Genomic DNA, 124983 nt, shown 5'->3' on the forward strand with positions numbered 1-124983 from the left:
TCTCATATAAGAAGCAGAAAAGAATTACCTATAATAAACATTATGCCTGGGGAAGGGGAGGGAGGAAGGACAATTTCTTACACTATCAGTGGGAATGTAAACTGGTATAGCCTTCTGTCATGATGACCTATTAAAAACTGTACTACATGTGCACTTTGATCCAGCAGATATGCTTGCACAAAATTTTTAAAGACATATTCATTTATTCACCCTGCAAATTGCTGGGAATAAGCTACTAAATGAAATAGACATGATACCTCCCAGATAGAGTGCACAGTCAAGCGGAGAAAGGCAATATAAGCACTCCAACTAAGAAATAACAATGGACACATGGTACTAAGCCCTATATAGGCAGCAAATTGGGATGACAGATAAAATAATGAGGATGAGAGTGCCCACATTAGGGAGTAGGAAGAAAGGACCCCTCTGAGAAGGTCTCATAAGCTACCAACTGATGAATGAGAAGCAGCCAACCAGGCAGGAGAGAAACTGAGTGAAAACCTGAGGCAGGAAAGAACTGGTGGTTTTTGAAGAACAAAAGAAGGTGCATGTGAGAAGGAAGGAGTGTGTAAAGTGGCTGGAGAGGAACACAGGGAATGGACCAGGCAGTTCCCTGGAAGCCACAACAGGCAGTTTTGATTCTGTTCCAAGTATATTGGAAGCCACGATCCTTTCAAAAATAGCAGTCAGGTTGCTGAGTGAGAGGAGGATTGGGTCAGAGGTGAGAAGGGAACAGGAGCTCAGTCCTAGGCCCATTGCCTAGGCTGCCTGAGAGATGCCAGGAATCTGGTGAGTGTGGATTCCCAGAGAAGGAGGGAACTAGATGGATTCAAAATAGATTTTGTAAGTAGATTCCACCTGGTCAAGTTTATCTCCAACCAACCACAAGAACCAAAGAAAAATTTCCTAAAGAAACACATTGTTGAAGTGAACATGAGGCTCATTTGGAAAATCCCTCCATTCACACTCTTTATTACCTTATAAAAATATTCCCAAAAATAAGCAATTCCCTAATCAGACTAAACAAAGCCAAAAGATGTTGACCCTAATCCACGGCATAAGTAAAAAAAAAATTTTAAAGTGCATTCATCCATATTTACCCTTCTGAAATTTGGGCTTGAATCAATATACAATAAAAAATTGCACAAATCTTTTGAAAGAAAGAATTCCAGGAATTACAGAACCATGGTGACCATGTTGCATACTCTCTAATAGAAAATTAGATCAATAGCTCTATTTTCACTGATTTTTAAAGCTGCAGATTGTTCTCTGCAAATGCACAATTATTACATTCTCTGACATTTCTGGATGTCTTCAAGTGATGATCCTAATAAAAGAAGTGTATGATTTCCATTATCTTGAATAACAAAAAGTGATGTATCCCTACATTGGCAGGCCATTTCAGGATGTATGTATCATTTTGTTAATGCATGATTTGTGGAACTCATACCTTAATTAATGAATTTGTGGACATTCAAGAACAATTAAATATCAAGAAGTAGTGATGTCTGACATATAAGATATATTATATACATGTTTCCAGTCAAAACAAACAAAAACCAGCGAAGGCTTACCAGTGAAAGCAGTCTTATTAACATCCTCTACTTGGTGAATAGTAGAACTGCTGTAGATAATGAGCATTAGAATCATGGAAACCTCTGAAGCCACTGCCTCTTAAATAAATACTCATTTTTATTGCTTCACTTCTTATGCCATGGCTCAATTTCTAGCAGATTGAAGAATGGTCTCTTCTTAAACCTATGGTGTATTGTATCTATTGTCCAATTCTTATATTTTTAATATGATACATAAAATGAAGCAAAATACACACATACAATGAAGCTCCTTTTTAATGATTATGATTATTATTGTTATGATCCTCATTTTTATTTCAGCTTCTTGAGTAAAAGCCAGTTTCAAGTTGGGCTTACGTTTCCAAAGCCATTATCTGGAGAGTAATAACATAACCACTCAACAAAAACTATTGGAAAATCCTCCCTTCTTTCCTTTTCACAAACATAAACATAAACAAAAATAGCAAGTGAAAACACTGAAGGCACAATGCAAATGCACTCCCCAGAAGAAGTAACCTCCAGGCCACCTTCCTATCACCATGTAAATGTGGCCCCAACAGAAACATGCTTCATTACCTTACTGAGGTTCCCAATCCTGCAAAGAAAAAGAAGTGTTTGCTTAAAACACTGTCAAGAGCACACAGAAAGAAGATTAGGGGAGTCCTGTCTGCCTACAGAATGGACAATGGGATCAGTCCTTGCTTTCTACAACCCTCCTTAACAGGGACAAGTAGATGGAGTCAGACTGAATCAGGCCAAGTCTGGTACATTACTCTCCTATAAGGGTGCCCATACCCTATTTACACCACCCAACCAAGAATCCTTAGATGGTATTTCAAAATACAAAAATGAAATACCAGTTAAGTCCTTAACCTGTGTTCAGGTGAGGAAAGAGTGAAGTGATAATCAACATTTTTAAGTCTAATTAATTAAAATTGTCAAAGAAGGGACTTCCCCGGTGGTCCAGTGGTTAATACTCCATGCTCCCAATGCAGGGAGCTCAAGTTTGATCCCTGGTCAGGGAACTAGATTCCTCATGCCACAACTAAGAGCCCACATGCAGCAACAAAGATCCCACGTGCCACAACTAAGACCCAGTGCAGCCAAATAAATAAATATTTATTTATTTATTTATATAATTGTCAAAGAACTGGAGTTTTAGGAAAGGTAGATCAGGAAAAAAAAATTGAGTCATATGTAGAATTTAGTCCACAATGCAGCTATGATATTCCTAGGAATATCATAATTCACTGCTATCATTTTTTAAATTTCTTTTGTCTTTAACACAATAATGCTTTGAAGAAATTGCAAGATATTAAATTATGGAAAAGGAAGGAATTGAAAGTTCATTATGTTTTTCTCTTTTTCCCTGCCCCAAAGTTTAGAATGTTATTCATAAAAGCTTCCTGTACTCACATTATTTTTAAAGAAGTTTCTTTTTTAATTATAAAACTAATACATTCTCATTACCAAAAATAAGAAAATATATACAACCATAATGAAGAAATAAAGTACATCCATAATCACTTCATTCAAAAAATAAGTTCTAGTATATTAAGGTGGTTCATTCCAGTCTTTGTCCATATGTATATATTTTTCATTATGCTATAAGAAAAAAGCCCCAGTATACATACATATAAACCCAAAACTCTCACCAACGTTAAACAAATTCAGATAGTAAATTCAGAAGCAACCAACACTTCAATTGCTGAATTCTGCATTATACAAATCACTAAGTTCAATAAAGCTCATCCCAGCTTCTATCCCCTTACATTTGTTAACTAGTCCAGTCACAGACTATTGAATATACTTAATGCCACTCAGCTGAAACTTAAAAATAGTTAAAATAGTAAATTTTGTTATGTATATTTTACCACAATTTTTAAAAAGACAAAAAAAATCCCACAAGATTTTTACCTATAAGGTGTTTTTTTCCAACTCCTAGACTATAAAATCCTTTCTGTCTAAAATATTCTGGTTTCCCTGGTACTAAAAAGCTTCCAAAACCTGATGCACAAATACTTATAATATTGTTTTTCTACCAAACATTTAAAAAAATTCTGGAATGTTAAGAGTGCTCTTAACTCTAGTGTTATAAGCCAACTAAAAAGGTGCTTTAGTAGCTTTTCCCCATCCCATAACTTGAGTTGGAGTCCAGGAGTTTAGAAGTGCACAAGTAAATAGCAGTGAGCAGGGTATCTGCTCTAGAGGAAATGTAATTAAAAGTGCACAGAGTTAACCAACTTCACTAGGCAAATTACTTTTTTTAAAAACTTATAAATGAAGAGAAATACAATAGAAAGATGTCATCTGAGTATTATCAGGGATCTGATTTTGCAATGCACAACTTATATATTTCAAACATCCAAGGCACCATATGCATTTAGTCCAATTTTGTTTCCAATTATTTTCATTCAAAACCTGTATTAATAGCTGCTTGATGTGATGGTTTTCTTCTTCAGATTTGTAGTTTCTTTCAATAAAATTGAAAGCCATATTATTGCTTAACACCTAAAATATATTTTGCTTAACTTTAAATCTACTCACATACACTCAGGCTAAAAAAATATGCTCTTCCACAAGTTAGATTTGGGGGAATTTTGTAGGTTTTGTTTTATTTTTCAGTTTTAATTGGCACCATGAGAAGCAGCCAACTAGATCCTTTTTCAGTGTAGTCAAGGTTAACTTTTTCACTTCCACACCATGGTTAATTTATCGTCTGGTGCCTTCCTATTGAAACTGGTTTTTAGCCTGTGAACTTTTCTTTCAGCTTCCAACAGAGGATTTCATTGCTTCAGGAATTGAGGTGTGTCTAAGTTTTTACCTGGGAGCAAAAGTGATGCAAGCGTTTCTGGTTTAGGGTGGGGAGGACCTGCATAACAGGCCATCTGCAGACTCCTGAAGACTCTGTCCTGAAGACAGCAGAGACGCTGAGAGGGCTTTCCTTAGACATCGCATGCAGGCGGTTGGAAGGACTAAAGCAGGAGCTCCCTTGGATTTGTTCACCAAGGAAATCAGAGACAATGGCTTGGCTCCTTTTCAGAACCTCAGGGGCTCTGGCCATTTTAATGGTAAGTCCTATTTTTTTCTAATAATTGCAAACTTTCCCTGTTTCCCTCCTTGTTAGAGAATGTTATATTTGACTGCTGAATCCCTATTATAAATTCTAAAAAGAGTTCAGTGGAAATAAACATTTTAAAACGAAACTGTAAAGATTACCAATTTCCCCCTTTTGTTGCTTTTTCTAATGTTGTATTTTTACATAAGAAAATAAGGCAGATGATAGAAATGAATTTGAAAGTTGCCATTTAGCATTTCTTTAGGTAAATAATTAACTAAAGAATTAAATAATCCTGGTCTCAAGTCTATTTTCCACAACACCATCACTTTCTTCAAAGTAATGCTTTTATTCATCTTTTTATTCATGCTTTTATTCTAATACACAAACTAAAACACATAAAAGAGAACGAGGTCTGTTTTCCAAGGTTTTATATCTCTTAAGCATATGGCTAAGAATTGTACATGCCTGGTCTTGATACCAGACATGTTTTTAAGTAGTCAAAGACCATGGAATTAAAATCAAAGCAATATTTGACTCTAGAGAAGTTGGGAGGGTTATTAGGAAAACAGTGTTTTGTTTTTTGCGGTACGCGGGCCTCTCACTGTTGTGGCCTCTCCCGTTGCGGAGCACAGGCTCCAGACGCGTAGACTCAGAGGCCATGGCTCACGGGCCTAGCCGCTCCATGGCATGTGGGATACTCCCAGACCAGGGCACGAACCCCTGTCCCCTGCATCAGCAGGCAGACTCTCAACCACTGTGCCACCAGGGAAGCCCTGAAAACACTGTTTTATGTTTAGCCTTTATGTGCAAAAGACATCCAACCTTTGGGTACAAAAGAAGACAATATTTTATAAGCCAGTTTTTCAGAAGAGTAATACTTTTGTGGATTGGGAAAGTTTTATATAACATTACATAAAAGAGAAGTGGAATCTGGAGAGCAAAGCACTAGCCTGGATGTTACAGACTAGTTTTTTCCTTAAATGTGTTGTTTTAGTGAAGAAGAAAACTTGTCACAATATTATCAGTTACACAAAGATATCAAAATAGTGAAATATACCATAATGAATATTTTTTAAATTCCTAAAACTGATTCCTCATTTTATCAATAATAAGTTAGGTTGGCCTACACATCAGTTTCCCTCATTTCCTCATCTAAAAAAATTGAGATAATTGAACTTCAAGAAGTTATAGGGAGATAGTTCTCAAGGAAGAACATTCTAAAAATTAAATATGTTTAAAGTTAGAATAGACTGCCTGTGAGCCAGTTTCCCAGCCTTCCTTCTCATGGCAATGGTCAAGCAGAAAAATTGGGTGTGCCCTTCTGTTTGAGTCTGTTTCTATTATGACAGTGTAACTAATTGTTTTGGCAATCTAATGAATTTAATTGACCCAGGAACGTTGTAAAAAGAAATGTGACAATTGTAATGACTTCCCACTTTTCCAGATGGTCCTTTCTGAACTAAATGAACTGCAGGTAGCCTCATAACCCATCTGTCCAAGCCAATGACCAACCTGGGAAGCTAGGTGATATGTGGGAGGGAATGTCGGAATAGTGTTGTCACGGAGTTTGACGGCCACAGGCTTAGAGGAGCTTCTTTCCCTGCTTTGACATGTACCACTCTCAGTTAACCTTCTGGTTCTGGAGTGACTGTAAGATCCTTATACTGAGGGCTGTTTTATTCATCTTTGTATCCCCAATGCCCACCATAATATCTGTCTTACAGTGGATGCACAATTGTTTGAAGAATGGATAAATGAATGATTAAATGAGGCCTCTCTCAACTATAACTTCCCCTCACGGTGCCTCTATAATGCTAGTCATGGAAGAAGCTATGAGAGGTTAGAACATTTTGCTCCCCTCAGGAAAATTTTACAGGCACACATACACAAACACACAAGCTATTTAAACAACAATATAACTTCATACATAATTGTTAAACTGAGAGGTCTGGACCTGCTCTTTCCAATATGGTAACCAGTAGCCACATGTGGCCATCAGCCATTTGAAATGTGGTTGATCTGTATTGAAATGTGCTGTTAAGTATAAAGCATGCACCATGTTTTGAAGATTCAGTATGAAAAAAAAATGTAAAATTTATCATTAATAATTTTTATGTTGATTACATATTGAAATGGCAATATTTTGGACATATTAGTTTAAAATATGTTAATAAAATTAATTTCACCTTTTTAACCTTTTTAATATGAATAATAGAAAATTTAAAATTATATATGCAGCTCACATTTGTGGTTATTATATTTCAACTGGATAGTGCTGGTCTACTCTTAATGCTATTAGTGGAAGGCAGTGTCAGTCAGAGGTGAGGTAGGCAAACCAGGCTCCATGGACCAGGTGAGATTTGAACTGCTTTTTGATAAGTATAGATGGGTCACAGGGAGATATCTTCGGTTGTCAGCCCAGCACATGCAAAGGCAGGCGCAATTACGGCACTTGCCTAGAGGCAATGGACACACTGATTTGGCTGGAATGATAGTCTGCATTGGAGAATCTGGACATGAAGTTAAAAAGGCAGATGAGAATCAGACTGAAAAGTGCATTCTGTGAAGGGTAATGAAACCCTTTTAGAAGTGGGGAGCCACCCAGAGTTTCGAAATAGCTTGGTGATGGGAAAAAACAACGTTTTTAAAAGCACTGTGGAGTGGGAAAGCAAATCTTTTGTTATTAAAGGGTGGGGTCTGAAAGTTGGAAGACCTGTTTGGAGGTTTTGAGTTAATGCCACCAACCTATGACCATACAAGGGTTGCCTAGAGAGGTAATATATGAAAGCTAAGTCACAGACTTCAATCTATGCCTGTATCACTGACTCACTCCAGGCCTTGCTTCCTCAGCTGTCAAATAAGAATAATCATATCCCCCTGACTAATGAGCATGACCCCAGTAAGAATAAAGGAACAATGTGCACAGGAAAGTGCTCTGGAAAACATAAAGTGCTTTGTAAGGCTCTAATTCCTATTATTTGTGTTATTTTAGTAATAAAGATGAATCTTGATTGATGAAGCAATCCAATTTCCAGTACTAATAAATATATGAAAATTAATTTCCTCCTGAGCCTTTCCAAAAGTTAAGATTCTAAAATCAGAATAACCTTGCCAAGAAATTCCAGCCAGCCCTGCCTGACTTGAGCAAAACTTAGGAAAGATGTCATTACTTCCACCTATTATTGCTCCCACACCTATTACCGCTCCCACTTACTTAATACCCGAAACCGGTTTTCACTTAGAACATTCAGTGTCCATGACGTTTCTCATAAACTTCTTAGCCTTTGTCTCTTCCTTTCCTGTGAAGAGTCATTCTGGGGCTTCCCTGGTGGTGCAGTGGCTGAGAGTCCGCCTGCCGATGAGGGGTACACGGGTTCGTGACCTGGTCCGGGAAGATCCCACATGCCGCAGAGTGGCTGGGCCCGTGAGCCATGGCCTCTGAGCCTGCGCGTCCGGAGCCTGTGCTCCACAACGGGAGAGGCCACAACAGTGAGAGGCCCGCGTACTGCAAAAAAAAAAAAAAAAAAAAAAAAAGAGTCATTCTGATAGCCTAAGATGAGGGCTTGCTTTGGGAAGTTCATCACAAGAAAGAATTACATAGGCAATTGGCTGCTATCAATAATTATACTATGAATAATTGAATTTACATAATATGCACATTTTTCTTGCATGGCCACTGCACAGTTGGCCAGGCTGTACACTGCACAATGCCAGGAAGTGCATTCACATAAACTACAATGTGAACAGTGCCCCCTGGAGCTGTGCAAGGAGCAACCTACTCAGTTGTACGGTGGAGCATTGGTTCTTGTCTTTTTCTGATGCTCAAGAAAGAGAAAGTCCTTATGTGCCTTGACATGAATAATAATAATAAAAGTCCACTTAATATCACAGTAGCTCTTTTACACGTTTTTTTTTAAAGTCTGGACAAAAGTAATTAACACTTATTAAGCAGTTACTGTAGGCTAGGGATCGTCTATATGCTTTAGACGTGTTAATTCATTTAATCCTCACAACAAACCTATAAAGTAAGTAGAATTATTATTTCTATTTTACAGATGAGGAAACTGAAAAATTAAGTAATGTTCCCAAGTTATTCAGCTGGTACATGGTGAGACTTGGATTTTAATTCAGGGATTCAGGATCCAGTGTCCAATTTTCTATTGCTACATTTGACTGCATCCTATACAGTATTTAAAATGAGCTCTTGAAAACAGCCATGGGTATTTGTTTTCACCTCTATCATGATACGAGGCTTAACTTTCTAAATTGAGCTTACTCTAAACATCAGTTATTAAAAATTGAACCATCCTAAATTAATTTTTAAGTAATTAAACATATATCATTTTTTCAATTAAAGAATTTGCCTTGATTAATACAAAGCTTATTAAAATACTTCCAGGTTTTTTAATTTTAAAAAGTCTTTATATATATAAAGTTATGAGGTATCATAAAATATAAATCACTCATTTCTTCTGAATTGTACATATGAAATTTATTCCAACATGTATTGAATGACCTCTATGATCTGACACATAAATAATCATTGTACTTAACCAATTATAAAAATAATACCACCAACCTATGTATATATATTTCATGAATTTTTCCAAAAATAATTAATAATTTTAAAAAATCAAGTTTAAAATTTGTAATGATTTCTTGGAATTACCCAATTCATTCTATAAATTTCCCAGAGGGGAGTGGGTGTGATCCACTCTTATCCCATTCTGAGAAGAGTGGCCATGCCCTAGCCTGGCTAAGACTATCTCCGTGGATCCAATGCACAGTCTAACGGTCTGTCCTTCCCCACACTAAAGTATCAGATTACTCTAAACAAAACCTTGGCCAACTCAGTAAAAAGCAATTGTTATTATATATGATATTTAAAAATCCAGTCACCCATATCCTCAAAATACATTTATTGTGGACCTACCGTACTCAATAGGGATCTTAATGATATAACTACATACATTTTAATTAGCAAATAGGGCATGTGAATATCAAATCACTTTATGTCATATGCTTTTTAACCTAATAATCTCATTTGCTTTTAATAAAATATTTCTAATTCTTACGTATGCCAAGGTATTTAGACCATATCAATGCTTTAAAAATCATGTAGTTAAAGTTATAAAAATAGGGCTTCCCTGGTGGCGCAGTGGTTGAGAGTCCGCCTGCTGATGCAGGGGACACGGGTTCGTGCCCCGGTCCGGGAAGATCCCACATGCCGCGGAGTGGCTGGGCCCGTGAGCCATGGCCGCTGAGCCCACGCGTCTGGAGCCTGTGCTCCGCAATGGGAGAGGCCACAACAGTGAGGGGCCTGCGTACCACAAAAAAAAAAAAAAAAAAAAAAAAAAAAAAAAAAAATTATAAAAATAACCAGGAAACAAAGGGAAGAAAGAAAAGTAAAGAAATTCTCAAGATATGGAGTGCTTTCTCCACATTGGTATTTCCTAGACTCTAGGCCACAAAAAAAGAAAACTTAGTTGATTTACATTGTCAAGAAACTATTGAAATATTTATTACATATTCAAAATACTTATATGAACAAAGTAAAACATCTAAGTAGCCACATATAAGTATTAATTAACTAAAACAGGAAAGATTTTTTAAAACACTATTCGAAATAATGTAAGCCTATGATTATATGTCTCAATACATATATAAAGAACACTGCATTATTCAGAAGTGCCCCATATTCCTAGAAATACAAAAATAATCCCATTTTCACAATATTCCCTAAAATTGGAGAACATTCTTGTTGGTCTGACTTTAAAAGAGAGGATGGAAAACAGTAAAGGTCTGGCTGAGTAACTTCTCTAAGGGCTCTGATTCAATGAAATGATTGAACAAATAAGAAACACCTGTCTGCTATGCTCATTTTCCATAGTTTAGGGTTTGTCCTTCCTTTGCTTCCCAGGAAAACAGAAATCATGTCTTAATGTCTACTAGAAGAATCATTCTCCATGGGGCTAGTATAAACATGATTCATATTTTCTGGATGACTCTTTCTGGTTTTCCTGTAAAAGAGATTGTGCCTGGTCCATCCCTCCTCTCACGTGTGGCTGGGTTGTTCTTATGAACTGAGAAAGTAGTACAATGACTACATTGCTCTGGTCTTTTCTCCCAAGTAACTCATGATATTGTTTAATAAAGAGCAGCAAAGCTGTAAAATCATTTTGAGACCTGTTAGAACCACAAGTAATGGTTCTTTTTCATGACAATTTTAAAAAACACCCTTTGAAATAAAGATTTTACTGAAATTTTTAGAATGGAAGGGTCCTGGCATTCTATGTCTGGTATGATTATTCCTTTGCTTCAGACTGGGACCTGCCTCTTTATTATAACCTTCCAAAATAAACAATGTAATAAATCTACATTGTTTCAGGAATAACTGCAGCCTTTGCCAGGAAGAAATCTAAACTGACTATCATATAACTTTCTTTCTATGACTAGTTTTTTTCTATTTATTTACATTGACTTTGGTTAGAATCTAGTGTAGTGGTGATGTGCATGCTTTAGAGTCAGGCTGCAGGGGTTCAAATCCTGGCTCTCCTGGGGCTGTTAGTTGGGGCAAAGTACTCATTCCCTCATGTCCCCATTTCTTCATCCATGAAATAGGCTTTACAATAATAGAATCTCCTTCAGCTGACTGCCATACAAAGTGAGATAGTAAACATAAAGCTCTATGAATAGCAACTGACACAAAAAAATAATCATTTTTTTCTTCTGATATATTTTTCACAATCTTTTCCCTACCAGATTCTCTTCAGATTAGGTAATCAGTGAGTCACAAAATAGTGGTTAAACATCTGCTGAGGGACAGGTATTGTACGAATTGCAAGAAGAAAAATAATACAGAAGCAATGATTTGGGAAGTTTGCAATTCTCATGGCTTGATATCACAATGCACATAAAACCAGAAGAAATAATAAATCGTGGTAAACCATTATGAGCAAAACTGCATGCTATAGAATATGTGTTGTACAAACTCAGAAAAGGAGACATCAGTAAGGACAGTTTCATGGAGACTGTTGGAACTTGAAATGATCTTAAATGATGAGTAATATTTAAGTGTGTGAAGGGAAAGAAAAATGCATTCCAGGGGGAAAATGACACAGATGAAGGTCCTGTATGCTCTTGAGAAAGTGAAGACCCTGGCCCACTTGGATTCATTTTATCTTTATTTTTAGTTTTTTTCAGATCAGTATGAATATTAAGCTCAAATTTAAATTGAACTAGTAAGGCAGAGATGCACAGATCCATGTCCCACAGTAAACACCACTAGTGGTTGGAATAGCATATCCCAATCATTTACGTTTCATTCTCTAAATTAGACTAGTTCCTTTCCACTCTCTCCACTCTTATATGACTACGAAAATGCCTTACCCTGCAATTGCAACTAACTAATACAGCATTGCCTTTGTACAAGTCAGTAGCATAGGTCATGACTTTTAATAATCTCCTATGGCACTTTCTGAAGCTTATCACAATGATGCTCATCATTGTTTCCCAAAGCAATAGCTTCCATAGCTCCCGGGAAGTGTTTATGGAGCAGCCAGGTAAGAAATGTCTGGTTGCTGCAACAACTGTTAGAATTTTTAAAAGTTTTAGATTCTCCTGTGTATCTTTGAAATGCTATAGTCAGATTAAAGAACTGAAAGAACTTGTTTATACAAAGAGTAATTTTCTTTTTTTTGGAAGGATTTTGCCCTTTGAATACTGCGTCTCCAAATCTACTTCTTTTGAAATAGAAACAAACTACAATATGAACAGCAGAATGTAAAAACCAGGATTATTATCTTATATAATTACTTATTTGAAGAACTCACATTTAATTTGACTTTATTTAAATGTCTACAGGTGGTCCTTTTGGTTCATGGAGAATGGAGAATAGAGGTAAAGTATGAAAAAGTTTTTTGTAATTAAAATAATAGTTTAGTTAAAAAATTAAAATTGTACTCAGGAAAAATAAATATTTAATGTTTTAAATTATTTAATAATTTAATTGTGAAAATATAATTAAAATTCTAATTGCTAACCTAATAATATTTAAATACTAGCAAGAATAAGTGTCATTATTGTAAATTATCTCATGCATTCTTCTTATCTTAAATCAACAGGATTTCATTAAACCTGTCTTTTATGCACAGAATAGTTAGATGTTGTGGAATATATATAGAAAATATAAAATATGATTAAATGCCAATATTAAAAATCATATAGGGCTTCCCTGGTGGCGCAGTGGTTGAGAGTCCGCCTGCCGATGCAGGGGACACGGGTTCGTGCCCCGGTCCGGGAAGATCCCACATGCCACGGAGCGGCTGGGCCCGTGAGCCATGGCCACTGAGCCTGTGCGTCCGGAGCCTGTGCTCCACAATGGGAGAGGCCACAGCAGTGAGAGGCCCGCGTACCACAAAAAAAAAAAAAAAAAAAAAAAAAAAAAATCATATAGCTCTGTAGCTATTCTAGTTATTTAATATTTCTTCTTTGCTTGACAGTGTGAGGGAGAGAAAATTAGATATTTAACAGTCTTAGAGATCTTGAAACATAGGAGGCTCCTCAACCTAGGTGCCTATAATTAATACTCAAAGCAAAAATTTCCAACCATGTGCATAATAAAATGGAATCCCTTTTTACATAAGACAAAAGGACAACATGGAGAATATGAGACAGCGGTACAACAAGGCAAAAGGAGATACAAACGTGACTGGGTGAAATTTGCAAGACCCTGCAGAGAAGAAGAAGACAACTCGAAAAGAAATCCAATTGCCACAGTAAGTCTTATGAGCAGAAGTAATGTTTTCAGAATAAATGTACTAGATGTAAATTAAAATAATCTGGCAATTCCAATTAGCAAAATGCAGACTGAGGAGTCCACAGAACAAATAACCTGGTATCTTCAACAAAACAAAAAACACAGTAATACTAGTAATAACAATTTAAAAGAGAGAAAGATGAAGGAGCTATAGTTTCTAGAGTAATAAAACATAATTAAGAGACATTTCAATCAATTTCAATGGATACACCTTTTCAGATTCTAGCAAACAAATAGAAAAATTATATGGAAAGTGCTTTGTTTGGGGCAGCAAATTATGCTCAGAGATTAAGATTTTTATCAGTAATTTATTTAACACGGGTTCACTTCAGGAGTTATAATAATTCCACAAGCCAGTAATATATAAGATAATGTCTCTCAATAAACCAATAAATACCGTACTCCTAACCACAAGTAGATTAATCACACTATTGTTCCAGGCAAGGGAGAGGTTAAAGGAATAGAGTACAAATGTAGCTGAGTTGTACTCTTCTACGAGTTGGTTCTTGGGAGAGTCAGTTTAGTCAACCACAAGCTGATGTCCAGTGCAAAAGCACAAGTCCCTTATCACTAGAGCACGTTACTAGGGAACAAAGGCGTTGGTACTGGCAAGCAACATCGTGGTTTTCACCACTGCCAGGCAAAGAGCTGCCTTGCCCAGGCAGGAGCTAATAATGCCCCAAGGTCTTCAAGAGGGCTATTTAGATCAGCAAAGAGTTGTCTTGTCCAGACTGAACACTCTCAAGAGGTCCTCATAATCTCTTGATATTTAAAGCTTAAATGTCCCCCAGCCATAATGGCTGCTCCACATGTTCGTATCAATAAGCCCCCAACATTGCTCCCCAATAGCTGAGCTACTGAGTGTTTAGTGACAGCCACGGATGTCCATGACGACATCCTGACACAGCTTCCTCAACGTAAGCAACTTCACTCTTAGAACAAAACAACTTTATTCTTAGAATTTTTTTTTAAAGCGGATTTGAAATCATACCATACCAATACACAGCAATAAGATAATTAAAGATGGTTGAGAGTCAACATTGGATTGGCCATGTATTCAGAATTGTTGAAGCTGGGTGATTAGATATATCAGGTTCATTATACTCTTCTAACTTTATAATATATTTGAAGTTTTCCCTATTAAAAAGTTTTAAAAAATAATAAAAGCAATGCATTCTAATATTAACACTTACTATATAATCCCTTTCCCTTTTTTTCTCCAGCTCCTCCTTTTTAAACTAAAATAAATGTCTTTTTTGGTTTTTTAATGTTACCTGCGAAGGAGGGGAGCATTCAGAAGTAGCCTTGTCAATATTAAGTGTCCTTGACTTTCTCTCAACCTTTTAACATCACCATGGTGACCACAATCTGGGCAAATATTCTAAAGCCAGAATGATTAACGACACATTGGTCCATAGTAGTCAACAGAAGCAAAAATTTGAATTTATTTCACATTCCTACTATCTATCAAGGCAAAAAAGTAAACAGCACAGTGTCAAGAAAGTGTGAATAAAATGAATAGATGACTTGAGAGTATGGAGGAGAGGAGGGGAAGGATTAGGCCTGAGTGATGATCACCTTAACATTTTGGGTATTTTGGGCTACAGATTACTTCAGACTTCCAAGCAACCCAGAATATTACCTACCACATTTCTGGAATAGGAATTGATCAGCCCCCTTTGGGAATCTTCACTATTGACAAAAACACTGGAGAAATTAACATAACAGCCATAGTTGATCGTGAGAAAACCCCAAGCTTCCAGGTAAGTTTGTGTCCTCTATATCGGCCACCCTTCCCCTGGTGCACAGTGGCTTTAGAAGGTTAATTTAGAAGAGACATCAGTGCATGAATCCATCCACCAACAAATAACAATATTAGTCCCTCTACAAAGAGCCTCCCCTGGACTTCCCTGGCAGTCCAGCGGCTAAGACTCTGCGCTTCCTCTGCAGGGGGCGCAGGTTCGATCCCTGGTTGGGGAACTAAGATCCTGCATGCCTCGCGGCATGGCCAAAAAATTAAAAAATAAAATAAAACAAAGAGCCTCCCCTTATGGCTGTGCCCCTGAAGGAATACCCCAGGAGGGTGCATGAGCGCTCAACTCCAGCACACTGCTTGCCAAGAGCTTCATGCTGCCAGGAGACACATAACAGACTGCAGGAAGGGGCAATTTGCCCAACTGGTATGCCCAGAGTTGACACTTTTTCCTGCTTTGTCTCCTCTCTGGGGAAATACTTTTCCTCTTTGCACAAAAGCACTGTACATGCCAGGAGAGGCCTTATCTCTACAAGTTTTAATAGTAGGCAAACTAAAGTTTGTAGAATGTTAATTAACATTTCCCCTCCTTTTCTAGATTACCTGTCGTGCTCTCAGTGTCCTGGGACAAGATGTAGAGAAACTGCTTATACTAACAGTCAAAATTTTAGATATAAATGACAATGCTCCAGTGTTCTCACAAAGTATGTTCATGGGTGAAATTGAAGAAAATAGTGCTTCGAGTAAGTCTTTTGCAGTAACTACCATTTTTAATTTTTTTTTTCAGATACAAGTATCACTATAGTACATCATTTTTACAAGCTAATTTATTCTCTTAGTTTCATCAGTAGTTTTGAAGAAAAATTCGTCAAGATAACCTGAGTCTTCCTTTCTAATATTTGTGGTTGAGCTACTTGTCCACTGCCAGTGTACTATATTTCCAAGTTGTGATTGTGTTATCAAGTCAAAGCTTATCCTAGTCACAAAGCTAAGGAGGTGGCTTTAGGCAACCTGGATGCATCTGCATCTAAAAAGCTGGGGTTTTTTAGATTATAAGGGACAGAGATACACTCATTACTTGGATAATGGGGGTGGGGGTGGGGAGGGAGAATTATAAGGCCATCCAGCAAGGGAAAAAATAAAGAGAAAATAGTCCCAACCTCAACACAACCAACCAAGGCTTAGTGAGAAGTGGAGGATTTTTACGGAAGGCAGTGCAGCTCACCTGATTGAGAGAGACAGAAAGAGATATTGCAAGTGACATGTAATATTTTTTTAGCACACAGATAGTTTTTGTTGTTGTTGTTGTTGTTTTTTAATTAATTTATTTATTTTTGGCTGTGTCAGGTCTTCATTTCTGTGCAAGGGCTTTCTCTAGTTGCGGCAAGCGGGGGCCACTCTTCATCGCGATGCGCGGGCCTCTCACTATCGTGGCCTCTCTTGTTGCGGAGCACAGGCTCCAGACTCGCAGGCTCAGTAGCTGTGGCTCACGGGCCTAATTGCTCCGCGGCATGTGGGACCTTCCCAGACCGGGGCTCGAACCTGTGTCCCCTTCATTGGCAGGCAGATTCTCAACCACTGCGCCACCAGGGAAGCCCCACACAGATAGTTTTAAGATTTCTTTTTTTAATTTTTTAAATAGATTTATTTTATTTATTTATTTAATTTTGGCCACGTTGGGTCTTTGTTGCTGCGCACGGGCTTTCTCTAGTTGCGGAGAGCAGCTTGTGGTGCGTGGGCTTCTCCTTGCAGTGCCTTGTCTCTTGCGGAGCACGGGTTCTAGGCGTGTGGGCTTCAGTTATTGTGGCCTGTGGGCTCTAGAGCGCAGGCTTAGTAGTTGTGGCACACGGATTTCGTTGCACTGCGGCAGGTGGGATCTTCCAGGACCAGGGCTTGAACCCGTGTCCCCATCATTGGCAGGCATATTCCCAACCACTGTGCCACCAGGGAAGCCCTCTAGTTTTAAGATCTTAAAAGACAAAGATCAGTTTGAAATTGTGCTGAACATTTCATGTGAACATAATATCAATCTTTACATATTCTTTAATAAACTTCTTCCGTATTCCTAGACTCACTGGTGATGATCCTAAATGCCACAGATGCAGATGAACCAAACCACTTGAACTCTAAAATTGCCTTCAAAATTATCTCTCAGGAACCTGCAGGCACATCCATGTTCCTCCTAAGCAGACACACGGGGGAAGTCTACACTTTGACCAGTTCACTTGATCGAGAGGTAAAGCAAGGCACTGGGGAGCGTTCAGTAACTCAGGATTCGGTTGTAAGAATGCTAAGAGAGGTGACTCCTTTCTACCTGAGAATGAAAGGAGGAAGGAATAGAGGTTCCCAGGACTCACTTGGCCCAATCTAGGGAAACTCCTTGCATCCTAGTGTGATTCTGCTGGGGTGGAATGTGTACTTGAGACCTGCGCAATCAATTGTACCTAAGGAAACAAGTATCAGCATACCTGTGGGAGTTAAAGCGGGAGAGTAAGGGAAGGCATTGCATGCATGACAAAGACTGAACTGGTGTTAATCCCTCATATGATGGAGGAGAAGGAAATTTCTTAGATGGAGGGAGAAATTTCTATCTGGAGTAAAGCCTTCTCTGGTGTCATGCTTCTTCTGCTGACTTCTTTCAAATTTACCCCTACTTCCGGAATACTAAAGAATCCCTTTCCTCTCTCTGCTCCATTGTTCTACCACATCTCCATCAATGCACGCTACCCCATCAGACTCTGTATAACTTTTATACAAGTGATTTTCCAAACAGACCAACAGGGAAGCTCTGTAAGTGAGTTTCCCTCTGATAAACATCCCATCATCCTCGTTGTTCATTTTTGCTCTAAGTGTACTATCCTGCCCTAAGAAGCTCAGAGAAAACCTGTACTAGCCTCATAAAGACTTCCGCCCAACCATCCAGAGCCCCACATACCTCCTCTATGATGGACAATGAACAGTGCATGTGGTCCTTCTAGAGAATGAACCATGAACTTGAATATTTTCACCTCCTTCCCACAGGAAGCAAGTAGTTGTCATTCGTATCTCTGGCACTAGAGATTAACCATTTTTCTTTATTTTTTCTCCAAATTTAGCAAGTTAGCATGTATCGTCTGGTTGTGAGTGGTGCAGACAGAGATGGAGAAGGACTAGAAACACAATGTGAATGTAGCATTAAAGTGAACGATGTCAACGATAATATCCCAACCTTCAAAGAATTGCAGGTGTGTCTTTCATTCCTTGAAAAATAACTATATACTTTTTTAATGTTATACCTTGCCATCTTAATCCAGGATTTGCCTGCTTGCTGGCTTTTATTTAAGCTCTCTGCACTTTTCTTTTAAAATAAGCTATTGTAAAATATAAGAAGTCAGTAACCAGCAAGGAGGCAATACATAATTAGAGAATTAATGACTAATGCCATTCAGAATGAATATAATTCATTTAGATAAAACCTGCCGATGAGTCTTAAATTTTGCTTTTTTTTTTTTTTTAGTATTCAGCAAGCATTGAGGAAAACACTTTGAGTTCTGACTTGCTTCGATTTCAAGTAATAGATTTGGATGAAGAGTTCACAGATAATTGGCGTGCAGTGTATTTCTTTACCTCTGGAAATGATGGGAACTGGTTTGAAATACACACTGATGCCAAAACTAACGAAGGCATCTTGAAGGTGGTTAAGGTAAGGTCTGATTTCCCTTCAGTGGGAAAAATGTTCTGTATTAACCAAAACTATTACTATATTTTAACCAAAACTGTCATAAATAAACTTTATTCACATGAATAATAATACCGCTTCTTTATAGAAAACATAAAAAACACATAAAAGTAGATAGAATTTTGAAGACACACATAGCCCCATTACCTAAGAAAATTCTCTTAACATGTTGATTTGTTTCCTTCCAAGCTATCACACTTTCTATAGAAACACAAACACACTAATATACATATATTTATCAGTGTGCCTGTTTTATGCGCAAGAAAGTAAAACACACTTCCTGACTTAAACTCGGGAACAGACAAGAATACATGGAATAGTTGCTTGTGAATTTGTCAACTTACTTTAAATGGATTAGCTACGGTCCTCAGAGGGGGAAAAAATGTGACATTTTCTAGAAAATGGAAATGTAAAAACTAAATCTGAAAAATAAAAAATAAATAATTGAGTAACACTTCCATTTAACAGGCTTGGCTACAATAGACCTTTCATCTGAAATAACATAAGGCTATTTATGCCTGGATATTGTATAGACTAGAAAAATATTACCACTATTTCAGGACATTCCTTGCCATAGAACATTGGACTATATGGGAGTTTCTCTCTTTAATTCTGTGACTCCAGTAGAATGACAGCTCCATAATATTCCTTAACAGGGAGATCCCTGGAATTCTAGATTGTTGGAAGCCACATAAGTGGTTGCTATTACTCTGCTTTTCAGAGTGGGTTACAGCCATCCTCAGTTGCAGGGGTTTTGTTATAAACTCCCAACAATGCCTAGGAATGAGATATTCCCAGTCTTCTGTGTTGGTGTCATCCAGTCCCCCAAACTAGAAACCTGGGCCTTATCCTTCAGTCATGGCATTTTCTCACCACCTAGAGCCAGACATCAAATTCTGTCCTAGAAACTGCCCTTAAAGTCTAGCCCTGGTGTTCCTTCTCACAGCCTGTGTTCTTCTCGGCCTTGCCCCCTCCCTTCCTGATGGACGTACCTACCTCCTGTGTATACTTCCCTTCATTCTCCTTCGACCACATTTTTCTTAAAGCCAATTTGGACCAGTTCCTCTCCTCTTTAAAAACTTTCCTTGTTCTCCATTGGCTGTGAAAATGGCCCTCAATCAAGATTGTCCATGTGAATCACCTGCAGCTTCTCCCAGCCTGTGGCAACTACTGGTTCAGTTGGTCTGCAGGGAAGGCCAGGCAGCAAGCGGTTCTTAAAGGTTCCTCAGGGGACTCTTAATATGCAGCCAGGGTGATGACAACCTGCTGGCCTTTGAGATGACTTTCAGCCCCCTCAGAATTGCATCCAAGGTCTCTCAGCAGTCATCTCCCTATCACCTTCTGTAATTCTGGTATTTGCAAGTGCTTTCACTCTGCCTGAATAACTCCTCCTCAACCTGTATCACTCTGCTCACATGAAAACCTCTCGGAAGCCTTTCCTGACTTTCTCAAGTACAAGTCTTCACTCGCTTTCACACACAGACTCTGTAATCTCTTTTGTCAATTACCCCTTATATTATAATTACCTATTTAAGCATCGTTCTCTTCTTCTCCACTAGGAAACACTTGAGCCCACAAAACCAGTCATTGCAAAGTTAAAACTCAAATCTGGATCTCATACCTTAATTATTTTCAGTTATACACAAATGTAACCAAAATGAACATTTCCTTAACCCATCACCCTTAAAAAATTTACTAGTGAATGGAAAAAGCTATCCTGGGATACCTCAGGCCTTGATTTGGGCCACTCAATAACAGGATCAAACAAATAGGTAACACACAGGACTATCTGAAAATGGTTCTATGAAGAGTCGGTGGGCCACCCACTCATCGTTTTGCAGAGGCCTATTTGCCAACCAAGTTTATTAGGATACTTTATCTTTGCCAACAGGGAATTTTTAAAGCCAGAAAGGATATTATTGCACAGGAATCCAATAACTATTCTGTGAATGGGCGTAGCTGCCATTTACAGGAATGTATTATGGGCCTTAATTAGTTCAGTCCTTACAACAATCTGATGAGGTAAGGGTTTTTTACCAGAAGCAAAAAGTTGAGGATCAGAGAGAGTAAATATTGTGCCCTGAGTCACATAGCTATTAAGTAGCAGAATCAGGGTTCAAACCATGTGACCATAGAAAATTTGTGATTCTTTCCACTGTACCACACAGCCTGAAGAAACTATAAAGGTGTTTTGTTAGTCTAAAAAGAAGTACTCTGCTTTGTAAGTATCCATTACCAAACTGAGGTTTCATGAGTTACAAATTCTAAAGTATTCTCATCACAGCATTGCGAAGATCTGTGAAACCATTTCGCTGTATAGAAATAAAGGATTCATTCATAGCACGTAACATAGAGCTCTCTTGTCCTCTTTCCAGATCGTATTTTTGTGACGCCTCTTTCCTCCTAATTTTATTTTTACTCTAGTCTCTAGATTATGAACAACTACAAAGTGTGCAACTTGATATCGCCGTCAGAAACACAGCTGAATTTCACACATCAGTCTCTCAAAGTAGGGTCCAGTCAACCACACTCACAATCCAAGTAATAAATATGAGGGAAGGAATTATATTCCGTCCTTCTTTCAAGACCTTTGTTGTCCCAAAAGGCATAAGCGGTACAAACCTGATCAATTATATCGTGGGATCATATCAAGCCATTGATGAAGACACTGGCAAAGCTGCCTTATCTGTCAAGTGAGATTTTATTTTAATATTTTATTATTCTTTGAATTTTTTTATTTTATTGAAGTTTAGTTGATTTACAATGTTGTGTTAATTTCTGCTGTACAGCAAAGCAACTCAGTTATACATATATAATCTTTTTCATATTCTTTTCCATTATGGTTTATCGCAGGATATTGAACATAATTCCCTGTGCTATACAGTAGGACCTTGTTGTTTACCTTGACTAGTTTTAATTTATAAACTATTACAATATAACATCTAAACTATTCTGTGCCAAGGATACAAAGAGATACAAAGCAGCCAACTCAAGGAACCATATAACTCAAGAAGAGGCATGTTATGAGCAAAGGTAGCATAAGCATAAGTTAAAGTGGAAACTAAGAAAAGAATGACTTAGCCTGTCTAGAGAGATCAGGAAAAAGTTTCATGGAGACTTTCAGTTGGGCCTTAAAAAAGAGTAGGGGGCCTCCCTGGTGGCGCAGTGGTTGAGAGTCCGCCTGCCGATGCAGGGGATACGGGTTCGTGCCCCGGTCTGGGAGGATCCCATATGCCGCGGAGCGGCTGGGCCCGTGGGCCATGGCTGCTGAGCCTGCGCGTCCAGAGCCTGTGCTCCGCAACGGGAGAGGCCACAACAGTGAGAGGCCCGCATACCACAAAAAAAAAAAAAAAAAAAAAAAAAGAGTAGAATTTCACCAGAAGACCGTGGTACAGTCAGATAGAACAGCACATACAAGACACATATGCCTAAAATAGTAGAGCACCATGCAAAGTAGCTGCTGCAGTATAAAGAGCAAGGACACAGGGACTTCTGTGGTGGTGCAGTGGTTAAGAATCCACCTGCCAACGCAGGGGACATGGGTTCGATCCCTGGTCTGGGAAGATCCCACATGCCACGGAGCAACAAAGCCCATGTGCCACCATTATTGTATTCTGCATGCCTTAGGGCCCATGTGCCACAATTACTGAGCCCACGTGCTCCAACTACTGAAGCCCACGCACCTAGAGCCTGTGCTCCACAAGAGAAGCCACCGCAATGAGAAGCCCGCGCACCGCAACAAAGAGTAGCCCCCGCTCACCCCAACTAGAGAAAGCCCATGCAGCAACAAAGACAAAACGCAGCCAAAAAGAAATTTTAAAATAAAACAATAATAATAATCTTCATTAAAAAAAAGAACAAGGACACAGTTATTTTACTGAGCAGAGCAGAAAATTGAAAAACCAGGCTAACATATACTTAAGGATTATGAAATACTGCTTGTCTGTGCTAATATGTTAAGATTCTGCTGCTTTTATAAAAGTATATTTCATAGTCTTATACTAAGTATAAATATATTAAATATTAATGAGTCATCTTCATTAAATAGGTAACATTCCATGTTTGAAAAAAAAAACCTATTGTTGTTTTCTATTACAAAACAGATACATCTTGGGACGTAATGATGGTGGTTTGCTAACTATTGATTCAAGCACTGCTCAAATCAAATTTGTCAAAAATACTTTTCGGGATGTTACTTTCATAGTTAACAAGACAATCACAGCTGAGGTTCTGGCCATAGATGGTAAGAAAAAATATTTCATTTTTAGAGAAATGTTACTCCAACTGGCATTTCTTGATGAATAGATGATTGTGATTATTAACATATTACCTTTATCATTAGATGAAGTTAATTATCTGAGGTGGCTAAATCCAGGGGAAGACTGAGCATCCCAGCTTCTCACTGGAGTTTGTTGGACCAGTGAATTCTGTGTTGGTCCTATTGTTGGCTGTTGGGGCAGGAATTTCTGGGTTTGAGAAGGTGGATAAAGATTGAGACAGGAAGCCTATCAGGGAAGCTCAGCTCCAATGTGAGGTGCCTCTGTGAGTTACTTACACACAGAGTGAGTTACTTATAGACATCTCAAGCACTTATATCATTGAACAATAAAAATCTTTTGAAATGTTTTTAAAATAATATTCATGGACTATGTGTGTTTCCCTAAGTGTAAAATTAATTTATGCTCAAGGCGATCAGCAAACATAAAAATAAAACAAAAGAATAAACACCCAAAATCATATTATCTGGGAAAACAGAAAAAAGCACTAAGGGAAACAACAGAAATAATTCATAATCCCACCACTGAGAGATTTTTATTTTATTGTTTTTGACTGTCAACATTAAAAAAATTTTCTTCAATAAACTTTATATTTTGGGTAATAAAAATAAATCATAGTTTATTCCAAATACTTTGGCTCAAGCTTTAGAAGCAAAAATCTTTCACACAGTCTGGGCTCGTGCAGTAGGATACATTTAAGAAAACTATTATTTTTATGTTGATTTTATTTGTAATCAGTGAATTTATCACCTTAGAGGTCTTGGTTCCAAGCTTATTAAATTAATAGCCATGCTTCTAATCAAGACATCTGCCAAGTTGATAAATTTAAATTTGCTCTCAACAAGGTGTGGAAATTGGGTGACTTGTGGGAATAACGAATACAATTTCTCATGAGTAGATATGCTAATCTGGTTGCATATGAGAGAAATTTTAAAGGTTTATTTAGTTATTTTTTGTACAACTTGTGTATATTTCTCTAACTCTAAAATGTTACTCTTATAGGAAAAACAGGTGAAACTGCTACAGGCACCATATATGTCCAAATAGGTTCTCTTAATGAAAATTGTCCAACAATTGTCCTGGAAAAGGAAACAACCTGTAGTTCATCACCTTCCGTGGTTGTCAAAGCTATATCACTGGACAGTGATAAATATACTGGCTCCTACACATTTTCACAGGACAAGCAAACTATAGAACTGTCAGTGTGGACGATCACAAGACGTGATGGTGAGTACTTGTAAAGCTGCTTCCGCAAATGAAAGTTGCTACTTCTTTATATTTCCAGAAGGTTAAGAGAGAGTTCTTTTGGGAGCAGTTCCTTTCCAAGAGTAGTTTTTAAAATTCTTTGTAATGAAGATGAGGTCCTAGCCTCATGAATTTCTTCTCTCTTCAGGAAAGAAAAGGGATGATACAATATAATATTAGCACTATTTAATATTTTCTGCTTTTCATGTGGACTCTAATTTTTGGATATCTTTATATTTTTAATTTTTTATCTGTACCTCCACAGCACCCCAAAAAAATAAAAATAAAAAGATTATAGTCGGGCACCTATTTTACTGCAGAGCTGTTTAGGTTTCTAAATACAGCCTTCATGTCTGCAGGCTGTCAACAGACATGAAGCACTGAAGGGGTCAGCCTGCTCAAGGCTGTCACTAGTCGGTCACTAGTCAGGAATCTTGAGAGCATGGTGGACTGAAATTTGTAAACCTATTAGCCAATGGGCAAAAGCTAATCCATCCTTCCTTTTCTCCGAACCTTTATCATGCTAATTTCACATTTCCTGTTTTCCAGGAGTCTCACAGAAAAAGCCATTAGACAATAAGAATCTTCTCCCTTTTAGGATTTTATAATGACCAGCAGGCCACTTCAAATCCTTTGTAAATGAACTCATTTATCTCTAGCTCTTTTCTGAACTACTCTTGCTTCCTTTCATGAATGTGCTTACTCTGTGGTACCCTAGTCATAGGGATCTGCCATTGCTAGAGTCACCAAAGGCATCTTGTTCTCCGTGGCCTTCTTTCCCGGGGTCTTACTGATCCTGGTGTAGGGATCTGGCTCCAAACTGTGCATGTAGCCAAATGGGTTTACCAGACACATGTCCAGTGAAAAGGCTACAAAAGAAACATCATAGAGAGACAGGACCTGGCACTAGACACACCTGTGTGGGTGAGGGTAGGCAAGGTAGCAGTGGTTGGACTAGGTGGGTCAGGCACAATGTCAAGGGGCATGATGGGGTCAAGAATGATTCAAGGGATACAACCCTACAGCTTATGAGAGCTGCTGCTGGAGCCCACTTAGGAAGGGATAGCATAGCAATGAAGAATGGAGTACGATCATTGCTCATGAGTCAGAGAAGCAACAGGCCTTCACCGCAGGGAATCCCATACAACTGGCATTAGGCTCATGGGATGAGTACTGACAGGAGCAGCTGAAGTAGCAGCAGCCAAAGCAGAAATTCAGTCTTGATAAGTCAGGCACCAAAGCATGGAGCGAGGCGGAAGGGATACATTCAGAGGTCTACACCAGGTTCCAGGGGTTGGTGCAGACGTACAGAAGAGTGGTTAAGTCCCAGAAGAAGGAGGCCTGGGATTTAAATGATGCCCATCTCCCCTCCTCTTTTGGGGGAAAATCAAGATAGGACTGAGGGGCTTCCCTGGTGGCGCCGTGGTTGAGAGTCCGCCTGCCGATGCAGGGGACACGGGTTCGTGCCCTGGTCTGGGAGGACCCCACATGCCGTGGAGCGGCTGGGCCCGTGAGCCATGGCCGCTGAGCCTGCGCATCCGGAGCCTGTGCTTCGCAACGGGAGAGGCCACAACAGTGACAGGCCCGTGTAACGCAAAAAAAAAAAATATATATATATATATATATATATATGACTGAGTTTTCACGGGGGAGAGTAATGGGCCCATCTGGAGCAGACAGGAGGACAGGAGGAAGTACAGCCCCATACACCCACTGATCTCCAAGAGCCCTCATATCTGCTCAAGCCTCACCCTACTATTTGTGACAGTGATGTCTGTTACAACTCTGGTTCTGTTCACCAAAAAGAAAAAAAAAACGTAGTTTGCAGAGCAAGGAGCAAGATACGCCTTGTTCTACTGCTGATTTGTTTGGTTGTTTCCCTTCAGCCACCTCCGCAAACCTACAAAGCACGAAGCAGGTATCTCCCGGTGTGTACAGAATCCCCTTGATCATCACGGACAGCAAGGGCATGTGGTGCAAGACCCCGGAGAACTTGACTCTGGAAGTCTGTCAGTGTGACAGCAGTGGCACCTGTAGAGATTCGGGCACGACGACCAAAACCCCTGTGACCTTTAATGGAGAGAGTTCCAGGAGGCTGGGGCCTGCCGCCATTGGCCTGCTGTTCCTCGGTCTTTTGCTGCTGCTGTGTGAGTATGCCGCAGCATCATCCTGCTTGCACTGGGTGTCAGCACATGCAGAGGCCTTCCCACTGCATGGACAATGCATCTCCGCAGTTGTTTTAGAGGCAAAGCTGGGGGGAAATGGCATTTTCAGGAAGAATCGGAAATGGCATTTTCAGGAAAAATCAGAAATGTTTAAAGCTAACACGTCACCTGCCAACAATCTGTATTTATAATACAGAAAAGCAAGTCGTATATGTTAGACATATAGAAAACAGCACGAGAGACTCAAGAAGGAAAAAAATGAAGCATGAATAGTCTACACACTGGCCATGATGTTCATGGTCAAAATAATGACTTTATCCATGAGTGTGGCACTTTCTAAAATGTCTTTTTTGTATACAGATCTCATGAAATTCTAAAATAAAATAGAACCCTGGCCAAATAAATTTAGGGAAAATATATAAGATATCATAAACCTTGAGCTTTACAGTGCACATAAATATATCACAGACTCTGAGAAGTTATTGCTTAATCCAGAATTTCCTCAGAATAGCTTTCTACCTGAAAATATACTCCTGTAAGGCTCTCATACTTAATATATTAAGTTTATTGAACACATTGAGGGAAATTACACACATGTATTATTTTTCAATAAAACTAAAATTTATTTTTTAATAGGTAGGTTTCAAAAATTACACTTAAAATCGTGTGAATCAATTAGTATTTTGAATGTAACAAGTCTCTATTTAAAAGAACTTCATGGCAAATTCTTATATTATAAATAAAAGAAATCCTTGATAAATTCACAGTCACTTCCCTAATTTATTATAGAACCATAGACTTTTAGAGTTAAAATGATTATTCAACCTCTTAATGTATTTTTTTTTAATTTATGAGATATTTTTAAACCACAAAGAAGAACAGAAAATTGCCATGACAAGCACAAATATAACCACAACCCAGACTTAACAGATAGTAATATTTGCACATGTATAATCATATAACATATAACTATCACTCAGACTTAACAGACATTAATATTTGCCATATTTATTCAGATCTCTTTTAAAAAAAGAAATAAATTACTATCCATACATTTAGTGGCCTCCTACACATGCCATATATTCTCCTTCCTCTTTCCCCTTAAGTGTTTACTATTCTAAAGTTAGCATGCATCATTTCATTTAATAGCTGAAACTGACACTCAGAGTTTCAGTTTTCCAATGTCATGATTAGTCAATTTCAAATCCAAAGATTTTTCAAGTACCTATATATGAGTCTTTATATACATCAATCAAGTTCAATCAATCAAGTTCAATCAAGATCAATCAAGTTCCCAAGAAAGGGAACTTGATTCTGGTTTTCATGTAGTAGTAGATTTATGCATGTCTAACTCTATGGAAAACATATACCATGATAAAGCTGTAATATATATAATAATATAATATAAAATAAAAGTGAACACTAAGGAACATTGCAGAGGTTTCACAGACTCAGGGGAATCATCCATTTGAACCTTGGAAAATGAGTAGGATATAGCAAATACAAAAAGAGGGAAAGGTGTTTCCAAAGGGTAACAGCATGAGCCAAAGCCAGAAAATGCTTGGCAGGTTTTAAGAAGCACACAGCCTTGAGAGGCTAAAGCAAGGGGAAATTGTGGAGAGTGAAGGAGATGAAACTGGAGAATGCTTTGGGACTAGTTTGAAAGAGCTTACACACACATGGAAAGGAGAGTTGCTGAGAGTATTTGAATAAAAGACTAACACGATCATATTTGTATTTTAGAAAGATAACATTGGCACAGTGTGTACTGTAAATTAAAAAGGAAAGAACAGTTAGGAGGTTATTGTAATAGTTCACAAGGGATGATGGAGGCCAGGTTTTAAGCCATGGCATAAGACTGGAAAGGAAAGGATTGATGTGCAAGGCACGATGTGGGTACATGGAGAGGATCTGGAAACAAATGGATAGGAAGAGTGGAACAGAAGTCCATATGCACCACTGAATTTGGCTGCTACTGAAACCATTAAATGAAATTGAAAATATCAGAGAAAGCACAGATAAGTTGGGTGGCAATGATAAGTCTGATTTTGAAATGTTGAATTTTGAGGTACGCATATATCCTCTAGGCTACTGTACATTTAGGACTGTGGCTCAGGATGACAGTCAGAGGTAATATACTCCATTATTCCCACAATCAAATTTGCTTCTTGTGAAATAACACCATTTGGAAAATGTCGTACCTTGAATTTTGTGCAGGACAGAACTTTCTCTGGATGCATATGTAAAAACCTAATACATATTGCACACACAATGATAAACAAGATTTCTAAAAGACTATTATGGCCACCTAAAAATACTGATCATACGGATATATATTCATCACTTTTCAAAACTAATTTGTCCATTTATAATATTCAACCCTTCCCACACATTTAGCAAAGTCATAGAATTAAGAATGGCAATAAGTAAAGAAAAGTATCACTTTAGAAGTATCACTTATATGAACATTACGCTAAATTTTGAGAAAATGTATTATGTCCAACTTACTTTATTTTATATACTTGGCCTAATTTTTTTCATTTATGTATATATAAAATATATAAAACTGACCTAATTTGTACAACTGATGTAGCCCATCCAAACAATACTGGCAAGTCCTCATGGCACTCAGTACCATCCTTTATCTATATTATCTCATTTAATCCTCACAACAATCTATGAGGTAGATACTATATATTCTCCCATTCTTTGGATCAGTTAATGGAGGCAAGAAAAGATGACATAATTTGTCCAGCTGGTGAATGGTGGAACCAAAACTCAAACCCTAGAAGTCTGACTCCAGAGGCTATATACTCTTAAATCTCTCACTAAGCTGCCAGTAAGTGAACAGAATTCAAACATTAGGATTCAGGTGGCCTCAGCAGGCCAAAGGTGGAGGTGGGGTCACTGACTACCTAGACTGAGAAGTGCCTCCTTTCTCTCTTGGCCCATTAGCCTGAGAATGATGTTAATCTTTATTGCTAAGACTGATATGCACAGAAAGAATGGTAATTACCCAGGCAGGAAGGCCCCCCCCAAGCTAAGAATTCCTAAGTCACAATTAAGAGTGCAATGATATTAGATCATCACTCTAGTTGCTGAGGGAGTTTGCAAGTTAATGGCTATTCTCTAAGAGATCATTAGAGACCAGATTACCAAATCACTATAATGCCCACCTAAAATCTTGACTCTTCGGGTGTGTATTCACTTGACACGATATACATTGCCTCAACATGTACAAATAAATGCAATAATAAAAAAAATATATTACGGAAAATGATTGAGGAACTGAATGGCCTTTATCATTCATCAAACAGTGCCTATTTTAAGAAAACAATATACGTGTCTCAAGAATAATCTGATCTGTCTCCTTCAGTTTCATAGTCATGTGAAATTTTAGTATGCTTAATTTACTAAATTTTATTTTGTAGAAGCGAATTTTGCTTTCTATTAGATTATCCATAAGCGTTAAAAATTATTGTATTTTCTTTGTAATGTTTCTGACAATTGCCATGTCAAATTGTTTCCAAGTGATTCAAATGTTCTGATATTTTGTTTTCCTATATACTAGTGGTCCCCCTTCTGCTGTTGACCTGTTACTGTGGGACCGGTCCTATCGGGGGAGTGACTGGTGGATTCATCCCAGTGCCTGATGGTTCAGAAGGAACAATTCGTCCGTGGGGAATCGAAGGAGCCCGGCCTGAAGACAAGGTGAGGATACACTTTGTAAAACATTTATTTCAATCATACAGAACAAAATTCGATTTATATTCATATAGATAAAGAGGTAATGGGGTATAAAAATGATACTCCTGACCCTCAAGGACCCATGAGAGTCAGTACTAAAATGAATGGAGCCTTTTAGGATCTTAGCTCTTCAGATGTCAAATCATAAAAATGTTACTCCTGGAAGAATTTGAAATTCTTGTAATGTCTCCATTTGCATATCTTACTTATATTGGTGAAATCTGGGTAATTTTTAAATGTATTTTTTTTTTGCATATGGTTTGTAGGAAATTGCAAATATCTGTGTGACACCTATAACTGCCAATGGAGTTGATTTCATGGAAAATTCTGGTAAGTGAACATAAAATTTATTTTTGAAAGCAATAATGAGTTAAATAAGAAATATTGAAAAATAAGAAATGTTCTAAATTCTTTTCTTAATAATTTGCATATTTGTGCACATACTGAGAGATGTTACCCCTGAAATAGGGTTTCAATGAAATGGTTTACTGTTAGTATATCAGTCAATTCTGTGACCTAGCTCTGGCTTCAATAAGTTCATTTGTCCACTGATGTCACCATTTTTTACTAGCTGAAGATTTGCTATACATTTCCAAACTTTAATAAACTGAAGTAGAGCTCTCAGGGGGTCAATTATTAATTTTTTAATAAGCAAAGATTTCACACATATAGAAAAATGTAAAGGAAAATATAACAAACACTATGTACTCACCACCCAACTTTGCCTATCAACATTAGTAATATTTGCAGTTAAAGCCTCATGTGTGCACATCCTAGGTCTTGTTGCCCTTCTTCCTTCCCCAGAGCTTACAGGATCCTGATTTGAGTTCAATTACCAATTCTTATATTTAATCATAATGGGACAAGAATCGCTTATTTGTCATATAGGTGAAATTATTTATTTCTTTGGTTTACCAAATGACTATTTTACTCATCTTATCTCAACACTACAACTAAGGTGTAAACTAGAACCATAAGACCTAATGCCTAATATTCAGTTTTTTCTTAATTCCATGCTTAGCAATAGATTGTTTTTAAATGTCCAGCCTGAAAACTCCACATAAGATCTCCCCCAAGAATGTAACTGTCTTTATCAGCTACCTTAATCCTTAATCCTTACCTGCTTCTCCCATTATAATTACATAGCAAAAACTATATTCAGAATTCTCTAGAAAAAATAGCTTCCCATGAAAATGCAATGTAAAAGTAACAGGCAAAATAGTCACAGCTTATTAAATTTTCATTAAGCACCAAGACACCAAATTAGCATCTGCTAATTTGCATGATTACATTATGTATGTTTCCTCTTTGGTTTCCATATTGAGCCAATATGACAGCTTAATTATAATTTCTTTTTTCCTGAAAACAAACAAGCATTACATTAGAAGCTTTCCAATGCTGTGTGCTGAATATTCTGTTTTTACTTTTCCATTTCTGGCCGTTGTCACTGAAAATCTATTTCCTTTGTATATTTTTTCAACTAGCATGTTTTCAGAGCTATTTCATCTGCTAATATCCTCTGTTACGTCCTCACCTCCTCTGTTACTCTCACATAACAGACTGCAGGATGTTCTTATCACCTCGAGTCATAAAATTGTATTTTCTCCCACATACTTGCTTTACTTGGCAACTGCTCACGGATATCAAAGACCAGGAAAAAAAACAAAACAAAACAAATCACAGCATGAGATGTTATCGAATTTTCTCCTGTTTTTAGAAGTTTTTACAAATACATACGCTGGAGGGACGGGGGTGGAAGGAACTTCGGGAATGGAAGTGACCACCAACCCTGGAGCAGCTGCAGGATCTGGAGCCGCTGCAGGATCTGGAGCCGCTGCAGGATCTGGAGCCGCTGCAGAATTCGGAACAGCTGCTGGACTTAGCAACTATTCTGCAACTATTCTGTCCGGAACGATGAGAAGAAGGTATTCCATGGAAGGAACCAACAAGGACTATGGTGAAGGGGCAATAAACATGAACTTCCTAGACTCCTACTTTTCTCAGGTAATTTGGTGGAAAACTTTGTTATCTTGTTTACATTAGAGATCTTTCTCCTTGACTCTACTTCAGTTTTACAGTTCGTTTGTTTGCAGCTTGGGGAAATACAAGAAACAAAAAGTAGAGACTCCTTGTAAAATAATACAGATAACCTAAGATGGCTGCCAAAATCCAGCTACTGGTCAAAAGGAAGAAGGGGCCGGTAGACATAAGATGAGAGGATATGGCACCTCATTCCTCCAGCTGGAATAACAACAGAAAGCAAAACCTTTTGCATTTCAGATCAGCAGCATCCTCTTTAGGAATACAAAGCAGCTTATTTTCTATTTCCAATACCATGAAGGATGTCAGAATACATCTGCAAACATTTTTCTGAGAGTGTTAGAGTATTCTTCACATTGTCAAGGAGTCCATGTCCAAAAATGTTGAAGAACCATTGAATTAATGACCCAAACATAAAAGGGGGAGCGAGGGCTGTGGTCCAAGATTAGGTGAAGTGTCAGGAAGCATAGAATCAAAATGGGACAAGGGTGCAAGAACAGAGAGGACTTTGGGAGGAAGGTTGCTTGCCTCTTGGTTGGTGCATCTTTAGAACGGATCTCACCTACAGTTTTGGTATCAGAACTGGCAAGTGCTGGCATCTAGCCTGGTAGAGCAGATGAAGGCTGACACTGTGTGTGAGGAGAGACTGGCAGGAAGGGCTTGTTTAGGATGAGGATTCTTGGAATATTCCGAGGTGTGGCATGGGCCCTATTTACGGGTCAAGCTCTCACAAGATTACTGATACAGAGGATGCCCTTACTTCTATGGATTACCTAAATCACGCATTCTTGATCAAACCTTGAGTTCTAAGAATGGTATAATATTACATTTTTCCACTGAGTGTCTCTTACGATTCATTTTTTTCCACTTTTCTCCACCTTTAGAAAGCATTTGCCTGTGCCGAGGAAGACGATGGCCAGGAAGCAAACGATTGCTTGCTGATCTATGATAACGAAGGAATGGGTGCCCCTGGTTCTCCCACCGGCTCCCTGGGTTGTTGCAGTTTTATTGCTGATGAGTTTGATGACAGCTGCTTGGACTCACTCAGTCCCAAATTTAAAAAACTTGCAGAGATAAGCCTTGGGATGGATGACGAAGCCAAAAACTCTCAGCCACCCACCAAAGAGAGCGGTTCTGGGATTGAATCCCGTGGCCAATCCGTACAAGTCCAGCAGTCAGAATCTGTTAGGTATCAGATTTTGTCAGGCAGCCAGGGAGCGTCTGCTTTGTCTGCTTCTGGCTCTGTCCTCCAGCCAGCCATTTCCATCCGTGACCCTTTGCAGCATGGTAGCTATTTGGTAATGGAGACTGGCTCAGTTTCTGGTTCCTATGTGCAGCCTTCCACTGCAGTCTTTGATCCACTTCTCACATAAAATGTAATAGTGACGGAAAGAGTGATTTGTCCCATTTCCAGTGTTCCTGGCAACCTACATGGTCTGGCAGAGCTACAAGGGTCAGGTCGTAAAATCTGTACAGAAGATCCTTGTTCCCTTCTGATGTGACCAGAATGAACTGGAATTATATACTGGCCAAATATGGATATTTGAACCAAATTATTCAAAATAGCATAGAAAATCTCACAGTATTGGTCTGATTTGGCACTTATTTGCTACTCTCATAAACTGATCATGATTACAGTCTAAATTGTCTAGTTTATATCCCCAAACTGGATGTGTTGTCACTCTTACTTCTCAAATACTATTCAAGTCCTTGTAAATCTTAATGCTTTACAAAAAAATATTGAGATCATATTCAGGGGGAAATTTTCCTAATAATTTTTAAACTTCAAATGCCATGTGTTTTAGTGGATTAAGTGCTTGGAGTCAAGAGCCCCAGTTGTTGAATCTTTCACCTTTTCTTATATCATTAATAATGATATGTCATAAGGTCTTTGCTAAAGCATTTTGAGCTGCTTGGAAAAAAAGAAGTAGTTGCAGTTGAATTTTTGCTGTCTTCTTGGTGCTGGGAGACCCTGTGTACATCTTTTGCTCAAGCTAATGGTATTGGTTTATGCATTAAACTTGCTGCATCTATATTCCTTATATTCTCTCAATAAGACAATTTTGAAATAGAAGTATCATAGAAAACTTAGGAAAGTTTAGTATGGTGTAAATATTTTGTGTTTTATTAAATCACCTTGAAAGGATCTACCTAAAGAAAATATTTTACATTAAGGTCCTCCCTACATACTTCTCAGTAACAGTAATCCTGTGTTAATAGTCTTTGAAAATTACTCTTTATTTTTTAAATGTCAGTAGGTAGCTGTAACTTACATATCACTTATAGTGATGTTTATCTTGTTAACCGTGTCTACAGACTTCATGGGAATACAAAACATGGCTTTTCTCATAAGCAAAAGAGGCCTCTAACTAGAATAACACATAGTGAAATTTGTGAATGTGTATTATACACAGTGTTTCTGGTCAAAAAGCGATACAGAAAGGAATTATCAATAACTCTATTTTATTAAGCCTCACTCCTTTTAAATTAAGGTGCTACCGCAATTTAATTCTTGAGCATAACAATGTTAGGTAAGCGATGGCTTAGAATATGTCATTTCAGGGGTATTACCCTGATGGCAACGCAGTTCTTCAAATCATTTCTGATCATTCAAGGTCTTCAGCCTTTAGCCCATAGAGAGCACCCTACCTCTTATCAACTTTTTTGTCCTTAACTGAGTCTTTACAAGGTCATTGTCTGGCTCCATGCTCTATTATCTCTAATTGTATATAAAATAATCCTTTCTGGGTTTTGCCATATTCAAAACCTATATTTGTTTTTTAGATGGAATGCAAAGTAATAAAGTGTTTTTTTTTTAACCCAGAAGTGTCCAGTCCTGAGGGTTCCTGTGGGGGAAGAAACCCCCTAAATGTCCTTACATCTAACATTCTTCCCTCTCCCTGGTGCCATGACCACCAGGAAGGCATGTGCTAAGACAGCCCGAGAAGCACAGACAATCTGTTCTTCCAAGACTAGGCAGCTGTGGCAACAAGCTTGCAGGGTGCCCATCTTGAAGTGAGGGGAGCTAGACCCTTTGGAGCAGCCTGCCAGGTCCTGAGGAAGTCACCTTGCTATTACCACTGGGGCCTCTTCTCAATAGAGGGGTCTTGCTCTGGGATCTAGAACACAGAGTTGACTTGTGGCTCTTGTTTATGCATGAGAATTAAATTAATAATCAGAATAACCCTTGTGCCAAGTTCAAATGTGTTTTCAGGATCCTCAAAGTATTTTAACATTGCCTCTTAAAATCCAACTTATGAAATGGGAATTTTGCTTCGTTGTCAAACTGCAGAGGAAACTATGCCATAGTAGTAAAGACTAATAAAGGAAAAATTGAAATTAAAGGAGTTTTAAAATAAAAATAGATCAATCTTGTCTAGGAGGACCTAAAATTGATTTGCCATGTAAATGAAATTCAAAGCAAAAATGTATCTGTATTTTTTCACTAAAAATAAAAATTGTTTTCAACAGAAAAACTTTTTAAAAGCTGTCTTTTGACTTAATGTATTATAATTTTAAACAGTATATACTAAAACTTTAACAGTCAAACATTGTTATAATAAAACTGTTTTGCAACAAATTTATGAGTACTTCCTTAACCATTTAGCAAAAGCTGAACTACTCTCTGCAGTTAATAACTGTTAAGAAATATGATGTAAAAAAGAGATTGCACATGCATTTTTATCAGTATTCTACATTGTTTTTCCAGTTGATACTTTTTCTGCATCCTCCCAGGCAGGAAGGAAGTACTGGGAGACTCAGGATCTCTTCTTCGGGTAGAAATTGTGCTGGATAAGGTGCTGGACGAGGTCAGGGCAGACTTATTAACTGGATGATTTAACTCATTTATTATTTGTTTGGTAATTTGGAATGGTCTCTCAGGCAAAAAAACTGACATTCTATGAAGACTCAGAGAGAAGTTGAAGTAAAGAGAAAGTAAGGTTTCCAGCCTAACATGGCGACAAAAATATACCATGACCTTGGTGACAGCCATCAGCCCCTGCGGTGAGTTTGTCTCCCAGTAAATGCCTGTTATTTTTATGTCTTCCTTTAAAGGGATGCTACAAAACAACTCCTTTCAGAACTCAGATCTTGCTTTGGTTGACCCTCCTCATTCTTAAGTGCAGACAATTCAACCTGGACCTGGGGTAGGGGGAGCAGAAACTGGATTAGAGTGAATGTTGAGTGAAGAAAAGTGGATGGCTTAACTCAGGCTTCCAAATCAATCTCAGGAAAATGAAAGCTATGCAGGTAAATTCCAAAATAATCACCAGTTCCTCTTCTTCACAGAAAGTTGAACAAATAAAAACAGCAAGATCAGTTTCTCTTATCTTAATTTTCAGAAATCAAGTAAGAGTGTAAAGGAGTACATTCAACTGACTAGCTTCACTGCAACTAGCAAATAAGAAATAACTAGCAATTAAGTAAAAATTACGGATCTTTCCTTCTTGTTATTAGCAATCCAGTATTTTCTCAACTCCTTTACTGAGTCTACAAAGAGTAATTCTGAATCCGTGATCACATGATTTAAGACTTGCTCAACAGCACAGTCTGAGATCATTTTTATGTAAGGGGGATAACTGATGAGAAACGAAGATAATTATTTAAATTCCAGGTGCCAGAAACAACACGTTTTCCACAAAGAACACTGAGCTTTCTTCTGCTTTGCCTGATCCAGAGTGCACTGCAATTCCCTCCTTGACAAGACATAGGCCATTCCAGGTTGGTGTCTTTCTGCTTTCTTTTTCTTTTATACATGGACTTTTTTTTTTTTTTTTTACAAATGCAAAAAAAAAAAAAATCTAAGCACAATGCAGATGTAGTTAAAACTCAAGATAATGATGGTCTAAAAGTGCAAAGGATGCAGTTACCAGAGCAGGAAGAAACGTGACATTGGTGAGGTCTACCAGATGGCCAAGAGAGTTATATTCTAATTTATTTCTTACAGTAGCCCTGAGATTACAGTCACAAAAACAGAGACCCAGAGAAGCAAAGTAACTTCCTCAAAGTCATACAAGTGACACAAATCTAATTGTATTATTATAATTATTATAATTTATAATATATCTCAATATATTTATAATAATAAATATATTATTATTTATAATATACTTCTTAAATATTTATAATTATAAGTATATAATATTTATTATATTATAATAATATTATTATATTGCTGAATTATATTATTCAGCAATAATAATACTTATTACTCCCTCGGAATAATCTGTTTATTTTCAGTTCTGACTTGAGTAGAACATGAAAAATTAGAAAGAAAACAATGAAAATTATACAATAAAAAGATTATAAATCTAGATATAATTCTAAAGGTTAAAGAAGCAGTACAATGTAGGCATATATACAATTGAAAGGTAGAGATACAAAGATAAAAAGGTAGGGATAGATGAAAGAATGCAAATACATGATTTGTTGCTGTTTTGAAAAATATTTGGGTTTATTTTTCAGGTCACAGTGAGCAGTTCTCCTCCACATTTAATAACAGAAACAAGCTACCTGGAAGTCATGGAATCTCTTTTCCGGTAAACTCCTGAAGACTTGCTTTGACAGCACACTATTTAGAAGAGGTTATGTGACATGTGTCTAGATATAAAAAATAACTTTATATTTAAAATTTTTTATTTGATATTTATATATATTGCAAAATGATCACCACAATAAGTCTAGTTAACATCCATCACCACACATAGTTACAAAAAAAATGTCTTTTCTTCCGATGAGGACTTCTAAGATTTTAACAACTTTCAAATATGCAGCTCAGTATTATTAACTATAGTGATCCTGCTGTACATTACATCCCCAGGACTTATGTATTTTATAGCTGGAAGTTTGTACCTTTTGATCCCTTTCATCCATTTTGCCCATCTCCCAACCCCTTACCTCTGGCAACCACCAGTCTGTTCTCTGTATCCATGAACTAGGTTTTTGTTTTGTTTTTTTAAAATAATAACTTTAAATGGTTCCTTCCACCTCAGTGTTTCCATGATTTGTGAAAAACAACACATTTTAACAACTACAACAAATGTTTTATTCCCATGAAAGACATGGGACCATTGTATTTTTAATTTTATGCCTCGGAACATCTCTGATGTTTTCTGTGAGCTGAATTTTTATTAAATTAGCAACAGTAAATTTTGTATGAAAACAGAACATCAAATTATGATAAAAGCCAAACATTGATATTGAAAGAATATGTCCTCATTTCCTCAGAAGGCAGAGGAAGTATTTATATTCTTTCATAATCAAGAGAAGATTGCAAAGAAGTTTCTTAATTATAAAGCAACACAGAATCAGGTAATCTTGGATTTATTTAAATGACATAATTGTATGGTTTCTACTCCTGCAAGGAGGCATTGTTACTAAGCCAAAAATGAGTATTTAAACACAAAATGTGAGATTAACTTAGTCATGGCTTCCCATGTCCTACTGACTAGTATTGATAATAAGATTGTATGGTCCTAACTAGGAGGAGAAACATACACACACACACACACACACACACACACACACACACACACATACATATTTGCCTCCAGTAACTATGTAGCTTGGTATAGCTGAAGCAGTGTCTTTCCATCATCCAAACCATGGACCAGACACTAATGCTCAGTGGTACTGCAGAAACAAAGTTTCTATACATACATATATATATATATATATATATATATATATATATATATATATACACACACACACACACACAATACAAGGAGTCTACTCTCTAGATGTATGATTAAAAAGAAAAGAATCACCTAAATTTCTTTAGGTAAGACACAACGAAGAGGCCTTGCTTGACCAAACTTTTAATTATTCTCATCCAGGGCTGACACCCACAACTTTTGATTCGTAAAAACATGTGAAATAAGAAATGGAGCTATTAGTCAAAGGTACAAAGTTTCGGTTGTAACTGATAAGTCCTAGAGACTAATGTACAGCATAGAGCCTATACTTAAAAATACTGTATTGTATACTTAAAATTTTGCTAAGAGGTAAGTCTTATGTCAAGTGTTCTTGTCACACACACAAAATAACAGTAACAAACAGAAGGGTAGGAGGAAACTTTTAAAGGTGATAAATAGGTTTATAGTATAGATTGTGGTAATGGTTTCATAGGTTTATATTTATCTCCAAACTCATCAAGTTGCATCCATTAATTATGTACAACTTCTTGTATGTAAAAAAAATGTTAATGTATAATAAACCCTTAGTCTAATAAATTTTGACAATATTTTTCTTCATCTTCCCTTTTCCTCTCAACTGTTATAAACTGCTATGGATTCTTCCTCAGAAGATATTTTATGGCTCCTAATGTTTGAAATCTAAGTTGATTTTCTAACTAGCCACTCTTTCTATACACATTTTCTTGGACCCTGGAACTGTCCTCTTTGTGCTGGTCTTTGAATATTCTTTTGAATTGCAAACCAACAACAAAGGCATATGCTGTCAGGATGATCCAAGACCTTCTCTATGCAACACTCTCCCAGGGCCTCCAGAACAAGCCAATGCATGCTATTGCCACCTTTACCAACTCTAGCTAGGGAAGGATGTCTCCACTGAAAGAACAAGTCAGGAGGTGTTATTGAATACTTTGATAGGAAACTGTGAGCTGTCAGGCAAAGAACACCTGCTAGTTTGCATAAAATGAAAACTTACTACTGGAGGACCTAAGAGAAAATTATTAAATTTCATTCCATCTGTTAGTCAATCAAAAATAACTGTATATTATATTTTAGTGACTAACAAAAGATAAACTTGAAATTTTTGTTTTGTTTTGTTTTTCAACTGTGTGTTTTAAGTTAATGGTTAAGAGTTCAGGCTTTGGAGACAAAGTACTTGAGTTCAAATCCCAGCTTCACCACTTACTAGCTGTGTGTCTTTGGCAAGTTACTTACCTCTTTGCACCTCTCTGGACTATTGTTACAGAGATAATAACATTCCCTACCTCATGAGGTTTCTGTAAAGAAGTTACAAGAATGCACTTGGGACACAGCACTCATAAAGATTTGAAATAAAAATAATTATTACTATTTTTTCAATCTTTAAATCAACTCAAAAAGTTGAGTGGTGACATACAAAACTACTGAAACCATAAAAACTCAAAACATCTATATTATCTGATCCTAAGTCCTGTTTCACAGATGCTCAAACAGGCTGAAAAGTAATTTGTCCAGGGCTTCCCTGGTGGCGCAGTGGTTAGGAATCCACCTGCCAATGCAGGGGACACAGGTTCGAGCCCTGGTCTGGGAAGATCCCACATGCCGCGGAGCAACTAAGCCCGTGCGCCACAACTACTGAGCCTGCGCTCTAGAGCCCGTGAGCCACAACTACAGAAGCTCGCGCGCCCTAGGGCCCGTGCTCCGCAACAGAGAAGCCACCACAATGAGAAGCCCGTGCACCGCAAAGAAGAGTAGCCCCCGCTCGCCGCAACTAGAGAAAGCCCGCGTGCAGCAACGAAGACCCAATGCAGCCAAAAATAAATGAATAAATAAATAAAATTTAAAAAGAAAAGTAACTTGTCCATCAAAGGTAGAGTTAGGAATTAACTAGGCCAATTCTCTTCTTGTGATTCCAAACTGCCACTATAATATTTCTTTTTCACTAATCTTTTGCCTAACCACGGAGCTTGTCCTGTCTACTCTACTCTGCACTGGAAATTCCTCTGAATACACAAGCAAATAGAGATGAATTCATTCAAATCAAATTGTGACTTGTAGCCAAACAAGTAATGAGAATTTGACCAGGTGACTGCAATATTTCAGTTGAGCTCCCTTGGAAAAGGACAGAATGGGAGGCTTTTTTACCCTAAGAGTTCTAACTATGTCATTTCCACCAAGTAAAATAGGGCAGCTAGGTGGCTTTGGGCAAAAAAAATAGTTACTTCCAAATTACCATAAAATTAGCATAAAATGAATGATGCTACTGATCCAACTTCCAGTAGGATACGCATGTTAGGGAATGCTGGTAGAACAGTAATTACTGTACAAATAAAATGACCACACTTTACATCCAGTTTCTATAGGATTTATGGTGCCAGGTGAAAAGAAGTTTTATTTACAAAAGCTAGTTGACCCAACATAAAATAGAAGGAAGTTAAATTGTCTTTATCTTTGCATATTTTATTACCTTATTTCTAGAATAGGATATGCTTAATGTTTTCATAATCACTACTTCCTACTTCCTTTAAAAATCTGACCATAACTGTTGATAAGTTTTTTAATTGTTTGATAAATTAATTCACAGCAAAGTATAAATCACAGAAAATGATTTATTCTCCTCCTTGGAGTATATACCTTTAATACTTAAATATCTGCAGACTCAAAAAACAAAGTGAAATTTCATTATCATTAGGTCATAGGTCAGGAGGTGGAGTGTTTAGTGCACGGACACTTTCCTGTCAAATCACATATGTGGCACCTATCTGTCCATATAGGACCACGGAGCACACCTGAGATTCAGGTTTCACATTCTGACCAATTGACCTAATGCATCTAGTCTCTAAGAAATAAAAGTAAATAAAATGTTCCATAGAAATTCCATCATCTTTTTACTCCTGAAGACTAGAATAAAAATTGTCACCTGATTTAAAAAAAATTTTTGGTTTTAGATGGCTTACTCATTCTTCTAAAGTGAAAATCCGAGTTATAAAGAACAATAAACCATACTCTACGGACTTGAGATTCTTATTACTGAAAATTCCAAGGTCCAAACAATGGAAACTCACAATGGCACTTTTATGAACCATAAAACAATTCTTCCATATGACCCTTCACATGGATTTTTCTTTGTTCAACAAGTTTTCCCTGTAATACTGCTCTGCTTAACTTGTTGGTCATAAATTTACTGATTACTTCAGATGAATGTTCTAATCCTAAAGTTAAGCAAGAAGTACAAGGATACACTCTCTTCTTCTTTCATACACAAAGGAGAGTTAGTCACAAGAAGTCTTTGTTGGCTGACTTGCCTTTATTGTAGCTGATTCTGCATGAAATGGGTGTGACTCTCTCCAAAGGTATGAATCATTCAGACATTGTTTCAGTAGAAGTTAAGAGAGGTCCACTTAAAAAAATGTTATAGCAAATTAGCAGACAATTCCCTTGTAAAATAAGAGTTCTGCTTCCAAGGTATATGGTAATGTTCATAATAAACACTATGATTTAAAAAAAATCTTTAACCACAAATGTCCTCAGACCAGCCGGTAAGGGTTACTGTGATCGTTAAAACTAAAATATCAGGAGCAATTTTTTTTCCCACTGCCTTTTTTGTATCACAGTTTTGTTTAACTGGTTTGATAATGTTTGAACATATTTCTGTCTAATAAAATCTCTAAATGGGAACTAAAGGAGGTGATGAAACTCAAACTAGGTCCACCGCAAAAAAAAAAAAAAAAGTACAGTTCAAGCAAAACGGGTTTAAGAACACTTTCCTGAAATGCTCACATACCAGGGACATTTTGATTTTCTTTCTTATGATATCTGAAAGACTGCTTCAACTCTCAAATTTCCTGGGTGTGTACAGATGTAACTGAGTTAATTAAATTATTATTTATCATATTAAAAGATTTTCAATTGCTTATGCTATAAAAGTAAAGTTACATAGAAATAATTTGCATTCGTAATATCAAATTTGGGATTCAAGAATAACAATATCATAACTTTTGCTCAGCAGGGTAGTAGTTCCCAATATTTCTTCTGTGTAATACGTGTGACAAACGAAATTCACAAGCTCACACCCTCCCATGGACAAGTTCACCCTCAGGCTCCGTTTGCTTCCCCCGCTGGAATCAACCCTTTCTCCACCCAAGGGGGATGTCAAAAATACAAGTAAGTAACATCATTACTGAATAACTTTAAATGTGCTCTAATGATTTTAACAAGTAAATCAATCACAAATTTCAGAACTTGATAATTAATAAGTTACTGCATCGACTTGCATGGTACAAAAGTTTTTTAAAAACCACCAACAACGTTAGTTTTGAAAGCAAATTAAGATCAGTTAATTTCTTTGAATCCTTGTTTTTTCTTTAACATGGAAATTGTTATTTATTTTTGAAATTTTGCTTCTCTCTACTACAGTATTTATAATCATCAATCAGATCATTTTGAAAAGGTCTTTAAAGCCAGTATTTTACTTTCACCTTTGCTCTCCCAAGCCATGGCATCCCTTCAATTTCACTTTTTCTTGATGTGCAAGAATGTCACTTGTTTACGTGCAAATGAATGAAGTAACTGCCAGAAACCAGGATTCTTTTCTGTCTTCTGAGGGGTTTTTTGGTGGATCTCCCTAGGCTCATTAGTCACATTAGGGTCAGCATGATGGTTTCTGTCTGACACTCTCAGTAAACACTCTTGTGCTGCCCGTAAGCCCTACAAGTCCTGTCACACAGTCCAGGGCTGCTATTAGCAACCAAACTCTCCTCCTCTCTTCCCCAGCCACTGCTACTTTCCTTATCTTTCCAAGAATTCCTATAAACAAACCCCAGGGTGAAATCAAAGCTAGAGATTTATTCTGAATTTTTTTTCAGAAAACGTAGGTGGAGAGATAAAGTCAACATTGTCAAGTGGCACACTCTTGTAATGAATACTAACTTTGTTCACCTCCAGAGGGAAAAGGGATTTTCCATATTGTTTATGGTTTCTGGTCTTGCACTTTGTTCCCTCTGTAAGGAAGGGAGTCTTGAAAAAGAGGAAGAACACAGAAATGTTCTCCACTGGCCTCTAAACACCTCAAACTTTATACTGTTCGGGAAGCCTTAGCAGGCCCATCTGTGATAAAATTGTGAGGTAGGCGGATTTTGTCCACAGTGAAGCAGGCCTCCCAGCACACCCACACCTCCGTTTGGTGACATTTACTCATGTCCTTCCAGGAATATAATGCTCTCTTCTCTTTTCCCCTTTACCCTCATTTTACACACACACACACACACACACACACACACACACATACACACACACACACACCTATCCTCCAAAATAACCTTGAAAATATTGGGTTGGCCAAAAGGTTTGCTCGTTTTTTTCTGTAAGATGGCTCTAGTAGCACTTAGTTGTCTTTAACTTCATTGAAACAATTTTGTTAGATTGTATGTGACAGCTGTCATATCAGCGTGCATTTAAAAAAACACTTGTGCTTGCTTTGGCAGCACATATACTAAAATTGGAATGATACAGAGAAGATTAGAATGGCCCCTGCGCAAGGATGACATGCAAATTTGTGAAGCGTTCCATATTTTTTGATTCACTTTGTTTTACGGCAGAAACTAACACACCATTGTAAAGCAATTATACTCCAATAAAGACGTTAAAAAAATAAAAAATAGAAAAAGACTTATCAAAATTGGTGAATTTTTGTGTAGCCATTTCATTATTGAAGGTGGAAGAAAAAAAGCAACATTTTTGGCATATTATGCTTTATTATTTCAAGAAAGATAAAAACGCAATCAAAACGCAAAAAAAGATTTGTGCAGTATATGGAGAAGGTGCTGTGACTGATCAAATGTGTCAAAAGTGGTTTGCGAAGTTTTGAGCTGGAGATTTCTCACTGGACGATGCTCTACCGTTGGGTAGACCAGTTGAAGTTGATAGTGATCAAATCAAGATATTAATTGAGAAAATCAATGTTATACTACGCGGGAGATAGCCGACATACTCAAAATATCCAAATCAAGCACTGAAAATCATTTGCACCAGCTTGGTTATGTTCATCACTTTGATGTTTGTGTTCCATATAAGTTAAGCGAAAAAACCTTCTTGACCATATTTCCACATGCGATTCTCCACGTAAACCTGATGAAGACGTTCCATTTTTAAAACAAATTGTGATGGGCGATGAAAAGTGGATACTGTACAATAATGTGGAACAGAAGAGATCGTGGGGCAAGTGAACTAAACCACCACCAACCACACCAAAGGCCGGTCTTCATCCAAAGAAGGTGATGTTGTGTGTACGGTGCGATTGGAAAGGAGTCCTCTATTATGAGCTTCTTCCAGAAAAGCAAACGATTAGTTCCAACAAGTACTGCTCCTAATTACACCAATTGAAAGCAGCACTCAATGAAAAGCGTCTAGAATTAGTCAACAGAAAATGCATAATCTTCCATCAGGATAACTCAAGACCGCATGCTTCTTTGATGACCAGGCAAAAACTGTTACAGCTTGGCTGGGAAGTTCTGATTCATCCGCCATATTCACCAGACATTGCACCTTCAGATTTCCATTTATTTCAGTCTTTACAAAATTCTCTTAATGGAAAAAATTTCAATTCCCTAGAAGACTGTAGAAGGCACCTGGAACAGTTCTTTGCTCAAAAAGATAAAAAGTTTTGGGAAGATGGAATTATGAAGTTGCCTGAAAAATGGCAGAAGGGTGAATACGTTGTTCAATAAAGTTCTTGGTGAAAATGAAAAACGTGTTTTATTTTTACAAAAAAACAAAGGCACTTTTTGGCCAACCCAATATATTCACTATTCTTTCATTCACATGTTCCACTAGTATATACTGAAGACCTACAATGGATCAGGCACTGTTTAGGTGCTGAATACATAGCAATTCATAGAGAAAAATCCCAGCCCTCGTGAAGTTTACATTCTAATGAATGGTGACAGATAATAAATAAGTAAATGCACAGTCTTTTAAAGTGTGATGTGCCAAGAAGAAAAATGAAGTAGGAAAGGGCGATGGGGAGCCCTGGGGGTGGGAACAATTATAATTTTTATATGGGTGGTAAAGAGTGAGTAAACCTGGTACATGTCTGGAGCAGAACCTTCTCAGGAAAAGGAACAGAGAGTACAAGGACTCTGAGGTGGAGCATGCTTGGTGTATCTGTGGTGTTGTGTTACGATGTAAATAACTGATAAGAGATTAGCATGCCACCTTCCCAGGAATATGCATGTATCAGCCAAGGGAACCTTCAGCTAACGGATTTCAGACCTTAGTCAGTAGGAGGGAGAGGCATTCTGATGGGCCACGAAGACCTTGCTGAGGTTTTCTCGACAATCGTTGCTTTGTACACACCTCAATTCAGCATTATTATAGTCTCATCACCTTGTAAAACTAGTGTATGATTTATTTCGAAAAAAAATCTCTGACGATGTTGGTTGAGCACTCTACTTAGACCCAAGGATAGACAATTCTGTTTTCTTTGCTGAGCCAAATCTCATTTTGCAACTGTAGTGTCTTCCTCTAATTCTCTGGTCTGTGAACACTGTTGACAATTTCCTTAAGTCATTTTGGTTCGGGACTTTGCATCTGAGGAGTCAGTCCTCATCTACTGACTCACAAGGAGGAGCCTCTGGGGAACAGCTCAGCTAGAGCCTGTGACTCACCACGTGAGGCTCTCTATCAGGCAGGGTGTTGGCGGTGACTGTTCACCAAAGATAAGCTGGCTTCTTTGCGCTAGACCACGGGGCTGGCAGTCTACTGGGCTTGATTATTACTCTGTAAGTTCTAGCTCAGAAAGGTAGCAAAGCTTTTCCCACCCTGTTGTTAGAGGCCCCACCCTCCAAATCAGCCAGTGCTCCTCTCTTACTGCCTAAGGCAGAGGCAGCTCTTGGTCCAACTAACTGGAGAATCCATGAAAATTTCAACATCCTGACACCTAGTGTCTGTGATGTCCCTCTTGCCTTGGCCTCTGTGGAAAAACACCATGATTCCTTCTCCAGGACAAAGGGGAAGGATGATCCTCTCCCATTTCTCCACCCCTAGTGTAATACACTCTCTTCTCAACCTGACCCAGCTTTGCCTTGTCCATGTCCTTTCTGCCGCACTCAACTCCGGAGATACTATATCCCAGACCTCTTAATTATCAGCCAGGCCACTGTGAAACTCTGACTCACACCCACCATCCGCTACCCCTCTCCAGCTCCTGGGCTCCAGTATCGTTGGGGGAAACAGACAAACACCCACCAACACACGTGCATGTGTGTATGTGCACATGTATGCATGTGCATCTCACACACACACACACGCACACACACACAATCCCAGACCAACATTTTCTGACCAGATCCACTATTAATCCATCCAGAGTGGATATTTCAAACACCTTCCCCCTGTAACTCTCCTTTTCCACTTGTAATTAGTTCCTTCCATGTGGGCTTGGTTCAACAAACCTTTTTTTTTTTTTTTTCTTCTCTTAAGGTAAAGTAGCTTTATCTTTTTTTTAAATTTAATTTATTTATTTTTTTATACAGCAGGTTCTTATTAGTTATCTATTTTATACATATTAGTGTATATATGTCAATCCCAATCTCCCGATTCATCACACCACCACCCCACCTCACCCCACTTTCCCCTCTTGGTGTCTGTACGTTTGTTCTCTACATGTGTCTAACAAATCTTTATTGATCATCTAATATGTGCTGGACACGAGGGGCTGGGCCCACTATGAATATGATATGGCCTCTGCTCTTAAAGAAGTAACAATCTTGAGAAAGGAAAACAGTCGAAGTAGCAGACAGGAAAGAACTAACCATAAACCACAGTGTGACTGCTGCTATGTAGGTTGTGTGAGTCACTTTGAACACAGCCACAGAGAATGAAAGGAAAGTTAAGTACAGTAATTGGAGAGAATGCAAAAAGGAGAATTGAGGATGACTCTCAGTTTCCTGGCTTGGGTGGCCAAGTTGACAAGGCATATGAGGAAGTAGCAAGCTTGAGCTGGAGAGGTATAGAGGGATAGGGAAATCTTTTTTGTCAGTATGCTGAATTTGATATCCCTACAAAATTATGGTAGTTTGATGTCCCTATGAAATGTCCAAATGGTAATGTCCCATGTTCGAAGCTCAGAAGAGAAAGTTGTGATGGATCTGCACAATGGGAGTGGCTACAGAGTTGTGCTAGGTACCAAGTAAGAAGAAAAGATAGAAAGGAAAGAACTCAAAAGGCATAAACGCTTAACAGGTTGGCAGAGAATAAGAAATGTATTGAGAAAGAATAGTCGAAAAGAAAGAAAATTAGGCGACTCTTTCTGCCTCCTAAACCTACCTGCAAATGTGTTCTCATTTCAAACTACTTGCTGGACTTTTCCCATTGGATATTGCTCTAATATCTCAAATTCAATTTTCACACACACACAAAAGTCTTTACTTCTGACTTTCCTGTTTGTGTCAACGTTATGAAAAAAAAATGCTTTTTTCTCAGATAAATCTGAAACCCCTGACTCTTCAGCAACAGCTTTTATGCTTTGAGTTACTCTGTCCTGACAGGTTCAATGTCTCCTTCACAATTATTCGTCCTTTAAGAATTAGCTCACTACACCACTCCACCCCAACCTCACGGTCCAAAGCATGAGTTAGGTACTACTCTCTTCCCTACGTTTGCTTTATACCTTGCAAATAGTTCCACCACTGCACTTATAACAGTCCATATGTTAGGTATAGCTATACTATTTCATAAGCATCTATTTTTGTTTCTTGGATTACTTATCTTTGTATTGACAATAAAATGCAAATTAAATGTTTGGTGAACAGAGACAAACTAAATGTTGAATAAATGAACAAATGAGCAGAACTAAACCAGAAAACAAACTCCTCCTCTTTTCGCCCTTCTCCCTTTACCTAGATATATGTCATAGTTTTTCCTGTATCCACATACCCTTTATTTTTTTCATTTTTTAAACTGAGATACAGTTTACGTACAATATTATACAAGTTACAGGTGTGCCATATAGTGATTCACAATTTTAAAGGTTATGCTCCATTTATAGTTATTATAAAATATTGGCTATATTCCCTGTTCCACATACCCTTTATTAATCAACGTTCTATGAGAAAGCTTCTTGACTGCCATAACCAGTTTTTGTTGGTCTTTATGAAACCTTTTTTTTTTAACATTTTTGTTTTAGATAATTCTAAGAGATGATTCTAATAAGCTAATCACCTGTGTGTACATGTGAAACAAAGTATGCTGGGAAACATAACCCAGATAGATATTTTGAATATATCTAGATGTTAAAGCTAATTATTTGCACAAAGTACGTTTTTTAACAGATGCATTATAAGTACATGTCTTAAAAGTACATTTACCATAATGTTCAACTAATTTAGGGGGAAAAACCTGCAAGTTAAACCTTTCACATCTTGTTAACACTTCATTTTAAAGCAATCAGCACTTCATTGGGAATGGCATTTGTTCTTGTGCAAAGAGATTTATGAAAGAGATTGACTCTCATGCCAGCAGAAAAAAGTCAGGAGCTAGAGAACTAGCTGTGTATGATCTGACTTCCAACAAGTCCCTTCAACTCACTGAGTCATAAGTTTCAGAATTTTTAAAGAGGAACTAATTCAAGAATGACATACTATGGCATTGGATTGTACACGCATTGACACCTTCTCTCAAAGCCTTACAATAAATGTCTTATAGAGGAATACTTTCCTGAAACTGCCTTTGACGGCCTCCAGGGGAGAGTAAATACTCCAACAGAAATAAAATTTGCATTAGCTTTTCTCATTCTGGAATCTACAATTATCTTCATTACTAAACAGAGATCAAACTCTAGATAATGAGGCATAAATACTTGCCTATAGGAGTCAGTTGCAAGAGCACTAATTTTAGGTAGGACTTATGTATAGTTTCCAGGGATGATTTGTGAGTGTTTTGGTAAAGGCTGCCTTGTTTAATTAGTAGCTTTCCCAGCAGTGATGAGGAATGAGAATTATCACCAAGGGTGCTACCAACCACACCTAATTCAAGAGAAATGAGTGGAAACTAGAAGACATTCTTCCCTCCTGACTCAGCTACGTAACCAACGTTTATTGAGAGTCCATCATGGTACTCTGCACTGTTCTAGTCACTGGAAAGAGTGGGAAACTAAGCAGACACTCCTCCTGGATACTTAGTCCTCAGTTTAGCCACTGATACTTAAGTAACACTATGAGAAAAGTCACTCTGCATTTACTCCCTAAACAGAGGAAAATGTGGTTCTCAGCTCAAAGAGGGAGTGGTCCCTGGCAGCTTAGGAAGAAAGGGACTAAGGCAGAGATGGCCATTGTACTGGATCTGGAAAAGTGGCAAGATTAGAACTGGGGAAAGAAGGGTAGGAGATACTGGGGGAGGGAACTTTTAACCACAAAAGGAACTCTGCTATTTTGGCCAACTCTGATGTCAAATGTCTCGTTCTAGTAGCAAATCAACCCTTTATACTTTTATAGGCTCTTCCAATACTTCATTGTCAATAATTAGCCTTTCTTAGAAGTTTCCTAATCTGTTGCTGATTCTAGAGTTTCTGTTTTATCGAGAAGAATCCAACTTAATATTTACACTTGCAAAAATAATACCACCACCACCATTTGTTGAACCCGGATGTGCTAGACACTACAGAACGCATCATATAGATTTTCTGATTTAATCTTCACAACAGTCCTATTTGTTGGATGCCGTTAATGCCATTTGACAGATCTGGAAACTGAGGCACAGAGAGGTTGTCCAGGTCACACAGCTAAGTAACTATTGCAGAGAGGATTCTGACCTCTAGTGACGCTTTGTGTAAGAGATTCTGTAAATCATACCGAAGCGTATATGTTTCCCTGAACCCCTCTAGAGTTTTCTCCCAGTCGAGGCTAGTTAACAAGGGGCCGAAGAACTGTCCATTTGGATCATGTGTGATTCTTCTAATAACCGCTTCTCCCTGAGCCAGACAAGCGGCAAACCTGTGGGAAGCACTGAAGGGGCCAGGGGAAGAGGTGAGAAGCCTTCGCGGAGATAACCACCCGAAATCCTGCTCCAGAACCTTCGCTCCCGGAGAGCGGGCCACACGCACCCGGCCGCGGTGAGGACGCGGGTCCGGGCGTCACTCGTCTTTCTCCTCCGCGCCACCTGGGCCTCGCGCACAGTTACAAAGCGCTGGACCTTCCGGAGGCCTCGGGCGGCCGGGCCGGCTCACTGGCCGTCGCGGGCCTCTGCTGCAGAGCCGGGCCACCCTCCGGCGAAGAGCGGGGCGGGGAGGGGAGGATGGCAGGGCGGGGCCTGCCACTCCAAGTCCCCAAGCCGGGGACGTCACGGCTCCAGGTGCGTGTGCGGCGGGGGGCGGGAGTCCACCGTGCGCCTCCCTCCTCCACGCAGGTCCCACCTCAGCGCGAGCAGCTCGGCCGGGCTCCGGGCTCCGGGCTCCGGGCTCCCGGCTCCGGGCTCCATTTTCTCGCGGAGGCCACACCTGGAACCGCGCCTTTGGGCAGGGCCGCACGGCCGCCGCGGGAGAGGGGACCCTCGGGGCGGGGACGCCGGGGAGGAGCGGCCGCGCGCGCGCGCACTGGGACGCGGGGAGCCGGCGGCGCCGAGGGGTGCTGGCGGCCCGAGACGGAGGCTGCGACGCGATGGCGCTGGGCGCGGGGGGTGCGCTGCTGCTTCTCCTGGTAAGTGCGGGGAGCAGGGGCGCGGAGCCTCGGGCGGGCCTGGGCAGCTGCGGGCGCCCAGCCCGCGCCCCGACCTGCCCGCTTCCGCCGGGCAAGGATCGGCCCGCCCGGCGCTCCCTCTTTGTGCCCCGAGGTGGGAAAGGGCCGAGCAGGCGGCGGCGAGCGCGGACCCTGCGGCTCCGCTGGGAAGGAGCGGGCGTGGGAAGCTGGCTGAAGTTCCGTTTTTCTTGCCGCCACGCACAAGCCCTGGCGCATTTCTGTACCTGCGATCCGCGGGTGTAGTGAGCCCTGGAGCGGGTACACCTTTCCTGGAGGTCGAGGGCTTTGTCCGGAGTCTCCTCAGACGGCAACATGGAGGCGGTGGGAGCAGCGGCCGCGCCTCCTTCCCCGGGCTCCCGCCACCCGGGCGCGGCAGTGACCTGGGGAAACACCTGTATTCCTAGACTGCAGGAAAGGGCCCCAAATAGTTTCTTTAATGTATTTTACAAAGTGAATTTTTTTGGTAAAAGCCACGTTACTTTTGAAATCACCCACATATAGTCTGAACTTAAAGTTCCCAAAGTTGGTGTTTTAAAACAGTCGCCTAGTATTAAAGGTAATGAACATATGTAATAGTTTTAAGATTTTTTTCATTTTAAAAGATTACACAAAATCGATATGCAGCGCCACAGTCAAACGGGATTTTCAGAGGTTCTTAAAGGAACTGGCAAACAGTGTTCCGTCTCTCGATCTGCATTTCTTATGCCTGGCTTCTACATTCAGATGGGTTTTTAAATATGTTTGTTAAAGGAATTGTACAAAATTAAGAAATGTATCTGCTTTATAAGGGTTTGCTAGATGGGTTTTGATAAAGTGACAGTTATCCTGTTCATATAGGCGTGCATTCACCTTCCAGAGACTTAACAAATGTATGTTCACAGAGATTAGGTACAAAATCATACTGCTTTCTTATATAATGGTGAAAATAAAAAGTACAAGTACCTTCTCTGTATTGAAAGCGCTAACTTCCAAAAGATTGCCTTCTCTCTATCCCAGAATTACAATGAAAGAGGGAAAATATTTTTTTTCCTATATCTCACACAGGAAGAAACATGACTAATGAAATCTAGGGATTTCAGTGATATCTCACTTGCGTGCTATTTAGGACCTGCGGACCTTTGGCACACCAGTTAATTTTCATGCTTTTTATCCATTTTGCCTAAGTCATTGAGGTAATTTTCAATTCAAGTTTATTTTGTTAATAAAACTTTTCAAAGATAATTTGTGGTTTCCTTTTTGGCCTCCAGAGTAGCCAAGCAACTAGTTCCCTCATCATGGTACTTCCTGACTAAGGAGATTACAAAACTAGCATAGCACCTAGCTTAGTTTGAGGGTTAAATATTAAATCCTAGAAAAGAAATTGCCTTTGTTCTCAAATGATATAGCAAGCAGGCCAATTCAAGTACATTTACAGAGAAATAAGTATATAATTTAGGCATAATTTTTACTTTAGCAATTCAGTATTTTTACTTTATTGAGCAGTGATTGCTCCTTTAAAAAGTGATTATAACTAACTGAATAAGCAAAATTCTTGGACACTTCTTTGTATTTTCTGCAATACTTTGCATGATATAAATTTGAGTATGTTTATTTTTGGTCAAAGAACAGTGGGCATTTTGCCCACTGATGTGTTTGAAGTTGGAAGTTTAGATTTTAGTGAAGAATATTTGAAAGCAGCTATGCTGACAGAAGTACTTCTCCAGGACACAGCTCTTTTATAGAAGGTAATAGAAATTGTAGTGCATACGGGTCAGAGTTCAGTTGTAGATCACAGAATTCACTCCAGCTAGTTAAAGCAGGAAGATATTTATTTCAGGGTATTGTGTTGATTGCATCCGTGTGGCAAGGACTGAGGAAACTCCATTTTGAGCTGTCAGTGACTTGAAAGCCATCCGTCCAGCAGAGCCTAAGCACTTAGGGAGCTGCTGCCTCTCCTGTGATCAGGAGCCAACACTGCCACCCGGCAGTGTGGAAACGGCCATGATCAGGGTGCTACTTTTGCTAGCTCCAGAACCATGCCACGTTTGCTAGGATGCATACCAACGAAATGTGCCAGGACTCTGCATCTTGGTACCCATGAATCTAGTACGGAATCTACTAGATGAACACTAGAGCCCAGAGTAAGATAGCTGCAAAAACCCAGCTCCATTCTCCTCTATGCTTGCCAGCAAGAACAGCAGACACGTAGCTTCTGCTTCACTTCCTTCTTTCACATCTCATGTAGATGCTGGTTGTTGAACCTAAATCACATTCAGAACCTTAGCTGCTGGGAGTCTATGATATGTGGTCTCTAGGTTTCCTCTGAAGTTCAGGGAGATAAACCAGAAGCGAGATGTTGAGTGGCACCCACATAGCTATCACACAGATAGAGCCCAACTCTATCAAAATGGGAAATAGAGGTAATATTGTAAATAAAGTCAGAGAACCTTTCCTCACCAAGAGTTCTTTACCTGGGATTTACCGACTCCCAAATGGTCCATAGATAGAATTCAGAAGGTCCTTAGACATGGCTGGGAATAAATGACATACCTGTTCTCACTAATGTTTAACTGAAATGTAACATTTCTTTAAATTATGTGTAGGAAAGACACTGCAATAGCATAGCAGTACTTGTGAGTTTAGACAATAGAATTCATAGATATTTTCACATAATACTATAGGTATCTTAAAATACCATTTTTCTCATCATTAATAGACTTTCTACTATATTTTATTTTATTATTTTTTGTTTGTTTGTTTGTTTTTGTGGTACGCGGGCCTCTCACTGTTGTGGCCTCTCCCGTTGCGGAGCACAGGCTCCGGACGCGCAGGCTCAGCGGCCATGGCTCACGGGCCCAGTCGCTCCACGGCATGTGGGATCCTCCCGGACCGGGGCACGAACCCGTGTCCCCTGCATTGGCAGGCGGACTCTCAACCATTGCGCCACCAGGGAAGCCCTATTTTATTACTTAACATGTTGATAATGAAGTACATGACATGACTGCATCACAAATTGGTGTTTTTTAAATAATTCTGATAACTATTTCAATATAATTGAGTTCATTCATAATTCGATGTTTTTTATTTTATAAATTTAAAAACATTATTCTGAGAAGAGGTCCACAGGCTTCAACACCCTGCTAAAGAGGGCACTTGAAGAGATTTTCTGGTGGTTGCCTCCGTTTTGCCTTTGACATTAAGCTTGTCCTTCAAAATCAAACTACATTTTAAAGATTAAGTGGGAGCAAATTATACTGTGAACGGTTGTGTCTACTAATATGTTAGTTTGTTAGGGTTGCTATAACAAAGTACCAAAAACTGGGTGGCTTAAAACAGAAATTTATTTTCTCACAGTTCTAGATGCCAGAAGTCTGAAATTAAGGTGTGGGCTGAAACCTACAGGTTTCCTTCCTTGCCTCTTCCTGGGGTTGGGTGGTTGACCACCAATCTCTAGGATTCCTTGCCTTGTCGGTGCACACTCCAGTCCTCTGTCTTCACGTGACATTCTTCCTTCTCTTCATACCGACTTCGCTCTGTGCATGTCTGAGTCTGTGTCCAGATTTCCCTTTTTTATAAAAACACTGGTCCTGTTGGATCAGGGCTCACACTAATGACATCAACTTGGTTAAATCTGCAAAGACCCTGTTTCCAAGTAAGGTCAGATTCGGAGGTACTGGGGGTTAGGACTTCAATATATCTTCTTTTGAGAGACAAAATTCAACCCATAACAAGTAGGTTCAACTATAAAGTATCAACAACTTTGGAGTTATACTTAAGGTTCTAATATGCTAGTGGATAGCAGATTTTAGAATAAACTCAAGTATAAGTGAGATGGTAAATATTGAAGCTTATAAGAATAATCAGTTCTATTCAGGGATTTTAGAAATGTATGATTTCACATTTGTTTTTGTTTCTAAAAAATTAATAGGTAATGGGGAAATGGCAACTCTTAACAGAAGTTTCTTTAATTATAAACTTAGGGGAAAGTACTTTACAAAAAGACATGAGCATTAATTTCATTTACATTCTCCCTGATCATTAGAAATACCTGATGAACTAAATTAAAATCTCCAAGGTTAAAGTCCAGAAATGTATATCGATAGAAACTTCCCAGTTAATCTAATAATTAGACAGGTGTGAGAGAATGACCAATCTAAATTTTGCAAAATAGTTTATTCATGAATGAAGCATACAAATATTTATATGGAAAAGAAATTACACATTGAATAGGGGTTCATATTTTTAAAACCGCCAAATTGCAGTAAAAGTCAGAAAGCTTAATTGAAATTATAAATGAGCTTTAGATCAGTTTTAGCATTTCTCAATCACAGCTTTTTTTCTCTTTCATTGTGCCACAGATTTTAACAGCTGATAACACTTTTCAAACATACAGTCCACATATGATGAAAGATTGTTTTCTCAGTTAAGTTTATCTTAAAGTTTCAGATGTATACCACATATGACATTGCACTCTTTTTGTTTACTTCTAATTATTTTAAAATTTATTGAGATTTTTATCATATGCAAAGCTTGATGATTAGGGTGAAGGAAGCTGGAACACCAGGATTTGTACCATAGTCTAATGGTAAGATGAATGATGCCCACAAGAATATAAACTAGGTAGGAACTAACCCCATATGACCACTATTTAGTGATTCCCTGCTCAATTCTAAACCGTGTGCTGTAGACATTGGGAGACCAGTAAAAAGTCAGGTGGGTTCTGCCCTCATGGTGCTTACAGTCTAGTAAACAAGTAAATGGCTAAATTCCAAACGGGTGATGGTAAGAAGAGTAATGATAAAAGAACACACAGTGCCATGGAGCCTACAGAAGGAGCTCCAGCACTGAGCATCCCAGCTAAGACCTGAGAATAATTATAAATTAATGAGATGATATGAAGAGAAAGAGGGGGAAGAATGTACTAGGTAGAGAGAAGCGCATATGCAAAGGCCTGAAGACAAGGATGCATGGTTCCTTGAAAAAACAGAAAGAGTCCATGTAGCTGGAACACAGTATGCAGAGCAGAACGACATGCTGAAAGGTGTCTGTAGCCTTCTTGATACCAAGGGAAGCCACAGAAGGCTTAATTGACAAGTGAGTGTTTTTAGGGAGGTGTTCAAATCATAAAGAAAATGAAAAGCTGAATGTTAGTTGAGTTGGTCAGGAAGGGGTGGAGAAAGAAAGAAGAGATGGTAGTCGACTGGGTACAATTTTGCCTCATTGTTAAAAAAAAAAAACTTCCAGAATTTGGGATGCTGTGATCAGAGACGGCAGAAAAGCCCAGACAGTCCTGTGGAGGGAGGGTGCAGCCTGGCAGGAGGGTTGGTTTGGGAACAAGGGTTCTCAAGAAAATGTCGGGGCTGGGGGTGGGGGGTGGGAAGGGTGTGAAAGGGGCATTTTGATTGTCACAAGGTGCAGGATGCTACTGGCATTTAGTACTCCAAATGCAGGGTGGCTAAACCTCCAGCAAGAACCGAACCTTCAAGAAAAAATTGGCCACTCAGGAAGACTTTTCCTATCAGAAATGCCGATAGCTCCCCCGCTGAGAAATGGTGATAGGCAAATAGTGAGATTCTAATCAGGGATTCATCTTACTTACCTCTGTCTTTTTAAAATGCAAATATCCTCTCAGTTGATTAAGCCTTGATACATTCATTTATTCAGCAAGTATTATTGAGCACCTACTCTGTGCCAAACACTTTTCTAGGTCTTACCTCAAAATCGCACCTTCATGGGAATTCCTTTCATCAGTCTAGCAGGTGCCTCCTGGCTGATGGAATGGGAAGGCAGGTTTGGGCGGAGACGAGAAGAAAGAGGTCCCATTTCCCCTATTCTAAAATACCTCCATCCCACTACTCTTTCAAGTTCCCTACGATACAAACTAAAAATACACAAATAAGTGGCCCATAAACTCCCTCATGTTGGAGATCCACTCTCCTTACACCCCAAAAGTGCTAACTGGGAAATGGGGCAGGGCGCCTAGCTCAATCGTCATCTTGTTCTAACACTGTCGATCGGCTCTTCTTTCAAATATCTCCTTCCTTTGCTTCCATAGTACTCTGCTGGGGGGTCCTTTCACCTCCGGGAGGCTGCGGTGGTGAAAGGCACAGGAGGTTATGCTGTACTCACATCACCAGGAGGCACAGGATGTACATGGGGGAGGCAGGGCGTGGCCGGTAACAGCGGTGGCTGAGGCGCGCGCCCCTGGGACCGCGCGGTAAGCCCTGCCCCTTGAGCCGCAGCGCCCTACTCTCGAGCCTGCTGCCTCCTCCCTGCGCAGAGCGTTTCCTCAGGATTCTAGCTTAGCATTTCTACAGTTCGTGCTCTGAGAATGCATCCTTCTAACTACTCAGCCTCTGATCCCTTCCCCTATCCTCCACACGCAGGGCACTGCCAAGCGCTAACGTCGTCCCCATAAAGACTGTTGCCTCCACCCACCCATCCCGGTGCCATTACCCTATTACGGGCCCTCATCACATCTGCTCTGGCTTATTTAAACTTCAAACCGTCTCCTACCTCTCGTCGTGGAGCACTGCCAAAAAAAAATCTCTCCGAAGCTCTGGGGGCATAGTATCCGTCATCAGAAGCTGATCCTTATAGGATCAGTGAAGATCCTTAGCACAACTTTGTGTCCTTATTTTCTACTCACTACCGACACACGGTCTAGGTGTCAAATTGCACGCCTTCCTGTTCTTTGCCCTCCCTCTGCAAGTTCTGGCCGGTGCGGTCTTTAAAGCAGATCATTTCCTTCCGCCTCCCATCTGCTCCCACACCTAAACCTCTCCTGATTTCTCCAGAAGGAGGTCATTTCTGCCTTTTCTGAGCTCCCCAGAACTGCTTTTGCAGCTGCCTTTCACACAATGAATTTTTTCTACCTCTGTTATAGTAATTTATGTACACTTTATCTCTCCTGCTAAACTTCTTTGGAACAGGATCTACGTACCATTTATCTATACTAGCTCAATGCCTTAGACACAGAAGAATCCTTTAAAAACCTAAAAGCTAATGTATCTTTCTATGTTTGGAAAAAGGTGGGATAATAATCTGAATTTCATTTGTTTAGAAGAAACATTTAACGCTCAGATGGTGTGGGTGGTAAGTTTTTGTTTGACCTTTAACACATTTCGGCAGTTACTAGGTGTGCTTTCGCTATATGCCAAACAGCCTTCTAGATGCTTGTGAGCTGTCCCACCCACTATCATGAAGCCTACAGTGGGGGAAAGGAGAATGTAGGGAAACTAATTTGACATTTTTGAGCACCCACTGTGTGCCAGTAACTGGATTTACTGAATGTTATTAATGGATGAATCTGGGTAGAACCCAAGTCCCCCGACACCAAATGCCTCTCTGTCAATCCAAAGGCATCACTGTGACCTCCTTTACAAGCAGTTTTCTATAGTTAGTCATACGTAAGGCCTGAACTTCTGGAACTAGATAATTGGTTCAGTTTCATTACAAGATAGAATCATTCTAGAAAGGGAAAAAAAGGAGAAGAAATGTACATTGAAATTTGCCTAATTGCACAGTCCTGCAGAAGTATTCTAAACAACTTTCTAAAACCATTGATTTTTCACTGTTCAGTTTTGCCAGTCCACTTATTTGAAGCCAATTGAAAATGCCTGTTTTCCACTTTGGACCTTGGAGTCAATTGTTGGTCAGTTTCTAGTAGTTCCTGCAGTTTGACTTACTGACAGGACAGTGCCAGCTAGTGATGAAAAAGGACAATTTGAAGTTCTTGGTTTTCTTAAGCTTCTGGGGGGGGAAGAAATCTGGTTTTCTTCATTCTGTATTTTAATGTAATTTTCAGGAATATATTGCAACAAAAGGGTGGAAACAGCCCATCATTTTTGTTTAAGAAATTATGTATTATGTAGATGTATCTGAAAAGATATATTTTACAGATTTGCTTGTATTTTGCCTAATTCCAAAAGCATTTGTAGCAATTATAGAAAACACCAATAAAATGGTAAAATATTTCAAAAATGATAAATGCTCAGGATCAGTAAATCTTCAGCTAGAAGAAGAGATATGAACCAGGAGAAAACACTGTTTAAAGCAATTTTATTGTAGTTGATTACTACTTTTAAAGTGGAAAATCTTCTGGCGATGGGAATAACTCAGTTGCTGAATTTCCTTATTTGGAATGTATCATTTCACACATCTCTGTAATTAAGGGCTAATTCTCCAGTCTATGAATTATGCAGGCTCTCCTTCCCTTTCCTTTGCTACTCTGTGATTTTACACAATTGTTTACAAAAGTGGGGTCTCTGGACCAGCAGCATGAGCATTACCCGGAAACTTGTTAGAATATAGATTTTTATATCCCACCCCAGCCCTACTGAATCAGAAACTCAGAAGTCTTGTGTTTCAACAAGATGATTCATGTGCCACTCAAGTTTGAGAACCACTGTTTATTAACATCCCTATTAGAAAATAATTGGGAATGGAAAAAGAAGATTAAATATGAAAAAGCCTACTTTTAGCTACTTATTAGCAACTCTGATTTTTTTTTTTAATGTTTTAGGGGCCAAGGAAATTGACTAAATAAAATAATGTTGACTTTTTTTGGTCTTCTGTTTATTTGTCTATGCCAAGTTAAAAATAGGAGCTGTCCATGATTACACAAAAGGCAACTTGAAAGGACAGTTCACAACATGCTCTAACAACTCAAGTGTCGCACAGCATTGCTAACTCTGTATTTTAAAATTCTTGGCACCAATAAATGTTTCCAAGGAAAATAGCTCCCCCTTTAAAGTTAACTTCAATATGACTCACCCCAAATCATATTTATTACATTAAGATTAGCCCAGACATCTAAAGAGCAGGCAAACGATTATGATCAATTTATAGAATTTATGATCAATTATAGAATTTATGTCAGACTTAAAGTATATAATTTTACTATCTAAAATTCAAATTCAGAGTTGAAAAATTAAAGTTCAAAATATTGCTTTTCTTGGTTGTTGAGTTTTTTTAAACAGCAGCCATGAAAACAAATGTATGTTTAAACTAGCTCTTGAGTGAGGCTGCCCTAGGAATTGTACTTATGTATGGGTCATTTATAAGTTGGATTTTTAAGTTGGGAATTTCTAAATATGGTATAATGTTTAGCCATAAACTAAGAAATTTTATAGACTACCTCACCTCCTTCAAAAAAAAAAAAAAAGACCAGAGGAAAATAGTATGATAGGTGAAATTCTAACATAAGTCTAACATCAGGTTTATCAGACCTTCTTGTGGATACAGAGTCTACTGAGGACCAGCTCTGTGTATACAATTAGAAAATTCAGGATATGTAATCAGAGGAAATAAACAAGTGGCATCCATGACCTTTATTTTATCTCGTTTTATTTCCTTTAAATTATTTTAGCCAAAGCTGGAAACGCTTTAAGAATGGGTTGGGTGTAAGCCAGGGACCTTAAGAGCAATTTCTGATTCTGCATTCTGTACAATGAAAGGGAGAAACAGAATTTTAAAACATTCTGCGTGGTTGGAAGGGTGAGTAGGAAAGAGAAGTAACAGGTTTTTCCGTGATTGTCTGTGGTGGGCATGAGGTTGAAGAGCAACAGCGGGCATGTGTTAGGTCACCTCTATTTGGGTACCGAAGATCATCCGTTGACCACCCTGCTAAAGTAGGCTAAAGTTCTTTCTGGCTGAATGGAAACAATAAGCCATTATAATGCCTCAAAGTTAAAACAATATTTTAAACTACTTTGTACCCTCTACATCTCATCTTCAGTAAGTTATCTATTGGTCTGAGATATTAAAGTTTAAGGGGTCACCTAACCTTGGACTCATAGAATCACAAAAGAAAGCTTCAAAACCTCTACTTCAGGCCGACAGCCTATTAGCCAGGAAGACCTGTCATCACTGACTTGTAAGTCCTCCACGATTCTGTTTGTTGAACTCATCAAGGTGACTTCAGAGCAGGAAGTCTTTTCTAAAAGTGCCGACCTTGGGAACAAAGAGTCATTGATTGATTGTATTTTTTCAGTGATATTTGACTTTCCCTGATGGCTCTGCCAAAACAAAAAAAAGAAAATTATTTTCTTTCCAGTTACCAAGAAGGCCAGTTTTTACAGGATGCATGGGATCTAACGGTAGAAAATTTTTTTAATTTTTTCTAAACTTCAGTAAATTGGGAAAGCTTTTGAAGGATTTTTCTGGTTCATCTAAAAATACTACTTCTTTGACTACAGAGACTAGAAACACGTTTCTTCTTCGGTCTTAAAGGCATGTCACACATGACATTTTTCTATCACCAAGTTCCTTGTGAGAAAAAAGAATGACAGATTTCATAGTTGGGAGAAACCATAATGGTCACCTTGTCCAGACCTCCTTCCAGTGCTTGAAATCCTTTTACAACATCACCACAGGACATCACTCAAACTTACAGAACTGAAAATGTTCAAAGGGAAGTGGGAAGGAGTGGGAATGGAGGACAGAAGACAGAGTGTGTCAGTTTCTCCATTTATATTGTCTGCAATATGCTACCAGTTTGGAAATTTACATAAATCCATGGTCCTCCCGAACTTGCATGACCTTCTTGACCCTAGCTATTACAGTAACTTGCAATCAGAGAAACATGGTCTAAGTTAGGGTTTCTCAACCTTGGCACTTTGCATCTAGAGCCAGATAGTGCTTTGTTGGGGGAGGGGCTGTCCTGTGCATTGTAGGATGCTGAGCAGCTTCTCTGGTCTCTACCCAGTAAATGCCAGTAGCACTTACTTCCCCCCGCCCCCAACACACGCACTCTGGTTTGATAAGCAAAAATGTCCCCACACTTTACCAAATATCCCAGGTGACCACAGGATGTCACAGGAAAGGGGTGGGGGGATTTGTGTGCACAGAATCTCCCCCAGCTGAGAACTACTGTCCTAAATTAAGAATGTGTGCTGTGAGATACACATTCCTAAGGAAACATCCAAATCACTTACTTTAGGAAGGAGTAGTTAAGATCTCAACTATTTCCTTAGTCAAATAAACAAACAGTTCCACAACTGACAAAATGTTGGTACAACTCTCTTGGGTTGTTTGTACCATGAATGTGGAGCAAATATTTCAGTCTATCATGTCTTTATTAAGTGTCTGTGAAAACAGGCTATTGCAATAGATGCTCTAAAATGCAAACAGCAGAACTATTAGGTAGATTCCAAAAACCCTCAGCTTTAAGGTGCACATCAATTTTGGTAACTTTTTAGTGAAGTGTACTGAATTACTGAATTTTCACAAACCGAACATACCATGTAACCAGCAACGAGATCAAGAAACGTAACCGGCACCATGACACCATCTTCACTGAATCCCTCCCCTCTACCACCACCACCTTGACCATGGCACTCTCATTCCCACCTCCTGGTCTGGCTATTCCTTTTGCAGGGTTCCACCTGACTTGCTCCCTCACCCCATTCCGGTCTCTATGCAGATGTAACCTCTTCTGAGAGCCTCCCCACAGTCTTCAATCTCTCTACTACCTTGGCCCTGCTTTAATTTTCTTTACAACTTTTATCACACCCTACTTTTGTCTGTCTCCCCAACATGTAAGAATCCAAGAGGACAGGAACATTGCAGGAGCTTGGGAAATTGAAGGCATGGATAAATTCAGATTTCAGAAATTTTAAGATGAGGAAAATGCAAGTCTTAGAAATGAGGAAATACCATCATAATTGTATTCACTGAGTGCCTGCTATGTGCCAGTCATTGCAATAAATACATTTATGTATTATTTCTTTTAATTTGTATAATAACTCTGTACAACGGTACACGTTAGGCTGCTTTCAAATGTAAGCACCAAAACCCAACTAAAAGGTTAATTAAAAGGAATGTTTAATTAATCGCATAACAAATGGTCAGGAGATGGGGTGGCTCCAGATTTGACCAATTTCGTAACTCAAAGATGTTATGGTTTCAGTTTGTCTTTTCTGCCATTTTATTAGCTTTCTACTCACGGTCACAGATGGCCATTGCAATTCCAAATGTCACATCCTCGCTCAGCAGTCTCCAGAAGCAGGTAAAAAGAGAGGCTATGCATATGTTTTTCTTCTTATCAGAGAGAAGAACCTTTTTCCAGACTCTCCTGATATCTCATTGGCCAAATTCTCTTACACGTTATAGACTGAATGTTTGTGTCCCCCGAAGATTCATATGGGATAGTGTTTGAAGATGGGACCTTTGGGAGTTAATTAAGTTTAGATGAACTTTTTGCTACTGAAAAATAATTAAAACACAGCCTCTGGTAACAACAAAGTTAATAAGAAAAGCTCTATCTTTATTCCCTCCCCTTTAAAGTGGCTGAGGAAACTGAAAACAATTTTATAATGTGTGTGCTACACCTACACGCCCAGATCTTGGCTTCTAAATACCATTCAGTATTAGAAATCGGGGCTTCTTGATGAAATGGTTGATTCTAAAGCTAGGACAGGGAAAATACAAGATGAGCCTGGAGCATCTTGTAATACTAGACAGTAAGAAAGAGCTCAAATAACAAAACATGGGGACATGTCAAAGGGACACAGAATCTAACCATAAAGATCTTTCAACGGCCAAAGCTGGAACTATTTAAACAATAAAATAAATTAAATAGTATTGGATTATAACCCACAGAATAAAATCAATATTCATGAGTCCAAGCTGATAAAAATGATTGAATTAATAAACAAATAAATGAGGGAAGAACAGACAAATCTTTCTTACTAAAGAATTCCAAATAATATATATAGATGCCCCCCCTCGGAAGTGGAGCTTAACCCCTCTCCTCCCGGCATCCCTACTCCAAGGGTGAGCTAGACTTAATGATACATTTCTAAAGAACACAGCAGGTGAAGGGAAAAACAGCAACTTTACAGTGGAGAAACCTACAAAGGCTACTTTAACAAATATTGTCAGGTGAGTATCTTGTACCCCTGATATGCTGTGAGGAAAAGGGCACTTCACCACCACTCTGTGGTGTTCTTTACAAAAACACATCACCCGGTTCTAAACATAAGAAAAACAACAGATAAATCCAAATCAGAGGACAGTCTGCAGGATAATTGGCCAGTACTCCTCAAAACTGTCAAGGTCATAAACAAGGAAAGCCTGAGAAATGGTCACAGATCAGAGGAAATTAAGGAAACAACAACTTCACGCAACGTGGGATCCTAGATTGGATCCTGGAACAGAGAAAAGACATTAGTGGTGGAAACAGTAAAATCTGAATACAGTGTAGAATTTAGTTAACTGCGCATTATCTAAATATACCAATTTTGATATCTTAGTTTTGACAAATGTACCACAGTTATTTAAAATGTTAGCTTTAGGGACTTCCCTGGTGGCGCAGTGGTTAAGAGTCCACCTGCCAATGCAGCAGACACAGGTTCGAGCCCTGGTCTGGGAAGATCCCACATGCCACAGAGCAACTAAGCCTGTGCACCACAACTACTGAGCCTGTGCTCTAGAGCCCACAAGCCACAACTACTGAGCCCGCGTGCTACAACTACTGAAGCCTGCACGCCTAGAGCCTGTGCTCTTCAGCAAGAGAAGTCACCACAATGAGAAGCCCGTGCACCGCAACGAAGAGTACACCCCACTTGCCACGACTAGAGAAAACCTGCACGCAGCAACGAAGACCCAACGCAGCCATAAATTAATTAATTTTTTAATTTTTTAAATAAAAAAATAAATAAAAATAAAATGTTAGCTTTAGTGGGAAATGAGTAAAAGCACCCTTGGTACCCTCTGTACAATATTTTTGTAAATCTAAAAATATCCCTGAATTAAAAATTTATTTAAAAAGAAATGTGTGCTGAAACAAATATTGTATGTCAAATGTACTTCAGTTTAAAAAAAAAAAACATTTAGGGAAATTCTCAAAAATCAAATGCTGCTATAACTAAAGCATTAACAATAGTAAAATGTAAATGGGATAAAACCCCTTCAGAAGCAATGGGGCAAAGAAAAAAAAAAGTGTGTGCTACGCAATTGTTGAAACTAGGTGCTGGCTATGTGGATGCTCATTGTACTGTTTACTCTGCTTTTGTATATACAGTCATCTCTCCGTAATAGCAGGGGGTTGATTACAGGATTCCCCCCCCCAACCCAGAAACCAAAATACGTGGATTCTCAAGTCCCTTATATAAAATGGCGAGGCGCATCTTACTCCGTATCTGTGGGTTCTGCATCCGCGGGTTCCGCGTTTGCAGATATGGAAGGCTGACTATAACTGCAATTTAAAAGTTTTTAAAGGTTAAAAATAGTAAATTCATGAAATAAAAGATTCTCTGCTTTCAAGATATTAGCAATCAAGAGTGACAGAGTTTCTTGTGTTAACTACTGAGAGAATAATGAATAGGTGGGGCTTCCCTGGTGGCGCAGTGGTTGAGAGTCTGCCTGCTGATGCAGGGGACACGGGTTCGTGCCCCGGTCCGGGAAGATCCCACATGCCGTGGAGCGGCTGGGCCCGTGAGCCATGGCCGCTGAGCCTGCGCGTCCGGAGCCTGTGCTCTGCAACGGGAGAGGCCAGAACACTGAGAGGCCCGCGAACCGCAAAAAAATATATAATAATAATAATAATAATAATGAATAGGTGGACTTTGTTGTCTGTATCCCTCAACAAACGAATGATACTGCATATCACAGTTCTGCAACTTTGCTACTTAAAGTGTGGTTCAAGAACCTGCAGCCTTGGCATCATCTGAGAGCCAGTTAGAAATACAGAGTATAAAGCTGAACTCCAGGCATACTGCATTGAAATCTTCATTTTATCAATAACAAGATCCCCAGTGAACAAAATACACATTAAAACTTAAGAAGCACTGTTTACAGTCATGTAGTTTTCTTAACAAGTCACATCTAAAAAGTACATTCCAATAAAAAATGAAGGTACTCTTACAAAGAGTTTATGTTTGACTAGAAGACTATAAATTGGCCCCTTTTGCTTACATCCTGGGACACATGATATTTGGTCAGAATGATAACATTTACTTAAAATAACACATATTTAATATCACACCTTTGCTAGGCCCAGTAAGATTCTAAGGAAGAATAAAAGTGGTAAATATTTTATCCAGCCAACTCCTCAGTGTGGCCCATACAGAGAAAAGAAACCAGTAGTTAGGAGGCTGGGCAAGAAATATATCACTTTTTAAGAATGTCCCCTGATGATGTGACAATGAGGAATCCTGGATCTATTCCCTAGTCTTTCCCTTCAAAAATACCCACCAGAGAAACATGCAGAGAGGAGTGATCCATTCAGCATTGCTTTCACTTGTTTTTTTATACCATGCCACCTCTGAAAGTACATAAATTTGGGGAGCATGACTTTGGTTGGAGATATCTCTGGCCATTGCTAGCTGGTAAACTAGTAATAGAGAGGATGAGGAAGAAATAATATATCTGACCATAAAATAGAAAATTAGCCATGGTGGCTTATCTGCCCCAGAGAAACTCATATTAAAGGCTGAACATCCACCGTCCTTAAGTATCTCTTTGCAAGGGTGGAAACAAGAACACGTGCTACAAGGTAGAGGAAAGAAAGGAAGGTGAAAGATCCGTGTGTAGAACAGACCCTGCAAGAAGCCTTCAAAGGGATGTGAGTAAGCAAAAGAGACTGAAAAATTTTAGAGAAAGCCCTGCTTTCCATGATTTACCAACCAAGGCTTCATGGATCCGTGTGACCTGAGATGCACACGAAAAAGGCAGACAAGACAGAAAAAGGCAGACAAGACAGAAAAATCCAAATTTAACACAGATTACAAAGAATTAATACATAAATAGCAGGTGAGGAAGTTAAGGCAATAAATATAGACAACTATTTCAGGTTGGAATTATAGTAGAAGAAGGATATGGAGCAGTAGATTAAATGTTAACAGAAACAAGGAAGAGGTTTGTTTGTTTGTGTGTTTTTAAGATGGGGAAGGTCTAACTTTGTTTGACCAACCAATGGGAAGCAAATAAACATGTTTGATGAGCCAGCAGCAAACGAAGATAAAAGATTAGTGAAAGGAACAAGTTTCTTGAGAAGATAAATGTGGGAGAATAAGTGGAAAAGTGGAAAATAAAGCACACAGATGATGGTTAACCTTGGAAAGGCATCAGGGCACCTCTTCCTTGGAGAAAGAAGGGAAGGAGAGGGTGATGGAAGATACAATCTCAGTCAAATAAAATGTGGGATCATCTAAGAGTGGGTTCAGAAGTGTGGTCAATGTGATTGGGGTATTGCCTGGAAGTTTGGGATGGTATGATAGGGATGCAATACAAGAAGCAAAGATAGAAGCAAAGATAAGGCCGTTGTATAATTTATGGTCTGAATGAGTACACTTTTGAGAATGAAAGGGGTGCTAACAGATGGGATGCCTGCACAACAGGACTTGCCTGGGCAAATGTAAACATACATAGTCACCCTAGAAACAAACATCACCCCTGTGGAGGGAGCATGGATGTGTGACGGGCCCATTCAATCTCTCTGGCCCTCTCTAGCAATGTCAGTACAGGGTCAAAAAGAATCATAGTTAGGCTTACAGAGTTGGGGGAAAAAGTGAGGCAGGAATATTAGAAGATCAAGAGATTGAGGATCCCTGAGTCATTGGCAATATCTTTGGAATGGCTGGCAGTGGTGGAAGTGTTCTTAAGCCACTTGCCTCTTGTGGCAATTGAGCAAATTTATCGATTTCAATTAATTTAAGTGTAAATAGCCACATGTGGCTACCCTGTTAGAAGTGCTGGTTCAGATTAAACCAAGAGAAGAGGGAAGCCAAGAGGAGATTAATGGACTATAAACAAAGTGCTGCAAAAGTCAAAAGGCCGGATGGGGGTTTGTTGTGCAGATTTAGAGTAAACATAACTGTATTTAGTTCTGTATAATGATGTGTAATATAAGTCCAGAGTGCTTGATAAGAACCAAAGAAAAGAGTTGGTAGGCCCGAGGAAGCTGAGGAATGAAGTCTGAATATGGGCAGTCATGTGTGACCCGAATATGGGGCATGATGGGAGTTAGCGGGGGAGGGGGAGGGGGGAGGGCATCTCACGCTAAAGGCCTTGAGGAAAGGTACCTGGGTCCCTGAGAACATGAGGTGAAAACCACAGGGTAAGGAGGGAAGGACCAGAGAGTGGCTAAGATTTCAAAAGGAGAGTTTGTGTCTTTGTTTTTCAGATATGAGTTGTGTTCTGAGCTTCCTGGGGGAGGGAGTATGCATATAAAAGAACATGGATTCCTCTCTCTGGCCCTGGTCATGGTGGGAAGCCAAGGGGAAAATTAAAATTTGTTTCCTTTTGACAAAGACGGATAGTAGTGGTTAAATACCCCCTCCCCTTTTTTTAATGTCTGTAATATCCTAGGTGCTAGGTTATTCATTAACAAAGTATTTAAGCTGAATTGAGTGATAAATTGTATTAAACAACAAATAATTTTATTTTCCAGATCTGCTTTAACTTTGGAGATGGACTCCATTTAGAGGTAAGGAACCGAGGGGATTATTCCTGTCTTTTGGACTCAGGGGCTTAATTTCATGGAAGACAGTTGTGCCTTTCCCAGATTGAAAACACACACTCCTGCTGACACTGCTAGGTAGCGTTTCGGGGGGCTCCAGGAGCTCCAGTCCTTTATGTCTCAGTGCAGAAAGAATTCAGGGAGAGGCAAAGTGATAAATAAGAAGTGATTTATTAGACTAGGACACTTGTGAGGCTTACAAGGGAGCAGGCAAGCATTGCACTGCTCCAAGTACTTAGTGGGCTACATGTTTATAATCAAAGGAAGAGGAGGGAGGGGGAGAAGACCACCTTCTTTTTCATTCTTTGAGTCTGCAATCATTAATTCCTCCTACATGCTGGGCGGGGGAGTTTTTGACCCTATATGGTGCATCTGGGACCGTCATGGCACTATGGAAAAATTATTTCAGGTCTCAGTACAACGAGGGTCTTTCACTTTGAAATGTCACCTTTCCATAAATTACTGTTTTTTTGTGTGCAGAGAGCATGTCCTAGGGGTCATAAACTTGTTGACATCACTGGGCAGGTTGTAGGCCTTATTTTCCACTAGTGTTTGATTGTTTGGGGGCATGTCTCATGCTTCTGTTTTGCATGGTTTTATTGCTAAGCAAGCCGATCTGGCTTTGATGCTAAGTGACTTGCTCTGCTTTAGGAGTCAAGCAAGCTTGTTTCAGGATTTTTCCTTTGCTTTCTTGAATGATCATTAACTTACTGGGGTCTCCCAAAGTCCCCTAAAGTTCTCTCTCTATCTACAATCCCCTAGTGGGATTTCTGAGCTAACTACCTGATTATCCTGCTCTATCCCTATCACCTCAGACTCAGCCATTCCCACTCAAACACATGCACAGGAACTTCTATCCAGGGATGTCTATGTAGCATATTTTGACAATCTAAATGTCCATCAATGAGAGAATGGTAAAACAATGTATGGTACATGGAAGAATGTCCATGATGAGGTACTGAATGAAAAATCAAGGGGCAGGACGTCCCTGGTGGCACAGTGGTTAAGAATCCACCTGCCAATGCAGGGGACACAGGTTCGAGACCTGCTCTGGGAAGATCCCACATGCTGCGGAACAACTAAATCTGTGTGCCACAACTACTGAGCCTGCACTCTAGAGCCTGTGAGCCACAACTCCTGAGCCCACGTGCCACAACTACTGAAGCCTGCTCTCCTAGAGCCCGTGCTCCACAACAAGAGAAGCCACCACAATGAGAAGCCTACGCACTGCAACCAAGAGTAGCCCCCACTCACCACAACTAGAGAAAGCCCAAGCGCAGCAACAAAGACCCAATGCGGCCAAAAATAAAATTAAATAAATAAATAATGAATCACCCTTAAAAAAAAATCAAGGGGCACAATGAGATGTACAGTATAATTCCATTTTTATTAAAAAAGAGACCTTTTTACATGTGCAGATGTATGGTCATAAGAAAAGATCATAAAAGATATTTATCAAGCTGTTAACAGTGAATGCTCCAAAGTATGAGTGGAAAAAGTAGGAGGATGTTTTACATTTTTACATTATAAACTTTAATGTTATTTTAATGTTTTGATACATAATTTAATTTTTTTAATTATAGAAGAATTTTTCCACTAAAAACAAAGAAAAAAATCAGTGACCTAGTGATAACCAGTGTAAATATTTTGAAATAAAATACATGTTATATACAGCAACAAAATGAGTAAAACTGTAAACCTAGCGTAAAAATCATTTCTGATCTCAGAATACTAGGTCAGCTGTATTAAAATTTTCCTTGGATAAAATATATATTCATCTATTAAAGCAAAACTGAAAATTTATGGAATAGTTTTCTACCTAAAGTTTTTGATAAACCAAAGATGGGTGATTTAATCCTTTAACGTCATTCTTAAAACAATAAATTCATTAACTGACACTTGCACTAGTTTTAGTTAAATTGATATCAACAGGTTACTGACATTTAGTCTTAAAACATTAGTAATTCATTTTTAAATTATAAGGCACCACAGAAAAATAAAACTTCATTTTCAGTCAGTAAGAAAAAAATTCTTGACCTGGTATGTTAATTTTAATTTGCCCATTTGTAAGATCACTCAATTACTCTCACCTTTTTAACTCTTCACTCTGGGAGATCTCCTCTAACTGATAAAAAACTGCTTTACTGGTTTGGAAACAAGCTCTTCAGTTATATAGTGTTTGCTAGAGTGTATATATTTCCCCTTTGAAAATGAAGCCTGTTAAAAAAATATGAAATTTATACCTTTAAATTTGCACAGCCCCTTTTCAACTTTTAGTAAATTTCAGGATGCCATACTAATGTCTTAGGGTACTTAATCATTTGGGGGCATTATTTTGTTGTTTTAGGCCTTACACTCAAGAAATGAAAACAAGCTGCTTCCTAAACGTACTCACTCAGTGAGGCAAAAGCGCGCTTGGATCACTGCGCCTGTGGCTCTTCGGGAAGGAGAGGATCTGTCCAGGAAGAATCCGATTGCCAAGGTACCTTCTGAAGAGGAAAGGAAATGAATGCGTATTGCTAAAGTGTGGTCTGAGGACTTTCATGTTCACTTTAAAATTTTAGGAAAATTATATGATGTACTTACTGAGGTTTTAATATTCCAGATATCACCTGGAAGAGCCTCTTTCCCATTCTGGAAGATGCAGCATTATTGATGAACATATATGTATTATGTAGGGCTTTGATTCAACTAAGAGTTGAATCTGGCACTAGTTGAATCTTTGTTTAACAGAGTGTTACAATGCTCAAAAGGAGATAGTATCATGTGTTGGGGGCGGGGCAGTGTTCTTTTTCCTACCACCCTCCTAGTTTCTCTGGCTGTAGCCCTGAAAGTTGGACTGACAAAAAAACAGATTAACAAGAGAAAAACAAACAAGCTTAGTAAGATGTCTATCACGCATGTAGCACATGGGAGTACCCAGAGGTGAGTAACTCAAAGGTTTGGTTAGGATTTGGGTTTATATAGCTACTTAGCAAAAGAACAATAAATTTTTAGAGAAGTGACAAGACGAAAAGGACCTTGAGTCTCCAGGAGCAGCAAACTGTGGGAAGGCAGATATATGAGCAACTAATAATAGAAAAAGCTAGTTAGTCAGGTTTGTTTTGTGGATTCCTCTGGTCCTGTCTCCAGGCTGATAAGGATCTAACTCCTGTGGTTAACTTTTGTCCTTCCTCATAGAGAGGGGTGGAAAGGTACCTTTACAAATTTATGTCCTGCTCTTAGGCAAATAGGGGGAGGGCAGAGAGCTTTCTTGTATTTGCTTCTTCTCAACTGCTTTCGGCTTGAAATAATTCTTATACCAGAGTTGCGTATTCTGCCACCCTACACATGAAAGTAGTTTTCAAAATGAAAAGAACTGATATCTAATAGGTGGTAGGGTGACCACACATCCTGCCTGAAACAGTCTGAGTTTGTAGCCATTGTCCTAGCCTAATCATTAATAACTCCCCTTTCACTCTCAAAATGCCCTTTTTTTTTTGGATAATTCTATTAATATGTATCTCAGACTTAGCATGTGCAAAGTCTGAACTCTTGATTTTTCCCAAGAGCTGTTCTCCATAAGTTCTACCCATTTCAGTAAACGGCGCTATAATTCTATCCAATATTTCAAAAATGTAGCAAGTACTGTCAGTTCTATGCCAAAAATGTATTCCAGATCTGTCCACTTCTCCCCACCGCCACCCTCCTTGTCCGAGTCCTTGTCAGCTCTGACCTGTGCTACCAAAAGTGCCCCGACTTCGTCTCCCTGCCTCCACTCTTGCCTCCGCCTCCCCCCACCACAGTCCATTCTCCAGAAAGCAGCCAGAGTGATCTTTTGGGGGGGGTTTGTTTTGGTCTGGTTTTTTAATAAATTTATTTATTTATTTATTTTTGGCTGCGTTGGGTCTTCGTTGTTGCACGCAGGCTTTCTCTAGTTGTGGCGAGCGGGGGCTACTCTTCGTTGCAGTGCGCGGGCTTCTCATTGTGGTGGCTTCCCTTGTTGCAGAGCACAGGCTCTAGGCTTGCAGGCTCAGTAGTTGTGGTGCACGGGCTCAGTAGTTGCGGCTCACGGGCTCTAGAGTGCAGGCTCAGTAGTTGTGGCGCACGGGCTTAGTTTCTCCATAGCATGTGGGATCTTCCCAGACCAGGGCACGAACCCGGGTCCCCTGCATTGGCAGGTTGATTCTTAACCACTGCTCCACCAGGGAAGCCCCAGAGTGATCTTTTGAAAAGAGAAATCAAAGCATCCCCTTAGTGAGACCCTTTCAACAGTTGCCCACTGCAGTGGAAGGAGTAAACTCCTCACTGCAGCCTACAAGAGCTCTTGGGATTCATTGGCCTTGACCTCCTCTCTGACCTTAGCTCCTGTCAGCCCCCAGCCCCCACTCTGCCACCTCCCTAAGCTGACACAAGCCATTCCAGCCTCCCACCCTTAGCACTTGCTGTTGCCTCTGCCTAGAACCCCCTCCCCACAGATATTTGCAGTATCTCACAGCATCAAGTCTTTAGCCAAGAGTTACCTCCTGAAAGAATTCCCTTCCCGGCTTCACCCCATCTCAGTCCCCTCACTCGTTCTGCTCAGTTTATAGCTCATTCGCCTCCAGGACATTATGTCATAAATTGCTTGCTTGTTGTCTGGTTCCCTCAGTAGAGTGTAAGCTCCCTCAGGGCAGGGGCTTAGACCTTAGGGCTCACAGCTCATGCCCTGTGCCCTGAGCAGTGCCAACATCCAGTAGGTGTTCAGTAAACATTTCTGTGAATGAATAATTGTTCATATGCAAGTTGTACCTTCATCTTTCCCATCTTATAAACATTATACGTGATGAGCTCCTTAAAAGAAAGAGCAGCTACAGAACAGAAGACAACGCTTTCCTTTTTCTAGCAGCATGTTGTTTTCATAGAAGTCTTCTAAAATCTAAATGTTTAATTACGGTTTTACATAATAGTATGTATATAAGGAGTTAAGCTTTTCGGTTTGCTTTGGTTTGGTTTGGTTTGATGAGATATCTGAGTCATTCACACATTCTTTCACACATTCTTTCCCTAAAATGCATCGATTCTTTGGGGTTCGATAAGTGTTAGCTGTTCTTCTTACTAATTTTAATTATAAAAGTTGTTCATCTTATTGTGGTAAATATTTCACAATACATATGTGTATCAAATGATCACATTGTACACTTTAAACCTACACAATGTTATGTCAATTATATTTCAATAAAGCTGGAAAAAAGTGGAAAAAAAAGTTGTTCAGAGTAAAATGTACGTAAAAAGCAAAAGATCTTGTATTTCCCCAACTTTCCAAATTCTCTGTCTAGGAGTAATACTGTCAACAGTTTAGTATCTTCCAGATCTTGTGAACTACATAAGTATGTATATACTTACATACTCTTACATGCATACATATATATACAAACCAACTATTATGTCCACACACAGTTTGGTTTTATTTTTAACGTAAGTGAAATTATATAATACATATAATTATCACGTAGAGATCTAGAATATTCTCTATAAATACTGAAGTATATATGTATATGCACATACACATGTGTTGTGTGTGTATATGCATGTACTTGGCAAAAAAAGAGAGACAGACAAACAGAAACACAGAGAACAAGAAAGACAAACAGAGAGAGAAGCTCAGTGAAAAGTGATCATGGGCTGCCCCAGGATCACCGTTCCACTCTTGGAGCGGAGCAGCTGTAGCAGGAGATTGGAGCCGCATTGATCATTCTCAGCAGCAACCCCCAGCCCCAGTGCATGTTGAGAATCCATGGGAAGAATGTGTAGCTAATCCTGAGATTTCAGGACAAAGAATTGGCCAGGCAGGTGGGTGGTGATGGCTTCAACGATGTCTGAAGAAAAGAAATTGAGGATCCAGTAGGAGGCCACAGAGACACACTTACTAATGAAGAATGAGAGATACAGAAATGACAAACAAATGAATTAGAGATACAAATAAAGCTGCTTATAGAGGACGAATGTGTTAACTACAGAAGACCCAGCAGGTTAGAAACCCTGATATGCTGAAGCATTCCAAGCAGGCAAACACTTGACTATTTTAACCCTTCTATGGAAGGATGCCTTATTCATACTATCCTGATAATCGAACGGAGTTATGAAGGTGATTTTGACTCTGCAATTTTTACCTTATGTGCTAAATTTAAAATCCATCCCCACCAAGATGTAGCCCTCTAATGATACCTTAATTTCATAACAACCCTGAGAGGTAAGCAGTAGTGTCTCTTCAGGTTACAGATAAGAACACTGAGACACAGGAGGGTAGGTAACTGCCTCAACATCACTACCTGGTGAGTGGCTGAGACAGGACCAGAACCAGGTCATCTGACACCAGCACCTCTTCTCTGAAGCACCTGTGCACAGCCCACCCTCCACCCATCAACATCTGACAGCTTCAGAGCGAAATTTTCCATTAAAAACAATTACCTATAAGTTACAGAGAGTTTAACTTGAGGCATTCCTTTCTTATTTTTATGTTAGATACATTCTGATCTTGCAGAAGAAGAAAACCTAAAAGTTACATACAAATACACTGGAAAAGGGATCACAGAGCCACCTTTTGGTGTGTTTGTCTTTAATAAAGACACCGGAGAACTGAACATCACCACCATTCTAGATCGAGAAGAAACACCATTTTTTCTGGTAAGAAGAACAATTTTACATTTATTAGTTTGTAGTTCTTCTTGGGTAATAATTATGGTATGTTTTATTATTGTTTTGAAACTATGGTACTTGAATGACCTCAGCTTAAATCTAATCCCTTCTATTATTTATGTCGTGATTTCAGCTAATTGGTTATGCTTTGGATGAGAAAGGAAACAACTTAGAGAAACCAATAGAACTACGAATTAAAGTTCTTGACATCAATGACAACGAGCCAGTGTTCACACAGGATGTCTTTGTTGGGTCTGTTGAAGAGCTGAGTGCAGCAAGTAAGAGGTTATTTTTTTTTATGAATGAATATCCAAGGCCAATTTATCCCTATTGTGTGACTGAACACTGAAACCTCTGTCTTAGTGGAGGCTGAGTATTACCCACAGGACAAATAATAATAAACGTATTGCTCTAGGTTTGGAACTGCTTTTTTGTGTGTGTGTGTGTGGTACGCGGGTCTCTCACTGTCGTGCCCTCTCCCGTTGCGGAGCACAGGCTCCGGACGCACAGGCTCAGCGCACCGGCCCAGCCGCTCTGCGGCATGTGGGATCCTCCCGGACCGGGGCACGAACCCGTGTCCCCTGCATCGGCAGGCGGACTCTCAACCACTGCGCCACCAGGGAAGCCCTGGAACTGCTTTTTTTTTAAATAAATTTTTTACCCTCAAACAGATGTGGTAGATTGATGTGATAGGTTAGGTCTCTATAGCAACTATTCAATTTTAGTCTGTATCAGGAAAGCAGCCATAGATAACATGTAAACAAATAGGCATGGTTGTGTTCCAATAAAATTTTATTCACAGAAGCTGGTGGCTGGCTGGCTTTGGCTCACTGGCAGTAGTTTGCTGACCTTTGACATATTGTTTCAACTGTCAGACTTCAATGCAAGTGTTAAACACAGGAGAGATTTCTCTTTGATCAGCATGTAAAGAATAGCTACGCTTCTCCTGAATTGCTTATATTTTAATAAGCATGTATTTATCTGTTCATTCTTCTTTCTTTGTATGGGTTATTAGATCTATTATAAACAAATTTGTGACCCTCCTATAGCAAGTGTTCAGGACTTCATCCTAAGAATTGTATGTACTAACCTCAGCCTCACCCTCACCTTATTTTTCCTATTCCTACCTCCATTCACACTTATTTCCTCAAACGATTAAATGTTTTGATCTTGGTAAACTGATTTTGATAAATACCTGGAATCCTTTTTGGAACAAGTTGATATTATAAATAAAATAATAACATACATTAAGTATGCTAAAAGTTGAGTTTCATCTTGGACACCTTTGTTTCTGATGCCAGATACACTTGTGATGAAAATCACCGCAACAGATGCAGATGAGCCCAACACTCTGAATTCTAAAATTTCCTATAGAATCGTATCTCAGGAGCCTGCTAATTCTCCATTGTTTTACCTAAATAAAGATACAGGAGAGGTTTATACAACCAGTAATACCTTGGACAGAGAGGTAAATTAATATTTTACGTTATTCATCTTCTCAGCTCTCCTCTGTCTTTCCAGTTATTCTCTCTCTAATTCTTTGCTAATTTTCTGACTTTGGTCTATGTTACTTACTCATAGGATAACTCGGAATGATCCTCCTCTAGGGATGTGCTGTCTAATATGGTAGCCATCAGCCATATGTGGCCATTGACCACTTGAAATGTGACTAGTCCAAATTGAGATGTGCTGTAAGTGGAAAATATACACCAGATTGGGAAGACTTAGTATGAAAAAAAAGAATGTGTAAAATATCACCTTAATACTATTTTTGTTGATCACATGTTGAATTGATTATATTTTGGATACCATGGGTTAAATGAAATACATTTATTTAAAATTAGTATTACCTGTTTCTTTTTACTTTCTTTATGTTTATTTATTTATGTCTTTGGCCACGCCACTCGGCTTGCAGAATCTTAGTTCCCTGACCAGGGATTGAACACGGGCCCTGGCAGTGAAGCACCAAGTCCTAACCACTGGACTGCCAGGGAATTCCCTCTTCTTACTTTTTTAAAGGTGGCTGCTAAAAAATTTAAAATTATGTAAGCACTGTCCTAGGGCCTCTCCAGTCAGGATCTGTTTGCTAGAGAGTTCCAAAGCAATGTTCCTTAATTTGTGTCTCTATAATGAAACGTCCGGAATCTTTGGTACTACTAATACATATACAGAGGGAGGGAAAAAGTTTGAAATAGGAATCCTATTTAGGGTAATAGAAGTATTTGTAAAGGAAAGAGTTACTGTAAATCCCAAATTGGAGGAAAATTTGAGTCACTTTCCTAAAAAGGGTGCTTTCTCAAACATTTCTTTTTTGTTTCTAAGTCAAAGGGAACATTTTAGTTGAAAAAGGGAGAGAGAAGTTTTTTTAAATGCTACATACATAAAGGTCTTAACAGCATGCATAGTAAAATGTTGATGATCCAAAGAACAATGTATTGTCATCAAATATAAATCATCACCCAGGCACAGTCAGCGTGTTTTGTATTACTTGGAAAAATGATTTGACTCTGGCCAGAGACGGAGAGGATGGTGCTCAGCATTCCTATCAAGGCCTTTGTAAAATTAAAGCATATTATTACGCCTGAAATTCTACTCTACCTTTTTGCATAAAATGAGAATGGAAAAGTACTATTTTGAATTAGTAGTGTGATTTTTTTAATGAGCTTCTGTCTCTGGAAAGTTTAACCAGAAAATACTGGCTGTCACTTATTGGGCACTCACCACATGCCTGGTGCTATTACAAGCCTTTTATGTGGATTAACTCAAATTAACTTCACCTGTAAACCCTGTGAAGCAGATACAATTACCCCCATTTTACATAGAAGGAAACCAAGGATCAAAGGGATAATGTGTCCAACACAGCTAGTAAGTCAGAATTGGAACCCAGCCAGCTGGTTCCAAAGCCTCTGCTGTCCTGCCCCTCACTGAGCACAGGGTCCCCAGGCATTGGCACTGGCTGCCCGGCTCCTTAAACAACACCCACACTGAATGGAGTCATCGGAAGGGGACCACGTGGAAGAGAGGTTTCCCTTTGGAGTAATATCTGAGACGTTATTCTCTAGGACACGTTCTCCAAGAATCTAATCTCCCGGGATGTATGGACAAAGTTCACCACGTTTTGCCTTCACTGGTCAAGTGTTCTTGGGGGATTAAGTTTTCCTGGCTTAACTTTTAGCTGAAAATGGTGTGTGGGATAGAAAAAACCAAGTCCTAGAGTCCCATCACTTCCAGTATAGTGCAAACTACATTTTGAATGCACTCTTTTGTGCTCAGACTATTTTAAGGAGAGACTCATCTCCTGATAAATATCACCAAAGACATAATTAAGAATTCAATATCAACAACTGCATTAGGCTTTTCTGCCCTTTTAGAAAAGCTCTGATGGCAAATAAACAGCATCTTCACAGGATTAACAGCAGATCATGAAACTTATTTATGAATAAAATATACTGCGGTTCATTCCCTTGATGATAAAGTGAACTAAAACCAGAAAGATAGAGCCATTCATTTTCATCCCAGCTGGATATTTTTTATTTCCCTGTAGGAACACAGCATCTATACTTTGACGGTAGAAGCAAGAGATGGCAATGGACAAGTAACAGATAAGCCAGGAAAACAAGCTCAAGTTCAGATTCGTATTTTGGACGTCAATGACAATAAACCTGTAGTTGAAAATGAAGTGGTAACTATTATTTTTATAACAAACATGCCTATGTATATTTTAGTCATAAACTAAAAATATATCACCTAGGTTTGTGTTACCTCAGAATAAAAATTGCCTGTTCATGTTTTGCAGTATGAAGGAACAGTTGAAGAAAACAAAGCCAATGTAGAAGTTTTACGCATAAAAGTGTTCGATGCAGATGAAGTAGGCTCCAATAATTGGTTAGCCAATTTTACTTTTGCATCAGGAAATGAAGGGGGTTATTTCCACATAGAAACTGATACTCAAACTAATGAAGGAATCCTGACCCTTATTAAGGTAAGTACTTAGTGTTCAAAACTGGAATGGGAGAAGTTGGTCCAGAGGAGGGAACTGATATATTTTGAGCTCCACATATTTACAAGTACTTTTCATAACCAGTTAACTGGCACCACAGTTGTAGAGATAGGAGCCATCCCTACTTGCCCACAGAAGAATTTCTTAAACAAAACTTAGAGGATGGATCTTTATCTAACAAAATAAGTAAAGAAGAATATCAGTGTATGTTTAAATGGTTTATGGTAGAATTACCTTACCAGATTTTAAAATAAAAAGCAAAGCTACAGCTTTCAAAATACTGTTTCATTAAGTCACAGACAAAAATTGATTCCAGAGGTTTCCACATTTTTACAAAAACTTAATATATGGCATAGTGTGTAAACCCTAATAGCAGGAAGAGGAATGATGATAATGTATAACCGAATAGAGAAAAATTAACTTGAGGTTTCATAGTAATAATTATTGATACCATTTATCAGTAGGCTACTGTATGCATTTAGATTACTTTTTGTAAAGCAAAGGAAAATAGAAAAAGATTAGCTCATGTTTGAAGGGAAGACACATTACTGAATACATGGATAATGGCATCAGAGATGAAATAGATTTACTTGCTTATACAGAACTAAGCATACTTTTTAGTCACAGATTATAGGTGCAACCATGCCTGAGATACAAAGCCAGTAATACACATAAGGAGAAACAATCACTTAGTGATGAATAATAGAAATATCCCCAATGCACCATGGTAGCACAAAAAGGGGTTATCAAAGGGGGCATGAAAAAAAATAGTAAATTTAGTATTAAGATGACAGCAACAGATTAAGAAAATTACAAATTTACTTTTCCAATTGTATAAAGAATCACAAATATAAAGGCGGTAATCAGATTTCATTCAAATGAATGGACAAGGAAGCTAGATAAAGAAGATATACAAATAGCAAATGTGTGCATAAAGGATACTCAACATCACTAGTCATTAGGGAAGATGCAAATTAAGACTATGTGAGCTACCACTGCACACCTGCTAGAATGAGCTACAGTCAAAGAAAGACTGACAACACCAAGTATCAGCAAGAATATAGAACTGGAACTCCTATATATTGCCAGTGGAAACATTAAATGGTAGAGCCAGTTTGGCAGTTTTATAAAAAGTTAAACATAGAGTAGTTATCCAGTGACCTAACGATTTAGTCCTAGGTATCCACCCAAGAAAAATAAAAACATACATCTACAAAAAGAAAAAAAAGAAAAAGAAAACTTGCATGCAAGTGTTCATAGTGGCTTGTATTCATAATGAAAAACTGGTAACAGTCCAAATGTCCACCAACTGGTGAGCAGATAAAATGTGGTCTATTGATACAATGGAATACTCTTGAGCAATAAAAAGAAATGAAGTACTGATACATGCTACAATGTGGATGAACCTCAAAAACATTATACTTTATACAGACACAAAATACTATGTACTGTATGATTCTATTTGGGTGAAATTTCTAGAAAAGGCAAAAAGCACTTATATAGAAAACAGATCAGTGGTTGCTTAGGGTGGGTTATGATTTAGCTACAAATAGGCAAAAAGGAACTTTTGGGGAGTGATGGAAGTGTTCTAAAACCAACAGTCTTGATATTTGCAAAACCATATAGGCTTATGAAACATCCTCATGTTTTACACTTAAAATGGGTACATTTCATTGTAGGTAAATCATACCTTAATAAAGCAGTCTAAAAAAGATACAGGAGAAGAATAGATACTTTAAACTGTAGAAACAGAGATAGTAAATCATCACATGAGAAAAAGCCTCAGCTGTGTTAACAAATAAGTTTAGTATCTTTAATGCTATTGAAGATAGCAAAAATGGGAGTGATAAAATATGCTAACAGTTGAAAAACTAGAGGTATATGCCCTCATACATTGCTCTTGATGCTGAAAAATTTTCCATTCTCTTTGGAGCATGATGGCTATTTATAACAAACACTATGAAACAGTTTTTATGTCACCAGTACCTAGCTCATTTTTTTTTTTACCACTGTCTTGTTCTTCCATGGTCTTTGAATACTAATGACATATGGCTGAAAGATTTTATTTCTCATCCGGCATACATCATACCATCAAAATAAGTGTGTGGGGCTTCCCTGGTGGCGCAGTGGTTGAGAGTCTGCCTGCTAATGCAGGGGACATGGGTTCGAGCCCTGGTCTGGGAAGATCCCACAAGCCACAGAGCAACTAGGCCCGTGAGCCACAACTACTGAGCCTGCGCGTCTGGAGCCTGTGCTCCGCAACAAGAGAGGCCGCGATAGTGAGAGGCCCATGCACTGCGATGAAGAGTGGCCCCCGCTTGCCACAACTAGAGAAAGCCCTCGCATAGAAACGAAGACCCAACACAGCAAAAATAAATAAATTAATTAATTTATAAATTAACATCTTTAAAAAAAATAAATAAATAAGTGTGTGAAGTGCAAGAGCAACTTAAAAAGACAATAACTTTCACAAGGATTCTAGTCACAAAGAGTGTATTTTTCTGTAGTCAATTTGTGTTGTGTTATTGTCCCAACATCACAGTGACCCATATAATAAAGGGGGCAGAAGTTATATATCCAAAACTATATAGAGAGGAAAACGGATTTCATAATAATCATCCAAAAACAAAAGTGAACATTGCAGTAATTCATGTAAACACATGTAATATATTTAATGATATACTGAAGAAACGGCAAAAATGGTCAGTCAGTACATCTAAATGGTCAGGACCACTAGAAATAAAAAACAACAGGACCTACATAATAAACTTTGACTGGGTACTTCTTCCCTCTGTAGCTCAACAGGGGAAAAATAATTTGTATAGAAACGTTCAGAGCAGTATTAACTGCAAATAGTCGAAATGCCTAATAACAGAATGGCTAAGTAAATTAAGTGTATCTAAATAGTAGAATACTATAGAAATGTTTTAAAAAAGAAAATGGACAAATTGGAACATAAAATATGCATAGAGTGATAAACTGATTATATCAAATGTACTTAATAAATACCACAATTCACAAAGATCAAAGTATTTAGAGGAGGATTAATCTTTTATGGCATTAATAGCAAACCAGATATTAATAGACATTATGCTAAAAAGGAGGGGGTTAGATTCTCTGTTTAAACAAATTTGAAAATCCCTGGGCTTAACAAAGCTAAATAGTTGTTTTTACTACAGGAGGTCTCGGTTTTATGATATGCCATGAGATAGAGCTGGCAGTGCTGCTGCTACTTCTGTAGCCCTTTTCACCAGAACAAACCCCTGGAACACATTTTAAGGAATATTAACTTATACTGGATGTGCATTAACTTTTTTTTATTAAGGAAAAAAAATCACTTCAGATTGCTAAAAATAAAAATATACATTTTAAATGATTTTGACCTTAAATAAATTGGGGATGCTTCCTAAACATCCTTAACATTTATGAACATCAAAATTGACAGCCTTTTTAATGGCATGGTACCAATATAAGAGTTGGACTACTCAGTACTGCTGTATTTTTCATGTTTTAAATTCTTATAATCTGACACTAAAACCACACATGTGTGTTCTAGTTGTTTTCCCTTTTAAAAACATTCCCTTTGATTTTGCCTTTCTAGGAAGTAGATTATGAAGAAATGAAGAATCTTGACCTCAACGTTATTGTCACTAACAAAGCAGCTTTTCACAAATCAGTTAAGAATAAAGATAAGCCTACATCTGTTCCGATCAAAGTCAAAGTGAAAAATGTGAAAGAAGGCATTTATTTTAAAAGCAGCATAATCCGATTTCACACTAGCGAGAGCGTGGAAAAATCAAGCCAAAGCCAAATAATGGGAAAATTTCAAGCTTTTGATGGCGACACTGGACAAGTAGCCCATGTAAAGTAAGAGATAGTTATGAATATTGTTTCATCATTTTAAATGACTTTGAATGCCTATTTTCAAAAATCATAATGAAATTTTAACACTTCACTCCTTCAAACCCCGCCATTATAATCCTCCAAAGGTCTATAGATTAAATTTCCTAGAGTTGTACATGTCACTGAGAGGCAAAGAGGAGTTTTCCCAGGATCCCTTTCCCTCCACCACCCGAGTATGAGGCAGAGGCTGGGTTGCTCACCTCAAAACAGTTCTGGGTAGAGAAGGCTAAAAAGCAACAAAGATAAAGTTCAGAAAGACACTTTCTAAAATCTGTCTTAAAAGAGTATTAGAGATAAGAAAATAGCAAATAAAATTTACCGCAAATTCCACTTTATACAAGTTTGGTTAAGAGAAATAAAAATAGCTGCATAACATATTTTAATAATGGAGAATCCAGTTTCATTTGCTCATAAGCCTTGGAAATTGATCTTCATTTAAACCAGGCTATTTGAGCTAGGGATTGATGAAACTTTTGTAATGCTTGTCTTGGTCATGGTGACCTTTACTCAGAATATACTTATTGAGAACCTACTAAATGCCGCCCCTGTGCTGGAAGGTGCTGGATTGTGTCCACTCTGTAGCGACACCTAGGTTTGCAAGATCCATTCACATTTTCAAAGTGAATTTACATCTTAGATCTCAGAGCCATGCCATCAAAAGATGAATCTCTACAGAGCTATTATTTATGAAGTTCTACCTAGCTGTAGTTATTTGGTTGAATTTAAGAATCCCCACCTGCCACCCGAGACACAACAGCTTCTATGTTTTTCTGCTGTCGGTGCCAGAGTTGTCGGTTGCTTCACTCTCCTTAGGCCTATGTCCCTGGGTGCCAGCACTCATGAAACATTGTATTTAGATGCGTGGCCAACCATAGCACGAATGGGAATATGGAGGAAGCTCTTCAACAATCTCTTTCCTTTTAGTGAATCTCCTTTTCATGGAATTCATCAGCCAATAGTAACAAGTGACCTTTTTCCAAAATAATGTTAACAAACAGCTTCCATTGTGTTTTCTGCAATGTCTTGGTGACCCCTTTTTGCCCACCTTAACTTCAGGAACCAGTCCAGCTTCTCTCGAGTTTTATAGTCTACTTTTTATTTCCATGGCTCTAAACTTAAGAAGGCAGTCCCCACCTAAATCCCCAGAATTGAGAATGCGTGTTCCTTATGATTCCTCACACTGTCCCCTGAGAGGCTTAGATGTTCTAATTAATTATCCTCCAGTAATATTGTGAGTGTCTATTGAAACTTCTATTTCCATCTAACTATTTAATTTTGGTTGCTGTTTTTAGTAAGAGTTATGACTGTATCAAAAGATCATATGTTCTTCCTTGAAAAATAATGAACCATGTTTCTTTACTCCTCAAAAGTATTTTATTTTTAGCATACAGTTACAGAACTTTAGAATAAGAATGATCTTAAAGATTAATTCAAACCTACTATTTTACAGATAAGGAATGAGAGGCACAGCTAAGTGAAATAATTTTCCAGTATTCACCTAATTTAGAAATGTTGATAAGGACAGCAGAAGAATCACTGTCTTAACTTTGTCATAATTTACTCTTTTACTGATTATTCATATGCATCAGTTGTTATGGATATTTGACATGACATGTGAGCTGCTATCCTACTTTGAATGGTGTCTAGTTTTCACAGTAGAAAATAGAAAATCCCTTAAATGAGACCACACAAAACATTCCATTGTGAAATGTGATTCTTATTACTTTAACTTTGTCTTTGTTATAAGCATTATTTGGGAAAACATTGACAGCAGCTAAGTTCAAGCTTTAAAATTCCAGCCATGAAATTCAAAAATATTTGTGAAAATCCAAATGTATCATCATTTACTGGTATAAATATTAAAAGACAGGAAAGTTTAGTTCAAGTGTATATTAAATAGTCACTATAAACAAATATTGCCATATATTAGCCACTCATTTTTGTATGCCTAAACAGCCACTTAATAGAAAATAAATCATTAATATTATTGGTTGAATCAAATACTCATATGTTTGGTTTATATTTGTATTTGGATACATTTTAAACTCGATGGTATTAAATTACATATATTTCTGAAAATGTACTATGAATGTTCCCCTTGCCTTCCCAAAGCTGTCTCTTTTTGCACTAATTCTCCTTTGCTTTGAAGGAATAAACCCAGAAATCACCTTATCAGCCTTGTTTTCACTTTTAACCATTTCTAACTGAAAGAAGCCTATTGCTCTGAACAATCAACAATATCCCCAAATTTAAAGTACTTCCATTTAAGGCAGTCATTGATTTTTTAAATTGATATTTTTAAATATTGATAATATGCCAATAAATAATAGAATGTAAAACTGCTTTTCTCCACGAGTTCTTGTTGGGTAACTAAGTTATCCTCCAAGGTTAACTCCAAATTTAAGGAAAACTAGATTGAAAGCTGTAAGACAGACTGAAGAGCAACTCGTAAACCACCCGAGTGAGTAGGCAAGAGCATCGCCCTTGCACATATGTCTTGGGTATGTTACAGAAATAAGGAAGTGTCCAAAGTAGGTGTGATACACAGTAAACAGAGGGGCTTTCAGGATAGTTTCAAGAAATTAAAAAACATTCCAAACTAATGCCTGTAATAAGAACATATATAATAAAGCAGAAATTAAGCTTAAAAGAGTTGTGGATATTAGTTGTAGATAGTCTCAATTTATCCAGAACTCAAAATTAATTTTGTCTACTTTCTAACAGATATTCCAAATTTGAAGATATAGACAACTGGATCTCTGTGAATTCTGCCACCTCTGAAATTAGACTTGTAAAAATTCCTGATTATGAATCCAGATATGTCCAAAATGGTACATACACTGCAAAGATTTTGGCTGTGACAGAAGGTAAGTAATTAGATAGACATTTTTTCTTGGTTATATGCATTTAGATTTTATTTTCCAGCATCAGAGACCTTTGTTTTGATCTTGTAGGAAGGCCAAATGGGTAAACCTTCACATTTCTACTTATTTAGTGGATTAAAAGAAATTACTTGATCTGAATATGAAAATATATCTAAGATAGAAAGCATCCTAATTTGGTTACTACCTTCTCCTTACCAAATTGGCAAGAGAATTCAAACTATGTCCATATGAGCAGTATAACCAGAATATACATTATCTTTCTCTTATTTTTAAGACTATCCTAGAAAAACCATCACTGGCACTATTATTATCACAGTTGAAGACATCAATGACAATTGTCCCACGCTGGTCAACCCTGTGCAGACTGTCTGTGATAACGTGCAATACGTGAACGTGACCGCAGAGGACCTGGACGGACCCCAAAACAGCTGGCCTTTCAGTTTCTCTGTCATTGACAAACCAGCTGGAATGGCAGAAATGTGGAAAATAGTAAGCCGAGAAAGTAAGCAAAATCACTGGACTATATGTTTAAACATGATAGAAATCTAAAATCCTTATAATACAGGCTTTTTTCTTTGCATGAATTATATTTCCAATACAATTGAGTTTGTAAAATGAGGGTGTGAACCTCAGACATAGTGTCTTTGATCTGCCTAATAATAAATACCCTATTTGGAGAGAGTGAAGGAAAATAGATATCTGATATCTTTAAAGTAGCTGGGTATTCTCCAAATCGCTCTTGAAGTAGTTGTCTCGTAAACTGAGGAATACCTTGCCTTTCCAAGCACAGCAATCAGAGTAGGTGCCTTCTAAAAATCTTGATGTATGGTAACGATGATTCCATTAAAAATAACTCTTACCGAACATATACCATGTGCCAGGCACTCTGCTATCCCTTCATATGCATTATCATGTTTACTTCTTACCCCGTAACCTCATTCCCTGATTACAGCTGAGGAAACTTTGGCTTAATTAGAGTTAGATAGCTTGTTTGAAGTCAAGAAGCTGGTAAATGATGGACAAAACATGGAAAGGAGTCTGTCTGTCCCCTTGCCCCCCATTCCAGAAGGATGTGTGCATAAATCCGTATCTTGGGACATACCCCCTTATTGACGTGCTCTATTGGCTTCCTTCAAGGTGGTTTCAAATGTAGAAAAATCTATCCAGAAGACTCTTTTTGTTTTAAACAGGTAGTGCTCGTTTCAGAAAAGTTTTAAATGTAATACCCCAATTTTTCGTAACTTTTAAGTTTATTGTTTTCTTAGGCTTAGCAAATTTTACAGTCATTTTAAGAGGATTTGAATCATGTTTGGTCCAATTTACAAATTAAACACCTTTAACATTTCAATATATTTATAAATTTAGTATATTTGGCTTCCTTTTTATGTATTTCAATGATCTGAATTAACAAATAAAACTTTCTTGTGATTCCTATACTCTAAAATTCCAGTAAATTTAACTTATAAATACATCAAACCTGACATCCTCTTCAATGGTCCAATACTGAACAAACCAGTGATATTTCAACCTAAAACCATAAATCTAAATTAGTAACATAATTACACATTTTAAATTGGAGTTACAAAGCTGTCACATTAATAGGGCTAATTGTCCTTAAAATATTACAAGTGTATAAATATAATAACAAATGCAAATAATTTCTTTACAATGCAAAAATATTAAAACTAAGTCTTTAGTTTGTTTAAATATTCCTATACTTAATTCTGAATCTTCTTAGGATTTACGTACTCACTTGCAAAGGATAGTTATGTTGTTGGTTAACTCAAGTGGTCTCCCCAGTAAGGGGTGACATTCACCATCTTGATTAATTGAGGTTACTTAAGATCAAGTTTTCAACTAGCATGAGCCCTGGGATGCAGACATCCAGATGATTCTTATGGTAATTAAGTCACAGGTCTCAAGACTCACGACGGGGTTGGGCCCCTGGCTCACATTATCTCATTCTGTACTCACAGAAGTCTGGGACTCCCACCTAGGCTGAGTGCTTGATTGGAGTTTGCCTTTCTTTGACTAAGATAGTAAATGTGTTTTGCATTGAACTTGCTGGGACTCCAAGACTTACTTATTTATATCTAAGAAACGTGATGTTTAGGAAATGCCAGGCACTGGTCTAAGCACTTTACTAATATTAACAACCCTAGAAGTTTGGCATTACCGTCATCAACATTTTACAGATGAGGAAACAAAGGCGCAGAAAGTTTAACTAACATTCTCAAAGTTACAGCTAGTTGAAGAGCTGGAATTAGTATTTGAACCCAAGCACTCTAGCTGTGGAGTCTCTACTCACTACCTTTATGCTCTGTTGCCTTTCCAGATACACAATGGATTTTCTGTCTAAAGATAAAGATGTTTGAATTTGATGGGCTCTTGAATTTTCTCCTAGCCTTAGAAACATAAAACTCTTTAGGATACACATACATGTTAGAGTGTTATAACAGGAAGTCACTGAGCTCATACTGTATATATCTAGACAGTTGAGAGAGATAGGGTTCTGTAACGCAGGCTTTTTTCTCCTTGGCTGTATAATGAGATGATTGACCAACTATCGTGATAATAAATAGCTCCTAACTATTTTATTTATTTGGGAAATGTTTTAAGTACAGAAAATTACAGAGACTAATAAGGCAGATACCTTTGTACTTCCCACCTAGAATTAAAAGAATATTAACAATTTGAGTCAGGCCTTTTTTTTTAACGATCACTGACAAAGTAGAAGTCCCCTTTGTGCCCTTCCTCCCCTTTCCATCTTTCCCCTCAGAGCCAATCATGAATTCAGTTATATTCTTCCAAGCCATGTTTTCCTATATTTCTTTTAATAAGCTCATATTCCTTAAATAAATGACTAGATGTTTTCCTCACTTCTCCAGAGCTTTGGGGATGATTTAATAAGTATATTTCTAGCTTTGGAGATCAAATTCCATAAAATATGGACCTTAAAATGAGAAGAGGATGTCTCTTACTTTCAAAAATAAGTAAATAAAACAAAAAAACCTCCCAAACACCTCATTTTTTATCTTTGTATTCATCCATCTTTGCCTTGCAAGTAAATTATTTTTTAATAAATATTATACATATATCAGAAAAAGTTTTAAACTATTCTAACTGATCGTTATTTTTACTCATGGGAAAACTGGTCATTATTTTTATTCATGTTGAAAGAAAATTTCTTAAATAATTATCAGTCAGATTTTTTAAAAAATAAGATAAAAGGTCATTTGCACAACACTTTCTGTGTAATATTCTTGCCAAAAATATGTAGCCTGAATCCAATCATGAGGAAACAGACAAATTCAAACTGTGGAAAATTCTTTAAAATAAGTGGACTTCAAAAAGGTCAAAGTCTTGAAAGGCCAAAAGGAAGTTAAGACTGTTATAGATTATTAATAGAGACTAAGGTGACAGCTAAATGCAGGGCATAATCTTTGATTGGATCCAGGATCATAAAAAAAACAAAAAACAAGAGCCAGAGAGAGTAAGAGCAAGAACCGTAAAGGGCATTTTTACAACAGTTGAAAAGTTTGAATATGGGTTATATATTAAATATATATGTATATTAAATATATTTATTTATTATTTATATATTAAATGATAAATAAATATCATATATATTTATTTATTAAATATATTATTATATCAAGAATGAATTTCTTGAGAGGGTTAATATCCTTTGGTCTTAGAAGATTTATGCTGAAGAGCGTCATGAGATCTGCAACTTACCTTGAAATAGTTCAGGGGGAAAAAGTGTGCATGTAGAGAGAAAGTATTATTGTAAAATGTAAACAATTTATGAAGGGTTTATCAATATTCATTGTAATAGTCTTTCAGGTTTTCATATATACAGTGAAATTTGAAAAATTTCAAATATACAGTGTTAGGAACAAAAAGGATGGGACTGGATGAAACAAGATTGGCCCATTGTTGAAAATTATTAAAGCTGGAGATGGGTACCATGGGAGTTCATTATGCTCTTTCCTGGATTACGTCTGTTTGAAAATTGCCTTAATAAAGTTCTTTTAAGAAATAGTAAAATATGGGGACTTCCCTGTTGGCCCAGTGGGTAAGACTCTGCAATCCCAATGCAGGGGGCCAGGGTTCAATCCCTAGCCTGGGAACTAGATCCCACACACCTCAACTAAGAGCCCGCATGCTGCAACGGAAATCCTGGTGCTGCAACTAAGACCCGACACAGCTAAAATAAATAACTAAATACATATTAAAAAAAAGAAATAGTAAAATAAAGGTCATTCGATGGAAATGTCATTTAACTCTCCGCTTGTTTGTCACTGTATCCCAGTAATGGAACAGTTCCTAGCATCTCGTAAACCACACACATTTGTTAACATTAGTCATCATAAAAGGAAGGTATGTCCAGATCTGATCCTTTGCTATTCACCTGCATATGTGGACTAATTTCATCAAGCACACAGTGTGAATTCAATAGAGAAGTTACAAAATAATAAAGCTTCTAACTGGAGCTAACAATTATTAGCTATTAAAGAATGCTTCTGTAGACTCACAAATGTAGAGAACAAACTAGTGGTTACCACTGGGGAGAGGGAAGTGGGAAGGAACAAGATTAGGGTAGGGGATTAAGAGGTACATCTACTATGTTAAAATAAATAAGCTACAAGGATATATTGTACACCACAGGGAATATAGCCAATATTTTATAATAACTATAAATGGAGTATAACCTTTAAAACTTGTGAATCCCTGTGTTGTACACCTAAAACTTACATAATATAATCAACTATGCCTCAATAAATTTTTTTAATTTATTTATTTTTGGCTGCGTGGGGTCTTCGTTGCTGCACACGGGCTTTCTCTAGTTGCAGTGAGCGGGTCTACTCTTCGTTGCGGTGCGCGGGCTTCTCATTGCGGTAGCTTCTCTTGTTTCGGAGTGCGGGCTCTAGGCACGCTGGCTTCAGTAGTGGTGGCAAAAGGGCTAATTAGTTATGGCTCATGGGCTCTAGAGCACAGGTTCAGTAGTTGTGACGCACAGGCCTAGTTGCTCCGCGACATGTGGGATCCTCCCAGACCAGGGCTCAAACCCATGTCCCCTGCACTGGCAGGCCGACTCTTAACCCACTGTGCCACTAGGGAAGTCCCTATATCTCAATAACTTTTTAAAAAGAATGTTTCTGTAATTTAATCTTGCCCTTCCTTGGTAATCACTCATTTTTATTTCCTTTTTTATCTTGTCCTTGCAGGTACCAGCGTGCTACTGCAACAAAAGGAACGAACGCTTGGGAGTAGTGACATTCGCTTGCTGATTGCAGATAGTAAAGGCTTCAGTTGCCCTGAAAAGCAGGTCCTTAAACTCACAGTCTGCAAGTGTGTGGAAGGCGGTGGCTGTCTAGAAATGTGGCATGACTCCTACGTTGGCCTCGGACCTGCAGCAATCGCGCTTATAATGTTTGCCCTTCTGCTCTTGCTACGTAAGTATTTTAAAAGCTACACTTCAGCTCTTTTAGTAATGTTAGTACCTTTTTAGGGCTTTTTTTTTTAGTATTTTGTTACTACAGTAGTCATTGATTTCTTTTGTTTTTCTATAATCACACTAGAATGCTATTGAGGGTGAGTAGGGAAGCAAGGATTGATCATTGATAAATTCACCAAAAGTTATTGAAGTGCTCTTCAGAATTTTGTTTTATAAGAATGTATCATCTCCTGATTTAAATAACCAAGGTTATTGTACATGCTCTTCAACACCCTTTTAACCTAAACCTTGTTGGTGTCTCCATTTTGATAAGCTCTGCGTGAGGGAGGGATGTCGTCTGTTCTTCCATACCCAGTGCCGCGAACAGCACCTTGTGCATAGAAAGCTGTCAGAAAAGATTTGTTGCATGCATTTAGATTATGGTTACAAGGTTATTTTACAAACTCATCTTTTTCCCATCGATCCTTGCTTTTCACATTCATCTTGTCAGAGCTCCACCTCCCCAGACCCTCTGCTTGGCTTGCCCCTTCACCTGCACCAACAGAAGCCAGACCCTCTGAGTGCTTGTATGTTTCCCAACAGTGACAACCAGCCCTCCCCTCCCTGCATGCCCTCCAACGACTTTGGGTTTCCTTTAACTGAAGAACAGAAGACTGCAGCCTGGGGTCTTGTGGAACCAGTCCACTTGACCCCTGCTCATGGGCAGAGAAACGCCTCCAGGGCAGCCTCAGTTATTACAGTGTCAGAAGACGAGCTTGTCAAAGCCATTAGTAGATGTTCAATTGAATGCACAGCACTCAACAGTTTATAGTGCACTTTTATACCATCATCTCCATTTAATGGGTAAAAATACAGACATGATGGTAAATGACTTGTCTCAGCTTACCAAGTTTATAGGTAGGTAGGACTACATCTTTTACCTGGAGATTCCTTGCATTGCCTTCTCATCTCAGATTTCCCAGCACCTAACATGGTGCCTCGTACATGGCACACACTTGATAAACATCTGTTGAATTACCCCTGGCTGATTTCAGTCTTTTCATTACGCATAGTAACTATAGAGACTATTACATAAAAAGGAGCCTAGGGAGTAGCCAGCTCTTCCTTGGAAGCTGCCACATGGGAGCGTCAATAAAAGCTAATTTGGGGTGGGCTGCTTGCAGATGTGGTTCTTTACTCTGTTGATCAAGGGGCCAGTATTGGCCTTTACTTCGTCCTGGAGGTAGAATAAAATTGAAGGAGGGAGCTCTGAAATTTTATTAACTTCTAGATGAAATGTTATATATATTCTAAGGGTTTTTAATGTGGAATCACTTTAGAAAATAGTACTTAGGTAATTCAAAGGTTAACTGGAACCTCAGTGAGTCATGCCTTCTGACAAATTCTACTCTAGGGTAAAGTGGTGAAGTATTATAGAAGTTCTAATGTTCTAGAATATTTGAATATATTAAAGCTTTTCTACCCTTAGGGATTTCTGATTTCTTTTTTAACACATATATATTTTTTAGATGGTGAATTGCTCATATTAAAAATTAAATTGGTTTAATAAAAAACAAAAATTTCAGCCTTTAAGTTGGTTTTGATGATTTGGATAGTATCAAATCCAGTCTCGGTGTTCCACTTGTTGACCACAGTCTTTGTGATGGCCAAGAACTCTGAATCCATAAGACTCCCTCATCCTGCCTTTAGGCTTTGGTATAACTCACCCAAAACAGGCTTGGTGACGTTAGATCAGGGGAAGAAAAGAAAAATAGGGCTGTAAATAAGTGAAGACTGAACTCAGGAAGTGATATGCAAACTCCAAAATTATGCAACATAAATTTGAAAATCTGTACTCAATTTTGTTTCTATCCAGTTGTACCACTTCTACTACTGAAGTGCCATTGTGGGAAGGGCGCCAAAGGCTTTACCCCCATCCCTGGTACCATAGAGATGCTGCATCCTTGGAACAACGAAGGTGCACCGCCTGAAGACAAGGTCAGATAATCAGATGTCAACAGAACATGTCTTCTTTTCTCCTTTAAGGGGGCCTTGGGAAGTGTTTCTAACACCTTAGGTCATGAGAGAGTAAAGTGGTTACTACAGATTTCATTCACATGCCTTCATTAAACACAGGGCTCGAATAACAACTTACTTTGTATTTGTTGCCAGGACAGAGCTGAGATGGTTTTGCTCTACCCTGACAGGTCCTAAGTTACAGAGAATGTAGAAGAAGCATCCGGCAGTGACACCGAGAATGTAGAACAAAGGTTAAAGAGAGGAAGAGTGTGTAGGGATTTAGGTAGAAATGTTTGTCCCAATATTAAATGGCTGTCTTCCACAGCCAGGTGCTTCTCCATTTCCATTCCACGCGATGCATAGGGCCGGCAGAGGGGCACCCACAACCCCCATTACAGTTGTAAAATGTTGCAAAATCCCCTCCCCTACCTACTTCATAGCCATCTCCCATCATCTCTCTATTGCATCTTCACCCGGGGGTCTCTTCATCATCATCTGCCATAAGCATCCTGCCTAATAAGATATGATTTAGAATCAAGTGTCAGAGAACTCGGAATAACAGTGGCTTAAATATAAACATGGGCCGTCTGGGACGAATGTGATGATTCCTCCACGGCATGGCCCCAGGCTCCTCCTTTCTCCTGTTCGTCCATGGAGGAGTTCCACTATCCTGCTGTCCCCACCCTCCAGACACCAGCTACCATCCCCACATTCCAGCCTGCAGATGGAAGAAGAAAAATGAGGAACCACTTTTTAAGAACACGTCCCAGAAGTTGCATACACCATTTCCACTTGAAATCCCATTAGCCGGAACTTAGTCTAGCAGCAACGGAGGCTGGGAAAGATGGTCTTTATTTGGGGCAGCCATGTGTCCAGAATGTAAAACAAAGTAAGTGTTCTAGAACCGTAAAAGAAGGCATCAAACTCTAGAGGAAAGTTGAAATGCCACTGGTGCCAGTAGAGTGAATGGGCTGAGACCATACTTCAAAGTTTTTTGTTTTCTCCTTGGGTGAAAATCAGCTAACAAAACCAGAAGGTAGAGCGGAGATCTTCAGAAGACTCAAACAGAAGTCATTCAAGCAAAGTTTTCCTAATTTGCCTCTGTGGAAATATCTTATTCCCTGCATACGCTCACTTAGCTCAGGTCCTTCTACCAACCGTACTGACCGTCCGTGACTCGGCTGTATTTGCTCTCACAGGCAGTGCTGCCTCTTCTAGAGGCAGACCACAGAGACAGTGCAGCTGTAGGCGGCGGAGCAGGGGCTGTGACAACCAAGGGTGCTACCGTGAAAGGAAGCAGCTCCGCTTCCTTTATCAAAGGGCAGCATGAGATGTCTGAGGTGGACGGCCAATGGGAAGAATACAAGAGCCTCGTCTCAGGGGGGGCCACCCAGGTTACAGGGACAACAGGAGCCTTGATGACCACGGAAACCCATAGGACCACAAGAGCCACGGTGGCGTCTAGAGAAGTGGCCGGAGCTCGAGCAGCTGCGGTGGCAGTGAACGAGGAATTCTTAAGAAGTTATTTCACTGAAGTAAGTGTTGGTTTTTATGTATTGGCGGGGAAAGGGCAGGGGGACATTTCTATGTGAATGGGATGTTATTAGGGTAATCATTTTCTTGGATCTAAATGGGACATTGTTCCTTTCGTTAAGGGAATGCTTACAGGCAATGAGAAAGGAGAGGTGTGACCCACTGGGTCAGTCAGTCAGCTCAATTATGTGGTGACAACAAATGACCCCACGATCTTGCTTCTCGCCAGGGCATATTTCCCACATTCGTGCTTTTGCCCCTCGATGCAGCTCTGCTCTGCCCCATGTGGTCCACATTCCAAGATGTGTGCTGAGAGCACAGCTTGTGCCCAGGAACCTGGCGTCCTTGGGGCGCAGGGAACAGAGCAATGCCAAACCTGGCAATGACCCCCAAGGCCACTGCCTTTTCCCACTCATGTTTCATTGGCCAAAGCGAGTCACATGACCAGGCTGATGTCAGTGGGTCAGAAAGTGCTGTCCCTCTGCAGGAGCAGACTTGATAGGGATACGCTGGGTAGGGTGGGAGGGGAGAGACTATGTGACCTAAAAAACACAATCTGTTATGTCCGTTTCAGTGTTTTCTTTTGAAGGCAAGTACTTGGTTCACTATTGAGGTGGTTCATAAAAAATTAGAAGGAAAGTTGCAGGAAAGATGATGGGATGCAGTCAGAAAGCTCATGCCTGGGATTAGAAATTAGAAGCTTCTCTTGAGAACAAGGTCATGCCTGGGAATGGGATGGGCAGAGTCAGATTGCTAGGGTCCTGAAGGACCCTTGAGAGGAGTGAGGGGATGGGCTTCCACAGAGGCCAGTTTACTTCTGTCCCCTCCCATCTGCATGGCTGCAAATTACCTGTGTGCTTCCCCACTTTCTGCTCCCTCCCATCCTCCCTTCTTTCATACCATCTGCCCACCCCCAAGTAGACGGGGAAATGGTGATTTGGTCAGTGTCAAGGAAGAGCACTTCTTGTCCATTTCCTATCTCACTGCCAGGCTCCACTCTGGTGTCCTGTTTTATTTCAGTATCTTTTTCGCTCTCTGCTCTAATCCTGCATGAACCAGTCTTGATTATGTATGTGTGCTCAGCTTTTAATTTGGAGATCATTTCGAACTCATCAGAAAATTTGCAAGAATAATAGAAAGTTTGAACTCCTATATACTCTTTACCAGATTACCCAAATAGTAACATTTTGCCACATTTGCTTTTTGCCTTTTCTCCCTCCCTCCCTCCATCTCTCTGTCACTCTCTCTCTCTCTCACAGACACACCCACACACCCACACACGCACACGCACATCCTCTTACGTTACCACAGTACAGAGATTGAACAGTGACACAGTGCATATTTCAGTTTAGCCAGTTATCCCCAAAATGCCTTTTATAGCCACTGTTTTTCCCGTCTAGGGCCCTGCTTTCCATTTAGTTGTCATGACACTTCTGTCTCCTTTAACCTGAAACAGTGTCCTCTGCCTTTCTCATCTTTCATGATATTAATATTTTTTTAAGAATACAGGCCAGTCCTGTTGTAGGATGTCCTTCAATTTGTGTTTCTCTGGTGTTTCTTGTCTAACTACAAGACTGAGGTTAAACACTTTGAGCAGGAATCTAGAGTCTTGTTCTTAAAGGAAGTGCGTCACTCATTATATGCCTGTTTTTCTTTCCGTTTCAGAAAGCTGCCTCTTATACCGAGGAAGATGACATTCACACAGCCAAAGATTGCCTTCTGGTTTACTCTCAGGAAGAAACTGACTCTCTCCAGGGTTCCATTGGCTGTTGCAGTTTTATTGAAGGAGAGCTAGATGACCGCTTCTTAGATGACTTAGGATTGAAATTCAAGACACTCGCTGAAGTTTGCTTGGGTCAGAAAATAGGGATGGATACAGAAATTGAGCAGAGGCCAAAACCTATGAGAGAAACAGACGTGAAGGCAGCTTCACATTCATTCTATGAGCAAACCAGGGTTAATTCCGAGAATACTTATCCCTCCGGTATCAGCTTTCAAGTTCCAAAACCTTTGCATGAAGCAAACACAGAGAAAGTCACTCAGGAAATAGTCACTGAAAAACCTGTGTCTTCTAGGCAGGCTCAAAAGGTAGCTGCACCACTTTCAGATCCATTGGCTTCTGGTAACGTGATAGTGACAGAAACTTCCTATGCCACGGGCTCCACGGTGCCACTGAGCACTGTGGTCCTGGACCCCAGACAGTCCGAAGGCCTGATGGTGACGGAGCGGGTCTATGCCCCGGTGTCCCCCTTGGGAGAGCAGCAGTACGCTAGCAAGGGTAGCATCATGGTTACCGAGAGAGTCATCCAGCCTCACGGGGGCTCACCTGGCCCCCTGGAGGGCACCCCGCATCTGCCCAATGCACACTATGTTATGGTACGGGAAAGAGGGCGCTTCCTCACCCCCAGCTCCCGTGTGCAGCCCCCTCTGGCCGTGCACAGTGTAGCCGTAGGACAGAACATGACAGTGACGGAAAGAGCGCTAACACCAGCTTCCACTCTGCGATCTAATGACCAGATTCCTGCCGAAGCCTCTGTAATGGCCAAAAAGACTGTGCTTTCTGGAGCTGGAGTCCCGGGCCCTCTGCCAGACTCGGGCTTCGAGGAGTCTAGTCATTCTAATTATACGATAACCGCATCTTCCGCCAGGGTCTCCAAGCTTAGCACAGTCCAGCAGTCCTTCTCCTAACCATACACTGCCCCAGAGTTTAGCTAGCAGTGACTCATTTCATGTTTTCAAAGGGCCTGGCTTTTCATGAGCCTTACAGATGTAAGAGGCACATATACCTTGGGCTTCAAATTTTTCTCAGTCACTAATATGCAGAGAACCTCACTGTCTCAGCTTCTAGGAGTGCAGTTCAGAAATGCCCCAGGACTTACTGAGGGGGCATAATGATGATGCTGTGACTTAGGTGCCTTTGAGTGACTTATGGCCAAACAATACTCACAATACTCCCAAAGCAAGTTAAATAGAGAATAAATCTGGTTTCTAAGAATTTTATCAAATTAACAAAGTGTCCAGTTCATGAGCCATCCAACAGAGCCCACCATGAAACTGAGTGGGCCTCTTTGCCTACCATGTTAACATTTAACATTGATGTTCTGTACTCCATACGTTCCTGCGCCTAGCAGATTATCAACAACTTATTTATCCAAAGATACATGCACAGTTTGAGTGACCCGTTTTGCTTGTTGGATTTCCTTAAAACTAGAGGCCCTTCAATCCATGTAAGGTTAATTGAATTTTGGAACACTGACATGGTAAGAACACACATTGTGTGTTTCTGTGCATGTAACTGTGTGTGTGTGTGTGTGCATGTGACTCTGAGTGTGTGTGTGTGTGTGTGTTGTATGACCTCAAAAATAGCATTATACCTTCCCTTTATCACTCAATAATCATGAAAATATTAAATACTTCAAATTCAGTAGAATAATTCAGGGCAAAATTCATAAATATAAAATCACTTTATTTTTATAGGAATAATATACTATTAAAAAACTCAGGATACATTACCTTCTAATTTAGTACATCTAAATTAACTATATACACTGTGGTAAGAACCCTTTTCACTGCTATAAATCTTCAGTGCCTACCATGGTTGCCAAATCAATATTTGTACAATTAAACTGAATTTTAGAAGCTACTCTCTTTTATCTATACTTGCAAAAAATACTGAAAGACCCTATAATTTCTATAATTGTGAGTTTGAAATTATGATTTATTCCATATCTCCAAGTCATTGACTATCTGGTCATGGCTTACTACATGGAATATTAAATATTGTGTGGCTGACCTGAATTTGTACATCTTGCCTTTCTTTCTGAAAAGTGATTTGGGTGTTTTGGCCAAATAAATAGAGTATATTTATTGCTCCTTGAAGAAATGATCCATTTCAGATTTCAAAGTAAAAGTGCACATTAGTAATCAATTATATAAATATCCTCCAAAATAATTTCCATAAATTTTAAAGGCCGTGATTTCATGAATTTTTAATATATTTACTAGGAAAATGAATCTCTAAAAATTCATTTTGTGGCACACTTTTTAAAATGTGTTATGCAAAAGGTTTATACTTTTTTACTCCCACTGACGTGTATGAATAAAAAGCAAATATTTTTAGACACCATAAGCCTGTGGCCAAAATGAAGGTCACTGTTCCATGCTATAAAATTTTTATTCTCTACGTACTAATTGTTTTTGCTTTTTTTTTCATTATAGACTTAGTAGTTATTTTTTGCCAAGTTTGAAACAAGAATATCACTACTGTGTGAAAATGTGAATGTGACCTGTGTACTCCAGACAAAACTTGGTCTTAAATTTCCTCCTCAGACGGGCTTAAAAAACCTAACATGTCTCCTATATATAACGTCACCACATTTTCTAAATGATTTTCTTTGTTCCTGAAAGGGTGATTTTTATTAGTTTTTACATTTGTCCTACGGAAGAAACGTTGTATTTGTATGTGTATCATCAAAATATTTAAATAAAAAGGAGAACTTCTCTGCAGCCTTTTGCACATATCTTCTTATTGTCCCCATCTTCTAACTGCCCATATCTTCTTTTTTTTTCCTTGTTAAATAAGGTCTATTTTTTTAGATTTTATTTTATTTTTTTTTTATACAGCAGGTTCTTATTAGTCATCCATTTTATACACATCAGTGTATACATTGTCAATCCCAATCTCCCAGTTCATACCACCACCACCACCACCACCACCCCACTGCTTTCCCCCCTTAGTGTCCATACGTTTGTTCTCTACATCTGTGTACCAATTTCTGCCCTGCAAACCAGTTCATCTGTACCATTTTTCTAGGTTCCACATATAGGCATTAATATACAATATTTGTGTTTCTCTTTCTGACTTACTTCACTCTGTATGACAGTCTCTAGATCCATCCACGTCTCTACAAATGACCCAATTTTGTTCCTTTTTATGGCTAATAGTCCATTGTATATATGTACCAAATCTTCTTTCTCCATTCGTCTGTCGATGGGCATTTAGGTTGCTTCCATGATCTGGCTATTGTAAATAGTGCTGCAATGAACATTGGGGTGCATGTGTCTTTTTGAATTATGGTTTTCTCTGGGTATATGCCCAGTAGTGGGATTGCTGGGTCATATGGTAATTCTATTTTTAGTTTTTAAAGGAACCTCCATACTGTTCTCCATAGTGGCTGTATCAATTTACATTCCCACCAACAGTGCAAGAAGGTTCCCTTTTCTCCATACCCTCCCCAGCATTTGTTGTTTGTACATTTTCTGATGATGCCCATTCTAACTGGTGTGAGGTGATAACTCCTTGTAGTTTTGATTTGCATTTCTCTAATAACTCGTGATGTTGAGCAGCTTTTCATATGCTTCTTGGCCATCTGTATGTCTCCTTTGGAGAAATGTCTATTTAGGTCTTCTGCCCATTTTTGGATTGGGTTGTTTCTTTTTTTAATATTGAGCTGCATGAGTTGTTTATATATTTTGGAGATTAATCCTTTGTCCATTGATTCATTTGCAAACATTTTCTCCCATTCTGAGGGTTGTCTTTTCATCTTGTTTATGGTTTCCTTTTCTGTGCAAAAGCTTTTAAGTTTCATTAGGTCCCATTTGTTTCTTTTTGCTTTTATTTCCATTACTCTAGGAGGCGAATCAGAAAAGATCTTGCTGTGATTTATGTCAAAGAGTCTTCTGCCTATGTTTTCTTCTAAGAGTTTTATAGTGTCCGGTCTTACCTTTAGGTCTCTAATCCATTTTGAGTTTATCTTTGTATATGGTGTTAGGGAGTGTTCTAATTTCATTCTTTTACATGTAGCTGTCCAGTTTTCCCAGCACCACTTATTGAAGAGGCTGTCTTTTCTCTATTGTATATCCTTGCCTCCTTTGTCACAGATTAGTTGACCATAGGTGCGTGGGTTTATCTCTCGGCTTTCTATCTTGTTCCATTGATCTGTATTTCTGTTTTTGTGCCAGTACCATATTTTCTTGATTACTGTAGCTTTGTAGTATAGTCCAAAGTCAGGGAGTCTGATTCCTCCAGCTCCGTTTTTTTTCCCTCAAGACTGCTTTGGCTATTCAGGGTCTTTTGTGTCTCCATACAAATTTTAAGATTTTTTTGTTCTAGTTCTGTAAAAATTGCCATTGGTAATTTGATAGGGATTGCATTGAATCTGTAGGTTGCTTTGGGTGGTATAGTTATTTTCACAATATTGATTCTTCCCACCCAAGAACATGGTATATCTCTCCATCTGTTTGTATCGTCTTTAATTTCTTTCATCAGTGACTTATAGTTTTCTGCCTACAGGTCTTTTGTCTCCATAGGTAAGTTTATTCCTAGGTATTTTATTCTTTTTGTTACAATGGTAAATAGGAGTGTTTCCTTAATTTCTCTTTCAGATTTTTCATCATTAGTGTATAGGAATGCAAGAGATTTCTGTGCATTAATTTTGTACCCTGCAACTTTACCAAATTCATTGATTAGTTCTAGTAGTTTTCTGGTGGCATCTTTAGGATTCTCTATGTATAGTATCATGTCATCTGCAAACAGTGACAGTTTTACTTCTTCTTTTCCAATTTGTATTCCTTTTATTTCTTTTTCTTCTGATTGCCGTGGCTAGGACTTCCAAAACTATGTTGACTAACAGTGGTGAGAGTGGACATCCTTGTCTTGTTCCTGATCTTAGAGGAAATGCTTTCAGTTTTTCACCACTGACAATGATGTTTGCTGTGGGTTTGTCGTATATGGCCTTTATTATGTTGAGGTAGGTTCCCTCTATGTCCACTTTCTGGAGAGTTTTTATCATAAATGGGGATTGAGTTTTGTCAGAAGTTTTTTCTGCATCTATTGGGATGATCATATGGTTTTTATTCTTCAATTTTTTAATATGGTGTGTCACATTGATTGATTTACATGTATTGAAGAATCCTTGCATCCCTGGGATAAATCCCACTTGTCATGTATGATTCTTTTAATGTGTTGTTGGATTCTGTTTGCTAGTATTTGGTTGAGGATTTTGGCATCTATATTCATCAGTGATATTGGTCTGTAATTTTCTTTTTTTGTAGTATCTTTGTCTTGTATTGGTATCAGCGTGATGGTGGCCGCAAAGAATGAGTTTGGGAGTGTTCCTTCCTCTGCAATTTTTTGGAAGAGTTTGAGAAGAATGAGTGTTAACTCTTCTCTAAATGTTTGATAGAATTCACCTGTGAAGCCATCTGGTCCTGGACTTTTGTTTGTTGGAAGATTTTTAATCACAGTTTCAATTTCATTACTTGTAATTGCGCTGTTCATATTTTCTATTTCTTCCTGGTTCAGTCTTGGAAGGTTATACCTTTCTAAGAATTTGTCCATTTCTTCCAGGGTGTCCATTTTATTGGCATAGAGTTGCTTGTAGTAGTCTCATAGGATGCTTTGTATTTCTGTGGTGTCTGTTGTAACTTCTTTTTCATTTCTAATTTTATTGATTTGAGTCCTCTCCCTCTTTTCCTGATGAGTCTGGTTAATGGTTTATCAATTTTGTTTATCTTCTCAAAGAACCAGCTCTTAGTTTTATTGATCTTTGCTATTGTTTTCTTTGTTTCTAATTCATTTATTTCTGCTCTGATCTTTATGATTTCTTTCCTTCTGCTAACTTTGGGTTTTGTTTGTTTTTTCTCTAATTTCTTTAGGTGTAAAGTTAGATTGTTTATTTGAGATTTTTCTTGTTTCTTGAGGTAGGCTTGTATAGCTATAAACTTCCCTCTTAGAACTGCTTTTGCTGCATCCCATAGGTTTTGGATCATCGTGTTTTCATTGTCATTTGTCTCCAGGTATTTTTTGATTTCCTCTTTGATTTGTGATCTCTTGGTTACTTAGTAATATATTGTTTAGCCTCCATGCGTTTGTGTTTTTTACATTTTTTTCCCTGTAATTGATTTCTAATCTCATAGCGTTGTGGTCAGAAAAGAAGCTTGATATGATTTCAATTTTCTTAAATTTCCTGAGGCTTGATTTGTGGCCATGATGTGATCTATCCTGGAGAATGTTCCATGCGCACTTGAGAAGCAAGTGTAACCTGCTGTTTTGGGATGGAATATCCTATAAATATCAATTAAATCTATCTGGACTATTGTGTCATTTAAAGCTTGTGTTTCCTTATTAATTCTCTGTTTGGAAGATCTGTCCATTGGTGTAAGTTAGGTGTTAAAGTCCCCCACTATTATTGTGTTACTGTCGATTTCCTCTTTTATATCTGTTAGCAGTTGCCTTATGTATTGAGGTGCTCCTATGTTGGGTGCATGTATATTTATAATTGTTATATCTTCTTCTTGGATTGATCCCTTGATAATTATGCAGTGTCCTTCCTTGTCTCTTGTAACATTCTTTATTTTAAAGTCTATTTTATCTGATATGAGTATTGCTACTCCAGCTTTCTTTTGATTTCCGTTTTTATGGAATATCTTTTTCCATCCCCTCACTTTCAGACTGTATGTGTCCCTAGGTCTGAAGTGGGCCTCTTGTAGACAGCATGTATATGGGTCTTGTTTTTTGTATCCATTCAGCAAGCCTGTATCTTTTGGTTGTTCCATTTAATCCATTCACGTTTAAGGTAATTATCGATATGTATGTTTCTATGACCATTTCTTAATTGTTTTGGGGTTTTTTTTGTAGGTCCTTTTCTTCTCTTGTGTTTCCGACTTAGAGAAGTTCCTTTAGCGTTTGTTGTAGAGCTCATTTGGTGGTGCTGAATTCTCTTAGCTTTTGCTTGTCTGTAAAGCTTTTGATTTCTCCATCGAATCTAAATGAGATCCTTGCTGGGTAGAGTAATCTTTGTTGTAGGTTCTTCCCTTTCATCACTTTATATCATGCCACTCTCTTCTGCCTTGTAGAGTTTCTGCTGCGAAATCAGCTGTTAACCTTATGGGAGTTCCCTTGTATGTTATTTGTCATTTTTCCCTTGCTGCTTTCAATAATTTTTCTTTGTCTTTAATTTTTGCCAATTTGATTACTATGTGTCTCAGCGTGTTTCTCCTTGGGTTTATCCTATATGGGACTCTCTGCACTTCCTGGACTTGGGTGGCTATTTCCTTCCCCATGTTAGGGATGTTTTTGACTATAATCTCTTCAAATATTTTCTCAGGTCCTTTCCCTCTCTCTTCTCCTTCTGGGACCCCTATAATGCCAATGTTGTTGCATTTAATGTTGTCCCAGAGGTCTCTTAGGCTCTCTTCACTTCTTTTCATTCTTTTTTCTTTCTTTATTCTGTTCTGCAGCAGTGAATTCCACCATTCTGTCTTCCAGGTCACTTATCCGTTCTTCTGCCTCAGTTATTCTACTATTGATTCCTTCTAGTGTAGTTTTCATTTCAGTTATTGTATTGTTCATCTCTGTTTGTTTGTTCTTTAATTCTTCTAGGTCTTTGTTAAACATTTCTTGCATCTTCTCGATCTTTGCCTCCAGTCTTTTTCTGAGGTCCTGGATCATCTTAACTATCATTATTCTGAATTCTTTTTCTGGAAGGTTGCCTATCTCCACTTCATTTCATTGTTTTTCTGGGGTTTTATCTTGTTCCTTCATCTGGTACATAGCCCTCTGCCTGTTCATCTTGTTTATCTTTCTGTGAATGTGTTTTTTGTTCCACAGGCTGCAGGATTGTAGTTCTTCTTGCTTCTGCTTTCTGCCCTCTGGTGGATTGCCCATATCTTACTGTCCCCATCTTCTTATTGCCTATATCTTCTTATTGCCCCCATCTTATTGCCCTCATCTTCTTATTGCCCTCATATTCTTATTGCCCCCATCATAGTTTACAAGGAATATAGCTGGTCGTCAGGGAGGAGACAGCACTCTGAAGGCAGGTGTTTATGGGACTTTGGCATCTTAATTCGAACTGCTTACATGCTGCTCAGCCAGCCTCCTTGCAAGAATATATTTCCCTTCCTAAGTAGGCTAGAAAACAGAAGGCCCAGTAAATTTGAGTTTCAAACCAATAATGAATCATTTTTTAGTGTAAGTTATGTCCCATAGTGAAAAATTATCTATTATCTGAAATTCAGGTTTAACTGGGAGTTCTGTATTTCTATTTGCCCTGTCTAGTAACCTTGTTCTAAGGGACCGAGTTTTGCTCTCTGTCCAGAAATTAACATTGGAGGAAGCTATGGATTTGGCTGAAGAAGGCTTTCACATCTGACCCCAAGAGATGAAATCATTCAACCAGTGTGGAGAGGCTGTTATAGTTTCTTATTATAGTTTACAAGAGAAAAGATCAGAGTTTCTGCCTATACTATAGTGTCACATTAATAAGTAAGTATTTCACAACACGGGTGCATCAAGACATCCTAAAGTGTGAAGACTGTTCTGTGACCGCAGGGCTCCCACCCCAAGTGGCACATGGGAGCAACTCTTGATTGATTTCCTAAATCACTACAGACATATTCCAGTCACCACTACATCGAAATTTATACAGTAAGACGTTGCTTATCAAGCATCATCTAGAAATGAGGTGTTTCACATAATAGCTGTCAGGTAATTAAATCTTACTTCTTTAACATACAGAAATCTCTTGGTTTCAATGTATTAGTGTAGTTCAAATCCTCTATATCACTATTGATTTTTTTGTCTACTTTTTCCATTAATTGCTGAGAGAGGAAAGTTACCATCTCCAATTGATTGTGGTTTTGTCTGTTTCTTCTTTAATTCTTCCTCCGTTTACTTCTTGTACCTTGAAAATTGTTATACCTGCGTTATTAGATACAAATACATTTAGAATTATTGTGTCTTTCCAAAGAAATGACTCATCATAGAATGTCTTTATCTCTGGTTCTATTTTTTGTCTTGAAATCTGCTTTGCCTAACATTGTCACCACTCCAGCTTTCTTAGGCTTACAGTCTGCATGGTATATCTTTTTTGACCCTTTTATTCTCAACCTGTCTATGCCTTTATATTTCCAATGTGTGTTTCTTGTAATTATCATATAGATAGGTCTTGCTTTCTTATGGAAAGTTTTAATTTACTTACGGCAGTTATTCACATGGATGAGTTTAAACCTACCATCTTGGTGTTTGTTTTTTCTTGGCTCATCTGTTCTTTCATTTCTCTGCTCCTTATTTTCTGCCTTTCTTTGTGTGTTGTGTGTTCTAGAATTCCACTGTAGCTCCTCTACTGACCTTTTAACTATAACTCCTCATGTTTATTTTTTTAACTGGTTGCTCTTGTGGAAATCTAATTAAAAACAAAATCTCCTGCAAACCCAGAAAAACTCTCACAAAGGTAGAAGAGAAAGAAAACAGATTTATTATTGAATAAGCATTAAGCCAGAATGCGATGTGCATCATAAGCAACCCATAAAGAAATTGCAAAGACAGAAGGAAATCTCTTACCAGGCGCACAACTGATTACGTACTTGTTCACAAGATAAACGATAACTAGTTCTCAAGCAAGACGTGCCAGAACCATTTTCATACATAGCTCATCTTAAATTCTCCTGGTAACTGAGGTGGCCATTGTGTTTGTTGATTGCCCTTATCCAAAGAATAAAACTTTTAATATCTATGACAGGTAGCTAGTTATGATTTGGAGCCAGGCACCCATGGAGAAGGAGAGATAGGGGTCCATTCTTCCTTGATGTTCAAAGAGATGGCTCCCAAGTCCTTGAGAAAGACATTCCTGCCTGTAAAGCTGGCAAAAAGCTTATTTAGTTTTTAAAAGATTGATATACCATCTGAAAGGGCAGAGAAAGAATTAAAAATTACCAGTTTTCTAAAGTAAAGAGGGGGTGGGGGTGGAAATTTCTTTCCCTTTTCTATTAGGAAAAATTCCATTTTTTCTTTTTTAAGATTTCTCCTTGCCCTTAGATTCTAGGGCTACACTGTATGTGGCAAGTGGCTACCAACTGAACAGCACAAATATAGACCATTTCTATCATTGTGGAAAGGTTTTTGGCACCATAGTTCTAGAAATTACAGTGTGCATCTTTAATTTATGTAGTCTGCCTTCAAATATTCTACTGCCTCACAGTGTACATGAACCTTGAACTTACACCTTGTGGATCTTGCTATGTCACTAAGTCTCCGACCTTCTTCACACCCATACTGTCATCAAGAGGCCCTCTACCATGGCCTCCTGTCCCCCACACCTTCCTTGATACACCCCATTGGCTATAATGCATTTTTGGCGTGAATATTCTGAAGCTCTATCAAGCCCATTTATGAGTGGAAATGGACTCAAGGTTCCACAGATTAGAGAAGCTCCACCAACCCATGAGCCAAGTGGAGAAAATGAGATGAGGTATGTGTACCTCTCAAATCCACATATGCTTGGAGCTGTAGATTCCCCATGTGCCCCTTCATGTTGTGCTCCTACCCTTCTCACCTGCTTTAACCCATGGATGCTTCACCAAGCATCCTTGCCCTCTGGCTTCTAGATGGGTTTGGCCAGTGGGAGGCATTGGCTGGAGATTGGTGAGAAAGAGAACAATAAGGTCTGGGCATTTCTTCCCCGTCTCCTACTGCCAGCACTTGCCAGGCATCTCTCTCTACAAAGCAACTCCCTTTGAGTTCCAGGACCCACTCCCTCTCTTTGCACCTGAAGGCCTGTTGGTGATGACTGCCCCCTCCTCAAATGTTTCCAGACTCAGGATCCTGGACCGTCCCATGAGTTTTCCCCCCACCTGCCTCACCTTTTGTATTTGATCCGTTAAACTCTCCTCACTTCTGTCTGCTTCCTGGGGCGGCGGGGACGGCCGGGGCAGCATGGGAGAGGACACTCACTGACTCAGGTATTCAGCTGCTAAGCGATGATTCATTTTTAAAGTTGTAAGACCCACCCCCCTTTAAAAATCCTGTTACGTTAGTCTTCTCGGGCTGTTATGACACAGCACCTCACACTGGGGGCTTAAACAACAGGCGTTTATTTTCTCACACATCTAAAGGCTAGAAGTCTAATATCAAGGTGTCATCAGGGTTGGTTTCTTCTGAGGCCTCTTTCCTTGGCTGTAGACGGCCGTCTTCTCCCTGTATCTTCACATGGTCTTTCCTCTGTACGTGTCTATGTCCAAATTTCCTCCTTGCATATGGACACTGGTCATATTGAATTAGGGCCCATCCTGATGACCTTGTTTTAACTTTACCTCTGTAAAGACCTTAGCTCCAAACACAGTCACATTCCGAGGTACTAGGGATTAGGATTTCAACAGTTGAATTTTGAGGGAACAGGACTCAGCCCGTTAACACCTAGTAAACAAAACAGACTTAGCTTGAAGAGCTGTACTATTTTTTCCCATGAAATCCATGAGTTTCTTCATCCAACTATTTGGTTAATAATTAATACACATTGCTTGAAACAGTAATAAAATTTAAACCTGAGTTGAAAGTAGCCTGAACAAAGACACTGCAGAGTATCTACTGAACTTTTAGAGAAAACCTCAAAGGCAATCAAAGCAAAGCACACCTGGTTGGACGGATTCCAAACCCGGGGACCTAAGATCGTTGACAGCACCAAATACCCCAACTCAGCAGCATTGGACGCGGGCTTCATATAAGCTTTTCTGCTTCCTCAGAGGTTTCTGCAATCCATGCACCACAAATGACTCTTCAGCTAAGCGAGGGGAAGCATAATGATGCTCTCCCGTGGAACTCATTCCAAGGATTATTTTTTTTTTCTTACTTGCTTCTGAGGCTTCTTTTTTTTTTTTTTTTTTTTTTTTTTTTTTGCGGTATGCGGGCCTCTCACTGTTGTGGCCTCTCCCGTTGCGGAGCACAGGCTCCGGACGCGCAGGCTCAGCGACCATGGCTCACAGGCCCAGCCGCTCCGCGGCCTGTGGGATCTTCCAGGACCGGGACACGAACCCGCGTCCCCTGCATCGGCAGGCAGACTCTCAACCACTGCGCCACCAGGGAAGCCCTCTTGGTTTTCTTTTGTATTCTAAATTTAGGTCACTACAAATTATTCTCCCCCTATCTTCCCTACTAGTTTTGAAAAATGTTGATACAAAGACCTTAAAATAAGATATGTTGATCTTCTTCATCATGACTTCTGTTATAAGTTTTATGAGATAATTCATTTTCACTTCAGTGTATGGTGTGTGATAAACGTGTACAACTTAGTTCTAATTTATTTCTGAGGTGTGCTTAGTGTTTGAAGGATTCTAATCAGAAATTGACACTCCAGGGGTGGTTACTTAGCCCTTCAAATATCATTATCAAAATCCACATCGGAACTACATTCACCATCCTATGATAAACCGTAATGGAAAAGAATATAAAAAAAGAATGTACACATATGTATGACTGAATCACTTTGCTGTACAGCAATAATTAACACAACACTGTAACTCAACTATACTTCAATTTTAAAATATATTTTTAAAAATCCACATCGGAAGATTTGCTAACTAGCATAAGGGATAGAAGTTTGTTAATTGGTGAAATGAGTGGTTTTGAGACTGGCGATTGTTGAGGCATTGGGTACACCACCCCCCAACATGCAGATCCATGAACGAGGCATGAAAATATGGGGGTCCCAAGAGTCGGATGGCTCCACTGAAGCACTGGAGTCTCACCAGTCCTGTGTCCTTCCACTCCCAGGAGATTCCTGCCATCTGGCCAACCACAATGCTGTCTCGTCCTGTCATCTGAACACGATTCCATCTACCTTTCATCAACTGCTAGTCAGAAGGGACTAGGGCAGAGTAGAAATGCCGTGAGTTACAAAATCAGGTTGTATGACTTTCTTGACCTGTCTGCTAATAAATATTTGTACATTTTGTAGACTTAGTTTAATGTTTCTTTTGTAATAAACCATTGGTACAGCCCCCTAGCTATCTCCGACTAGCAGAAATTATCAGTATTTTAAATCTTAAAAAGTTGTCATTTGCTAACCAGAATGTCCACTTAATTTATTTTCTTAGAAGATGTACTGCCTGGGTTCAACCCCTTCTTTCTGTCACTCCAATTTTCTCACTTTTAAAGTGTTATTTTACCAAAATGTTTTCTTGTATTATGGGTATTTTGTTGGGGAAAAAAAGGCAAAACGCAGATTAAAGAAGAAAAAGAAACTATTTTGTGTATATTAATCTTATCCCCAACCTCACTAGGAATTGAGATCACTGAAGGCAGGAATCTGTCTTCTCATGATACACTCAAACAGGACAATTGTGAATTTTGAAAATCCAACAACATTTTCAAAGTAGATTTACTAAACCTACGCGTGATCTATGATGTGTCTCATCTGTCCATCCTTCATTTAACTTGCAAGCTCTAACTTGCTGCATCCCAAGCCCAAGTTTGTTCTCATTGTAGTCTTATCAATAAACTCTGAGAATATAAAGAGAACTATGAAGGTTTTAGTGGAGAATGGGAATTATTTGCAGTGACTCAACATATGTGTTTATTTCAGAGTTCCTTTCTATATTCCGGTTGCTTAGATTGTCAAGACATTCTACTCACTGTATTAAAGACTTGTTTTATTGTTCTGTCCTTTTACTCAAGGCTGGCATTGGGATGGAACCCAGATGTCCCACTTCCCCTCATCTACTGCTCTGAGCTTCTTCCAGCAGAAAGTTTGGTTTCACAACACTCTTGAGTTGGATCCTGCTGGAGTAATCTCGAGCTTTGTCATTCCCAACCCCTCTAAGGACCACGCCTACCATTGCCCCAGTTTTACACGGGCTCTTTATCAGAGGAAAAATATTGGGGTGAGGAGGGGAAAACAACCCTTGGAGTTCTGCTATGAAAAAAATAAGAAAACGCACATAATACAAACATCATAATTGCTTCTAAATATACTCTTGGTAGATGAAGCCCAAGCTGAGTTGGCTTAGCAGTGAATTATGTGTACGTTCACCTAGTAGTAATTCACATGCTTCTCCATTTGGAGATCCTCTGGACCACAGAAATAGATGGAATAACAGAAGCACAATGACCTAAGCAAGTACATGCTCAAAAACCACTGCCACAGTACCATTGGAGTAAGTGAGTGTTATATGCATTGTGGCCACAAGATGGCACTATGCACGCAGCAAAGGAATCAAAGTCGATCAGTATCAAAACTACGAGGGAAAAAATTAAGCAATTTAATAAATTCATCAGCAATGCAAACTCACAAAGGCCAATACCTGCCTTTGCTAACTGTGCTCCTCCCAGATAAAGTGTGATCTGCTTCAGGATTACCTGGGAAACGAGGCCCAGATTATGGAAGTCTGAGCCCCTAACAATGGAAGCCCCTAACCTGTAGGGTCCTTTGGTGTTGAAATACGCAGTGTCTTTTCCGAAGATAAGTCAGGAGGTTTCGGTCCTATTAAAAATGCTGCACTTTGGAGGATGGATTGGCCCATGGATTTACAAATAACGGACTCAGCCCGGTGTGGGCTAATTTTAAGAAGAGATGACTTTTTCTGCAAAACGAGATTTAATTAAACCAACATTTGTTGTCTTCTCACTGTGGGCAGAGCACTGTTTAGTGCCTTAAAGTTTATTCAAAGGTGAGTAAGACCCAGCCTTTGCCCTTCAGGGGCCCACACAGTAGCGCAGGTGGTAGTCACAAACACCTTATTCCGAAAACCAAGACAGCTTGTAATAAACAAGACATCAAAGATAGAAAACGCCAAGGCTGCTGGGCGAGATTAATTCCCCTTTGAGGTTGTGGAGATGCGAATACCTAAGGAGACTTCTTAGGGAGCAGGGTTTTTCATGAAAAGTGAAGATTAAGTAAACAGGGATCAGCTGGATCAGAGGCTCACCTCACAGGGCTGCGGGTAGCTAGTGTTTGGGAAATGACATGCAGAGGACGCAACAGAAGGTATGGATGCAGGGGTACGTACAGATCGAAGGTGAAGGCCATGGGACCAGACTCTATGCAACCGAGAGTCACGTGACATTTCTGAGCAGGACAATCTTATGATCAGGGTTTGGAAAGAGCCCCCAGGTTGTAGTGGGGGATGGTCTGCGGGTGGGAAATACTAAAGCAAGAGGGCGGGGGAAAGTTAAAAATAACTCCAACCCATGGGAACCTTAAACAGTAACCTTTTCTTCTCTGATGTTCATTGATTTTTCCATGTATCCCGGTGCCTCTTTCCTTGGGGTAAAGTAAATTTTAAATGTTATGTCAACAAGGTCACTGAACCAACAGAGAGGCCAGATGTAATTATAGCAAAAATGTTTTCCTAAACAAAATCGGGAGATTGCACTTAACAAAAGATTTTCTTTCCTGATTTGTGAATATATTCATATACAAAGTCTTACAAAGTTAAGCAATCAAAATAACACTGAGTTATTTACTTAATGAATCCATAAACATTTAAAAATAATGAAAATACCTGCAGTTAGACTATTCCAGAAAATCATTGACCTGTGTTTGTCCCCATGACAGTTTGGGTTTTCTTTGGTCTCCCTTATGAAACTGTAAGCTTCCTGAGCCAAGTACTTTGTCTTTGTTTATTCTCGTATCCTTAGTACATAACACACTGCTTTATAGATTACAGGTACTCAATTATTTTTTGCTGTTGTTGTATTGACCTTAAATTAAACTGAGTACTATTGAAATTAATTGAATGGCATTCCTTGCCTCACCAGGTATTTAGCCAACATTCTATTGGGAAACTTCAAACATGCAGCGAATTTGAAAGAATTTTCAGAGAATACCCGTATTCCCATCACCAAATTCCACCATTAATATTTTACTAATTCTTTCTTTATCACATATCTGTCTACCTACCCATTTCTCTATCCATCCATCAATCCATCTTATTTTTTAATCAATTTCAAAGTAAATTATAGCCATAAGTACACTTCCCCCTAAATTTGTCAGCGTGCATATCTTTAACTAGAGTTCAAGATTTGTTTACATTTTTTTCCCTCTGAGTTAAAATTACAGACAATGTAATGTACCAATTTTAAGTGTGCATTTGCTAAGTTTTGACAAATGCCTACACCTGTGCACCTCAAACCCCTTTCAAGATGTAGAAATTATCACAACAAAAATACTAATGCCTCTTCCTACCGAGGCCCCACTCCCAACCCCAGAGGCAACAACTTTTTATATTATTTTTTTAATTTTTTTAGTTTTGCCTCTTTATAACTTCATGTAATTTGGACTCGTACATTATATACTTTTGGGGATAAGTCTTTTTTCATTCAGAATAATGTTTTTGAGATTCACCTGTGTTGTGTGTATCAGTAATACATTTCTTTTTGTCAGCAGTAGTGGTCTATCATATAATCATGTCAAAGTTCATTATCCATTCTTATTTTGATGGACACCTGGGCTGTTTTCCAATTTTGTGTTATCAGGAATAAAGTTACTATGAACATTCTTGTTCAGGTGTTTGCAGCCATATGTTTTCATTTCTCTCGGGCAAATAACTAGGATTGCAATTGCCGGTCATGGGGTAAATGATGTTTAGATATTTTCAGGAACTCCTTTTTACAAAATGCTTGGCAATTCTCCCCCCTGGTTTGACAACCTAAGAGAAACCTTGAGTAAGAGCAGCCATACAAGCTCACTGAATGCTATACACCTCACTCAAAACTCCAGAACATCAGAGGGGTCTTTCTACTCCATGTGATACACACCAGCTATAGACCAAATGTTTGTGTCCCCCCAAAATTCAAACTAACTCCCAATGTAATGGTTTTAGGAGGTGGGGGCTTTGGGAAGTGATTAGGTCATGAGGACAAAGCCCTCATGAATGGGATTAGTGCCCTTGAGACCCCAGAGAGCTCCCTCAACCCTTCCACCATGTGAAGACTCAGTCTGTGAACCAGGAAGGGGGCTCTCACCAGACACTGAATATGCTGGCACCTTGATCTTGGACTTCCAAGCCTTCAGATCTGTGAGAAATTAATTTGTTCTTATAATTTGTTTATAAGCCTCCCAGGCTATGGTGTTCTGTTATAGCAGCTCAAATAGACTGTCAATACACACACACACACACACACACACACACAGAACTGAAAGCTGATTAGATGACAGAGGGATGCTTAGCCCGAGAGTAGCCATCTATAGGGTGTCTAGAAGCCGAAAAGATAAGACTGATTCAAAGATCTGCTCACAAAACGATGATGGTGAGTAACTGGTCCAGTTAATTCCTTTCTCTGCAAATTTGAAATGGAGACACTGGAAAGAAGTATTTAGTTAAAAGTGGACACAGAAGGAAAAAGAGACAAACAAAGCACTCTTCCAATTCTTTGAAAGCAGCTAAATCGGTGGTTAAAGAGATAAATGGGGATTCTTGCTTTTCTAAGATATGAGCTTTTTCATCCAGGAGTTTCCCTTGCAAATGAACAGGAATAATCTAGAGAATTCTCAGAAAGGGTAGTATTGATATAATCCACCTCATTATTGCTAAAGCAGGATTTAAATTCTTAAAAATTAGAAAAACTGGCTTAGGGATCCACCTACCCTAGCCACAGACAATAGCTCAGTTGAAAAGGAAATAAAGGCAATGATCAAGAGGAATATTCTCTCTCTTTCACTTCTGTCTCTCTGTCTCTGTCTCTTTCTTTCTTTCTCTCTCTCTCTCTCTCTCTCTGTCTCCAGTAATGTTTGGTCATAAGTACAAATCAGGGGGTTAGAAAAAAGCAGCAGAGAAATATAAAAGTAAAAGGAACGTAGAGGGAAACAAATTCTCCAGGTCTTCCCCCCTCCAGCTCTGACACCCTGGTAACGGGGATGAGTAACCTCTGATACCAGGCGCTTCCTGTGACACTGCCAGTGACCCATTAAAAGATAATCGGATTCAGCAACTAAGTTTCTGAGATTTCACCTCAGGAGATAATCTTACAATGAGGCCCAGATGTGTGTAGAAGGATGTTCATCACAGTGTTGTTTATCATGCAAACATTATAAATTAAAAGTCAGCTCTGTGCAGTGCTATCTGTAGATTAATGAGATGCTTTAAAGTTACAAAATGGTGATATTTCTAAATTACTTTCAGTAATTGCAAGAATACAAGGGAACGTGGAATCGGTATTTCCATGGCTCCATCCAAACTTGGTGACAGTGTGTGTCAGCTACAGCAGGCTTAATGGCCCACTTTTCATATGAGCAAACCAAAGGGTGTGGCCCCGTGTACAGGCTGCTCGGCAAAGCTTTCACATGCAGTGACCTTCGCCCCTGGGTGGTCCTCACTGTGATCAAAACTTGTAACTGCAGTCAGTCTTTAAGAGAAGAAAATAAATGAGCATTTCACTTTGAAATAATAGTACTCTGAAGCCACAGAGAGACACTGATACATGACAATGGTGGTGGAAGTAATAACAGTATCCAGTATTTACTGGGTACTTTCTTTGGGCAGACACGATGTTAATTAAGCATTTCTCATACTAATCTATTTTTATCCTCTCAACAATCCTAGAGATACATCCTATTTTTCCTCCCATTTTATGGATGAGTAAGCCGATGGTTAGTGCAGTTACACAATATGTAAAGCTAGATGATCCGTCTCATGCCTTCTGCATCATCAGAGGTTTAGCCCAAGCTAAAGAAATGATGACAGGAAGAAGAGAAAGTCAATTGTAAGGGGCACTTCAGGGCTGCAGAAATCTGTTTATTGCACTTCCCATCTTTGGGTTTTTTGGGACAGAGAGGGGCTCTTTAAAAACAGTTCAAGAGCCAAAGATTTAGGAAACGGTTTTTTCCTCAAATACTCTATTTTTCATCATTACAAACAAAAGCACAAGGCAGAAATTTCCATGCACCTGTGATCTATGAGGGTTAATCCTCTTTAGCTATCACTTAGCAACAGGGTAACAAATGGAGGTTGGCATCCCCAGGCTGATCAGCATTTTTCTTTTTTAGTCAAAAAAGATCAGAGTTATTACAAAATACAGCCAACAACCCTGAGGCTTACAGGGGTTTTAAAGGTCAGGCAAAATTGTTGTCGATTTGCTTTGAGTTTTTTTCCTTCACTGCAAAATAAGTCTTCTTTGTTTGTTTGGCTTATAAAATGCATATAGTCTTTGAAAGAGACGAGAGTCTGGGCTGTGGGGAGGGTCCCCAGCTCGCTTAGTCTCTGAACCCCTGGGAGGTCTTGTGCCCATTACTCAGCCTCTGCAACGTCTCAGCTTTCTACATCCACAGAAATCCCCACCAGCCCACGATAGTTAAGATCAGGGGTGAAATGCTCTGAAGCCTCCAAAAAAATTGTCAAGACTAGATTTCAGCAGTGAAGAAAACAGCAATGATTTGCAATAAGTGAGGAAAACACATTCACAGTCTCAGGGCTGAAATGAGCTTGGAAGGTCAGCTAGACCTAGCCTCCCATTCAGAGGCACCTCCTGACCAATGAAAGTAGGAAAGTGGGGTGTGGGTGGGCTCCACTCCCATTCACAGCTTCTGTGTCAGGAAGCTCTTCCCTAAGTCTCACTGGAATCCCTCATGGAACTGTTTCAAGCTAATCCCTTCTTATACTCTTTATAATGGAAGCATCTATTTTTCTTATGATTTTCCTTAGTCTTTTATTAATTTGACAGGCATCATGAATTCACATGGACCTGTCTCTTCTCCAGGTTCAATTTTTCAATCATTCATTAGAAAGACATTTACCAGGCCTGGCACTAGACTAAGTCCTGGACATACAAAGATCCTTACAACATGGTCCTAGCTGGCGAGGAGCTTATGGTCTCCTGCAGTGACGCAGATACTTAATGAAATAATGGCAGCAGACTCTGATGTGTGAACTTCGGGAGTGTTCTGTTTTTGAAACTTTGCATTTTGATGAGCGACCATTCAAAACCACCTTAACTTTTCCATGTCAAAGTTTCAGCTCTATTTTTTTTTTTTTTTTTTTTTTTTTTGGCCGTACACGGGCCTCTCACTGTTGTGGCCTCTCCCGTTGCAGAGCACAGGCTCCGGACGCGCAGGCTCAGCGGCCATGGCTCACGGGCCCAGCCGCTCCGCGGCATGTGGGATCTTCCCGGACCGGGGCACGAACCCGTGTCCCCTGCATCGGCAGGTGGACTCTCAACCACTGCGCCACCAGGGAAGCCCCAGCTCTATTTTTATCGCTAAAATCCAATTATTTCTTAATTTCCACTGGGAGAGGGAGGAGCTAGGCTGGGGAGGGGCGGGGCCGCCATAGCAGATGGGAACGCCCTCTAGGGGCAAAATGAGATAAAAGGAACATCAAACTGTGTCCAGTTCCGTCGTACGTGCATGGAGTGGCAGTAAATTAATCTCTCTCCTGGATTTAAGGTACCATAAATTATAAGATGGACCCTTTGCTTTAATAAGAGAACAAAGAGGCCAGAAATGGGAGTGAGTACGACAACATATACACCCTCTGGATTCTAGAAACCCAAGGGGAGTGCAAGGAAATACAGTGGTGCATTTTTACTGTTTTCCTTTCTGGCTGTTGCCAGCTAATGATGCGTCATGAATGTAGCTAATGACGGATTGCAGAACACCAAGTACCTGCTGCCTATTTCACAAGTCATCCTGCAGAAGGGACGTCATGGCCCCCATGTAACACCTGGGGAAAGAGAGGCTCAAAGAATCAACCTCGACCTTAGACCCAGGATTTAAACTCGGGAGGTTTACTTACAAAGTCCACGATTGTTCCACTCTCCTGAGCTGCTTTCTGCTCTCCCCCGCCCCAAATCCTGGGGCTTCCTGGCTGCTCTCCTTGAAGCCTCTCCCCAGCAGGAGCACGAGGTAAGTTTCCTGTGTGCTCCGTTTCAGGGTCATTCCACTCCATCCCCACTCCTGGGGAATGTCCTCGAGTCTGTCAGCTCCAGGAACCTACCTCAGAAACCTCTATCTCAAGTCCCCGCTTTCCCAGGCATGTCTCCATTCCCACTGCATCTACTCTTCAACATTCTGGAGACTGGAAACCTCCTCCCTGCTAGTGGATTCTCCCTAAACTTCTAGACGCTCCCTAAATGGTTCTGATAGTGCCCTGATTCCCGCACAGCCTGGGCGTGGAATTCAGGAAACCAGGAGTGTCCAAGTGGGGGAATGTGGAGATGCTAAGAGCATGGGTGAGCCAGTGGAGAGCTGGGGTCAGGAGACAAGGACCGAGAGGCCAGGCAAATGTCAGGGGCCTTGGGGGACTTCCCTGGCAGTCCAGTGGTTAGACTCCACGCTTCCAATGCAGGGGGCGTGGGTTCAGTCCCTGGCTGGGGAACTAGCATCCCACAGGCCGCATGTTGCAGCCAAAAAAGAAACACACACACACACAATGTCAGGGGCCTTGGAATCCAGCAGAAGATTCCAGCACATTGGCCTGAAGGACCACATGAAATTAGCCACATCTCAAGGGAGAGCAGTACAGGGCCTCCAGGGACAGCCTAGCTATACCACCGTGGAGATGCCGGGAGAGGGCCGTCCCACCAGGAGTATGGGCGTTTTCCCTCTTGCCCAGGGACAGGGCACCCAGGAAAAAGAGGAGGGAGGGAGATGCAAAACAGTTTAGAAGTTAACCCAGAAAATGAGTGTTTTAAACTATAAGAGACAGGATTTCCTTAATTTGACAAGTTTAAGTAGCATCCCACATCCCCTTATCCTGGGGAGAGATGGGGGCACCAAACATGGCTTAGAGAAAAATAAATGAAGGCCAGACCAGCTTTGTGCACGTTTGAGTAGCATGTGTCTCATCCAGGCTGTGTATTGAGAGGAGAGTTGCCATGGGTGCTGTGGGATAAGATTTAGTCTAGGGAGTGGACCTGACCCTACTGTGGGAGGAGCTCGGAAAGCAAGAAACTGGAAGGAAAAGTGAGACAATCAGAGAAAACGCCCTGTCCAGGCCTCGTGAAGCGCTGGCTGGGTGGGCTGATCAGAGCTGGCCAAGTGCTGGTCCGTCACTGAGGAGAATAGCAGTAGGGTTGCTTGTGTGGTGAGGAGGGGCACTGAAGATCCCCAGCCACGTGGCTGGTGCTAGATTGTCATTCAGCTGGGCCAACCATCAGGAAAAAGAGCTGCACACCAGAGGGATGCAGCAAGGACAGGCTGAAGCCACTGGACACCACCCATCCGCCTGCCACCATATCAGCCTGCAAAGAGCCTCCGAGCAAACCAGCCACTACTCCCCGGCTGCCTCTCAAATCTCATGCAGGTGTCTCTGTTGGCCAGCTCTCACTCAGACCATAGAGGGAAGGGGACGCTGGAACACATAGGGGAGTCTGTTCCTCAAGCAAAAATGTGGCCATTGAACAAGCCAGTACACTGTGTAGACATTTCCATCCTGCTACGGAATAGCTTGAGGCGTACTAGACACATGCACACAGAGCAGTGTCAAATGAAATCGGTGGAGTTCAGAGAAAGCCAGGACAAAAGCTGACACTGAGGGCAGCTCTGATACTAAAAATCATGTTGTAGATGGAATATCTGTCACGTGGTAGCTGGCATGTGACAGATTCTCTGACGAGCAATATAGTTCATGACCCACACATGTTCCATTCCTGATACCAACCCTTCCGCAAAAACCTTCACTCTTCCTTAGCAGAGTTCTCGACCTGGTCCTGCTGTCTCCAATTACTCCACAAACAGCAGCAGGATATGGGAAACAAGAGGATAGGAAATACCGGCTTCCTGTTTGGCTCACATTTAGGCTTCTCAAGAATTGTTTGTGTGCATCTATAACTCCTCTCTCAACCACGATGGAGCACAATCAAATGGGTTGGCTGAGATGTGAATTAGCAATGTGGTTGAACTTTATATCTTCTGAACGAGACCTAAAAGACCCCAGGGCGTGAAAATGCTGCAGCCGGCACTGTCCGCAGAATTACAATTGCCACTCCTTGGACCGTCTTCTTTCCTGGCTGATAAAAGCCGAAAATGCCAGACACCAGCTTTACTGCCCTGCCTCGTGGCCAGGTCCTGAGCTTGTGGCTCCATCCTGGCCAACAGGCTCAGAGGGAAAGTCATGGGAAAGCTTTTCCTCCCAATCAGCAGAAATGCCCTTCTTCTGCTCAGGTTTCTGTTGTCTGAAGACACGATGGGGACAGCCAGTGGGTGGGTGACAGCCCTCAGGGAAAGCCAAGCAAGTGGCAGAGAAGCTGGGCCCAGAGCAGTGCTGAGACAACCTGCATTCACCTACGTCTGACCCCTTGTAGGTGAGCAGAGAAGCATGTGTGTTCCAGCCACCCTTGCTCAGGTGTCCCATTCCACACAGACTCACCCCCAAGCTTGATACCATCTGAACATTCCCAGTCTTGCAAGGAATCCACTGCCCTTCACAGGCTGAACTAGGACATCTGAGCAAGCCTACGAGGGGCCACACACAAAGACCCCAGTGGCCTGCTCTGGGCCTCCAGGCTTTCCTCTCATTCTTCTGCTCAGATTCTGCTGACTCCTGGCTTTGCTGCTTTCTCTTGCCAAAGATTTGCTGGCAAGCTAGTCTTTTACATTGGTCATAGGCCTTAGGGGTGTTAACACATGTTGACCTTTGTTCTCCTTCTGAATATGACTTCCAGCTCTTGCCCAGAGCATCCTTGCACCCCAGGTAACCTCATGCCCTGGGCCTGAGGCTGGGCCACCCCACGCCCACCGAACCTGTCTCACTCCTCCACCCATAGGCAGCAAAAGGGTAAATGGAGACCATGGGGTTTGGCCCAGAGGATTGTGTGGGGGAAAGCCTCATGGGATATTTCTAGATTTACAATATACTTTCCCCTATGTGATTCCTTAGAGTTGAATGTATATCCACCAGAAAAGAAGGAACTTTGAAGATCAGGTATAGTGCCAAGAAGAAATCAATGCCCCGAAAGGAATAATATCAAATTCATTAGAGTCTTAGACATTCTTCTGTATCAACTCTAATCAAGTATTTGTTTGCATGGCGGTCTTCTGCAGTAATTATTGCAACAATACTGACACCTATCAATGGATACTGCATTCAATAAATAATTCTTATCCTACTTCCTGCTAGAGGCTGTCATTATCAATATAGAGAATGTAATCAAATTTTCACTGGAGGCACAGGTGAGAATTTCACTAACACCTATTTCAAAGCTAAACACTAATTTCAGCCATTATTTATAAATTATAAGTAAGGCATCCAATTGGCCTTGAGTTTGTGCATACATAGACTTCACAATACAAAGTAAACAGAATCTTGAGGCATGAATTTTGTTAATCACCCTTCTTGGTTGAGGACCTCAGTCTTGGCTTCAGCTCTGACATTAAATACATTTGGACACTCACTATTCTGACGTCCTTATCTATGCAGAGAATAGGCCCAGGCCATCAAGCATTTTCCCGTCACCTGTATTGAACCTGTTTCTGACATAGGGTGGCAGCTTGGGCAGGTAGGTTTGCCAAGGGTTATATGCGGCCTCTCGGCCCCAGGAATCAGTATCAGGCTGTTCTGAGTGCTGCCCCTTCACCTGGGCCCACTTCCCACTGGCCACAACCCCATCCCCTCCCTCTACTCCACCTCTAATTGGGGTCCTTTATGTATTTATTTCCAAGTGTTAAGCTGTACCTGGACACCCAGGCTTATAAATGGGGACACATATATGAGTGCACTTTCACATGTGGTTTATTAGAATATGCATGTCCCCAGGGCTCTTTCATCAGTAACACTAGAAAGAGTCTGCCTCAGCGCTGTTTACAACAGCCAAGACACGGAAGCAACCTAAATGTCCATCGACAGAGGAATGGATAAAGAAGATGTGATACATATATACAATGGAATATTACTCAGCCATGAAAAAGAATGAGATGATGCCATTTGCAACAACAGGGATGGACCTAGAGATTATCCTACTAAGTGAAGTAAGTCAGACAGAGAAAGACAAATATGATATTATATCACTTATATGTGGAATCTTTAAAAAAATCATACAAATGAACTTATTTACGAAACAGAAACAGTCTCACAGATCTCGAAATCAAACTTACAGTTATCAAAGGAGAAACGTGGGGGGAAGTGATAAATTAGGAGATTGGGATTAACATATACACACTACTATAAATAAAATAGATTACTAATAAGGACCTACTGTAGAGCACAGGGAATGTTACTCAATATTCTGTAATAACCTATATGGGAAAAGAATCTGAAAAAGAATGGATATATATATGTATAACTGATTCACTCTGCTGTACACCTGAAACTAACACAACATTGTAAGTCAACTAAACACCAATAAAAATTAAAAAAAGAAAAATAAAGGCATCTTTGATATGAAAAACAGAGTCTACCTCATTTTATTTTTCCCTCCTCTCACCTCAATCCCTTCCTTATTTCCAATGTTAGCAACTAAAGAAAGGGGTATTTTAATTCCATCACCCAAAAAATTCATTCCCAAATGACTGCGGGAACATATTTTTATTTTCATTTAAAGTTTTGACTAAGGTTACCAAAAAGAATGGAAAGTAATAATAAAATGAAAAGCCTAATGGCTTGAAACAAAACGTAGTGCCATCATCACTAGCATGGCTATCCAGAGGATTTTCTACAGGGTTCTTTTTTACGGAAGCAAATAAAGGTGAGAGGGAAAGAAATGGGTGTGTAAAAATAGAAGCAAACAGAACATGAGAATTTTGCAAGTCTCAGTCCACAAGTAAAAGGAAGGGACGGGGCTGAGTCAGCAGGGTGATTGGGAAACGTGTGACCGTCTCCACAGCCCCTTTGCCTAAATAGTAACAGGACAACATTAAACTTCGGGTATTTCCCCCTTGGTCTACGTGTGATCTAATGGTTCTCACATCTGCTCTCCTAAACCTGAGTTATACTCCGGAGAGCATTAGCTGTTGAGAAACTGTTCTTTCCTGAGCCAACTTTAGAAGAAGGAACAATGGGATTGTAAGAATCATGCCTGTGACCAAGGTGTCATGAATTGACTGCACCATTCCAGAATCCTCTATGTGAACCTTGTATTGGTTAAGACTCCATGGTTGCTGATTGCTTCTGAGAGTGATAAGTTCCCCTAAGTCTAATCAAATCTGGGGGCCCTGGGGACATTGTGTGAACTTAGGGTGTGAGAGGTTCCCAGCCTTCAGAATTCTGTTTGTTATATGATATGGATTGTTCCTCTTTAAATAAGAAAACATGTGCTTGGGGAACCGAGGAACCCCTGTGTGTATTAGATGAAGTAAATGAGATTAAAATAAATAAGTGTAATTGGAGAAGTTGAGATTATTCTTAAAGCTCAGCCAATCATTCTAGCTGCCAATCAGAATCAGAAACCATTTCTACCACACAAAAGCCTGCACACGGATGTGTATAGCAGCTTTACTCATAATTGCCAAAATGCGGAAGCAACCAAGATGTCCTTCAGTAGGTGAATGGATAAACGAACTGTGGTACATCCAGACAAAGGAACGTCATAAAGTGAAATGAACTATCAAGTCATGAAAAGACATGGAGGAACTTTAAACACATATTACTAAGTGAAAGAGACCAGTCTGAAAAGCTATGTATCGTATGGTTCCCGCTATATGGCATTTGGGAGAAGGCAAAACTATGGAGACAGTTAAAAGATCAGGGGTTACTCAGGCCTGGGGGGAAGAGGGATGAACGGGCAGAGCACAGAGGATTTTTAGGGCAGTGAAACTATCCTGTGTGACACTACAGTGGAGGATACATGTCGCTGCATTTGTCAAAACCATAGAATGTACAACACAAAGAGTGACTCCTAATGTAAACAATTAGTTCATAATAATGTATCAGATTTTACCCATCAATTGCAACAAACGTGCCCCGCTAATGCAAGATGTTATTAAAAATACTCCATTAAAAAAAAACATTTAAAAAACATTCCTAGGTGTTTCCCTGTAGATAAGGCTCTTGTGGATTTAGTTAAAAGCCTTCCTTGATCTCAGAGGACACATCGTAACCTTGAGGTAGACTCTCCCATTCAGGGTGTTGGAAAGGCATCCTTGCGCAGGAAAAAGGTGGAGCCTATTTTAGTATCAGCTCTAGTTTCCTCACTGAAGATTTGTATGGCCTTGAGTGATCTGGTATAGGTCAACTGCCCAAATTTTTCTCCATTTCTCATCTATAAAATGTAGATTAAAAAAAGTAACTTTCTCACAAGGCTGTCATAAGGATTTGCTGCACATTGCCTAGCTCACCACAAGCCCTCCACAAATGCCTGCTGGATGTTACTCTATGCACCCTGCCACACGCATCTCACTGAACCTCCATTGTTTAATCTGTAAAGTGGGAATTTGTACTGGGGACTACAAAGTTGCCTTCCAGGCCAGGAAGTCTAGGTTTCTACAATTAAGGTCTGGCTGAAGGAAGACAATACAGTGAAACTAGGTGTTACGAGAAGCCGTTCAAGAGGAAAAAAGGAAAACAACAGACATGTACTGAGAACAGGTTCTTGGTTAAGCCAGTGCTTTCCATACCTAGTTTCCTTCGATCCTCCCCAAGCCCCCTCAATCCCCTCCACT

General features: G+C 39.3%; 2 protein-coding genes across 2 annotated transcripts; both read left to right on the forward strand.

Moving 5' to 3' along the window:
* Nucleotides 1-4491: 4491 nt before the first annotated feature.
* Nucleotides 4492-35978, forward strand: DSG3 (desmoglein 3). The gene is made up of 16 exons (XM_079717951.1): nt 4492-4645; nt 12499-12534; nt 13281-13412; nt 15061-15216; nt 15805-15949; nt 17276-17442; nt 18302-18430; nt 18703-18888; nt 21349-21617; nt 23028-23167; nt 24204-24428; nt 26333-26593; nt 30183-30322; nt 30625-30688; nt 32076-32362; nt 33283-35978. The coding sequence occupies exons 1-16, from the start codon at nt 4598-4600 to the stop codon at nt 33769-33771; spliced, it is 2874 nt and encodes a 957-aa protein (XP_079574077.1). The 5' UTR covers nt 4492-4597; the 3' UTR covers nt 33772-35978.
* Nucleotides 35979-51722: 15744 nt separating this feature from the next.
* DSG2 (desmoglein 2) lies at nt 51723-98368 on the forward strand (the record flags this gene model as incomplete). Its single annotated transcript, XM_079718257.1, has 15 exons — nt 51723-51761; nt 69175-69210; nt 71591-71725; nt 75727-75888; nt 76034-76178; nt 77202-77368; nt 79445-79582; nt 79697-79882; nt 83502-83767; nt 86528-86670; nt 86963-87190; nt 91920-92147; nt 94005-94126; nt 95347-95682; nt 97346-98368. 15 exons carry the CDS (start codon nt 51723-51725, stop codon nt 98366-98368), a joined length of 3354 nt encoding a protein of 1117 aa, XP_079574383.1.
* Nucleotides 98369-124983: the final 26615 nt, after the last annotated feature.

The sequence above is a fragment of the Hyperoodon ampullatus genome, assembly GCF_949752795.1.
Source record: "Hyperoodon ampullatus genome assembly, chromosome: 13".
NCBI classification, from domain to species: domain Eukaryota; kingdom Metazoa; phylum Chordata; class Mammalia; order Artiodactyla; family Ziphiidae; genus Hyperoodon; species Hyperoodon ampullatus.

Coding starts and splice junctions, on each gene's coding strand:
- DSG3 (XM_079717951.1), top strand. CDS start 4,598: ATGGCTTGGCTCCTTTTCAGAACCTCAGGGGCTCTGGCCATTTTAATG. Junction 17,443..18,301: donor CCAGTTCACTTGATCGAGAG/GTAAAGCAAGGC, acceptor CTCCAAATTTAG/CAAGTTAGCATGTATCGTCT. Junction 24,429..26,332: donor GACGATCACAAGACGTGATG/GTGAGTACTTGT, acceptor GTTTCCCTTCAG/CCACCTCCGCAAACCTACAA.